Source organism: Symphalangus syndactylus, chromosome 14, assembly GCF_028878055.3.
Source record: "Symphalangus syndactylus isolate Jambi chromosome 14, NHGRI_mSymSyn1-v2.1_pri, whole genome shotgun sequence".
Taxonomy (NCBI): Eukaryota; Metazoa; Chordata; class Mammalia; order Primates; family Hylobatidae; genus Symphalangus; species Symphalangus syndactylus.
The window spans coordinates 49,742,961-49,879,428 of record NC_072436.2 but is presented as its reverse complement, the minus strand read 5'-3'; the positions used below and the strand labels follow the sequence as shown (position 1 = coordinate 49,879,428).

Below are 136,468 nucleotides of genomic sequence, written 5' to 3'. Positions count from 1 at the left end.
AGCTTTTAAACATTTTACTAGCTTGCAATTTTGCTGCGTGGAAGACTTGAAAGTCATCTGCAAGGGCGAGGTTTCCCTGTGTGCTCCCTCATTTTAGGCCATGGAGAAGTATTCATTTATCCTGATGGTTGGTTTTGGTCTCCGGATTTCCTGTCTAGACCCGCTAAATGCCTGCTAGTCTCATGGCTGCATTTTGAAGTCATCAGGTTAGACTTGGGGCATATTTGAAGTAGGACCTGAATCCAGGGGAGGCAACAGCTTCCTGACAAGGGTAGTTTCTCAAAACCTGGGATTTTCACTCCAGCAAGTTAGGAGTGGGCATGATAAGAATATAAAATCATGAGGCAACTCAAATCAGACTTACTTAGCATACTAGAACAAGGAGGGTATCCCTTGATGTTGGCAGGGACAAAGAAAGTGAATTCACTGTTTAAATATCATTAAGGAAGTGTGTGGAAGTCAGTCACGAAGGGGTGGTGCAGACTAAAACACCAAAAGGTTCAAATGAGCTCTGAGTCAATCAATGCGTGATTAATAAGTAAGGAATCACTTCAGGGAATTAGGGGTGTTTCTTTTATTTAAAAAAATTAAAAATAGAACTATCATACAATCCAGCAATCCTACTACTGGGTATATATCCAAAGGAAATAAAATTAGTATGTGGAAGAGAGATCTGCACCCCCCCACCCCGTTTATTGCCGCACTATTCATAATAGCCAAGATATAGAACAAACCTAAGTGTCCAACAGAGAATGAATGAGCGAAGAAGATGTGGTGCATGTACACAATGGAGTACTATTCAGCTATATAAAAGAAGGAAATGTTGTTCTTTGTGACAACATGAATGAATCTGGAGGACACTATGCTAAATGAAATAAACCAGGTACACAAGGACAAATACTGCATGATCTTGCTTGAACGTGGAATCTAACCAAGTTGAATTCATAGCAGCAGAGGGTAGAATGGTGGCTACCAGGGGTTGGGGAGAGTTGGAAGACTTTGGTCCAAAGATACAACTTTTCAGTTAGATAGGAGGATTAAGTTCTGGAGATCTATTGTACAGCATGACAACTGTAGTTAATAACAATATATTGGGTACTTGAAAATTGGGTAAACATGTGGAGAAATAGAAATGCTTTTACACTGTTGGTGGGAGTGTCAACTAGTTCAACCATTGTGGAAGACAGAATGGCGATTCCTCAAGGATCTAGAACCAGAAATACCATTTGACCCAGCAATCCCATTACTGGGTGTATACCAAAAGGAATATAAATCATTCTACAATAAAGACACATGCACACGTATGTTTATTGTGGCACTATTTACAATAGCAAAGACTTGGAACCAACCCAAATGCCCATCAATGATAGACTGGATAAAGAAAATGTGGCACATATACACCATGGAATACTATGCAGCCATGAAAAAGAATGAGTTCATGTCTTTTGCAGGGACATGGATGAAGCTAGAAGCCACCATTCTCAGCAAACTAACACAGGAACAGAAAAGCAAACACCGCATGTTCTCACTCATAAGTTGGAGTCGAACAATGAGAACACATGGACACAGGGAGGGGAACATCACACACTGAGGCCTGTCGGTGGTGGCGGGGGAAGGGGAGGGAGAACATTAGGACAAATACCTAATGCATGTGGGGCTTAAAACCTAGATGAGGGTTGATAGGTGCGGCACACCACCATGGCAAGTGTATTGTGCCCCAGCAGTTTCTGGAGCAGGAGAAGCAGGGCACACCCAGTGATAGGTGGAAGATCTGACAGGGAGGCTTGACTCTCAGAACAGGGAGTGACCTTGTGGACCATGCTGTCCTCAGAGGTGGCACAAACCGAAGAGCAGGGCTTGCCAGAGATCTAGGAGAAGTCAGAGAGAAAGCATCATAGCAGCCTGTGCTCAGAAGTCCCTGGGAACATCCTGAGCCTTCCAAGGGTGACCCTGGAGAAAACACTCACCACTGAGTGACTCACAGCCTCTTCTGTGAGCCACTGCAGTCAAAACAGGGATCCGAAGCTTGCTCCTGGCCACTTCACCTTGTCGTCGAGCAGCCTCTTCCTCTGGAAACACTGGCCTCCTAGTTCTTGGTCTTTTCTTCTCTTCTTTCCTATAGAGTCTGGGAAAAAAAAAGATGAACTCACACTTTCATGTAGTTAATACTAAACTTAATTAATCCTGGCAACAGCCTATGGGAAAGGTGTGGCATTGCTTACTGCACCCATTTAATTGAGATCTGAATAGTTCTGGGTACTAAGATCCCACAACCATGGGCTCCGACTCCTGCCTAGTTTTTTTTTTTTGTTTCATTGGCGGATCAAGTTCATGGATTGCTATTTGTAGAGAGCATTTACCTTAAAGAAGGTGCCTTCAAAGGAGAAACTCCTTACTGTTAGAATTTTAGACAGCATGGCAGGGTCTTGAAGTAGGTTTGTGGGAATTTCCCTGGGACCCTCAGATCACATGACCATTTATTGGCCCTCCTCTGCAGGGCACCTTAGGTGATGAATTGCAAGGGCAGATCAAGGGAAAGCAGATGTTGCCATGGAAATGGCCCTGCCCCCATTCATTATTAAAATTTGTTGTTGTTGTTGTTGTTTTTTGGTAGCATCAAATAGCAGTAAAAATTTTTGAGGCAGCTGACCTAAATTTTGAATGTGATCTCATAGTCAGGGTTCTTAAATTAATGAAAACGAATATGCTTCCTACAGGAAAACATTTAAAAAGATGACGCACGTGGCTTTAATCCAGAAGTCACTGGATTAAAAACATACCACAGTATGTCCAACCTGGGCAGAAAAGTCTTGCCAAAGAAACATTTATTAGGTTGCTTTTAAATTGGATTTGATAAAATAAAAGTTACAGTAAAAAAATAAGCTGGGTTTGAGTTAAATAGTAGTAAAGGCATGGATTATGTTGTTATTTATTTGAGTTATCAGTGTTGGCATTTTTTTAATTGCATGAAGTGAGTTTCCAAGAGCAGAATTCTCACCCACATTGGGCAATGGAAAGAGGCAAGTTTAACTTAAGATAGCTCAGTTTGCATTCATCGTTTGGGAGCCAGTTAAATGGTGAGGTGGCAGTTGTTAGTGCCGCGTTTGTTAGTGGGTGGCCGAGGATGGTGTCTTGGTCCAGCTCTGCGGAACTCCGGGTGCTGCTCTGTTAACCCAGCAAGGTCTTCTGGCGGTGGCTGCAGACTCTGCACTCTCCCCTGTGCCGGGACTCTGGGTCTTGCTTCTGAGGGTTTGCTGCAGTCAAAGGAGAGATATTTTCAATGCTTCTTGGCAGGGGAAATTATTTCCTGAATTGAGTCCAAGCAAAAAAGGATCTTCTGTAATTTGGTGAAGTATCGAGTGCCAGGACACACCCTGACTGGCAACATCACTAAATGCCATTTGTGACTGCTGGGGCTCAGGGTTTTATTGTGTAAGCCCATTTAGGCCAATTTTACGTGGGCAGCACATGTACTGCCAGCTGGAACCCTTGTTCTGCAGACAGGCATGACTGTGGAGCATGTCCAGCACCCATGAAAGACCTGGTAGATGAATAAATGTGCAGAATGGGTGTAGGCCTCAGCAGTGTCTGACCAATACAAACAGAGCTGCTTGTGTTTGAGTCAACTTTTATAAGTGGAGATGATCCGGGGCTAGAACCACAATGATCACATGTACTGGGTGATTAGTGGAAGAGAAGTTTATACTGTATATACCAAAACTACATCAGTCTTGAATATTTCTGAAAGGACACGTAGAAGAATATAAAGTGTGCCTCTCTCTGGGGAGGAGAACAAGGGTTCTGGGATGGGCATGATACTACTTTTCACTGAATTTGCTTTACCAAATGCATATGCTCATTTTCTATTTAGATAACTAGACTGGGTTTCTCTAGCTATATTAAATATCACCATATGATCTTAGATGTACATCACTTAACATTGCTGAATTTCCTGTTTCTTGTTTGCAAAACAAAGGATTTGAGTTAGAGACTTTCAAATATCTTTTCTGGCTCTTCATAAGGATTCATTTTAAGACAAAAATACTCCAGGAAGTTTTTGTATCTGAAAACCATTTTCCATCTAAGTTAGTTAAGTTGATTATGACACCTACAGAGGGCATTTCAGCCCCTAATGCCTGTTCCACTGAGGGCTAAGACGATGGTCTATCTTGACAGCAGCAAGCCCACAGATGTCAAAGGTCACTCATACATCCCTCCCTGACTCTTAACATGGGGGAAGGGGAGACAGTGCGTCACTTCTGTTAGATCCAATAGCTGCAACAGATCTTCCTCTGTGTGTGTGGATGAGTGGGACTATTTCAATCTTTTTAAGTCAAGCCCAAAACTGGACTCGGGCCGACAGCTGAAGGAAGCCAGCAGCCTGTTGGATCAGGATGCATGAACACTTCCCAAATGTCTCTTCAAATGGCCTTGTTTTCAGAAGCCATCCTCTTGTTGGACATTGACACCAGCCGGTGCTTTGAAAGCCGCTGTTGATGGCTGGTTGGCTGGTATCCTTCAGGAAACACTTCCAGGATGGAAATATTCATGTTTTACCAAAGCCAAGGAGCTTAAATAAATAGATTGTGATTTCTTCTCTCAGCGGAGGAATTTAATTTGCTAGAGGTTATTGTTGGCCGGCCACGGTGGCTCATGCCTGTAATCCCAGCACTTTGGGAGGCTGAGGTGGATGGATCACCTGAGGTCAGGGGTTCAAGACCAGCCTGGCCAACATGGCGAAACCCCTCTCTACTAAAAATGCAAAAATTAGCCAGGCATGGTGGTGGGCACCTGTAATCCCAGCTACTTGGGAGGCTGAGGCAGGAGAATTGCTTGAACCCAGGAAGAGGAGGTTGCAGTGAGCCAAGATTGTGCCATCACACTCCAGGCTGGGTGACAAGAGTGAGACCCTGTCTCAAAAAGAAAAAAAATAGAGGTTATTGTTAACATCCAGTTGAGGCCAACAGACAAAATGAGGTTAGTTCTGGAAGGACTTTGCCTTACCATGGTTGCAATGGGCTCACTAAGTCAAAACCTAGTGGAAGTCCTGGGAAGTGAGGTCATCCCAGGATTGTGGTTTGAAGAGCCCCAGGAAGAGGGAGGCAGCACATGCTGGAGGGCCTGGCGGTGTCTCAGGAAAGACCTCACTTAGGCCAAGTGCCATTGTGTGAGTGAAACCACTGGGGTCTTCTTGGACTGAGGCCAGAAATGCAATTTTGTTGGTGATCAAAGATATTCAGACTCCCAAGGGTTGGCTCATTCAAATCATTCTCATTCCAAAGTGCCAATTTGTTAATTATAGCAGGGATGTCCCTTCCTGTTATTTATAGATGTATCTGGGGATTGAATTAGGCATCTGAAGGCAGCTTGGGGAGTGTGAAATGAATGTCAATGGAATCACTGCCTGGCGAGTATGAGGTCAATGCCTGACAGAAATTTCAAACAGCATAGCGCAGCCATTAGGAGCATGGTTCCTGGACCCAAAGTACCCTGGACTGAGTCCCAGCCTCTATTAAATTGGGAACATTGGAGAAGTTTCCCGAACTTTCTTTCTCTGTCTCTGTTTTCATATCTATGAGTTGATGTAATTTCATCAGACAATCTCAAGGTTTGGTGTGATGATTAAATGAGATATTACATGCTAAGCACCTAGAACAATGCCAGGCACATGGAAGAACTGGGGTGTGTGAGTTGCCATCATCATCATCATCATCATCTGGGGCAGGGCTCAGCAGACTTTTCTGTAGACAGTAAATATTTTGGGCTTTTCTGGCCACACCGTCTCTATTGCAATGACTCAATTCTGCTGTTATATTTCAAAAGCAGCCATAGGCAATATGAAAGCAAATGGGCGTGGCTGTGTTCCAGTACAGTTTTATTTATAGAAATAGGTGATATGTGGGGTTCTGTCCTGTGGCTGTGGTTTGCCTGACCTCTCATCTATAGAATTCCCATGATATTGAAACACTAGGTAGAAATTACTGAGTCAGAGCAAGGGCTAAAAAGAGGAATGTTTAGTCTTTCTCCTTAACTCAATAACTATCCTATACTTTGTGGGCAGGTAGGGAGACTGAGGCACTCATTCTCATATTGTGAAGTTGGTAAAATTCGACTCTCTTGACTCTTATATTTTAGTTCCTTCCCTCCAATTCTGGGCAGCCCAGTAGTCACATGGCTGGAAATAATCCATTCTGATCATTTGCAGTGGAGTTAGAGACAAAATTCCTAACCAAGGACTAGCTACCAGAAAGGAATATTAAAGTATCATGAAGGATGGATTCTCCATTAAAAGGAGATCTTAGTGGCCAGTGTCAGATACTTCTGTCCCCTCAATGGCATCCCATCCAAGGGGATGTGTGATGAACTCACAGCCAGCCTTGACCAACAGCACCCTCCAAGGACAGCAAATATGATGGCTGGAGTCTGAACTGCCCTTAGACCTGCGGGAGGGCCCTTGCGCCAGGCCGTACACCAGAACCCAAAGACTTCCTTCAAAACGTATTTTCGGTTTCATAGGACAGTGTTTTGAAAGTTTAGCTGAAAATTGAGCAAAAGGAAATAGTGGAAGAAGGTTGCCAGAGGATGCCATGAAGGGAGGAGGAAATCGCTGGCTTGCTCTTGGGATCCAGAGAAAGTGCTGCTTTTGTTTCAAGCTGACTTCCCCAAATTACCCAAAGTGGATGTGTAGGTGGGAGCTGGGTTCACAGAATAACTGTGCCGCCTCCCTCCTCTTTGAGGAGAGGGTGTAGTTTTGGACTGGCTTAGAAATCCGGAGTGAGAAAAGTGAGGCGTGGAACTGGGGTGGGGACCTGTCACTCCAGGTGCTTGGTCCTAATTCTCCCTAGTTGGGTCACTATGTTACTGCTCAGGCTTGCAGCAGGCTGGAGGAGCTGGGAAGGGGGTCCTTGGGTTTTGGGGTGAGGGGATCCCCTGGACACATTCCCTGGACACAAATAGGTAGGAATTCAGACTTAACATTCTTAGGGGTACATTAAGTAACTTTGAGCTCTCTCAGCAGGTGCCATGTGAGTCTCCATGTGTGGTTGCGTTTTAAGCCCAGGAAGTGCTAGGAGTAAGCTGGGCTAAGCTAGAACTCACAGCTGGTTCTTCCACATAGAAGTGGGTGACCTGTGTTCTGGGACCGCTTGATTTCTCCAGTTCATCTTCTGAATATGTCCCCTCTAGATACGTTATTCACACCCCCTTGGCTTTAGTCCAAGCTATTCTAGCTGGGGTACGGTCCTTTCCCTTCAAAAGTAATCATTCATTCATCAAAGTTTACATATCTATAGGTCTAAGTAAAACAAAAATTCTCAGAATTCTAGTTAATTACTGTTATTTGTATGTGTGTGTATGTATACATATATGTGTGTACATATGCACACATATTTTATTATGTTTTAAAAACTTGTCTCCTATATTTTCTAATTATGAGGAGGGTTGGGGTAGTGGATGTATGCAGTTTAAAAAAAATCAAAAGTGTTTTCAAACCCTCAAAAGTGGAGAAGTCTGCTTTGTCATCAGAATGTGTATTCCTAGGGCCTTCACATCTTTGGTCTGATTAAATCATTTTAATACCATCTCTAAGACAGAAAAGGCAAATGCTACAGTATTATGTTTAGTTCACAGATGGGAAATTGAGACAGGGAACTTAAAGCAGCAAATGTCCAGTGTTGCAAAACCAGTACCTGAACCAGACCTAGAACCCAGGTCTTTGACTTGTGGCTGATAAGCTGGGGTGCTTAAACTTTCCTGGATTCCATAGTGTCTTAGCATCTTATCTTTTCTTCTTTTTGTTCATTTTAAATTTTACGTTACTCAATTCTGTAACGTTAGTAACTGACCATCTGCTCACACAGAAGTCATTTATTTGCTACTTTCAACCATTCAGAATGGAGTTAAGAATTTGGAATTACCTCTTAAACAGCTAAAATAGACATCACATTAGTTACCTATTGCTATTTAACAAAATTTCCTGAAGACTCAGTTGCCTGAACAATGATAATCATATATTCGCCCCCAGTTTCTGAAGGCCAGCTGTTTAGGAGTGGCATGGCTGAGTGGTTGTAGCTCAGGTCTTTCATGAGGTTGCAGATAAGACGTTAGCCAGGGCTGCTGTCATCTGAAGGCTCAACTAGGTCTGGGTGATTGGTTTCCAAGATGGCTTACAACTGGAAAGTTGGTGCCATTGGTTTAGCTATTGGCAGGGGAGCTCAGTTCCTGGCCACATGGACTTTCCACAGGGCAGCTTGAGTGTCTCTTCCTGACGTGGCAGCTGGCTTTCTCCAGAGTGTGTGATCCCAAAGTTCATGATGGAAGCTGCAATACCTTTTATGATCTAGCCTTGGGATCTACCTCCCATAATTTCTACTGGTCAGTCCTGATTTAATAGTTTAATATACGCTCTGGGCCTTATTTTTCACCTTCTGTAAAATAAAGGTGTCCCCAGGTGACACACATGTTCCTTACAAAGCCAGCATTCCGTGACTTACAATAACTATGTGATAGAATCTCAGTGAAGGACATTCATGTGGCTGATAGTGCAGAGGTGGGAATGGCAGTGATTTGAGGGCTAACACCTTTGCTGCCTGGGCTTTTCTTCACCGTTTCCAAGTGAGACCCACAGTGAAATGGCCTGGGAACACAGCGCTAGGACCTCTAATTCCAGCTCCTTCATTGAATAGCTTTATGATCTCCGGCATTGACTGTCTTGGGATTTCCCTATCAGAGTATCAACCTCCCAAGATTGTAGTAAGGACAGTGCCAATGACAGAGTTTGGTGCATAGTGTTTGAACAATAGCCTTTGATTATGATAACTTCTAACATGCTCCGTAGTGAACTGAGAATGAGTGAGAATCCTGGTCCACCAACAGCAGCAGGCCAGAACATGGAGCCATGGTTTCTGAGAGCTCGTTATTAACAAAACATCTTAGTGAGGGCAGAGCAGTAATTAGATTCTCCAGAAAACACTGGACTTCAGTTTTATGAAAGTGCTTTTATAAGTTTGTAATACCACAGCAGTAAACATTTTTCTCTTCTGGAATTGAAGGGCTGAGTGGGTCCACTGAGCATTCTATTCTTTCGGAGTGTTTCCTTTGGATAGCATTCAAAACAGCAAAATCCTATTACCCATTCCAGAGTGGAAAGCCCCATTTTGACTGTGTTTGGCCAAAGATTAACTTCAAATTAATACCTAACGAGCAGGCAACTTCTCTCAACATATTTATTAAAGTCATATTTCCAGATTTCTAATGTATATGGTTTTCACTTAGGACTTTTTTTCTGAATCATGGTCAAAATATATAGATGAATAAAAATGTAAAACTTTTTTTTTTTTTTTGAGATGGAGTCTCACTCTGTTGCCCAGGCTGGAGTGCAGTGGTGCAATCTCAGCTCACTGCAAGCTCCGCCTCCTGGGTTCACGCCATTCTCCTGCCTCAGCCTCCCGAGTAGCTGGGACTACAGGCGCCCGCCACCACGCCCGGCTAATTTTTTGTATTTTTTAGTAGAGACAGGGTTTTACCATGGTCTCGATCTCCTGACCTCGTGATCCTCCCGCCTCGGCCTCCCAAAGTGCTGGGATTACAAGTGTGAGCCACCGCGCCCGGCCAACTTTTTACACATAATCCCACTTATTTACGACTAAGCACTTATATTAGTAAATTTTTTTTATTTGCAAGTGACAGCTTATCTCAAAGTAGCATAAGAGAGGGAGAGAGAGAGGAAAGAAAGAAAGAACCTATTGGCTCATAAAATGCTTAAGTAAGACTCAGAAACAGATGATAACAGCTTCGGACATGGCTAGATCCAAGGGCCATTACGGTGTTTTATCTCAGTGTTTCTTGGACAGGCATATTAGCCATTGGTAGCTCAAGGCATACCTTATATTTGCACAGCAGCCCACATAAGGAAAGATCACCTCCCCTGACATTTCTGGCTGAAAGAGCCCAGGGAACAGTCTGACTCGTTTAGCTTGTGTCCCGTGCTCCTCCCTGGGCCAGTCACTGTGTCCATGAGGGTGATGTCATCTATTTGATGAGACTAGCCTGGCCAATATGGTGAAACCCCACCTCTACTAAAAATATAAAAATTAGCTGGGCATGGTTGTGGACGCTTGTAGTCCCAGCTACTTGGGGGGCAGAGGCATGAAAATTGCTTGAACCTGGGAGGCGGAGGTTGCAGTTAGCCGAGATTGTGCCACTGCCCTCCAGCCTGGGCGACAGAGCTAGATTCTGTCTCAAATAAAACAAAATAAAATAAAATAAAATAAATAAATAAATAAATAAATAAGTAAACTAAATAATCTGCTTGATGAGGCCTGAGAGACATGTCCTTATGTCCCTATCCATTCTACAACTCAAATAGTGTCAGTCTGCCTTTGCATCAATGTCTCCTCATTTCTACAAATAGTAAGAAAAATATTCTTCTGGTTTATTTCTTAACGCTGTCATGTAGGTAAATTGACGATCAGGTGATTGCTTTCCATCGTGTGCTTGATTTTCTGGGAGTGCAGTGTTGCATGGCAAAGACAGGTAGAGACATCTGCAACGTTAAGTAACATGCAGGCTTCCAAACCCGAGGCCGGCCACTCTAGCTGGGATTCTTGGAGGGGTATGGCTCCTCTTCCCTTCTCTTTTTGGGATAGAGGGAGAGGTCTCTCTCTTCCTGAGTTTTTAAGTCCCTGGCTATTTCATCCAGAGCCCAAAGTAGAAAGTCAGGTTGATGTGAAAAGCTTGACATGTATTCTTGATAAAAACTCAAAGCCTTTGCAGTCTTGCATTGGTTGAAATCAGGCGCTGGTGCCTCCAAATGAAAGGCGGCCACCATTTGTGTTGACTGATGCTCAAAGCCATGACATTTTTGACGAGTCTATGTCCAATGCCAAGGCTGTGGTGGGTTTTTTTTTTCCTTTTCAGAAATGAAGGAGTGGAATCACTGGGGACACCTCCCGCAGTAGGAAAGCCCCTTGAGAACTGAAACGAGTCATCAGTTTCTCAGGAGGAGCTGACCAAGGCCCCCCTCATTTCGTGTGAATTTAAATTCCCCTTTTCATGAGACTTTCCTTAAAGACAAGGAAAAAAAGCTAATGGGGGAAAATGAATAATATGACATTGAAAGTATTGAAAGGCTTGAAATGATCCCAAGTGTGTCATCTGACTTTGAGAGGCGCAGGGGCTCCCGTCTGTAGGTAGAGAGGCTGGCATGCTGCCTGGATTGCTTGTCTGATGTCACACGCTAGTGGGATCCCAGCTAGAATGCTGGCAACTCTGACTGTCACAACCTCAGACACCTTTGCACACAGCTTCAGTTTCAAATTAATTTTCACATCCTCCTTAGGAAACTGGGCCCTCCGTAATCAACAGAACTCTGCATTGCCCACCCTAAAATTGAAACTCGCCTAAGCACAAGGATCCTACAGTTCTCCTGGACAGACCTCATGAACCCCCACAGATCCTCGGGGCACACTCCCCAGTGTGTTTTGGAACAAATAGTCACCCCCTGTGTTTTGAAATGTCCTTTGGCCTTTTGTCAAATCCACACTGACCTCTTTTCAAATGCATGTGGTCAGTGTTATTTTTCAAAGGCCCTTTGAAGTTTGCTTTCTTGCCTTCCCTCCCTGTAGGTCACAGAGCAATTACTGGAAGATTGGTGGGAGGCCGCTTTTGGCTTTCCATACACGTGAACGCCTATTTATAAACAGGTGGGTTAAGAACTGTGATTGGGGGTCCCCAGCTTCCAGCTAGCAGCAGCTTCCCAATTACTTCTGCATGAGCATCTCCAGAAAATAACCAAAGCCAAAATTTCATTCTGAGTCTGTGGGGTTTTCCACAACAGGCCCAGTGTCTTCTTTCTTGGCCCCATCCTTCCCTGTGGCTTCCCTGTCCTTGGAGTTAAATACTGGCTGGATGTCAGGCTGGGCACCCTCAGAGAAGCACCCCACTGGCCCAAGTGGGGCACCAGGAACGTGTTCCAGGCCTGCCGAGGTGGTGGTGTGTGCATCCCCCGCTCTCAGGGTTCTTCTAGCTGTAATTTCAAGACTGGGAGCTTTTCCTGACAGTGTAGAGTCTACTTGCCCTACATTTAATTGACTTCACAAACTTTCAGTTCCCTGTCTGTAAATGGGGTTAGTATGTAAATGGGCCTGCTGCAAGGATACATGAGAGAATACCCATGGGATTACAGGGACCCTTGTCTTCACCACTCCATCAGGCAAGGAGGGAAGCCCCCGTCAGCTTGTTTGGATGACTGGAGCTGCCTGCAGGCATAAAACGAAATCACGTTTGTACGGGGACCTCTATGGTCCAGACACATCACTTCATTGCATCCTCATGCACATCCTGTGCGGAGGTTATGGTTGTTACCTGATTTTGACAATGAAGCATCAAAGGTTGAGAGGTAAAGGGACTTTTCACTCTGTAACCTATCTTTTTCCCACTAGGGTGGAACCACTCATAAATAACTATTCATAAAATGTTACAGTTCCGTGGGAAACAACGCAACTTGGCAACTCGTAGAAAGAATTTGTGAGACTATGTAGGGCTATTTGTATCTTTAAGCCAATTGAGGCAAAGAGCTAGGGAAGGAGAGGGACTTCTCATCACAGCCCTGCCTCTGTCCTTTCCTTATGAGGATCCCAGACTCTCCCAGATATGGTGTACCTGATGACAAGGCACAAGATAAGGTGACCAGAGGTGCTCAGACAGTGGCTGTCTCACCAGAGGTAATGGCGTTCTGATCAAGATTGGATTGATCACTGGCTCTTCTCATGCCACATTTTCACGTCAAGTGTTGAAGGCCACTGTCTTCTCTGTCCTGTGGTTACACAACATTAAGTGGAGGAATCTTCTGGCCGTGTGTCTACACAGCCTTGAGGCATCCCAAGAGAGTGGGAAGATAAAAGATTTGGGAATCAGAAAAAGCAAGTGAGAAGACCAGCGCTGTCATCCAATAGCTGTGTGCCTGGAATCACTCTAACCTGTCTCAACTTCATTTTACTCTTTTGTAACATGGGGTTTTGACACCTACATTGCATGGCTCTTGTGAGGATTTAATGAGATAAAGTATGTAAAGTTCTTGTCACAGAAGACAGTCAACAAGTTATAACTGACATCTTCTTCCACCTCGAGGGTCTCAAACCTCAAGTGCGCTCTCTCTATCTCTCTCTCTCTCTGTCCCCTCTCATCACACCCTTACACCCTTTGGACAATCACGTGACCTCTCAGAGCCTCAGTCTCTTCAACTCTAATAGAGAATCACAGAGTTGCCAGAACACCCAGGACAACCAAATTCTAAGTTAACGCTTTCAATCCTAGGTGCAGTTTCCCTGTGTTTGTGTAGGGCTGGGCTGAGTTAGGAGCTTGAGTCTCTCTCCACCTCCATGGCTTCTCCAGGAGCCTTCATCCTGCTGCGGAGGTGGACTGCAGATGGCCACCGCCACCACGCCCCAGAGGGCATGTTATACTGGTAGAGTTAATAACTGACACTTGGGAGATTAGGGCTGTGGCTCTCCTTTCTCTCTAGTGATGATGAGTTCTATCCATGGAGACTCAGAACAGAGGGCCAGAGAGGGCTGCAGAAACAAAGTCCAGAGATGTGAAGTGACTTGTCCCAGATCCCAAAGCTTGTCCATGTCTGAATCATGATAAACAGCTTCAGGGATGGTCTCTCTATGATATTTAAAACAGTGTGTGTTTTCTTCTGCTTTTCCTTTGATTTGGAGCCTGCTGTTATAACACTGTCTTGTTGGACTGCCACATGTCCACTGGGAATTGCTTCCAGAGCAGAACTGGACTCAGCAGGGCTGCGGCGGAGTGTGGTGGAAGGACTGCTGAACAGGGTGGGGAGCCGAGGCCTGAGGGCCAGTCTCCCTCTCCACTGCTGACTTTTCTTGGGTATTTGAGGTTTTCCTAGGTTTAAATTTAGTTGAATAAAATAGATAGTTTTCAGGCCTTTTGATTGTTCAATGCTCTGGAATTGGAGCCCTTTGGACAGAGGAAATTTACATGTCACCTTAAAACATACATAAAAAAGTGCAAAGCTGCTCCAGTTGAAGTTAGAAGAAGAAGGCGAGAACCTCTTTCCCTGGGCACCCCGAAGCACGTTGCGGAACCCTGTGGCTCCTCGGAGCACAGTCTGGAAACCTCCAGACTGGAGGCCTCTAAGATGTTCTGGTTGGATGATAAGTGTGAGATGCATCCAGAGGTACTACCAAAGATCTTCACTTCTCCAGGGTCCTCCCAGGAATATACACTTGTCTCAGATGCCAGCAAACTCCCTTGTCCTCCCTTCACTTCCTGCCCATGTGCCAAGGTGGTAGGTTTCAGAGTTAATGGAAGGCTGGGACTTGACCCTGTTCCTCAAGGAGCTTATTCTTAAACTTTCAAGGCAGATGCCCCACGAATGTTTGAAAAATAGATGAAAACACCTCTTTTGAGGGATACAGAAGCCAAAAAGTGTGCCTAGCACCCAGTCCTCAGTAAGAAGTACATTTAACGTGGCGCCCAGATCATATATCCTTATCCATATGAATGCCATAAAAAACCTGGAGAGAATCCATTCTCTTTGTTTCATTAAAAAGATGCTGGTGGTGAGCCACTGACATGCTTTTGTAATCCCTTAATGAGTTATGCTCTAGAGAACGCTGGCACGGGTGTGCTCACTGGTTACTCCCCACAACCACACTGGTGTCACGTTTAGGTCTCTTTTGCTACATCTACGGTCAGCAAACTATGACCCACGGACAAACTGTGGGCGGTCACCTACTTCTGTATGGCTCAGGGACACTCTGCAAGCGCTGTGAGCTGCAGGACCCAAGCTGAGGTGGTTCCATCTGTCCCTGTCCCCTACTTGGCTTCCAGCACCTGCCTCCCCTGCCGGAGGACTCACCTTCCTGCCACACAGGGCCCATGCTGGTCACTCCTACAGCATGGGGGCTCTGCTGTTGCAATGTCGGGCGCCAGGCTGCAGAATCTAAGTCTGGGAATTGGTGACGTGTTAGCTTCACTTCCGTTCAGCTGTCCGGAGGGAGGGGGCCGGGATCTCCAGGAGGAGCTGGTTTAGTTGTCCCTGGGGCAAAGAGAGAAAATGACCGTAGTGGCCAAGTCCCCTTCAACTCCCGAAGCCCACTGAGCTGGCTTGCCAGGCCCCTCCCTCCATTAGGCTGCCCTTCTTCCCAGGACGGTCTCCAGCGGTTGCAGGGCACACTGTACCCGCCCACAGGAAGCCCACCCCAGGCAGACAGGGCCAGGCCCACAGAGGTTTCTCTCTTGTTATAGAAGTATCTACATTGTATAAATACACACACATGTATCATATATATTTTATGTATATATAACACATGAAATATGCTTCTTGGCCTACAGTGCCTAAAATATTTACTATTTTAGAAATGTTTGCCTCTCCCAATGCTACCTGATTATGGCTATGCATTCCATGACCCTATAAAGATTTAACTGCTTCTAATAACAATAAACAATAATATTAGCTACCATTTATTGAAGCTCAGAAAGGTTGAGTAACTTGCCTAAAGTCACACAGCTAGTAAGTGGCAGAGCGGGATCTTGCAGTGACAGTTTCGAGGGAGAGGAGAATCACTGATAGACTTGGTTCCTGCCATGCAGATGCAGGCGTCCCCTGGGACTTCAGCTTCTCCAGGGCCACCCTCACTCCAGAACTGCTGGTCAGCTCTGTGACCCGTCTCTCCTCATGAGCTTGCTCTGCAGTGACTGCCAAAGCTTCTTTTTAATTATTATGGTCCTGCGTGAGAACACTGGGGCCAGAAGCTTCTATTTTTCCAGCGTTTTCTTTCCTGTGGGGCCTCCCAGCTTCAGCCATTCCTTTGTAACTTGGCTGACACCCCTCCGGTTTCCACTTCACTTCGTGGGTTCAGGGGAGAGACCACGGTTGCTAAGCCCTGCTGAGTGTCATTTCTGGTGTGTCAGAGTTGACAATTCCCCTGCTTCTTGACTACTCCTGACTCATCTTTACAGAACAGACACATCTCACTTCTTGAGCATCAGTGAAGAATGTTCTGTAAAGTAAAATTTCCAGGAATCAGAGCTTACTGCTCAGAACACTCAACTTTAGAAACTTGGAACTATTTTGCACATTAATCTTTACAGAATCAATTTCACCATGGCTTGCACTCTTAAGCAGAGCTCATGGCACACATTTAACCTTTTCTGAAAACTTAGCACACAGACGCATTGTTAAGCAGAGGTCATTGCATACATTTAATCTTTTCTTGGTAACTTAACACGTCCATTGAAAACATTAGTGAGTATGTATGCCGCAGCAGACAGACAGCATGAGATGGTGGTGACCTTAAGAAATTTACATAAGATCTTGAGGTTTCCGACTCTTCATCTGTGAATGGGAATAAGAGTAGTTCTGAGCCTGTGGGATTCAGGGAGGGGAAAATGAGATAATTCACAGAAAGCCCTTAGCATGAGGCTTGGCACATAGCGCCCTAGGATCCCCTGGCAGGAGCGTCGTAAACGTGATGCTAGGGCTCCATCCAAGGACAGCCAGATCAATATCTCCAGGGCTGCTGATGCTCCAGCATTGAGGCTTCTGTTTTGATTTGTGTTCATTTGAGCTCAGCTGCAGCTCGAGTTGGCAACCTGAGATTCTAGGTGTGTCCAGGTGTTTGCCCCAACACTAAATTCCCCATCCTGCTGAAGCTTTTGAGAGTTCATATTTTCTTTTTGGAGTTCTTTTCTGCCTCCTCCGTTTCCTAATGCTCTTACAAGCAGTTGATATTTACTAAGGGCCAGTCTCCTAGGCACTGCACTGAGCACTTTACCTGCTTTGATCAAACACTTTTGTGACTCCTCCACCTTCACACCAACCTGGTCCCAGGTGGCCACAGTGTTGTTCTCAGGGCCATGCAGGTGCCCATAGGGAGTGCGTGCCCCTTAAATTTGGGGCCTTAGGCACCTGCTTGCCTTCCCCTAGTTCCAGCCCCAGCCCACCGAGCCCCTGCTCTATTTTCACCCCTTCATTCTCCACCAGGGTCAGAATCCACGTGGTTTTGCTCACTGATGTGCCAGCCCTTAGAACTGTGCTTGCACACAGTAGGTACTCATGAGTGCATGAGCAAGCGAGTGAGCCCCACAGGGACCCTGTGCATTGGGTTCCATCATTATGCATCATTCCTCTTTTCAGATGAGGAAGCTGAGGCACTCACAGGCTAAATAATTTGCCCAAGGTCCTCAGTAAGTGGAGGCTTCACCCTGGCTCTGAGGTCTTGGCCCTCGCAGACTGCTTCCTGATTCTGTTACTTTGGCTGCCCTGAGAAGCTCTGGCTTGCAAAAGGCTCCTCAGTCCGGGAAACCAGTCAACATATTTCTAAAAGGAATTGTGTGATAAGTAAGAGGCCCTGAGTATCTAGGGACTGTTTTCTCCCTCCCTTTTCCTAACAAGATAAGCCCCGCTATTATTTTCCAACAGATAAAACTGTGAGCTGAGAAAATTTGAAATTTTCTTAATTCTAAGCCCAGTTCTTGACCCAGTTCCTGTCATCCACCACCCAGCAGAGGTGTTTGTCCCTGGGCTGCTGGTTGCTTCTGATGGCTCATTTAGCCTCAGGGAAAGGTGGAAGAAAATGAAAACATCCTAGAGGGAGAGTTAGGCCTCCCAAGAGCGAGTGGCTGCCCCCCTCCAGCTCACAGGTATCTGGCCAGGGTGGGGGCACCGCTGTGTTGTAGACATGCTCCTGAGAGAGTGCTTTGTTCCCACTTGGAGTAGGGGACCCTCCCTCACAGGGCTGTGGCCTCTCTGCCAGCCAGGCGGGGCCTGAAGTCTGATGGAGGAGGGCATCTGAGGACAGGATCTGAGAGTACACAGTGTGCTGGCCTGCTCTGTGGCCGGGGTCCTTGGGCGACTGCAGGCTGAGGCTGCTCAGCAGTGAGGAATGCTGAGTCAAGGGGATGAACAGCTTCTTTCTGAGAAGCCAGGGTGATCGCTGAGTCATGCCACTCTTGGCTAACACATGTGCAGCCTGCCCGGGGCTTTAGGGCTGAGCATAACCAGTCCTGCTTTTTATCTTCTCTTTCCCAACCCCATCTCTTCTTCAGGAATCATTTACCAGATGTGTGGCTTGAGTGTCCATTCCCGCAACAAAAACGCTCTGCAGTAAGGCTCTGAGAAGGCTGTGTTTGTGTTGGACTGCTCTAGATGGTAACTTTGAACTGTGTCTTTCTGCTACTGTCTAGCTGCCTCCTTGCTCTCAGGAAAAGAACTTCATTTTATTGCAAACGTATGATTAAAGTCATACATGGTCAATATTCTGAACTTTCTATCAGTTCTTAGCATCCGCACAAGGAAGCCTGGCTAATAATGGTGTAGACACAGTGATGGGGCTGTGTGGACTCTGAACTCGCTTCCAGGAATCTCTGAGCTGGGAGTCTGGTGACATGAGTTCCATGTGCCGTGTTTTATTCATACCACCCTGAAGCAAGAGCCATAGAGTTTAACCCCCTACAGAGTGGCTTGTTTCTAATTGATAGGGCTGATTGCCCATCATGAAGATGGGCCTTTTTTATTGGACTTATTAAGAGACAATAGACTATGTGCATGCAGCCCAGAGTGCATAGAGCAATTTTGAGCTAGTCATGGACACGGAGAGTGGAGGGGAAGGGATAATGGGGCCGTGAGAGGCTCTCCTGCCCTAGGGTACCTCTTTTCCCTGGTATCATGCCCTCATTTCATGGTTGAGGAGATGAGGAGGTAAGGGGAGCAGGGAGAGGGTGCACTTCGGAAGAAGAGGGTATATTTCTGGGAAGCCTCATGTAACATGAACGTGTGGTGCAGAGGGCCCAGAGGAAAGTCACAGCGACTTTGGTAAGGGGCAGAGAAGATCATGAACATGGGCACTGTGATAGTGGGGCTGATGTGATGCCACCCGCTCCCACTGCCCTTCCACCGCCCTCCCTGTTCTCCAGCTTGTTTGAGGAGTGGTCTGAGCCCTCACCATGTCAATGCTTCACAGCTTCTCCCAACATCTCAGTGATGTTGCGTCTGCCTTCTGAAGCATGTTAAATGTGCATTTCCCTCCGTGTCTACTGCCTTAGCCTAGAGCCCCTTCATCAAGCCCCGGGGATTGTTGTTCCAGCTACTAACTGGTCTCCCTGCCTCTACTTTCCCCTGCTCCAACCCTCTCCCAGCTTCCTAGACAGGGCATCTTTCTGAAGCACAGATCCCTCCTGACAGAGTCTTCCGTGGGAGAAAAAATTAACAACCTGTTATCAAGCATGGCCCCTGAGCCTTTGTCCCCCTGCGGTATGGGGCAGATCCCACTCAGAGGGCAGCACCCTTCCCGGGTTGCTCAAGACCCCTCATCCTCGCTTAAGGGGACTAGGGGACTGCATGTGTGGGGCAGGGGCACTGCAGGGAGCACCTGGAGGAGTCCTAAACAGCAGTACCTCACTGGTGCTACACTGCCCAGCTGCTCTCGGTGAGTCAGCACGCTGCGGTTGAGCAATGAGAGCCCAGAGGCAGAGTCCAACGTGCTTTACAGGACTTAGAGGCATTTCCCCAATTCGCAGAGACCTACCTTTCATTGTTTCTCTCTCTTTTTTTTTTAAACAGTGGCCACCACCCTCCCCCAAACATGTGCCTTCCTGGAGCCCCATCTGCTTTTTTCCTTGCACGTTTTGCACATGCTGTTGGCTTCTGCCATGCGCTTCGTCCTCTTCTCTGTCCAGCGCAGCCCCTCTGACTTTTCAGTCCCTGCCCAGCTGGGAAGGCTTCCTTCACCCCTCGGGTGCTTTGTGCACTTGTTTGTTGTAGTGCTTCTCAGGTCTTATTTTATTTTCTCAATCTGATTTTTAAAAATGAACTTATTTTATTCTAATTCACAAACAAGAAAATGCACCCGTTTTAAGTGTGCAGTTTGACGAATTTTGAAAAATGTATAGACCTGTGTAATAACCACAACAGGCAAGATATAGGATATTTCTAACCCCTCAAAAGATTCCCTTGTGCCCCTTCCTGGTCAATTCCCCTTACCCCAGTCCTACACAATTATTGGTTTGATTTCTATCATTATAGATTTGAAGGTCTTTCCTGGAGCTTCATATAAATGGAGCATACAGTGCGTGCTTGTGTGTGTCTAGCTTCTTGCACTCAGAATGATGTTTTGGGATCCATCCATGTTGTGTGCGCCAGTAGATCATCCCTTTTCTTGATGAGCACTATTCAATTGTGCGACTATGCCACAGTTAGTTTACCAGTTCTCCTGCAGCTTGGGCACTTTCTAATTTTGGGCTATTATTCTTAAGCTTACGCTGCAGTACAGCTGTTTCATGGACAGATATTTTTATTCTCTTGAGTAGACACCTAGGAATGGAACTACTGAGTCAAAGACAGGCGTATGTTTAGTTTTACATGAAAGTGCCAGCATTCCCCCCCGGTGGCTGCAGCATTGCACATTCTCCTCAGCAATGCAGAGAGCTCTGGTTGCTCCACATCTTTCCCGACGTTTGTTCTTGCCCATCTTCTAAATTTTAGCCGTTCTGGTAGGTGTGCAGCGCTCACTTGTTGCGTTAATTTACACTCCCCTTTATCACAGTGTATTTTAATTATCTGCTTAAGAGTCAGTCTCACCCGTCAGAATTCAGTTCAGGGAAACTTCATTCACTTTTGCTGGTTGAATGAACTGTCTGAAATGTCACATGGTCCTTTTCCTCACTCCACTTAAAATCAAATGGGGACAGCCGGGTGCGGTGGCTCAAGCCTGCAATCCCAGCACTTTCAGAGGCTGAGGTGGGTGGATCACCTGAGGTCAGGAGTTCGAGACCAGCCTGGCCAACATGGTGAAACCCTGTCTCTACTGAAAATACAGAAAATGAGCTGGTCTTGGCGGTGGCGCCTATAATCCCAGCTACTCGGGAGGCTGAGGCAGGAGAATTCCTTGAACCCAGGAGGTGGAGTTTGTAGTGAGCCGAGATCGTGCCACTAGACTCCAGCCTGGGCAACACAGCAAGACTCCATCTCAAAACAAACCAAAACAAAAACACCCCAGGACATCCTGGACAGATGATGCATTGGTGCCAGGTGAAGGTGGGGTGACTGACCATCCCAGTGTGCCCAGGCCTGAGGGATCTCTTGGGCTGCAGGACATTCAATCCTAAAATCAGGACAATCTTGGGCAAACTAGGATGGTTGGTCATCCAGGGAAGGTAAGGGGCCAGCATGAAGATAGCAGTGTGACATTTAGTCATAATTACACCAAAATGGGACTCTCTTTCTCTGTAATTGATCTTAACTTAGCTCATGAATCCCTACTTCTGCTTATGGTGGAAAAGTTCAGTTTTTTCCAGCTGGTATGGTTTGGCTGTGTCCCCACCCAACTCTCACCTTGAATTATAATAATTCCCACTTGTCAAGGGTGAGGCCAGGCCAGGCACGGTGGCTTACGCCTGTAATCCCAGCACTTTGGGAGGCTGAGGTGGGCAGATCACGAGGTCAGGAGATTGAGACCATCCTGGCTAACATGGTGAAACCCTGCCTCTACTAAAAATACAAAAAATTAGCTGGGTGTAGTGGCAGGCACCTGTAGTCCCAGCTATTCGGGAGACTGGGGCAGGAGAATGGCGTGAACCCAGGAGGCAGAGCTTGCAGTGAGCCAAGATCACGCCACTGCACTCCAGCCTGGGCAACAGAGTGAGACTCTGTCTCAACAACAACAACAAAAAGGGGTGAGGCCAGGTGGAGATAATTGAATCATGGGGGCAGTCTCCTGTTACTCTTCTCAAGGTAGTGAATAAGCCTCACGAGATTTGATGGTTTTATAAAGGGCAGTTCCCCTGCACACACTCTCTTGCCTGCAGCCATGGCAGCCATGTAAGACGTGACATTGCTCCTCATTTGCCTTCTGCCATGATTGTGAGGCCTCCCCAGCCATGTGGAACTGTGAGTCCATTAAACCTCTTTCCTTTATAAATTACCCGGTCTTGGGTATGTCTTTATTAGCACTGTGAGAACAGACTAATACACCATCTCAGGGTCACTCAGGTCCTCTCAGTCCTACATATGGTTACTTAAGGGTTTGAAAGAGCTCAAGATTCTCTGCCTTTCTCCTTTTCCTCTCTTCTCTCATTGCTGCCCACAATTGGAGCTGCTCGGTGATATGGACCTGGTCACTGCACCTTGTGCTGTTGATTTCTATGTGTCATGCATGGGCCCTGCATGGGTCCGTGGGGCACATGCTTTGTAGGAATAGCCCAGGAACTTTCCAAAACCCTTCTGTAGCTTGCTGGGGTGATTTGAACCTTGAGACTTCCCTCAGGCCCATCTTCCCAGGTATCCCTCCCTCCCCCACCCACTGCCAACCCCCTTGTTGCCCATCCACAGGCTCCATCATGGAGGTGGGCTTCAATCCAAGGTTTACAGTCTCTTTGGCTTGAGCCTGGAAATCAACACAGTTTCCTTGTTTTCTCATGCCCCTACTTCCTAACTTCCATTTCTGCCCCAACCCTAGTCATCTTCCCTGAGTGTTCATTGTGTTATGTGCTGGTTCAAACTTGTACTTGAACAGGAACTCTCTGGTTTATGGCATCACCTTATGCTCCAGGCTCTTGATATCTAAGGATATGTTCTAGAGTTCCAACAAATAAAAGCAAAAATAAAACCAAAACTCTTCTCTCTCAAGTGGCAGACTTAAAAGTCAAGGTTTTTAAGATTCACATTTTGAAAAATCAGCTTGGTGGCTATGCTGGTTTCTCAACTCCATCCTGTGCTTGCCCTCCTGTCAGGGCGGTGCCCGGGGAATGCAGCCTGCTGCCTTAGTGTGGGGGCAGCAGGCATAGGGGAGGATGGAGGAGGGAGGCAGCTCTGGAGTGAGGTTTGAAGGCTTCCTGGAGATGTGTGACCGGAGATTGACTTTAAAGGGCAAACTTTGGCTAAGGGGGTGTGGAGGCTGGAAACCCCTTCCACAGAAGAAACCTGGCAGTAATCAAAGCACAAAGTTGGCTGCGCCTGGTGTCAGCCCCTCATAAGCAGCCTGACTGCAGGGGAGGACGTGGCTACAGGGCAGATAAGATGTAAGGGCAGCTGGGGAGGTCCCTGGGCAGTTTATCTCATATGTCCCACTGGCTTCTGCGAGCCCAGGTGGGTGCCAAGGTTGGCCACCTCCCCCAAACCTGCTCTCCTATTCACAGCACAACCCTCCTGGACAAAGCGTTTTTCCTCAGCCTTCACCGCCCATGGAGGAGTATGATTACCTCTTTACCTCTATTCACAGAAAGGAGACTGGGACCCAACCAAGGCAAGTCATTTGCTTCAGACCACAGAGCAAAGAATCATTCTGTCATTCCAGAAATATTTGTCAGGTGCCTCTGGTGTGTCAGGTAGGTGCACCTTGAACATTTGTTTCATTTGTACTTAATAACATTTTCAAGAGGACATTACCTCCTTAAGTGAATAATCTGTGAGGAGTTTTCTGTCTTTCTAAGTCTCTGTGGCGTACTTATCACATGCATAGTACTGTTTCTCAACTTACCCAGGCACATACAGATGGCTTTCAGGAAGCCATACATCTGTGTAGCTTTGAGGCCCAGCCTTGTTCAACACTTCACTCAGAAGAATTTCTGGCCTGATGACCAACAATAATTGTCAACAACTTAAAACTTCATTGATGGCTCCTTAAAAAAATCAGTGTGCACGTGTGTGTGTGTATATGTGTGTGTGTGCGTGTGTGTGTGTGTATGTGTGTGTATAACATTCATTACTGCAAACTGGAATGGAGCGGGGCTGGAAGGCGGCCCAGAAGCAAGGCTCAGAGCCTGGAGCTGCTGACCTCTTGGGGACACTGCAGCCCCGGCCTGGCCTACTTTTCTCTTCTCCCATATCTGGAAAATGAAAGTAGCCCGACGTATCCGGGGACGTGGCCCAAGACTCCACCCACTGGCAGCTCTTCAACTGTATCTTTTCATATTGAAAATGGGAGGTGACACCCAGTTTAAGGAAAATTCCAAGGCATTTGTCTCAACTAATGTGAAAGATGGTTACAGTGGCCAGAGGACTGCCAAGGCTCCTTCTCAAGCTGCTTGAGTCAATGAGTGTAAGGTTTTAAAGGGCCCTCCCTGGCTTCCTTGGGCCTTTTGTTTGTGACTGTGTCATTTTCAGAGTGGGAAGGCAGAGATAGAAAGCCAGGGTAAGGTTCACTGAACCTCCAAGCAAAAATAAATTTCCAGAAGGGGCCCCTTTACTCTGTGGACATTGAATAGCAACAAAAACTACCACTGATGAGCCATTTTGTCCAGGCCCTGTGCTGGAAACTTTGGACACCTGTGTTCACCCCTCCCTCATGACACTCATGAAGATATACCATGGTTGTCTTTATTTTCTAGGTGGGAATCTCAGGCATGAGGGTTGGGGTGGCTTGGGGAAGGTGTGTATCTAAGAGGTAGCTCTTATTTATTTTTATTACTTCTAGAGATTAAGACACATTCTTTTGCAAGATAGACATGGAACTGTCAAAAAGGATTAAAAGTTAAATAAGGATAAGCTTATATAAATTGATCTTATGTAAAAAAAAAAAACTGAGATATTTGAAGACTAGGCATCATTATATGTTATATCATGATTTTTAAAATGATGCTACCAAGAGTACTTCAGAGGTCCAAAGCTGAAATGTATCTGTATACTTATATATATATAAAGTAAGGGATACTTATTTAAAATCTCAAAAAATCAAAAGTATGTAAAGGAAGAAATAAAAGCTCCCTCTTCCCTTCTGATTCTAATTTATATCAAATTTGTATCTCTATCTGTAGCTCAATTTGCCTTTTTAACTAAATAGGGTGATATCATACACATCATTCCCTAACATTTTTCTCTCTTAACTACTTCTAATGGACATCTATTTGTGGCATTGTATATAGAGCATACTTTCTTGAAAAATCCCTTGCATGGCATTTTATTCTTGAATAAATCACTTGCGTGGCATTTTATTGTAAGATTGTGTCATAATGTATTTATTCAGTTCCCTGGTGATGGCTTTATCATGTGGCTTTTGGCTGAAAGTATCAGAAAGTGGCCCAAACTGGCTTACACAAATTTACCATCTCATGTAACTGAAGTTCAAAGAAAGTGGCTTCTGAGTGGGTTCCATACTGCTGGCATAATATTTGGCATTTCCCTGTATGTCCCCTCCTCTGTGTGTTGGTTTTGTTTGAAGATTATTTCCCTTTATGGTGGCAAAATGGTTTTTGTAGTGGCACCAGGCTTTACAACCTCTTGTGAGGGAAGACGGAGAAATGCCATGCCTTAATGTGCCAAGAAGGAGGCGTGAAATTCACCCTGGTTGAACCCCAGGGTGCCAGTGTTCTCTCCTAGACCAGTGGCTGCCCAGGGCCATCTTCTGAGGAAGCACCTGGACTATACATCCTCCACAATGGGCCCTTAGAATTGGTTCATATTTTTCAAAATTGAAAATAATGTTTAAAATCATTGTACTTGGCCGGGTGCGGTGGCTTATGCCTGTAATCCCAGCACTTTGGGAGGCTGAAGTGGGTGGGATCACCTGAGGTCAGGAGTTCGAGACCAGCCTGGCTGACATGGCAAAACCCCGTCTCTAGTAAAAATACAAAAAAATTAGCTGGGCATGGTGGCCTGTGCCTGTAATCCTAGCTACTAGGGAGGCTGAAGCAGGAGAACTGCTTGAACCCGGGAGGTGGAGGTTGCAGTGAGCCGAGATTGCACCATTGCACTCCAGCCTGGGTGACAGAGCAAGACTCTGTGTCAAAAAAAAAGAAAAAAAAAAAGAAAGAAATTCGTACACTTTACATATAGCACTGTTTCCTTGGGCAATTATCTGTTTAGGATAAACTAGAAATAATATTGCTAGGCCAAATAGAATACAGGTTTTAAAAGTTTGACACTTTATCCTCCAAAACAGATTTTAATAGTTTACACTTATAATAGATGTGTATACCTCACTTACTGGAATATTAGAAATCTTTTAATCTCTACCAAAACATGGCATTTTTCTATTATCTTAATTCACATTTCTTTGGTTATTAGTAATCTTGAACATATTTTTCACGTTTATTGGCTGTGCTTTTTGCTTCTTTCTTTTTTCTTCTGTGGACTGTTTATTCATGTCTTTTGCAGTATTCTCTCTTGGATTTGTGAGAATTGTTTATTTATTATAAACATTAAACCTTGATTGGTAATCTATGTTGCAAATATTTTTCCCTAAGTTTTCATTGATTTGCCAAACTTAGTTTTATTTTCCAAGTTGTCTTTTCTATGCAGAAGGTTGCACTTTTATGTAGCTGAAACTATGAGAAATTTTCCTTTACCATCTCCGAGTTTAATGTCATGCTAAGTCCTTCCTGTCTTGGGAAGATGTGTTCACAGCCCACTGACTGAAGGCCCTTCCCGGCCAGTTCTGAGCTTGAGCTGAGTCAAATGTAAACAACTCCTGGGGTTGTGGGTATAGAAACTCCCTTTCTCCTTGGGTCTGGAATACCACGATGCCTTTTCCCTGTCCTCATTTTTCTTAAATGTTTTCATTTGATCCAGGCATTATGTGCTGGGGGATCAACTATTTGCAAAACTCAGTAAAAGGCGGATTCCCAAGGCTCCACTTCAGATGCAGTAGGTCTGGGGCCAAAGCATGTGAGACAAAAAGTGTCAGCATTTATTCATTCCACAGCTATTTCATGAGGATTCAAGGCATCATTCTAGAGACCATGGATACAATACGGTGAACATCATTGACAAGGTTCTTATTCTCATGTAGCCTGAATTCTATTGGGGGAGATGGATAATAGGCGAACAAATAAACAAACAAACTCATCTGGGCACCAAAAAGTCCAGTAGGCAAAGTGCTGACTGTGAAGAAAAGCTGGGGTGGAGAGGCCATGGCCCCTGCAAAATGGAATAGGAACAAAGATTTAATCATTTGCCTCTGAAAAATCTCAGTGACGAGTTCCTTCCCTCCATTCCCTCAACCTCCAGTTTAGAGGAGACTGATGATGATTGACAGGGAAGCACTGGTGGCTTCTCAGAAGCCCATGTGCCTCCTCCACTGCCTTAGTCACCCCTTACTCTGTATTTTCACAGAACCTCGGTGAAATCACTTAAACCTCTGAGTACACGAGAGACACCCTCAGAGCTCTTTCTTGGATGCCAAATAGATAAAATATTGACCCTTAAACCTATGTCTGAATTCCTCTTGCCTTTCCAAGGTAGGAGACAATACCATACTCATCTGACAGCCACCACTTATGGTCAACAAATCTCTAAGCTCAAAGAAGAGAAGAGGCAAAAAGCAACCCTACCTTATGCAGTTAAAAAAAAAATCTCCCTTTATAGAGTTTCATTGACCCTTTCTAAAAACCCCCTAAAATGGACGTCAACAATGCCCCTCTTTTATGATGAAAGGATGGAGGAGCAAACAGGTCGAGGTACTTATTCCAATCAAATGTCTCAGTAGCTCAGTCCCAAGGAGCTCTGCCCTAGTAGTGCCACTTCAAGTCCCATGTTCTTTTCATCTTGTGAGTGATGACCAGCACATGGTCTCTAGCTTTGCAATATAACTTAGGATTTACTCCTTGGGTTTAGTTTTGGTACCTCTCAAAGAAGTCCAAATATCAAGAATTTTGCTAGCTGTTTTAGTGATCTATTGCTGTGTAACTACCTCTTCCCCTACCCCCAGTCCAGTAAAACAACAACCGTCTTCTCTTTTCTCGTGGTTCTGTGGGCAGTTCTGCTCCACATGACGTGGTCTGGGGCTGCAGTCCTGTGGATGCTTCTTTGGGCTGGTGAGGTTCCATATGGTGCCTTCACACGTCTGGTGCTTTGGTGAGACAGTGGGGAGGCTGGGCTCAGATGGCAAGCTGTGATGACTGGGCCTCTCTGCCCATGTCAACTTCGGGCCTCTCCATATGGTTTTTCTGCATTCTCTCCAGCCGGGTGGCCCACTTACATGGTATTTCGGGGCTCTTTAAAGTGTAGACATGGAAGCTGCTCAACCTTTGTGAGATGCTGCCCCAGAGCTAGCCTAACATCCCTTCCTCTGCCCTCTATGGGTAAAGCAGAAACACCAAATTCAAGCTGGGAGGAAAACAAACTCCCTCTTTCAAAGGCCAAAGTGACAAAGAATTTGCAGCCCCTTTAAATCCACCACAGTGTCCAATCAGGAGCACCCATTTTCTCATTGACCTTCTGCTAAGTGAAAAGGTAGAAGGAATTTTCACAATGGTTTTTAGAAAAGTAAAGCAATACAGGAAGGGATTTTGCTGTCATTTAAAACATGGCCTGCTCCAGATGGAGGATTTGGTGATTTTTATTTTCTTCTTTACTAAACATTTCTGCATTTCATGAAATTTTTCAGTGCATCATTTTTATAATCAGAAAAACAATGCCATTTCATTAAATATGTATATATATTTAACTCATTAATTATGTAACTCATTGAATATATATTTTCATTATATATGTACATATATGTGTGTTTATATATAAATGTGTGTTGTGTGTATTCTTTATACATTTTTCTCTTGTTTTTTGAGTTGGACCTTGGCAAAGTCAGTGGTGACACCTGGATTACCTTGTGTTAACTTTAATGAGTTACATGACATCCATGGGATTGGCAAGTAAAACAGGTTATTGGTGGTGAGAGTTTGAATAGATGGCTTCTAAATACCCTCCCAGACACTGTACCTTCAACTCTTTGACCTCATCCAATCCAGACCAACATTTCTTTACTAAGTTTCTCTGTTAATTGGTTTGCACAGGAAAATGTTTCCATTCAACACATATGTGTGATGAGTGTGTTGTGACACTGGCTCTGTGTAGACATAGTGAGCACTGAGGAAATCTGGGGATCCTACCATTAAGAGCTTGTGAGCTGGCAGGGAGCTATGGTGATGTACAAAATTATAACACATGCTAAAAGAACACAGTTAAAAGAGAAATAAAATTTAAATGTTAAAGAGGTGATTACCAGTTGTTTGAAAAAAAATTCACCTCTTTCCAAGGAGATTAGATTTCTACCTTTAGAATTCTTCATACAAATACACATATTTTGAGTTCTTGATCTCAGAACCCCATTGCATATATTGCATGCAACTGGTTTGCAAGTTTTTGGTGCACACCCACCCCACACATACCTGATTGCCTACTGTAGTTCCTAGAAATGTCAAGGAAGCCTAGATGACAGAAGTTAATTTCTTCCCAGGGAATGTAAAGCATATCTTGGCAGATAAGAATGAAAATACAGGTTGAAGACCAAAGATTTCACTGGGAGTGGTTATGAGGAGCCATTTAAATTTCTAGCAGCAAATGGGTGGCACAATTGGCTTTAAGATGATCAATCTATTGGCAATGTATCATAGAGCTTCTCAACTGATCTGTGCCAGAGACCGACAATGCACACCTGAAACTTATTACAGACTAATTTCAAGTGACATTGTACTGCTTCATGTATGATATAAGAACTTTATGACGCTTTCATTTCTCCCTTCTTGGTCTTTGTGTTATTATTGCTGCACATTTTTCTTCTACATATGTTATATGATCCACAATACATTTTTAATTTTGCTTCAGATGGTTATGTTTTGAAATGTTTTAAATAATAAAAATATCTTACATACGTCGTTACCATTTCTATTGCTTTGTATTTTTTTTTTTGTTCCTTTTTTTTTTTTTTAGATGGAGTCTCACTCTGTCGCTCAGGCCAGAGTGCAGTGGTGTGATTGTGATCTCAGCTCACTGCAAGCTCCACCTCCTGGGTTCACACCATTCTCCTGCCTCAGCCTTCCAAGTAGCTGGGACTACAGGCGCCCACCACCATGCCCGGCTAATTTTTTTGCATTTTTAGTAGAGACGGGGTTTCACTGTGTTAGCAAGGATGGTCTCGATCTCCTGACCTCGTGATCTGCCCGCCTCATGTTTCCATTTGGTATAATTGTCTTTTTATCTGGAAGGCTTCCTTCAACATTTCTTATAGTGCAGGTCTGCTCGTAACAAATTATTTCAGTTTATAGATGTCTGAAAATGACTTCATTTTATCTTCATTTCTGAAATGTATTTTTGCTGCATAAATTTTTATAGGTCTAGAATTATTTCTTTTAGCACTTTAAAGATACTGATCTAGGGTCTTTTGGCTTGCATTGTTTCTAATGAGAAATCTGCTATCATTCTTTTTTCTTTTTTTTGCTGTTCTTCGGCAGCTTTTAAGATTTTCTCTTTAGCATGTATTGTAAGCATTTGATTATGATGTACCTTAGTATAGTCATCTTCATATATTTTGTATTAGGGCCCGTTGCCCTTCTTGGATCTGTGGGTTTACAGTTACTGTATTTGGGGGGTTTGTAGCCATTATTTATTCAATTTTTTTTTTCTATTAATTCCTCTCCCACAATCCTCCTTTGGGGGACTTTCATTACACATATATTTGGATGTTTTACATTGTTCTACAATTCATTAATGCTCTGCTCATTTTTTCAATCTACTTTTCTCACTGCTTAATTTTGGGTAGTTTCTGTTGCCATGTCTTGAAGTTTACTAATGTTTTCTTTTTCTTTCTTTCTTTCTTTTTCGTTTTGAAAGGGAGTCTTGCTCTGTTGCCCAGGCTGGAGTACAGTGGTGCAATCTCAGCTTACTGCAACCTCTGCCTCCCGGATTAAAGCAATTCTCGTGTCTCAGCCTCCTGAGTAGCTGGGATTACAGGTGCCTGCCACCATGTTGGTCTAATTTTTGTATTTTTAGTAGAGATAGAGTTTCGCCATTTTGGCCAGGCTGGTCTTGAACACCTGACCTCAGGTGATCCGTCCACCTTGGCCCCCCAAAGTGCTGGGATTATAGGTGTGAGCCACGGCACCCAGCCGAAGTTTACTAACCTTTTCTTTTGTAATGTGAATTTGCCATAATACAACCTAATGTGTTTTCTTAAATCTAAGATGCAGAAGATTTTATCTCGATTAGTTATTTTACCTTAAAAAATCTCTTTTATGGCTCTATTCAACATGCTTGATCTTTCCTCTAGCATCTTGACCTTATAGAATAGTCATAATAAATGTTTTCATGTCCTTGCTTGTTAATTCTTGTTCTGTGTTAGTTCTAGATCAGTTTTGACTGATTCATTTTTCTCCTCCTGTTGGTTATATTTTCCTGCTTCCTTGCATGCTTGGTAACTTTTTATTGGATTGTAGGCATTGTGAGTTTGACCTTCGGGTTATACCTAACATATACAGAACACTCCACACAAGAACAGTGAAATACACATTTTTATCAACTGCACATGGAATATTCTCCAGGGTTGACCATATGTGAAGACATAAAACAATGCTTAATATGCTAACAAAAGAGAGAAATCATACAAAGTATGCTCTCTGATCATAACCAAATGAAATTAGAAATCAATAAAAGAAGAAAATTTAGGAAAGTCACAAATATGTGAAAATTAAACAATATACTCTTAAATATCAAATGGGTCAAAAAAGAAATTAAAAGAGAAATTAAAAATACTGCAAGATTAAAGAAAATGAAAGCACAGTACATCAAGCTTATGGGATGCAGCTAAAGCGATACATAGAGAAAAAAATTAGAGAAATAAATGAGCATATTACAAAAAAAGATCTTAAATGACTTATCATTCCACTCTACTAAACTAAAAAAGAAGAGAATACTAAATGCCAAATATCAGAAGGAAGTATGTAATTAAGACCAGAGTAGAAATAGATAAAATGGGGAATAGAAAAAAAAAAACAGAGAAAATCAACAAACGAAATATAGGGTCTCTTATCTGAAAAGATAAACAAAACTGGCAAAGCATTCACTAGACTGATCAAAAATTGAAAGATGACTCAAATAACTAAAATCAGGAATTAAAGAGAGGGCACGACAGAAATAAGAAGGATTATAAGGGAATACTATGAAAAAATTGTATGCCAACTAATTAAATAGCCTAGTTGAAAGGGACAAATTCCTAGAAAGACACAACCAAAACTGAATCAAAAAGAAATAGATAATCTGAATGGGACTATAATAAATAAAGACACTGATTTAGTAGTTGAAAAACTTCACACACACACACACACACACAAGCCCATGCCCAGATGTTTTCGCTAGTGAATTTCACCAAACATTTAAAAAAGATGGGCAGCAGTCCTTCAAAAAACTATTTCAAAAAGTAGAAAAGGAAGGGACACTTGCCAATTCATCCTAGGAAGTCATATTACCCTGGTACCAACACCAGATGAAAACATCATATGAAAAGTAAAATAAAGACTACTATCCCTGATGAATACCGACGTACAAATTCTCAGCAAGACACTGGACATGAAATAGAGCAGCTTTAAAAGAATTATACATCATGAACAAGTGGGATTTATCCTAAGAATGCAACATTATTTCAACATCCAAAAATCAATCAATGTAATGCAACATATTAATAGAATAAAGGACTGAATTGCATCATCATCTCAATAGATGCAGACAAAATGTCTGATAAAATCTGACACCATTTCAAGATAAAAAAAAAACCCAACAACAATCAACAGAGTAGGAATAGAAGAAGACTTTGTTCCTGATAATGGACATCCAAAAAACCCCACAGTTAACATTGATGATCAAAGACCAATAGCTTTCCTCTGTGATCAGGAAGAAGAGAAGGATGTTTACTCCCACCACTTCTATTCAACATTGTACTAGGAATGCTAGCTAGGGAAATTTGGCCAGAAGAAATAAAAGGAATTCATATTGGAAAAAACTAGCTCTATTCTCAAATGACCTGGTCTTGTATATAGAAAATTCTAAGGAATCCACTAAAAACTATTAGACTACTCAACAAGCTCAGTAAGTTTGCAAGATACAAGATCAATATATGAAAATTAATTTTATTTTTATGCATTAGCAATGAAAAATTTGAAAATGAAATTAAGAAAACAATTCTACTTATAATAGCTTCAAAAAGAATAGAATAGTATAAACTTAAGAAAAGAAGTGCAAGACTTATACGGTAAAAGTATGAAATATTATTGAAAGTAATTTTAAAATCACTAAATTAATTGAAAGACATCCCATGTTCATGAATCAGAGGACTTAATTTTTTTAAAGATGGCAGTACTCCCCAAATGTATCCCAGATTTATCACAATCCTTATGAATTTCCAAATTGCCTTTGTTGCAGAAATTGAGAAGCTACTCATAAAATCCACAAGTAAATGCGAAGGATGGAGAATATCTAAAACAATCTTGAAAAAGAACAAAGTTCAATGACTTACACTCCCATTTTAAAACTTACTACAAAGCAACAGTATTCAAGACAGTAGGATGTTCTCAGAGTGTAAATATAAAAATCAGTAAAAATAGAATTAAGAGTTCAGAAATATGCCCTTACATTTATGGTCAATTGATTTCAACAAAGATGCCAGCAATTCAGTGGAGGAAAGAATAGTCTTCTTAACAAAAGGTGCTGGGACATCTGGATATCCACATGTGAAGAAAAAAATTGCATCTGTATCTCATACTATACACAAAAATTAACTCAAAAAGCAATCATAGAACTAAATGTATGATCTAGAACTGCAAAACTCTTAGAAGGAAACATAAATATAAATCTTTGTGACCTTGAATTAGGCAATGGTTCCTTAAGTATACAGTGCCAGAGCACAAGCAACAACAAAATAGATAATTGCACTTCACCAAAATTTAATCCTTTCATGTTTTAAAGTACTCTCTTAAGAAAGTGAAAATATAGCTCATGGAATGGGATAAAATATTTGCAAATTATCTGATAATGAACTTGTATCCATAATATACACAAATCTCTGATAAATTAACAATAAAAAGACAACCCAATTAAAAAGTGGGTTTTTATTTGAATGGACATTTCTCCGAAGAAGATAGATAAGTGGTTGCTAAGCACATTAAAAGATGCTCGACATTACTGGTCATTAGGAAATGCAAAGCAAAACATACTAAGATACTATCCACTAGAATAACGGAAAGAAAGAGGGCAGAAATAATAAATGTTAGTGAGGACACAGAGAAATTGGTACACTCATTTATTACTGGAAGGAATGTAAGATGGTACAGCTACTTTTCAAATAGTTTGTGGTTCTTTGAAATGTTCAACATAGAGTTGCCATATGACTCAGCAATTCCACTCCTAGGTATCTATGTGACATAATTAACAACACAAAAATTTGTACACCAGTTTTCATAGCAACATTATTCAAAATAGCCGAAACATAGAAACAACCCAAAGGTCCATTAATGGATGAATGGACTAACAATGTGTGGTATATCCACACAACGGAATATTATTCAGCCATGGAAAGGAGTGAAGTGCTACCTATACACAGTACAACATAGACAAACCTTGAAATCATTATGCTAAGTGAGAGGAGCTAGTTACGGAAGCCCCACACATTGTATAATTCCATTTATATGGAATGTTTAGAATAAGCAAATTTATAGAATCAGAAAGTAGTATAGAGATTGCCAGGGGCTAGAAGAAAGGGGAACGAAGAATGATTGCTAATGGGTATCAAGTTTCTTTTGGGGGTGATGAAAATGCTCTGAAATTGGATAGTGGTGATGGGTGCGCAACTCTATGAATACACTGAAACCCTTTGAATTGTACACTTTAAAAAGGGTAATTTTGTGGTGTGTAAATGACATCTCAATAAAACTCTCATTAAAATAAGAATATATGAGAGTATCTATTTCTAAGTGTAGAGATTTTTGCAAATCCTGCAGAAATATGCTGAATTAGTTGAAACCAGCTAAGGGAGCCTGGGATGAAAGAGTCTGAACCACACCCAATGGCCTGCATCTGGTGCTCTCCCAAGATCCATGGAAATAATCTTCCAACCTGCAATGTACCAGGGCATCTACCAGCCTGGCTCCACGGTGGTTTCAGGCATTGCTCTACAAATGATCAAGTTTTCATTCCAGAGTACGAATGAGGATTGACTTAGACTAACTGTACAAGGGACAGGAAATAACAGCTCCTTCCCTGTCCTGGGATCAGTGGTTTGAAATGCACCTCATCTATCAGTGAATATCCAGCTTCCTGACAAAGAAAAGGGCTAGGGGATTTGCTCCCACCCTGTTTAGAAGCCCAAGGTGAATTAGGCCTGAATGGCAACTTGATTCTCATGTGAATATCAGAGAAACACATGTGTTGCAGGCTACACTGGAAGTCCTAATGGCTTCAGTTTGATAGTGGGTTTGGGCTTAATGGTTGAGCAGTTCCAGCGGCTTTCTCTCTTGATTACGTTGGTGGCTGTGAGATGAACTACCCAGTCATCAGTCATCATTATCAATGGCCCATTTGCCTGGGATGCTTTGGAAGAATGAAAGAGTAAAGGCAGTTCTACTTTTAAAGAAGTTAACAACATGGGTTACAGAACATTTTCGCTTATTGTTTATCAAATGTTAGCCTGCCTCAGAATACCTGGAGGGCACAGATTCCTAGGTCCCACCTCTGGAGCTGCTAAGTCAGTCGATGTGGGCAAATAACCTAACACCTTGGCATTCACTTCCAGGTTTTCTTCATTTCCTCCTCCTCCCTTTTCTTCTTCAAATGTTCTCCTGTTTCTTCTTGGCTTTATAACTATCTTTGTCTCTGCTTCCATTCCTATACATTGCCTTAACTACATTTTTAAATCTAATCCTTTAATTTAAATATTATTTCTGGAGATATGTTTGCCATGTGATCCATTTTGTTAGAAAAACACAAGAGAAAAAAATTGCTGATAATCTTCGCAAAAAGGATTATCTTTTTTGTTCTAAAGCCAAGGATGTACAGCATCTTGGAATGTTTTGGATTGGGGTGGGACATTTGCTTTCTTTTTGTTTTCAAACATCATTAATTTACTTGGTATAAGAACTTCAGAATCAGCATAAAGTAAAAGTAGTTTCTTAGGAATAATGTCATGATAATTCCATGCACTTAACATGAGGTAGGTGATAACGGAAGTAGTGGTTTTCCTGATTTTTCTTATTCAACCTGCTCCATCAAACAAAAAACAAAACAAAACAAAACAAAACAAAACAAAACAAAACAAACGCCCTGGAGACAGAGAGTCCTATTGTACCATAGTATTTCTCTTTCTCTCTCTTTTTAAAATATTTCAAGCGAGTGTGCCATCAGCAGGGCTGTCTTCACTGAGCTATTCGGTGCTGGGAGATGTTGTAGACAGTTGCTTGGTCAGTGCAAATGAGAGCTGACAGCCTCGCTGTAAGGCTGTCTGGCTGGGTACTCTCAGAGACTGTTAAGAGTTTTAAAATTTTTCTAATCACTAAGCGTGTTAGGAAACCGGAGCTTTGTGTATGAAGAACAACTTCCTCTCAGGGACTGTACTCAAGGCTGAGGTTTGGACCTCAGCCAGTTTTATGAACGAACAGGAACAATGTCAAAAACATCAGGATTCCTGGTCATGAGGACCAGAGGGGGCCACTCCAATGGGATGGTAAGCTTCTGTAGGGCTGGCACGTGACTTTGCACCCCTGATGCTCCACAGAAAGGGATTTTCTGCACCCAGCAAGTGCTGACTGATTTCCTGAGGACACCTAGTCCTACTCTAAACTCTGAGAAGTTCTAGGGCCACATCAGGAAAGTGAGATTCATGCACTGACTCATTTCCACACTTCAGAGGACACTTTCTTTGAGTGGGTGTTTGGAAAAAAATGCAAGGTAGATGTAATTCTCCTACACATCAGCTGATGACTCGTACTGACAGTGTCTAGAATAGAGCTTTTTTTTTCTTTTTGGGTAGCTACCTTCTCCCCAGATGGATGGTGTGTTCCCCAAAGTGCCGAGGTATTTCTGGGTGAAGAAATATTATTCCCTTGTGTGTAGTCCTACTAGTTCTCTTTCATAAAGTAGCTGGAAGGTCTGAGTGGTCAAGGGTATTCCCTGAGCTGGTCTTGACACAAGCAGATACGGGCTCTTCCATCCTTGGGTCCTTCTGTTCTGACACCTGATGACACACTTAGGAGTTTTCCTCTAGTACCTAAAACTATAGTTAGTAGGTACTTAGAAACAATTACAAGCTGTGCTAATGCTTTTTAAAAGTGGAAATATCAGCCAGGTGTGGTGGCTCACACCTGTAATCCCAGCACTTTGGGAGGCCGAGGTGGGTGGATCACGAGGTCAGGAGTTCAGGATCAGCCTGACCAACATGGTGAAACCCCATCTCTACTAAAAATACAAAAATTAGCCAGGCGTGGTGGCGGGCACCTGTAATCCCAGCTCCTCAGGAGGCTGAGGCAGGAGAATTGCTTGAACCTGGGAGGCGGAGGTTGCAGTGAGCCGAGATCATGCCACTGCACTCCAGCTTAAGCGACCGAGTGAGACTCCACCTCAAAAAAAAGTGGAAATAGCAACATGTGCTTTAGCTAAATATTAATTTTGTTTTTGCCCTGACTTTTAACTCTGTGGTCTCGACCAAGGCCTCATAGCGACTCTGAATCTCTCACGACTCTGAATCTCTTGCGACTCTGAATCTCTCGCAACTCTGAATCTCAATTTTCTTGTTTGCAAAACCAAGACATAGCAGTTATAATGTGAGGTGCAAATGAGAAAGGCCATATGAAAACCCTAACCAAAAAATCCAGTAAAATGAAGCTTAGTTAAACTAAAGACAGCCTGTTGACATCTTTTGTGCATTTCCTCCTTGGTTCCCAGGAATGCTGGAAAAAGAGACGTTTGTTCTAAACATGGAAATCCAGCAAAATAATGATTCTTATATGGCCTGGTGGTCTGGTTTGACAGAATCAATAACTAAAATAAATACACACAGTGTACAGCCCTGTAATAATAGAGGTTACTCATAATCAACTGACAGTAGTAAAAATCCTGGTTGAGAAATTATCCTCAAAGATGATATGATTTTATCGCCCTGTACAAGGTTAACCAGTCTTATACATAATATGGATCTTTTCAAACTCTTAAATGAAGTATAATGTATACACAGAACAGTGAACTCATCATGGGCAACTAAATTAATTTTCACAAAATCACATTTTGAGAATATGCTATGATTTATTAATACATTGTACTGCTGATGAACATTTGGGTAGTTTCTAGTTTTTGGCTAATAAATATAGGGCTGCTATGACTGTTTTTGTATACGTACTTTGGTTGACACTTCTACTATTTTCTGCTGGTCTTGTACCTGCCAGTGAAATTACTGAGTCATAAGATACGTATTTGTTCCTCAGCAGTAGTTACTGCCACACAGCATGGTTCTACTAATATGTACTTCCAGTGGTAATGTTTGACAGTTCCCAGCTGATAGAAATCTTTACCAACATTTAGTATTTTCTCATTCATTTTCACCATTCTGGTAAGAGTGTCCTGAAATTTTGTTCTGGCTTTAATTGAATTTCTCCAATGGCTAATGAAGTTGAACCCTTTTTCAAATTATTTTTTGGCTATTTAAATATTTTATTTTGTTAAGGATCAGTTTAACCTTTTGTTTATATTTCTATTGGGTTACCTAGATTTTTCTTACTGATTTGCAGTGGTTTTTAATGCATTCTGGGTAAGAACACTTTGTCAGCAGTATCTATTCCAAATACCTGATTCAACTCTGTGGATTGTGTTTCATTTCCTTAATGGTGTCTTTGGATGAACACACCTTGATTTATCAATAGTCTTTCTTTGATTATTAGAATATTTTGTGTCTGTTTTACAACTATTTGCCTACTCCAAAGTCATAAAAATTGTCTCCTGTGCGTTTCTTTAAAGCCTTTATTGTTTTACTTTTCACATTCAGATCTGCAGACCAACAATTAAGATTTGGATATGGTATTAAGCAGTGGCTCAAGGTTCAATTTTCATTTCTCCATTTGACTATCCAAACGATTCAGTGCCATTTAGAGAAATGAATACTCTTTTCTCTCTTCACTTCAGTGGCGCGTTGGGCATAAATCAGGTAACTATGTATGTGTGTATGAGTCTTTTTCTGGACTATTTATTCTACTGCATTAGCCAGTTTGTATAAATTTTCACTGAAATGTTTTCCTAATTACTATAGCCCTAATATAAAATGCTATCGGGTAGGGTAAGTCTTTACTATTCCTCAAGATTGCCATAGCTATTCTTTGCATTTAATATTTTCATATGAATTTTAAAATCACCTGTCAATTCCCACAAAATACCAACAGCGATTTTGATTGGGATTGCAATTAATTTATAAATCAATTTGGGAAGAACTGACATCTTTACAACATCAAATCTTTCAATTATTGAACATGCTACAGTATATATCTCCATTTATAAGATATTCTTTAACTTCTCTTGGCAATTTTTAAAATTTTTCAGTGTAGGAAACTTACGTTTTTCATATTTTCAGAGGAATCACTGTCTGTGGCAGCAATAGCTTTATTTTTAGGTGATTACTATTTTTAGTGAGCTTGTACATGATGTAATTTTTGAAACATTTCGTTTATGACTTGTTTGTTGATAGAAATAAAAGTGATTTTAATATTGACCTTTTATCCACTAACACTGCTAAACTCGTTTACTGATTTTCATAATCTGTACATGCTTGTGAATATTCCAGAAAAACAATCATGCCATCTGCAAATAACGGCATTAATTTTTGAAGGGTGGTTTCACTGGGTAAGATTTCTTAATTGACAGTTTAGTTTTCTTTAGGTGCTTAGAGTATGTCATTCCAGTGCCTTTTGGCCTCCATACTTTCTCATGAGAATTCAGTTGCTAATCACATCATTGTATTTCCTGTATGTGATGGGTCGTTTTTCTCTGGCTGCTCTCAGGATATTTTCTTTATCATTGGCTTTTAACAATTTGATTATGATGTGCTTTCTTTATGATTATTCTTTGTTGGGTTGTATTGAGCTCGTTGAATATGTAAATTAATATTTTTCACTGTTTGAAAAGTTGTCAGTCATTATTCCTTTAAATATTTTCTACTCCTTTCTCCCCCTTTTTTCTTTTGGGGATTTTAATTACATATATTTTGGCAGAGCCGGGGGCTCTGTTTATTTTTCAACAGTCTTTTTTTCTTTGTGATCTTTCAACTGTGTAAAAAACTCACTAGTTCTTTCTCTGTCACTAATCTGCTCTGGGAACCACCTCGTAAATTTAAAAATTCCAGCTACTGTTCTTTCCAGCTGTTTTTAAATGTTATATAGCCTCCCTTTCTCCATCAAATATTTTATATTTGTTCACTCATCAATATCTTATTTAAAAATTATTTGAATGTGTTTCTCTTTACTTTTTTTCAGCATATTAATATACAACATCTGACCTATTGAAGCCCATATTTTTTGAGATGTAGAATTCTAGTTTTGCAACTATTTTCCACTCACACATTAAATATTATAGGTGTATCTCAGAGGTATTGTGTATTTGCTTGCAATAAAGCAAGTCACAATTTTTTTTGACTACCCATTGCATGCAAAAGTTGTGTTTACCCTATACTGTAGTCTATTAAATGTATGATAGCTTTATGTCTAAAAAACAATGTACATATCTTAATTAAAAATACTTTTTCACTTAAAAATGCTAACAATTATCTGAGGCTTCAGTAAATTGTAATCTTTTTGCTAGTGGGAGGTCAACCCTTGATGCTGATGGCTGCTGACTGACCATAGTGGTGGTTGCTGAAGGTTGGGGTAGCTGTGGCAATTTCTTAAAATAAGACAATTAACCATGCCTCAGCGATCAACTCTTCTCTTCTTGAAAGATTTCTCTGTAGCATGTGATGCTGTTTGATAGCATTTTACCCAAAGTAGAACTTCTTTCGAGATTGGAGTTAATCCTCTCAAACCCTGACATTGCTTTCTCAATTCAGTTTAGGTGATATTCAGAATCCTTTTGATATGGTTTGGCTCTGTGACCCCACCCAAATCTAATGTCAAATTGTAATTCTCATGCATCAGGGGAGGGACCTGGTGGGAGGTGATTGGATCATGGGAGCTGTTCTCATGATAGTGAGTGTGAGTTTTCCTGAGGTTTGATGGTTTAAAAGTGTGGCGTGTTCCCCCTTGCTCTCTCTCTCTCTCCTGCCACCATGTAAGATGTGCCTTGCTTCCTCTTCACCTTCTGCCATGATTGTAAGCTTCCTGAAGCTGCTCCAGCCATGCGGAAGTGTGAGTCAATTAAACCTCTTTTCTTTGTAAATTACTCAGTTCTTTAGAGCAGCATGAAAATGGACTAATACACCTGTGTTGTCATTTCAACAAATGTTCACAGCATCTTCACCAGGAGTGGATTCCATGTCAAGAAATCACTTTCTGTGCTCAACCATAAGAAACAACTCCTCATTCATCCAAATTTGGTCATGAGACTGCAGCAATTGATTCCACCTTCAGGCTCCACTTTTAATTCTAGTTCTCTTGCTATTTTCACCACATCTGCAGTGACTTCCTCTACTGAAGTCCGGAACCCCTTAAAGTCATCCATGAGGGTTGGAGTCAACTTCTCTCAAACTCCTGTTAAGGTTGATATGTTGACCTCCTCTCATTAACCATGAATGTTCTTAATGACATCTAGAATGGTGAATCCTTTCCAGAAAGTTTTCCATTTACTTTGCCAGTTCCATCAGAAAAATCACTATCTATGGCAGCTATAGCCTTACAAAAGGTATTTCTTAAATAATAAGAATTGAAAGTCAAAATTACCTCTTGATCCAATGGAAATTGTGTTAGTAGGCATGAAAAAAAAATCTCTTTTTACATCTTCATCAGAGCCCTTGGATGACCAGTTCCACTGCCAATGAACGGTAATATTTTTACAGGAATCTTTTTTTCTTCCTGAGCACTAGCTCTCAACAGTGGGCTTAAAATATTCAGTAAACCAAGCTGTAAACAGATATGCTGTCATTCAGGCTTTGTTGTTAAGTTTACAGCACACAGGTAGAGTTAGCCTAAGTTTTGAAATGAGAAATGGACGTTGGCATCAACTTAAAGTCACCAGCTTTATTAGCTCCTAATAAGAAAGTCAGCTTGTCCCTTGAAGCTTCAAAACCAGACATTGACTTCTTTTCTCCACTATAAAAGTCCTAGATGGCATATTCTTCCAACAGAAGGCTGTTTTGTCTACATTGCAAATCTGTTGTTTAGTGTAGCCACCTTCATCCATGATCTTACCTAGATCTGTGTAACTTGCTGCAGCTTCTACATTAACACTCATTGCTTCATCTTGCACTTTTATGTTATGAAGATGGTGTCTTTCCTTCAGCCTCATAAACCAACCTCTGCTAGCTACCAACTTTTCTTCTGCAGCTTTCTCACCTCTCTCAGCCTTCCTAAAATTGAAGAGTTAGGGCTTTGCTCTGTGTTAGGCTTTGGATTAAGAGAATGTTGGGTCTGTTTTGATCTATTATTGACACTACTGAAAGTTTCTCCATATCAACAGTAAGGCTGTTTTGCTTTCTGATCATTTGTGTGTTCACTGGAGTAGCACTTTTAACGTCCTTCAAGTATTTTTACTTTGCACTCACAACTTTTCTAACCGTCTGGTGCAAGAGGCCTAGCTTTCATCCCATCTTGGCTTTCAACATGCCTAAGCTTCATCATTTCTTGTTTTTCATTTAAAGTGAGAGAATTGTGACTCTTCTTTGAATGCTTAGAGGTCTTTGTAGGGCTATTAATTGACCTAATTTCAATATTGTTGCATTTCAGAGAATAGGAAGGAGACAGAGAGATGGGGGAGTAGCTGGTCCGTGGGACAGTCAGAACACATACAAACATTTATTAACTTTGCTGTCTTATGAGTGTGGTTTGTGTCACCTCAAAACAATTACGATAGTAACATCAGATATTGCTGATTGCAGATCACCATAACATATAACAATAATAAAGTTTGAAATAGGGTGGGAATTACCAAAATGTGACAAAGAGATATGAAGTTAGCACATGCTGTTGGAAAAATGGAGCTGATAGAGCTGCCAGGTGCAGGATTCCCACAAACCTTCAATTTGTAAAACAAAACAAAAACCCCCACAATGTCTGTGAGGCACAATAAAGCAAAGTGAAATAAAATGAGGTCTGTTCATACCTCGTTGTCTTCTAGTTTTCACTGTTTCTATCAAGGAGGCAGTTGTAAGTCTTCCTCTGAATGCGTTTGTTTCTCTGACTGCTTTTAAATTGTTATTTTGTCTTTGGTTTTCAGGAGTTTTATTATGATGGGTCAAGGTGTAGTTATCTGTAGTTTTCTTTGGTTTATCTTTTTTTTTTTTTTTTTTTTTTTGAGACAGAGTCTCACTCTGTTGCCCAGGCTGGAGTGCAGTGGTGTGATCTCGGCTCACTGCAAGCTCCACCTCCCGGGTTCACGCCATTCTCCTGCCTCAGCCTCCCGAGTAGCTGGGACTACAGGTGCCCACCACCACGCCCGGCTAATTTTTTTGTATTTTTAGTAGAGACGGGGTTTCACCATGTTAGCCAGCATGTTCTCGATCTCCTGACCTCGTGATCCACTTGCCTCAGCCTCCAAAAGTGCTGGGATTACAGGCATGAGCCACTGTGCCCAGCCTATCTTTTTTTTAAATTTTTTTTTTTTGTAATTTGGCCTTCTAGTCCTTTGTTCCCTCCTCATCACCACCACCACCTACCATGGGGAGTTTTGGGTGCAGGAACCTAAGTCCCCACAAAGGTTCTATGTTGGGAGTATGTAATAACAAGTCAATCAGATCAAATATTATTTTCCCACCAACTTGGAATTTGCTAAGCCCCATGAAAATGTGGTTCACCAGTTTTGAAAAATATTTGGCCACTATCTCTTCAACTGTTGCTTCTGATTTGCTCTTTCTGTCTTCTAAGATTAATTATATATATGTTAGACTTCTTAAGTATATCATGCATATCTCTTATGCTCTTTTTATTATTTTTCTCTATATGCATTGGTTTTGATATTTTCTGTTAAACTACCTCCACATTTGCTAAACCTATGTGGTCTGCTGTGTTTAATCAGCTGTTAACCCATCAGCTGAATTTTCACTTCAGCCATTATATTTTTCAGTTCTAGATTGTCTATTAGATTCCTTTTTATAAATTTCAATCCATTGTTGGTATTTTTTATCCTTTTACCTCTTTAGTTCACGTTTTTCCACATCTTCTTGAGGGTATTAATCACAGTTATTTTACAGTCTTAGTTTGCTAACTATAATTTCTTGATTATATGTGAGCTGCTTCCATATTCTGCTTTTTTTCCTCTTAATTATTAGTCCTATTTTCTCGTCTCTGTGGTAAGTTTTTAATTTTGCCAGACAATGTGTATGAGAGGACAATAGAGGCTTCAGCTAATGTTATTATTGATCAGGGAGTTTCTTCTTTTCTGTTCAGCAGAGGGAATGAGGTATTGGTAAACTCAATCCAACCAGAATTTTCCGTTTTAGTAAAACACATTAGACCTTGGTTTACTTGTGTTTCTCGGTTGAGACTTTTCTGGGCTTTTCATAGAGAACCTTGTGAGTCTCTGTTGCCTTAGTTCCAAAAAAACTGTGGGAGAACCAGATATACCCTCCAGAGATTCACAGCCCAGCTCTCAAGTGATCAGTCTCATAGAGATGAAAAATCTGTCAAATGTTTTGATGGAAAACAGGTTACGTGCTTGAGGTAGGGCTTCTTCTAGTAGTTTTTTTTTTTTTTTAACTATCAATCTTTAACAGTATCTTGGATAGCCTCTGAGTGTATGTACTTGACAAACATTGCCTCTTTATGGTTCACGGTAGTTTCTAAAATACATTCACTTTATTGGCCATTATCCTTTGAAAGCTGATTTTGTAATCTTGACAAAATGGAAGTGGATTTTATAGTCTTGATAAAGTGGAAATTAACAAGGTGGCTTCGTGGATAATGTATCCATTTTTTTCTTTTTGAAAATTATACGTACTATTTTACATATTTATGGGGTACATGTGATATTTTGTTGCATTCATAGAATGTGTAATGATCAAGTCAGAGTATGTGGAGTATCTATCACCTTGAGTATTTACCATTTTAATATGTTGGGAATATTTCAAGTTCTCTCTTGTAACTACTATGAAATAGACAATACACTGTTGCTAACTATAGTCACCCTAACTTGCTATCCAACAGAACTTATGCTTTCTATCTAACTGTATGTTTGTACTCATTGACCAAGCTCTCTTTATCCCCGTCTTTTACCCACATGGCCTTCCCAGTCTCTAGTATCTGTTATTCTACTCTCTACCTTCATGGGATTAACTTTTTAAGCTCCTATACAGAGTAAGAACATGCAAAATTTGTCTTTCTGTATCTGCCTTATTCCACTTAATGTAATGACTTCCAGTTCCATTCATGTTGCTGCAAATGACATAAAATCATTACTTTTTAATGGCTGAATAGAAGGTTTTTGATTTGTAATAACTCAAAGCTTCAAGAGATTTTACTCTGCCATTTCCAAAGCTTCCACATCCTTTTCCAGTTAGCTACACTACCCCAGAACTCAGGAAATCCCTATTTTGCAAACTCATCATTTGTTTGAGACCCCTCAAGTTTCTGATTGTCAGAGTAGCCCCACATAACCATTAAAAGCTTTGCTGCTTTCTCTTTTTCCAGCAGAGTTCCTCTGTCTGGGTCAAGCCAAGCCTTCAGCTTGCAGCCAAAATTGGTAATGTTGTCAGAGGGGTGGGAGGCTGCCAATCATCAATTCTCATCTTAATCATTGTCATTGTCTCTTCTCTGAAAATTTTGTTTTTCCACTCCTAGTCGTTTTCTTAGCTCTTTGATTCTTAAAAAAAAAATACAGCTTCTTCAATTTATCCATGTTTGTCCAATTATTGTAGCATTATCTAGAATATCCTTTATCAATTAAATCCTCCCAAGAAGCAGAAGCTCTTGAAACTCTTATTTTGATATTCATTTCCTGACTAACTATAGAAATCTATGTTTCTTAAGTGCTCTTTAAACCAGTTTTTTTGGGGATATTTCCCTATTCATTTCCTCATTAATGAGCTAAATAACACTTGGGCCTGTTCTAAACATAACATTGAAAATTTTGCACACCTCATATAAACTCCGAGAACAGGGCAAAGGGAAGCATGTTTATGACACTAATTCTTCTAGCAGTGAACTCTTGTTGAATAAGTCTGGAATTTACTGGCAAAACAGGGGTGGTGGGAGGGCAGCAAGAGAAGAAAAGATGGGGGTGGAGCCGTGTCCAAAGGAAGATGCTTTTCCACTCTCTGGTTCCATGACTATGATTGCTTTTTTCAGCCAGAGTAAGGGCATCTTGTCTATAGAGGTTTACTCAGGATTGAATGAAATTTTGCCAAGGTGTACTTAGAGAAGAAAACTCAGAGGCCAGAAAGAGAGATTGCTCTACACCTAAACCAAAACTACATATAGACTTCTCCAAGACCTTGAGACTTGAAGGTGCTAATTAGCAGTTTTGGAATAAGAGGGTGATTATTAACTGGTTTCCACTTTTGTTCATTAAGAGTTGATAAGAAAATAATAGTTGCCTTAGTGAAATTGCCTGTTATTCAAGTAACTCACGTAGAACGTATCTGGGGATTTAAGTTCCTATGGCCAAAACTCCCCAAGGTAGTTAGTGGTTGAAGTTGGTGAAGGAGAAAAAAAAGGGGTGGAGAATCAAATGAGGAGCAGTCATTTTAAGGGACAGAAAAGAAAATGTCATCAATCTAGCTCATGTTATTGAGAAAGCTAGAAAACGTCCTTTCTGGAAAACCCTTGTGAGTCTTCATTTCTTTGGGGTATTTTGAAGTAGAATGTCTAGATTAGATAACAGGTATATGTTTACCTTTTGGGGAAAATATAAAATTGTTTCCCAAAGCAGTTGTACCATTTTACATTCCCTGCAGCAGTATTTGAGTTCCAGTTCCTCCACATCCTCCCTTGCACTTGGAATGGTTCGAACTTTTCCTTATAGCCATCCCAACAGGTATATAGTGGTACTGCATTCTGGATTAATTTGCATTTCTCCAAGGACTAGTGATAGTGAGCATTTTTTCATGTGCTTATTTGCCATCCATATATATCTTCCTTGGGGAAGGATCTGTTTATATTTCTTGCCCATTTTTCAATTGGCTTATTTATTTTCTTGTATTGCTTTTTAAGAGTTCTTTACATATTCTGGATACAAGTCCAGTGGTGTCAGCTGCCCCACTCCCCAGCACCTGGTCTGGCCCTACCTGCAGTGGGACCTCCACGTGACCCTGGTCCCCACCTCCTCTGAGTGTCCGAGGAGACACACGCGGGGCAGCAGGCTCCTGGCAGCTGCAGTGGGGCATCCCGGTGGGACCAGGCCTCCTGCAGCAGTGTGGGGTCCAGCCATGCCTGGTCCCAGAACCTGCCTCCGTCCTGAGTTTCATCTGCAGCAGAAATACACCATGATCTGCCCTGGGGAAAACAAACAAAACAAAACAAACAAACCAACCAACCACACATATAAAACTTTAATAGGAAATGGAATAGAAGCGACTACAAAATACGACCATTCAATTTCATCATGCAAATACTTCGATATTTTCACTCACTGGCAAAATAAAGCACATGTAACTCTAAATGTGAAATAATTCTGAGTCTTTGACTAAGTCTTCTAAAGAAAGAATAAAATGCTGGTGAAAATGTGAAATTGTGTAGTGAGGGATTTATGATCTTGTGTATTATTTTTCTATAGATGTTAAGATGATCACGATTAATACCAATTGAAGCATTTAAAGAATATTATTTAGGCTCAATAGTGATATATTCAATTACAGTATCAGAGAACCTGATAGATATAGGGTCTGGTTATAAAGAAACTTTATTTAAAATCATCTTTGTCAAAGTTTTAACACAGAAGCAAAAGTCAAATATGTTCCTACATGAGATACAAGCTATTCTTGCTAACAGTACAAATTCTGCCCTATAAGTATTTTCAGCTTTTTTCCTTTCTATGAAACGGTTGAAAGGAAAACTTTAGTATGCTATAACTCATAGGCTACTTTGTACATCTATCATTTTATAAACAAATGTCTTGACAATTAAGTTGTGTATGAAGGCCATAATCAAGTCATTATCTCTTATATCAAAACCTATTATTATTCACTGATTTAGATAATTCAATTTATGTGTGGGTTACCAGGTTGCAGTCAGCCAACAGACACAGAACAGGTTAATAGAAATATATATATTTTTCTTATCAGGTTTCCTTTTATTGGAACAGGATGCATATATAGACACACATATACACATATATGTGCATATATGTATGTATATTTTCATTGACATAATATTCTAGAAAATGCAGACTAATCACTAGTAACAGAAAAGCAGATCAGTTGTGGCCTGGGGAGGGGCAGGAGTGAGGAATTACAAAGGGGTGTGAGAAAAATTTTAGGGTGGTGGACATATTCACTATTTTGGTGGTGGTGATGGTTTCATGGGCTTATACATATGACAATATTTAACAGATACGACACTTCACAGCTGTTTCCTAAGAGTTTAACCTTTCAGCTTTAGGCCCCTCCCCCAACAGTGTCCTTTCTCATTGCCACATCATAAACCAGTCTTCCCCTGAGTCACACACATACAATCCTTGCACAGCAAGTCATGATGGTGTCCTGTGTGTATATGATAGTGATGGGAAAAGGATAAAACAAAACACTCAACTGTGTTATGGCAAAAAGAGATTGCAGTGATGGTAGAGAATGCAGGAAAGGAAGCCAATTTATCTGTTAGGAAAAAACTTCCACTTTCTTTTAAATTCTGTTTCCTCTGATGAAGTTTCACTGTAAAGCATTTTCTTTTTCTTTAAAAACAAGAAGATGAGAGGACATTGATTATTTAAAATTTTTTATGTTAAAGAATACTGGAACATTTCAAAGAATAAATGTAATTTATAAGTCCCGTATAAGGCCTTAGGTTGAAAACAACATGCACCCATGAACTTGCTAATTTAAGAAATAGAACATAATTGGTATCTTTGAAGTTTTCTGTATACCTCGCATTCTACCTCCCTGCTTCCCGCAAGAGATAGCTACTCTCCTGAATGTCAGTGTTTCTGTAGTGTTAGCATTTATGTTTGCATACATGAAATACATTATTTTACTTCATTTAAAAATTTTTAGGCTGGGCGCGGTGGCTCATCCTGAAATCCCAGCACTTTGGGAGGCCGAGGCGGGCGGATCACGAGGTTAGGAGATCGAGACCATCCTGGCCAACATGGTGAAACCCCATCTCTACTAAAAATACAAAAATTAGCTGGGCGTGGTGGTGCATGCCTGTAATCCCAGCTACCCGGGAGGCTGAGGCAGGAGAATCACTTGAACACCAGAGGTGGAGCTTGCAGTGAGCCGAGATCGCGCCACTGCACTCCAGCCTGGCGACATAGCCAGACTCTGTCTCAAAAACAAACAAATAAACAAAAAAAATTGTAAAAATAATGCACTATTCTTCCTTTTTTCATTTTACGTTTTGTTTTTAAGCTATATTCCTGTCAATATATGTAGCACAACTTAGTTTTCACACTGTGTCCTATTCAGTGTGTAAATATACTGTAATTGATGCATTCATTTTCCAATCAATGTATTTGGAGACTTTTACTGGATTTTTTGCTATTATGAAAAATATTTCTCTGAGTGTTCCTCTACTCGCCTCATAGGGTGTGTACTAGTGATATTCTGTTTTTTTTTTTTTTTTTTTTTTTTTTTTTTGAGACGGAGTCTCGCTCTCGCCCAGGCTGGAGTGCAGTGGCGCGATCTCGGCTCACTGCAGGCTCCGCCCCCGGGGTTCACGCCATTCTCCTGCCTCAGCCTCCCGAGTAGCTGGGACTATAGGCGCCCGCCACCACGCCCGGCTAATTTTTTGTATTTTTAGTAGAGACGGGGTTTCACTGTGTTAGCCAGGATGGTCTCCATCTCCTGACCTCGTGATCCACCCGCCTCGGCCTCCCAAAGTGCTGGGATTACAGGCGTGAGCCACTGCGCCCAGCATACTCGTGATATTCTTTAGACAAAGTATAAGCTGAATCTTCAGATAGGCACATGTTCAAACTGTTTTCCAAAGTGATTGCAATGATTTATATCACATCAAACAAACAGAGTTTCTATTTATTGCCAACATCCGGTTTGTTAGACTCGAAAGTTTTTTGCCTACCTAGGAAATGTAAAATAGTTTCTCATTTGTGTTTCTAATTTCTTTGGGTATTTAAGTCAGGTATCTTTTCATTTAGTTTATTGGCCTTTCAGGTTTTCTCTTCTGTAAAATGCCTGTTTTTGTCTTTTTTGTCTATTTAATACTTATTTTTTCTCTTCCTGATTCTAGGCATTCTATATGTTTGTGTTACTAATTCTTTATAAGTTATTTGTGTTATAAATATGTTCGTCTTCTGGCTTGTCTTTTTTTTTTTTAAATGATGTATTTTGGTGAGTAGAAGTTTTTAATAATAATAATGTAGGCAAATGTATTAATCTTTATATATTTTAAAGCCTTTGAGTCTCTTTAAAACTTTTAATTTTACCATACTGATATTCTCTTAGATAAATATATTCTTCTGTGTTTTATTCTTAAAGATGGGAAATTTTGGCTTAGTATGAGATTCATCTGAAGTGGATCTTTTTTTTTTTTTCTGCATGGGATGAAATAAGGAACCAATTCTGTTTCTTCAGCATACGCTTTGCCAGTTGTCCCAGAAGTTGTTATTGAACAATGTGCATTGCCACCTCTGTCATGTACTAACTTTCCATACGTATTTGTCAGGATAGGAAACATTACAATGAAGTTGCAAAACTTGAAATCCCAGTGACTTAGCACAACAAAAGTTTACTTCTCACAGTTGTTAAGTCTAAAGTTGGTCATTGGCTCTTTTTGGTGGTTCTTTTAGAATGGTGACTTAATCAGGGATACAGGCTTTTTGCTTCCTGCAGCCCTATAAGCTGGGAATTATTTTCTTCCATAGCTTCACATATAAGAGGAAGATAGGGATGATGGAAACTCACATGAGCTCTTAACTGCCCTGGACTAGTGGCTTGGTCCCAACCGTAAACAAGGGAGGGTGTCAAATTTGGGGAGCATATATACATATTTAATGAGCATTAATTGTCTGTGCCATATTATCTAAGTGTGGACCTCTTTCTGGTTCCTCTATTCTGTTCCCGGACTATTTGTATATACTTGCAACAATCCCTTAATTGCTAAAGCTTTGTAATAAGTTTTGATATCTGTTTGTAGAAGTCCCTCATCTAGAAATATTGATGAAAGAAAAAAGACTATAAAATATTAGGAATGAACAGGGATGTATAACTATGGACATGGCAATATTTAAAGATAAGAGAATACCAAGAGTGACTTTAAACGAAAACATTTGAAATTTTAGATCAAAAAACAAATTCCAAGAAAAACATAATGTATCAAAATTGACTAAAGAAAAAATAAAAAATCTGAATAGTCTCATACAACATTAAAATATTTGATTCATATTATAACTATCCTACAAAGAATAGTTTGTATAAAGAAAATAGTATAGTTTCTACAAAGAAAATATTTTACCTAAATGATATTTGAGTGAGTTCTACCAAATATTCAAGCAATAGATAATGTCAATCTTACACAAAATTTTTAGAGGATAAAAATTTAAAAGAAACACATTCTAATATATTGTATGAAGCTGGAATACCATTAACACCAAAACTAGAAAATCCCAGTATAAGAAAATAAAATCATATTTCAACCTAGAGGTACAAATCTTAAAATAAAATAAAATTATCAGTGTATAACCAGTGGAGATTTTAAAAAGATGAGAATCCTTCACCATGTTACGATTATACCAGAAATATAAAGACGGCTTAATCTCAGGTAATCTATTAATATTATATATCATATATAGAGTAAGGGAAAAACTGATATTAATAGATGCAAAAATAGTTATTCATAGTATCCAATATCTATTCTTGATACTCTCTTGGGAAACCAGAAAGAGAGGAGGTCATTCTTAACCTGATAAATGATGTCTACCGAAAACCTAGAAGTAAATCTTGTACTCTATAAAACTGGTTCTCTTTAAATTAGGAGCAATATAAGAATTACTATTATCAATTAGTTTATTTAATGTTTTGCTGGAGTTGCTGGCCAATGCAGCAAGATAAGAAAATAACAAAAGTACAAAGCACTGTAATAAAATGAACAGAGCTATTATTATTTGAAGATAATATGACCTGTCTACATGGTAAACCCACCAAAAAATGATTGTTTTTTACTGTTGAGAAGCTGGGTCATATTCGACAGTCAAGAATTCTGGAATAAGTTGTGTTTCATCAAATCCTTATTTAATTACATAGTACACCGCAGTGAAAGTATGATTATGAGAGCCATATAATAGCATAAAAACTATCTGTTAAGTCAAAAGAGATTACAAAGGTGTATGTGCATAGAAAAAAAGGAGTTGGTGGGAATATTGATTAATGCTAAAGGGGGTTAGGTGGCAAGATCATGAATTAATTTTCCATCTATTCTTTATGTCCCATATCTTCTGTGCTGTGGCTATATTTTTTATAACAAAAGTATTTTTAAAATTTGTACTAATGAGAACCTTTGGAATCTTCCTGCAGATTTAGTGATGCTTGTTGACTTGTGTCAGAGAGCTGTTGAAGACAATACAGTTTCACCGAACATTTAACAGCACAATAAGTCAGATGCATTTATTATGTTGTGACTCATACTTAGAACCTGAGATATAATGAATACCAGTAAGACATCATCGTACCTTATTAAACACAATAACTTCCTTTTTCATGAAAATAACTGAAAATGGCACCACACCCAAAGTTCACAGAAATGTACATCGAGGCATTGTGATAGGGTAAAAGAGAAGAAAAAGGAGTTAAACAAAGTCTGTAGATCCAAATCCTAGTCTTGGCTTTCCCATACTAGGCTTGGTTTCCTATTTCAAAATGTGAATAGTGAGAAAGTGCCCTGTTTATAACATTGATTTGTCTTGAGGGCAAAACAAAGAACCCCAAATTAGAGGGCCTAGAAGAGATGGTACAAGCAGTTTCCATTGGATATTCATACCCGTCCAAGTGGCCTTTGTTTGAGCTCTTCCAGGGATGGGGCAAACACTGTCTCTGCATTGCTGAGTGCTTAATCTGTTGTTATGAAGATCTTTTTCACGTTGGCCTCCTGGACGTCTATCCCATTGCCTTCGTTCCATCTTTGGATAAGGGTACCATGGCTCCTAGCATGGCCTGGTGGCTACCAGGTGTACAGCTATGAATCCTCTTAGCCTAAGGGCCCATGGGAGAGCCTAGCTGGTCTTCTTCGGCCGTGAACAGCCTTTGTTATTGTTTTCTCTGCATGCCATGACAGGAGCGTGTCTGAGGGCATTCTCCAGTGATGACCTCCTTCGTATCAGAAGGTACACTTCCACCAGGGCACCTACAGCCTCCTACCACACATGATTCACTGTAGACATCTTAGTCAGTCAAGACTCTGGCATTTGTTTGGTTTTGTTTTCCACCAGTGCTTTGCTTTTTCATATGCCCTGTCCTGTACTTAACAATATGAGGTTAGGGAACTAAGAATGGGATTTTAGATTTGTCTGTGTTAAGTCTCACTATGTTAGATTTGGCCTATGGTTCTATCTTAATGGCATCTTTTGGGCCCCTGATTTGCTCTCTCAGTGAATTCACAGTTCATTTTAACTCCAGGACTCCCAGAATGTGGTAAGCTTGCCTGCTCTGGCGTTCTGCTGTAGAAACCTGTTCTGCACCTCCCAGCTCCCTCCCCAACCCCTGGCTTGCCTCGAGGCATTCTCCTTTCCTGCATTCAAGGCCTCCAGGAATATTACCACACACTATCTGCACATCATCTGGTTCTTTTGGCCAATGCTCATTTGATAACATTTTTTTGGCTTCAGTGTCCAGTTCTGCTTTCTAAATTTATATTTTCTTCTTTTGGAAAATGTATTCCTTCTTCCTACGCTCCCTCCTTTCCTGCATTCCTCTGCTCTGTACTCTCCACAATTGAAGAGTGCCATGACCATGTCCATGCCCAGCCTGGCTGCCTCTTTTCTGGGATGAGAGGTCAGCTCCACACCTGAGAGCCAGGATGGAGCCAAATACCTGGAACTGAGCCTGAGGCTTTCCAGTAGAGCACACTCTTCTGATTGACTCATTTACCATTGAGTATGGGTGTTTATACATGTATCCAACTCTACTAACCATATTCTTTGTTTTGCTCACAAGACAGATGTTTGCAGATACTTACATGAAATTCTGATTCACTAAGTTCACAGCATTTAACTGTGGTAATCTCACCATCTAACAACCCCATCAAACAAAAGATTGCATGAACTTCACCAGACCTGGCTTGTTTTTAGTCATTTCATGCTTTCTCTTGGTGACCGTGGCTTCCTTAAGGGCTGAAAGACTATCTCTGTAGTCATTCATCTAGAATCTTTCCCATTCCCTAATCTGTACTTGCAAAATCCCTTAAACTCGGTAATGGATGTGGAAGCTGTCTGTCTGGAGGTATGAAGAATTAAGGGATGGCATTCTCCCCTGAGGTTTGAATAGAAAGCTGAAGACACAGTGAGGTCTGGAAGAGTCATGGGGATGATATGAATTGTTCATGTATCATTGCCTGGAACAGGAGTATGATAAGCAGCCAGGCACTCAAGCCAGATCCTTAGGGCTTGACCACAAAGGTTACCAGTGGCCATCGGGGATGGCATGGTTACTTCTCTAGTGTAAAGAGACAAAGGTTAAACTAACAGAATGTGTCACACTGGAAAGCATTTTGGAGATCAGGTCAATTAGCGCTCCCTGTGTTACTGTGCACACAAGTCACCCAGGAAGCTTAGTCAAATATAGATTTGAATTCAGTGGTTCTGGGATGGGCCCTAATGTTCTGCATTTCCATTGTGCTCCTTGGTGATGCTCTTGGCTCATGGGCCACACTTTGCGTCCCAAGAATTTAGACTATACTGTTTTCTTTTTTGTTTGTTTGTTTTTCAGATGTAGAAACTGAGATCCAGTGAGGTGAAGTGATTTTCCCAAAGATACATAGATGAAGTTAGAGCTAACTCTTTAACCCAGGTCTGCTGGCGTCCAGGTTGGTGTCTCTCTAATTATAGAATTGCTGGACTTAGGAAAGCAGAAGCCTCCTACCCTCTCTTAATGACCCGTAACATGTTGAGGGGGAGCCAAAGTTAGATTCTAGGGTTGCACATACTTGCACACACATACACACACATACACACATGCTCATGCACACACATGCACACACATACTGTACGTGCTTCTTCCTATTCTCCTTTTTCAATTGGGAGGTATAAGAAACACATGGATTACAGCCACATTAAAGATATTCATAAATGCAAATCAATTCTGAATGTGTAAACTTTTCCATAAGAATATTCTGGGAAAATACATGAGTTATTTCTGACCTTTTATGTATAAACACAGACATTCTGGAGTTCGGCAAAGACCATGTTACTTACAAAATTGTATTAGAATGACGACTTCTGATAGTTTAAATGTTAAAAGCTCTGGGCTTGGCCCAGGGAATTCTATACTTTAGCATTCATAAAGGACCCTAGAGTTTGGGAGATTATCCATTAACTTCTGGTATTGAATTTTTGTTGCCAACTATGACTATTTGTTTTCCCTGAACTCCGTAGGGGACCAACACAGCTGACAAAACCCAGGCAAAAGCACGTGTGTGGGTGCGTGTGGGTGCATGTGTGTGGCGTGTGTGTGTTCACAAACTTTAACTAAACAGTGCAGATTCCTCCAATTTTTCTCCTTTTTGAGAAGTAGGAAGGAGGAAGAGAGAAGAAATCGTCTGGAGTGGAAAAGAGGACCAGAAAAATCATTGAACTAATAATCTGCCAATTAATCCGGCTGCTTGGAAATAACCTGGAATTGGAAGGTCTTTTGGGTGCTCTCTGGAAAGCGTGCCAGGAAGTATGAGACAATGGCTGATAGGAACTTGCACTGTTCCTGAGTAGATAAGACCTATTGTCAAGTAAATTGCGGTGGATCCCTGGTAGCACTTGAAGAGCAATGCAAGCCTGGGCTCCACCTGGGCTCCACCCCTGCCTGACCAAGGGAGCTTGGGGAAAGTACTTACATAATCTCAATCAGTTTCCTCACCTGTAAAATGGGCCCAAAGAATTTAAATTTCCATGCGAGTCAAAACCATAATGAGATATCATCTCACACCAGTCAAAATGGCTACTACTAAAAAGTCAAAAAATAAGAGATGCCAATAAGGTTGCAGAGAAAAGGGAATGCTTATATCCTGCTTGTGGGAATGTAAATTAGTTCAGCCAATGTGAAAAGCAGTTTGGTGGTTTCTCAAAGAACTTAAAACACAACTACCATTTGACTCAGCCATCCCATTATTGGGAATATTCCCACAGGAATGTAAATCATTCTACCATAAGAACATGATGTTCATTACATCAGTATTCTCAATAGCAAAGACATGGAATCAATCTAAATGTTCATCAGTGGTACACTGGATAAAGAAAATGTGGTACATATACACCATGGAATATTATGCAGCCATGAAAAAGAACAAGATCATGTCTTTTGTGGCAACATGGATACAACTGGAGGCCATTATTCTGAGAACTAACACAGAAACAGAAAATCAAATACTGCATGGTCTCACCTATAAGTAAGAGTTAAACACTGAGTTCATATGGACACAAAGAAAGGAACAACAGACACCAGGACCTACTTGAGGGTGGAGTGTAGGAGGAGGGTGAGGATTGAAACTACCTATAGGGTACCATACTTATTACCTGGGTTACAAAACAATCTGTAGACCAAGCCCCCTGAATACAAAATTTGCCTATATAACAAACCTGCACAAGTACCCCGAACCTAAAATAAAATTAAAAATAAATAAGTAAATGAATATATAATTTAAATTTCCTTGAATGCCTGGCACCTGTAAGTGCTCACGTTTGCTATCTCCGTTATCATCACAGAGAGAAGGCACAGGTTCAGAGTCGGGAAAATCACCCCAGGATGCTTGAGTGGAGTCTGCTTGAGCGAATGGTGGTGAAAACTGGAAAGAAGGGGAAGGAGCAAAGAGGAGGTGGGCTGTGTTGTGCTGGGTGGTGTCAATTGACTAGGGTAAGGAGCGGCAGTGGCGGAATTGAGGCTGCAGAGCATTGAAGCAGAGGTTTGAGCAGTGCCTCTTAGGGTCAGCAGGCGGCCCATCCAGGTGAGCACAAAGCGTTCTTGGAAAGGGTAGTGGGAACAATGGCAGGAAAGTGTGTGAGACCAGATGTCTGAAGGCCTTGAATGCTAGAATTGGAGGCTTGACTCTTCCTCCCTATGCTGTAGATTTTTGAGTAGCATTGTGATAGGCTGGTCTCTGTATCATGTTGAGAATGTTCATCTGAGTGCAGGGCACAGGAGGGGCTATGAGAGAAATAGAAGAGGCAGGCCAGGTGTGGTGGCTCATGCCTGTAACCCCAGCACTTTGGGAGGCCAAGGGGGGTGGATCATCTGAGGTCAGGAGTTTGAGACCAGCCTGACCAACATGGTGAAACCCCATCTCTAATAAAATTACAAAAATTAGCCAGACATGGTGGCTCTGTAATCCCAGCTACTCGGGAGGTTGAGGCACGAGAATCGCTTGAACCTGGGAGGCAGAGGTTGCTGTGAGCCGAGATTGTGCCATTGCACTACAGCCTGGGAGACAGAGCAAGACTCTGTCTCAGAAAAAAAAAAAAAAAAAAAATGGAGGCTTGGCAGCACCAGCTCTCCCAGGTGGATCTGGCTGTGTTTGTGGAAGCCGGAGGCTCCAGCTTTCATCTTCCTGAGCTAAGGGGTGATCAGTGGCCACCCCACCTCCAGGGTATGGTGAAGGGAGACTTCCAGAGTTCTCAGGGCACATGGCAGGGGTGGTGGCCACCATGAGAAGTGGGTCAGGATCTGGGACACGAGCAGATCTGAATAAAGAGTCCTGCAGCATCGCCTGGGCTGCCTCTAGGGAGATTGCTCTAAGGATTGGGAGGTAGGCAGAGAGGGAAAGCTTAGGCCACCACCGGCCTGGGACCGACTGGTCAAGACTCCGATGATGGGAACATGATAATGAGCTTGATTCAGCCAGCAGGCCTTGTCCAGGTTCAACACAAAGTCATGAGAGGAAAGCACCAGCTTCGGGAAATGTTAGAGGTTACCGTGCAGTGGCGGGTGTTGGTGTTTCTTAAGGGTCTGGCACGTTTGCTGAGTGATTCTGGCTGTCTGCCTGGCTCTGAGCTTCCTGTTCATAGTTCCCCAGATGTATCACGGCTGAGGGATTAAAGCCCTAAGAGGCTGTGACACAGCCATCTCCAAAACCCCACTTTCACCTTCCTTTGAGCCTCTGTACCAGCTGGGGCATTCGGCAAGATGTGAGCTGTCACTCTGCCGCGGCACAGACCTGAATTAACAACTCTAGCCAGGGCTGACTTCAAAACGCACTTTCATTTTTAATAACCAGCATCAGCTTAGCAGGCTTCATTTGGGAAAAGAACCCTTGTCGGATTACCCCGACATTCTCCACCTCCTGGGAGGCCAGCCATTCCCAAATGCCCCAAGGATGAAGAACGGAGACGGTGAGATGATTAATTGCACTGCAGGTTTTTTGTTTCTGTATTTTTTTCCGTCCTGTTTTTGGGTTTACTTACACATTAATGAGGTATTTAGGAAAGACAAATGGAATCTGATAAAAGGTAATGTTATGTTGTTTGTTGAAACAACATTTTAAGGATTTCTTGAAGTTATATGGCTCTGTAGGCGTGTTTAACTTTAAGATGTGTTTCTGAGTCATATTAAGAGATCAACTGTGATTATCTATGGAAGATTAACTGTGAAATATATGGGAAATATACTTTATAACTATATATTACCTATAAACCATGAATAGTTATGTGACTTTTGGTATGTGGTGAGAGATGTTAAGTGAAAGGTGTTGTAAATGAAGTCGTTTTATAAGACTGTTGTTACTGTAAGAATTGAGACTTATTTTATCACTTCCCATTAAGCTTCTACAGTGTTAGAGAGGCATAACCCAATGTTTGATTGAAGGTGTTATGTTTTTTTTTTAATTTATTTTTTATTTTGTTTGAGATGGGGTCTCACTTTGTCACCCGGGCTGGAGTACAATGGCATGATCTTGGCTCACTGCAACCTCCGCCTCCCAGGTTCAAGCGATTCTCCTGCCTCAGCCTCCCGAGTAGCTGGGACTATAGGCGCCCGCCACCACACCCGGCTAACTTTTTGTATTTTTAGTAGAGATGGGTTTTCACCGTGTTAGCCAGGATAGTCTCGATCTCCTGACCTTGTGGTTCACCTGCCTGGGCCTCCCAAAGTGCTGGGATTACAGGCGTGAGCCACTGCGCCCGGCCTGAAGGTGCTATGTTATTAACAGCAGGCTCTATTGGTTTCATTTAAAGGTATAATGCATTGCATTGGCAAAACTTGTACACGCTTTCTTCAATAAGGACCTCAAAGGTAATCTTAAAAGCCTGATCGTTTTTCTCCCCCCCTCAGAAGCTTTGCCAATGTTGCACCTATAGCTGTAGAGAAGACCATGCACTCTCAGAGGGGATTATAAACAGTGTCTTGCATTTTTATCCTCGATCTCCATAATTATCCTTGATCTCCATTTATCCTTGATCCCCATAATTCCTGATAGTGTTGTTGTGCATAAGAATGAGAAAATGGGACTGAACCTGAAAGATTAAGGAAAGAAAATAACAAAACAAAAAGGAAACCTAATGCAGCTAATCATTCAATTCAATTTATAACTCCTTATTGCTTATGCAAAAGGTGAATTTTTTCCTGTGTTGGTGAGGGTGTGAGGAGTGGATGGTGGGGAAGGATGCTTCAAAAAATACAGCTAAGGACCAACTGGTTTGGTGAGTCATGGCATTCACCCATGAGACAGCTGGAGAACAGTGACATGTGTGTCTGTGTGTGTGTGTGTGTCTCTGTGTGTGTGCATTCAATGCCGGAGATTGGTGTTTACTGTAAAGGTGTTGATCTGTTAGGAAAAGGAAGAAGACAAAGTTGTCCAGAAAGGGCCAAGAAAACTTCTTGAGATGAATTTGATCTGCCTAATGGTAGTGATGAGTTTAAAAAGACTCTTACGGCCTTTCCTAACACTACATGCTGTTGTTAATCATTGAACTGACTGACAAACCCCGTTGGGCACAAGACTGCTAGTTTACTTAGGAGGAAAACTTGACAGGAACGGTCAAAGAATAGCGAGGGTATACTTCTAAAATACGTCCTTGAAACATTTACACAAACAGCACAAGCTCATTGTCAAGAATAAAATTTTAAAAAATACATAGAGATAATAGTAAAAGACGAGAAGCAAAAACACACCACTGTGAGATAAACACTGTTAACATTTTGGTAGGCATATTTGTCTCTGAGTACATTTATGTTTTGAAGAAATATATTTGTACTCTACATGCTTTTCGGTTATCTGCTTTTACCTCACAGCGATGTATTATGAACATCTTGTTATGAGAATGAATTTTCTTTTATAAAAGCTTTTCCATTTCATTGCATAGATAGTTTATTAAATCCTGTTGGCAGGTAGTTGATTGTTTTTCTCTTATTAACAGTACTAAAACTAACACCCTTGCAGCTAAACCTTTGCATCTCCTCACAAGTTTTCCTTGAGATAAATCCCCAGAGGTAGAATTGTAGGGGTCAACGGGCATGGGCATTTTAAAAACTCTAGATCCCTGCTGCTAAATTAATCCTAGGAAAGTTTTATTAATTTACATGCCCACCAGCACTGTATGAACATTTTTCAACTCTCTCATTGGCATTGGGTTTTATAATTTTTTGAAAAGTGTGCTACTCTGCATGCACACGTATGTTTATTGCGGCACTATTCACAATAGCAAAGACTTGGAACCAACCCAAATGTCCAAAAACGATAGACTGGATTAAGAAAATGTGGCACATAGACACCATGGAATACTATGCAGCCATTAAAAAGGATGAGTTCATGTCCTCTGTAGGGACATGGATGAAGCTGGAAACCATCATTCTGAGCATACTATCACAAGGACAGAAAACCAAACACCGCATGTTCTCACTCATAGATGGGAAATGAACAATGAGAACACTTGGACACAGGGTGGGGAACATCACACACCGGGGCCTGTTGTGGGGTGGGGGGAGGGGGGAGGGATAGCATTAGGAGAAATACCTAAGGTAAATGACAAGTTAACAGGTGCAGCACACCAACATAGCACATGTATACCTATGTAACAAACCTGCACGTTGTGCACATGTACCCTAGAACTTAAAGTATAATAATAAAAAAAAAGAAAAGTGTGCTACTCTGATAATAGGCAAAGGTATATTTTGTTGTCTTAATTTAGCTTAAGGAAACCCTTTGCATAATCTGCTGGCTTCCAATTCTGTCCCTTTGGGTTCAGCCTCTCGTCTTTTTTGGTTACTCATTGCCAAAGCAGTCACCTCTTACAGTAACTTCTGCCAACCTAATTTCTGAGGACTTTGACCTCATTTGATGTCTCTCAGAAAGTCTGCTGAGAGAGCGAGAGAACTGGATGCTTTTGCTCTGAATTTTTACCGATTGAGTAACCTGGGGCAAACCTCAGTCTTTGTGAATTTGTCTCCTTTTTAGCTACAAAATTTAGAGAGAAGGCCTGTGCTAGCCACCTCACAAGATTGTACTGGGAATATAAAGAGGCAAGATAGAGGCAACCTTTTTGAATAGAGGAAAAGTAAAAATGCAAAATGGTATTATTATTATTGTTGTTACTCTAAAGTTTAGTGATAAGTCTTGCCTTCTAAAATATATAGTTTCTGGAGAGCTGCATGCCGAAATTTTGGTGTCTTCTAATTCTAAACTTGGGAAATGTGTGTGTGTGTGTGTGTGTGTGTGTGTGGTGTGTGTAACATATTTCTATGTTTCTTGGTTCTTAGATTCAGTAGCAGTGTTTGGTGTGTTACAGCAGTGCATGCATACATTTTAGATTAAAAAGATTTCTATTTTGTTGCTTATTTATTCCATTCCTGTGCAGGAAAACCAGCCATCCTCCTCCTATTGCATTCTCATCATCCATGGGCTTTGCTCTGCTCCCCAGTGGACTGACAGCTCCTCAAAGACAGGGTCCAGTTTCATGTGTATACCTCTCTCCAGAGCCTGCTTTGGGGTCTGACACCCGGGGGGGGGGGGGATCAATCAATGTTTCTCAAATGAGTCAATGAAAGGGAGGTAGAAACATATTTACCCAGTCCTGTGGAGAAAAGAATATTCCAAAAAGGCATCCCAGAAAATTAAAAAAACAACCTAAATGGAGCTTTTCTAGGGGCAACTGGTTATTTATTTCGTTTAGTTTGGGTGAGTCTCAGTTTCTATTCAGTAAATATTTAAAGCTCTGAAAGGATATTAAACAAATGAATGCAAGCCAAGGATAAGACCAGGAAAATGCAGAACACTGTCTTTATAGGTATAAGTGTCATGGACTTGGCATGAATATCAAAAACTTCAAGGAGGCATCGATTTACACTCTGACTCCCAGCTCAGTGCTGGGCTGCAAAAATCAGGACCTAACTGACATTTAGTAATGGTTTGAACTTGGTACTGAATAATAATAATATAATAATAATAAAAGCTAATATGTAATACAGCACTTGCTAGGTAGGAGACCTGGTTTTAGGTACCTCTCATATGAGATAATCAGTACTATTATTTTATTTTGCAGATTAAGAAATGGAGGCACAGAGAAGTGATTTGCTAGGGTTATACCAGTAGTTAGTGCAGAGCTGGAATTATGATGCAGAGAGGCTCACTCTGGAGCCCGTGGGTCAGTGAGGGTAAGTCGGACTGAACTTTAGAGACAATGTCACATGGTTTTAAGCCACTGGTGATGTTTGTGCTCTTTATTTGGGTATATGACTACCATTTATTGAGTCACCTACTAAAGGAACATGCACTCTTCTGGGTTCTTTAAGTATATTATCTTGAATCTTTCTTACAACCTTGAAACATTATTCCAACTCTAGGTCCAGACAAGCTGAGAGCCTGAGAAGTTCAGTAAGTTTCCCAAAGCCACAGGCTAGTGAGGAGAGGTCCATCAGCCTGCACCAAGTCTATCTGCCTTCTGAGTCCATGTACCACCCTGGCCTGGACAACTGAGTGCTGATGTACTTGGTTCTTCCATCCAAAAGTGCTGAGAGTCCAATTCTACTGCATTTGGAGGTGTGAAACCTGGAAACTCAGCCACAACAACCCCTCAACTTGGGGATCAGGCAGGGCCCAGCCTCAGCTTCTCTGAACCCACATGGGCCAATATGAAATGGATTTGATTTTTCAGACGAGATCCTCCCTGGCAGGACCATCCAATTTATCACACCAACCTAGACTTGATGGGGGTTTAAAATATTGAGAGATATTTCCTCATATTTCCTCTCTATTGACCCCCCAAATCTGCACAAAGGAACTCTAGAGAATGGGATGGAGTATGGTGAGTTCTAGCTTGGGGGCCAAGGGCAGCTTCGTTTCTCCTGGGCAACTTATCTCCCTTTTCTTTGCTTAGTGTTTCCAGTTATAACATGAGGGAAAAGACTATAATTTAAAATGGAATTTTCCTTTTTTTGGGTAAACTTTTCCATATGATTTTGAAACTCTTTATTTTTTTTTGAGTGAATGACACATGGTTTATTTGCTTTTGAAGTGGTAACACAATTTAAAAGGTTCTTCAGTGAAGTCTCCTTCTCTTCCCTTTCTGCAGATGCCTCTTTCCCTCCTCCTCACCGATAGGTGAGTCTTGTTAATAGTTTCTAGTTTTTTCTTCCACCTCTTTCACACTCATAGTGTGCACCATTCTGTACCTTGATCCATAGCTGTATCAAAGGAGGTGCATTTTCTGCCTCTCAGTGGACACTTAGATTGTTTGCAATCTTTTGTTATTTCAGCCAATGTTGCAACCAGTAACAGCCTGCCCTTGTAATTTTGCAGAAGTGTTTGCAAGTTGTTGGTTAAATTCCTGGAAGCAGAACTGCGGGGTCAGAGGCTGTGTACACTTGTGATTTCGATATATATTTCAGAATTACCCACCCCCTACCCCACCAGGTTATACTAATTAACCCCCCACCAGGAATGTTTTAAAGAATGCTTCTCCATGTGCTTGTCAACAGTGCCTGCTAACAAGCTGGTTTTTATTAGACTTTGGCAGTCTCAAAGGAGAAAGCTGCAAACTTAATCAGTTTTCTAAATTTTCTTGTCTCATATCATGACCCATGCAGTGTCAGCCCCATCGTGGTCTCTTGTGGCAAATACAACAAAGACTGACAGGTACTTTGTTGACTCAGGTTGGGCGTCTATTCAATTGGTTTAAAACCATTTGTGATCACACCTTTTTTCGTTTGGCAATTGCGTTTTGAGGCCTTGCTGTGTGTCCAGTCATGGGACGGCACAGGGGTGAGTGGACGCTGCCAGGGTTGCATGAAACAGCTAGGCAGCTGCAGGAGTTGGCACATGTGTGCTGAGCACCTTGAAAGAAGCACAGAGACAGAAGGCTGCAGAGACAGCAACTAAGGAGCCACGGTACACATTAGCCTGGTGATTGGGACTGCTCGAGGTGAAGTGATGAGGTCTGAGGCATGAGAAGGAGCCAGCCAGACAGAGGGCAGAGGAAGCAGAGCATAAGAGCCCAGCATGAGGAGCAGAAAGCAGCTCTATGTATGGCCAGTGAAGAGAGTGGAAGGGAGGCCAACGTGAGCTGGAGACAGAGGCAGAGGCCAGAGCATGGGGGGTGTTTAGGGCTGTGGTAAGGAGTTTGACTTTTATTGTGAGTTTCAGGTTGACTTTAGTCATGGGCTGGGGAAGATGGTGCCAAGGTCTGTAAACTCTTACCTTGTAGTTGTAAATGCTCACCTGAATGACACCAGGGAGGCATGGTTCTATACACAAGCACCTGTCAGACTGTGTTGTATTTGCCACAAGAGATCACAATGGGACTGCCACTGCATATAGGGCTGGTGACCAGAACACTGTATCTCTTGGCCAGCCTCGTCCTCTGTGTGAGACAAGTGGAGACATTTTACAAAAATACATTCTATGTCTCTCCGAAGTATGACTCGGTTTACAAAGGGCTTTCTCATTCATTATCTCATGCATTAATAAACTGATTGATAATTTTGACAGATTATTATTGCATGTCAAACCTGTGCTAAGCCCTGTGCTAGGTGCTGGGGATGATGAGAGGAAGAAGGAGTGGAAGGGGAAATAGAAAGATGAAGAAAATTCAGAGCGGCTTACAGTCCGTTTGTGAGATAGAATCAAATGTCAACAATGAGAAGGAAAGCAGGAAGGGGACAGTGAAGAAGACCCAGCCACCTCTAGGTTCTGGACCAGAACACGGGTAAATCTGCCCCAGGGGCCTGCTTGGTGCCAGGGAGTCCTTCAGAGATGGGGTCTCAGGAGAGAGCTGCAAGTAGGGCTTCTGACATCCTTTTTGCCAGGTGTAGGTAGGGTTATCTTTCTAACTTTAGAAAGATAGAGGTGACCAACTAAGAGCTTTCCTCAGGACTTCTGAGTGGGCAAGGAGTAGAATTGGAACTTTTCCTCCCACCCCTGAAATCTGAGGCCATGGCTCTCTGTGCTCAGAATAGAACAAAATTCCTGAAGCCCAACCACCTGGGGAAGGCAATGAGGAGAGTGTCTCTACTATGCATTGTCTTTCATGCTGGCCACCCTGGTTCCATGATGACGGGGCTGCTTTGTTTATGAGTCTGTAGCGTTGTCAGGGCTCTGGGGAAGGGGTGGGCACTCTACCAGTCTTAGGGTCTTGGTGGCTCTAAGCCCAGAGGTGCTTCCATTGTGTGAAGAAACACAGAAGACCGAGACCAAATATTGTTGATCAGACACTCGGGCCCATTTCGGAGGCAAAACTGTCATAAGTGGTCATTTGTGGCCAGCACAGGGTGGGGATTAACGTGTGTGTGTGTGAGTGTGAGTGTGTGTGTTGTGAGAGGTGTTTGGGGGAGGTCTCAGGAACTGCTGGCCCTGAGGTGGTACTAATGGATCAGGTTTCCACGGACACAGGAACATCTGGGCAGGAAGTAGGAAGACTGCAAAGTCAGCTCACCCCCTTCAGTGAACTTCACCTCCCAGTCCAGGGACATGAGGGCAGGGCTTGCTTCTGAGAAGGGACTCCTGGTGAATTCCAGGTACTCAACGCAGACAGAATTGCCCCAATCAGATGTAACATGGGATGGCGGTTGTCAAGGGCTAATGCCAGGTAACAGAGGAAGCAAAAGGTGTGTTTACCATAGAAAAGTCTAGAAATGTAGTTATAAAACTTGAAATGTGTCTGTGTTAATTGTAATGGAAATAAATACTTTAATAGTTTTTTTTAGGCTTTGGGTTTTCTTTTATCTGTGTACATAGATTGAATGTCTGTGTATCCCCCAAGCCCACCACTAAATTCCTATGTTGAAACCCTAATTCCAGTGATGGTGTTAGGAGGTGGCATGCTTGGGAGATGGTTAGGTCATGAGGGTGGAGCCCTCATAAATGGGAATAGTGCCCCTGTAAGAAGAGGCCAGAGAACTAGCTAGCTCTCTTTCTACCATGTGTAGATACAATGAGAAGTCAGCTGTCTGCAAACCAGAAAGTGGGCCCTCACCAGACACTGGATCTGTCAGAACCGTGATCTTAACACTTCCAGTCTCCAGAACTGTGAGACACAAATATTTGTTGTTTAAGCCACCCAATCTATGATAATTTGTTACCGCAGCCCAGGCTAAGACACTGTGTTCAATCAGCCTGTGACAATGGTATGACTATCTTTAAAGACTTTCAGTAAGGATTTTAGTAAGTTTCAGGTCTATTTCCTGAATCAATGAACAAGTGAATGAGCCATTGCTATAGAATAGGCTCAAAGCACATTTGTGCCTTTTGTGGAAGTTTGCCTTCTTTTATCCTTTGGTGAGAAATTATTAGTGGTGAATGTGCTTGTAAGTTATCCATCTTTTCTCCGAAAATGCTGAATGTCTTAACCATAAGTCTCTTCTTGTCTGAGGGAGGCGGTGTTGCTTTTGGTGACCAGAGCTGCTCAGTCATGTACACCAATAACATATTCCAACATGGGCCAGAAAAACCAAAGCATTCCAAAGCCATGATTGTGCCCCCTGAATATTGATGTGGCTTCCCTCATTCTATTCCTGGAGTTAGTGGGAGGGTAGAACTTGACTGGAAATCCTGGAATAACTTTTTTAGACTTTTCATTACCTGCGATTTTATTTGCTGTCTCTTTGATCTCGCTTGCCCTGCTCTAGGCTGATCAGCAGCCAGTCTCGGAGGCTGCACCAATGATGCTCAGCCTCCTTGCCCCGGAGCCCGGGTACCCACCTCATCTACTATTCTAGAACCAGCCAGGATCAGCAGCCATCCATCTCCTCTCCATAATGTCTGGGAGCTTTTCACATTGCCTGTGTTCCTTACAAAGTCTTTATGATTTTTGATTTGTCTCTAAGGAAACTGAGGCTTAAAAATAGCAGGTGAGTTTCTTCAGGTTGCGGCAGATCAATAACAGAGTCAGAATTTGAACATGGGTCTGTTGGATTCTCTCAGCTCTGTACACATCATTATGCTGAAATAGTAAGGAACATGAGGAAGGGAAACACTAGTTTATGGAAGAGCTCTTTCTCACATGTCCTTCAAGCTGTCATATTTGGGCACTGGTTTTTGAGTCCGTTCATATCAAGCATGTCATTCAGGCTCTCTTCTGCCACTTCTAAGAGTTATCCAAATTGGTGCCTGGTACCCATAAACTAGTTTTTAAAAGAAATATGATGACTGAAATGATCAGTATATAATATTGAAGCCCAAATCAATACAAATGAAATGCATATCACAATAAAGTACAAATTCAAGTAAAGTAGGGACTTGGTAGATGTTTCTCTGGAATGGTTAAACACACTGCGTGGAGTGCGTGGGGAAACCTGGTTTCACAAATAGTATCAGCTGTCTGCTAAAGAATCTGTAAAACCACATGCGAAGGTTCACAGGGGTTCTTTCCTGTAGGGAAAATATGTGATTATTGTCAACAGTGAAGGAATGTGTACTGGAACTTAATTGATTTAAAAAGTCTCATGTGAACCTGCCATGACAACCTCTTTGAATAAGTTTCCCTCAAAGTTTAAGCATTTCTCGAGATTAACGTACTGCGTTTCTGGGCTGACTCACAGGGAGAAGGGGAGGTTACGTTTTTGCTATTGTGATAATGTGGGAAATTACACTTGGTATCACTCACTGTGCTTGAATCTTTATCATCAACCTCAAACTCTGGGATTTATGTAACTGGAAGATCAGAACTCTAAGCTTCTTTTTTCTCCAGTTAAAATTTATTTTAAGTTGGTAAGGAAATATGACATATATCTATAGAACCTAGGCTCATAGGAAGGTAAAAAATGCTTTGGATTGGAAGTAGAGGCAGACATTTACTTTAGTCTGGAACTGATGTCCAGATTGTAAATTACTGTTCTAGGGAAACCTAGTGTGTGTGAATATAAGCCCCTGGAGTTGCATTCCCTTTCTTGGCTGGGCCCCAGTCTGCCATGTCAGTGCTGAAAATGGACATTGCTGCTGCCTCGGTGACATACAAATAGGGGAAATGTCTCCTGAATGGAATTACTCTTTGTCATCTAGGCCAGTAGTTGTCAACCCTGGCTGCATATTGGAATCACCTGGCAGCCTTTTAAACACTGATGCCTGGATCCTAACCCCAGAGGTTCTGATGCGATGGGACTGCATGCAGCCTGGCTTTTTAAACTCCTCAGGTGATCATACTGTGTAGTTAGTGTAATGTGGTTGGAGAACCACTGACACGAGAAGTAGACAGTCACCGAGTCAGTAAATTACCCAAGTAAACAAGAAGCTGGTTAGACCAAGCCTGTCCATAGTGATTGCCAAATCCTGCCTGGTGGGGGAATTTAGGACCTTTTCCTCAGAAAACTTTGTTACTGGAAGTTATCAAGGGCTCTCTACCTAGTAAGTGTGCTTTCAATTTTTTAAGGCACTGTGGATATAAGTTGTGTAAATGTGGCCACTTTGATTTATTTGGCAAATATTTAAACATCTGCTGTGTTCAAGCTGTACTCAATCTCAGCCTACTTTAAAGCATATTAACTGAGCAGCAGGGAAGAGCACTCAAACAATGCAAAGTAGGGGCTGCAAAGTGCCACCAGAGAGGGGGAGATGAAAAACCTCAAGGTTTCAGAGCAGGGAGAGATAGTTGCCTGTTTCTCCTGGTCGGAGGGGTGGGAAAACCCTAAAGAAGTGGTGCAGTATTTGGGATAGGTCTTGGAGGGGGAGAAGGAGGAAGAAGACTTGAGCTGGAGGAGAAAGAAGGGTTGTATTCTGGGTAGAGGAAACTGCACGAGCAAGAAAAGAGGTAGAGATTAGGGAAACTTGCAAGGAAACTGGTACATAGTAAACACGGGCACATCAAGGGCAAGGAGAGGAACACGTTCCAAAAGGTAGGATCAAGGGAGATTGAGGAGCATCTGGAATGCTAGACTGAGTGGTCTGGGCTTTGTTTGGGAGGCAGTGGAGCCTTGCATGGCAGGTTTTGACATCCAAGCTTGCAGCAAACGGCAAGTAGGAGCTTGCTCAGCAGTATTTATATGGCGAATCTGGATTTTTCGAAGGAAATTGTGTTTTTGTCTCACTGTGTGGCCCATGTAGATTGCATAGTTGCAGTATCCTCGACTTTGCATTGACGAGGTGGGTGCCTTGCACTGGGTTGGGATGGTTCAGTTGTCCCCCAATGCATTGCTGCCTTCGACATCTCTCCATTTCTCTAGCTTCTAACACTTTGTTTGTCTCTCTTCAACCTCCATGCTGAGAAAAAGTTTAAGAGCTTTTCTTGTTCCCCCACATAATCTTGGCAAGTAATAACAGTGAACCCTGGAGATGGAAAGAAGAAGTGTGGATGTTAGGAGACTGGATTGCTAGCATGGCATTAACAATTTTTGGCTGTGTTGCCTCTCAAGTAAATATGGTAACTGCTTTTGCTTTTCCTTTTCAAAATACAAAGATAAAATTTAAGGGGAAGCCAGATTTTGGCATAAATGGCTGACTCCTCTGCAAATAGCATTTCTGGATTAATTTTATTACGTCTAATTGCTCTTCCATGTATTCCGATAATTTTATTTGTAATAAAGTTCATAAGTGCTGTTGGTGATTAGCCAAAAAAAAGAGTAGAGGGAGGTCAACTTTCGTGTAGTTGAGATCACTTTTCCTAAGTCTGATTTTAAATTGGGTGGTTTGTACTGTGTTAGCAATGTTAGAGGATACAAGCAACCATAACAACAAAACAACAACAGCAGCAGGAAGGTCATCCACCAGGGCTGAAAACCTCCTTCCTCTTGGGTTCGCTTTTCCTTCTAGCAGGGCAAATGGTGAAATCACGTTAGCACTTTCTACTCTTGGTCCTAGTGTCTTCTTTATGACCTGGTAACATTTTCCTAGATAAAATTTGCATGTCTCTAACTTCTCAGTCCAGCTTCTTACTGTTCTCGTGTTCATTCATTATTCCATTGTGACGTGTTTGGCTGAGTTTGAAAGACTCTAATGATAAGTGGAGAAGGAAAAAATGACTTTTATAATAAAAGGTAGCACTTAATGACATGAATCTGAGACACATGACTAAGTAGGAAAATAAAATATTGACGTCTTGGTTTTAAATATTGGGCAACACCATCTCATGTTTATCCCTTTTCTCATCAAACCGCATGTCCAATTTTGGATTAGGAAGACATTCTTACTGTACTTATGGTACACCTGCAATCATGGTGCCTCCTCTGTCTATTTTTGGGTTGACCAAATAACAATGCAAAGTACTGAGTGCCAACCACCACAACAAGGATTTGGTCTGTATTCATCCATATGCTTGCATTCCCCCAAGGTGGACATTGTCATCCCCATGAACGGATGAGGGAAGAGAAGCTGATAAAACACAGCTGGAAAGAGCAGGGCGAGAGGTCACCGTTGGCCTCTCCCATCAGTGATTTGGTGCTATTTGTGGCCTCTGCAGGCATGGACATGTCCTGTTGACATTGCAAAATAAAATGGATGCAAATATTATTGTTTAGTGTCTTCCAATTTCTTGGATCCTTAAATAGCTGCCAACATCGCTCCTCAGTTATTTATGTACACAAAGAGCTATTTCTGAATATCTATCCTAACTTTCTTCTGGCCTGTTCCCTGCATATTTATTTATTCCGATGAATCCCACCCATTCCAAAGAGAACTGGAGCAAGCTTGTGGCTTGTTTAGATGTGGTCCAAGTCTGTGTGGTCCCCTCAGGGAGGTGTACTAAGGATTTCTCAGAAACGGTGTTTGCGTGTGAGGGAACCCTGCTGAGCAGAGAGCATTTACATTTCCCAGTGTTCCGAGTGCTTGAGTTTCAATAGTTACCTTCGTTTATTAGGACCTTGGAAGAGTACCAAAGCTGTGAGTTCCTGGGAGTTTTCCGTCAAAATCAGTCCTCTGGCATGGTAACGAATATGTTTGTAAAGGAACAAGAAAAAAATATATAATTTTTCTAAATATATATATATAGGAAATATATATATACGCACACATAATATATATATATATATATAGACATAATAAAAGTATATATTTGATCTCTGGCCCTGGTTCCCAGCACAGAGCTCCTAACTTCTTGGAATTTCCTGGGTGATGGGAGTCTTTTGTTCTAATGAGGCTCCTGGGAGGAGACTGGTCACTAGAAAGAACAGATTAGAAGCCTGGGAATTTCAGTCCTAACCCCATCCTCTGGGCAGGCCTGGAGGCTGGAGATTGAGTTAATGATCAGCGATGCTCAAGTAACAAAGTCTTGTAAGAATCCCCGGACTCTGGGGTTTGGGGAGCTCCAGGGCTGCTGAACACGTAGAGGGCAGCCCACCAGGAGAGGGCAAGGAAGCGCACTTCCCCTCCCATACACCTCGCCCTGCGTATCTCTTCATCTGGCTGTCTTCTGTATCCTTTATCATATTTTTTATTACATAATAAGCTGGGAAATGTGTTTCCCTGAGGTCTGTGAGCCATCCCAGCAAATTATCAAACCCAAGGAGGGGGTTGTAGGAACCCTGGTTTACAGCCGGTCAGTCAGACGTATAGGTGACAACCTGGCACTTGTATTTGGTATCTGAAATGGGGGGCAGTCTTGTGGGACTGAACCCTTAACCTGAGGTCTGTGCTAACTCCAGTTAGTATCAGAATTGAACTGAATTGTAGGACACTCAGCTGGTGTCATTCAGCTGGTGTCAGAGTATTCCTTGACATCCCTTCAATCCCTGGTCACAGAAGTATGTGGAGTGCAGGTATAGAAGAGGAAAAATAGGGCAGGGTGCAGTGGCTCACGCCTGTAACCAGTACTTTGGGAGGCCGAGGCGGGCAGATCATGAGGTCAGGAGATGGAGACCATCCTGGCTAAGGTGGCGAAACCCTGTCTCTACTAAAAATAGAAAAAAATTAGCCAGGCCTGGTGGCGGACGCCTGTAGTCCCAGCTACTCGGAAGGCTGAGGCAGGAGAATGGCGTGAACCTGGGAGGCAGAGCTTGCAGTGAGCCGAGATAGTGCCACTGCACTCCAGCCTGGGCAACAGAGTGAGACTCGGTCTCAAAAGAAAAAGAAAAAGAAAAAAAAGACAAGGAAAAATAGTTGCTTTTTATCTATCTCACATTTATTTTAGATTACTCAAAATAAGCATATCTGAGCTTATATCTGCTGTGCAGAGTAACGAAAACATTTATGGGAGGGTAATGGTGGTAAACACCGTAACTTCATGCTGACGTTAGATGGTAACTTCTCTTCGATAATTCAAGCCACCTAGCGATAATGTAAGTTCTTTATTGCACTTCAAAAATATTCCTCTGTCCATGGAGGGCATTTCTTCTCAAAACACTTTGTACTCCCTCATAAAGTTGGAATATTTGCTATGGAAACCAAATTGTACTTCCTTTGGCCTGCTGAAAATTAGAAAATAAATTTTGTGTAGTCAGTAGGTTATTGTTTTAAACTTAACCACATGAGATTAACTTCCGGAACTGAGATGCCAACGATGAAATTTCAGAATGCAATTGTTGCACTCATTAAACACCACAGGTTGGGAAGGATCCGTGATCCACTTGGTGCTCAGTGGCTTTCTCAGCCTAACAGGGACATAGTTTGAAGAGTCTTAAACAAAAGTTACATAAGAACCCCAGATGATTAGCTGTTGGTTCCATAGGTAGATTTTCTTTTATTATCTTAGTTTTCAGCTTTACTGAGGTACAACTGACAAACAATAATTATGTATATTTAAGGTATACAACATGAGGATTTGTTGTATGTACACATTATGGAATGATCACCACAATCAAGCTGACACATTCATCACCTTACATAGTTACGTGTTTTGTGTGTGCATGGTGAGAACAGCTAAAATCAACTCTCTTAGAAAACTTCAAGTGTACGATACAGTATTACTCACTATAGTCACCTCATTGTCCATTAGGCCCTCAGAACTTATTCATCTCATGATGAAAATTGTATACCTTTTGATACCATTTCCCCCTTCCCTCCTTGGCAGCCACCACTCTACTGTCTGTAAATCATTTTTGTGATCATTAGTCCCCTGTCAGAACTCTGTCGTGGCCCCTTCCAAACCTCCCCCTGAGCTATCAAAGCTTTCATTTACTGCCTCGGTATAATTAACTTTCAGTGCTTATTTGGCCAGATTGGACCTACAGCCCTCAGCGGTCTTTAAAGTGAAAAAAGTGAAAAGTCTTTAGCATGAAACCTTTGATGTGTGTGTTGTGTGAGTGTATGTGTTTGAGTGTGTGGGTGTTCATGTGCAGTTTTATGAATGTGTGTGTGGGTTTTTATGTATGTTGAATCAGTGTGTATCATATGTTGTATATGAGTGTTTTTTGTATGGTGTGAATGTACGTGTTTGTTGTGTGTGTTTTGTGTGTGTTGCATGTGCTCTGTGGGTGTGTGTTGCATGAATGTGTGTCGTGTGTACATTGTGTGCATGTGCCAAGTATCTGGCATGTATTTTACTAGGTGATTAGTAAACATTTGTCACATGCAGGAAAGGCAGAATTCCTGCCTCCATGAAGCTCATTGTGTAAACTCACAGGTGAATTGTCAATTCCTCAGGCACAGGGCCTGCGTTGTGTTCATTTTTCTGTCCTTCAGTGTCACACAGAGGCAGGCAACTCCGGCATAAAATGTGGGGCTCAGATGGGAAACAGGTATTGTATAACTAAACACAAATTTGCTCTCAATTCAGGTTTCCTGAAGCAGAAGCTTGTTTTCCTCAATTCACCTTTGCACACACTACACAATCCCATTCGCTATCATGTTTGCCATGTATTATCCCTCCACGCTCTGCAGGTGGGTAGGGATTTGTTGGATTTGTTCCTAGATACACCTCAAGTACCTGGAACACTGCCTAGTACTTGGTGTGCACACAATAAAATTGGTTTAATGACCAAATGTAAGAGTAAATGAGCTCCGGCACATTTGGTCCACATCCGGGTTTTTAGTGGAACATAGGTATTATGATGTCTGTCACAGTTCACTCTAAATCTCAGCTGGTCTTGGCAAGCAGCTGCTTGGGGGCTCTTCCTCTTGCTCCTGTCAGGCCCTAGTGTTAATCTGCATCCTGCAGGGTTTCGCTCTTAGGCTGTTATCATGGAGCTGGTCCCCGGGAGATGGCTCATCCTGCTTGGTCAATGGCCACGCTGTGCCCTTGGGTCCTTGCTGCAGCCTGTGCACTGTATGTCATTGACCAAGGGGTCTGGGACATCCAGCCACCCGGTGCTGACCACCATGGACTTTGCTGTTGCCTACAGATGTCCCCCCAACCCCCTGGTTTCTCTCCAGGCATCTTTTGTTCCTCTGGTTTCTCTAGCAACTTCTATCCCCCTCCTCGGTGCCTAGGAATTCTTTTTTTTTTTTTTGAGACGGAGTCTCCCTCTGTCGCCCAGGCTGGAGTGCAGTGGCGCGATCTCGGCTCACTGCAAGCTCCGCCTCCCGGGTTCACGCCATTCTCCTGCCTCAGCCTCTCCGAGTAGCTGGGACTACAGGCGCCCGCCACCACACCAGGCAAATTTTTTATATTTTTTTTAGTAGAGACGGGGTTTCACCGTGGTCTCGATCTCCTGACCTCGTGATCCGCCCGCCTCGGCCTCCCAAAGTGCTGGGATTACAAGCATGAGCCACCGCGCCCGGCGGTGCCTAGGAATTCTTGTCAGCTTCCTCCGCTTTGCCGGAGGCAGCCCCTGCAGCTGTGGAGCCGGGTGTCACTGAGCACTGCCTTCTGGAAGGGGACTGCCGTTTCCAGGCTGCTCCTCCGCCAGCCCGGTGGCTCAGTTTCTACTCCTTCTTCCAGAGTTGACCATCAGAGCTGAGTTCTTGCTTTCCTTCTTTCTCCTTCTGCAGATCTTCCCTCTAGCTCTACAGGAAGGGCCTCCCTGGCTGTGTGGTCAGAAGGTGTCCACTGTCCAAGTCCAGCCCGGCTTACTCTAGGGTTTATGGGTCCAGTCTTCCTCCATGACTCTTGAGATGTCAAGCCCCGTTTGGGGAATTAAAAAAATACCCTTTTCCCTCTCTCAAAAAAGCCTAGCCATTTTTTAAAACCACATTTTAACATCTCTGAAATTAGGATGCATCTTGTAGTGGGTAGTAGGTCCTAGTTATTTGGCAGCATTTTTTTTTCTTATTGTACATATTACAGCTAATGATATTTTTTCTGGGGCTATTGTCTTGCTATGGATTTGAACTCTATACTGGAGTTTAAAGCCATGCAACACCTTTTTTGTTCTCAGCCTTCATCTTCCTCACCTCAAGGTAATAGATGTCTCTCCTTTAAAGATGTGAAGCTGCCAGGCAACCAGAATCAAGAAAAGGGCAGCCCTGGAAGATATACATTTGTTTCATACATTCAGAAATAGGATTCCCAGTACCTAAGATCACCCTTTGAATCAATACACATGGGGTTGGACCACCTTAAGGCTATGGACTGGTTTCCATGCTATACTTTGAAATAAGGTCAAAGAAAAAATGTGTCCATCTCACAGGGGCCTGGCCTTCCTGGAAGAAGAAAACATACCGGTCAGTAAATAAGAATAGCTGGGCCCTTTGGCAGTTATAGATGTAATTTTCCACGAATAAGGCAGGATTGCATTCCACGCCTCTGTCTCATGAGAACATTATTAGTGTGAGACATGGAGAGACAGCATTTCTGAGTCAGGCCTGCTGAGATCCAGGCCTAAAACTTTTATACTGAAGTCAGAGTTTTCTGTGTCAGTTCTCTCTCTCCCCCTGTCTCCTATGCATACATGTGCACAGAATAATGAATGAGTGGATATGAAATAGAGAAGTGCTGTAACTGGCAATAGCAATTGAATCTAAAAAAACAGTTTACTAACATGCGTGAGTGCGGGGCACTCAGTTATGAGATGGTGATTTTAAGTACCAGGATCAGGTATGGGCCAGGTTTGTTCAAGTGAAAAATTGTCGTTAATATTCAGAAGGGCCTCGCGAAACCCAAGAGCAAGGACACAGCCATGTTTCTGGAAGAACTGGGACCAGCCCGGGAGGTTGTCTGCCAGGGTCTGAAGGAATCATTCTTCATTTCTTATCTCCATTCCTTGCTTTTCTCTCTCTCTCTTTGAAAACCAGCTTTCCTTGTTTTCAGAAAACACAGCCACTCTGCATCTCCCAAGTGGTGTTCAGAGCTAAGCACTTTGTTTTGACTCCACCTATAACACATAGGCATTAACTCCATGTATTTCAGTTTCAATGTAAAATTCTTGGGGAGAGCATGTGAATTCTGTAGCTTTGGGTCTAGCAAATACTCTTGGCCCCATCAGTCATGGCCAAGGTGTCTTTTAGGCCCATGCCTGTTGACTGAAGGCAGGGATCAGGGAAATTAGTTTACTTTAGTAAGAAATATAGGCATGCTGAGCAGATATCGACCGAGTAAACATCAACCCAAAGACATGGAAATCATGAAAGATGGAATGCAGTATACTCACTCTATTTCCTTAAGGTACTTCTGCATTCCGATGCAATGTTTGTTGATTCAAAGGATGATGTAATATAATGCCAAAGTTTTATCAGTCAGAGACATTTTACCGCACATGTAATAATTCCATGCTATCTTCATTATCTGTGAAATTGTGTTTGTATCTTATGGGACAAGTGTCATGAAACTCATTTTGAGAAGCAAGCTGAGATTTTGTAATAAATACATTTAGCTTTTTTTTGGAATGAGGTATACCCAGAGGTCCATGTTTAAAACAAATTAGAGTAAATCAAAGCAGAATTTACCATAAATATTAATGGTAAATGAAAAGGCTAGGGGAAATCTTTTTAAATTGTATCAAAATAATACTTTATTTATACATAGGACAGCCGCGGTGGCTCACGCTTGTAATCCCAGCACTTTGGGAGGCCAAGGCAGGCAGATCACCTGAGGTCAGGAGTTCCAGACCAGCCTGGGCAACATGGCGAAACCCCGCCTCTACTAAAAATACAAAAATGTTAGCTGGTTGTGGTGGCGTGCACCTATAATCCCAGCTACTCGGGAGGCTGAGGCAGGAGAATCTCTTGAGCACTGGAGGTGGAGTTTGTAGTTAGCCCAGATTATGCCACTGCGCTCCAGGCTGGGTGACAGAGTGAGACTCTTTCTTAAAATAAAATAAAATAAAATAAAATAATGTAACATGAATTCAATTGTAAAAAAAAAAATTCAGAAATATGCCTACAGCACCTCATATGGGCCTTTCTTGGTTGATAGAAAGGAATGAGACTTGGCAGAGATTAGGAAGGAGATGGTGAACAAGAGAGAGAAGGAGAGAGGTGAAAGGGATAGAAAGGGGAAGAGGGAGAGAAAAAGGGGTTTATCTGGTGAGATCACCGAAGTAAAGTACTCATACACTACCTCCTCTATTCTTGCAGCAGGGAAAGGTTAGACAAGGGTACTGTGGGAGCTGGCAGGCTGGCCACCTGTATTAGTCTGTTTTTGCACTGCTATAAAGAAATACCCAAGACTGGGCACAGTGGCTCATACCTGTGGTCCCAGCATTTTGGGAGGCTGAGGTGGGCAGATTGCTCGAGGTCAGGAGTTCAAGACCAGCCTGGGCAACATGGCGAAATTCCATCTTTACTAAAAATAGAAAAATTAGCCAGGCATGGTGGCGTGCCTGTAATCCCAGCTACTTGGGAGGCTGAGGCAGGAGACTCGCTTGAGCCCAGGAGGTGGAGGATGCAGTGAGCTGAGATAGCACCACTGCACTCCAGCCTGGGTGGTGACAGAGCAAGACTCCATCTCCCCCCCAGCCCCCCCAAAAAAAGAAATACCTGAGACTGGGTAATTTATAAGGAAAAGAGGTATAATTGGCTCACAGTTCCACATGGCTGGGGAAGTCTCAGGAAACTTATAATCATTGTGGAAGGGGAAGCAAGTGCATCTAACATGGTGGCAGGCAGGAGAAGTGAAGTGAGAGCACAGGAAAAACTGCCACTTGTAAAACCATCAGATCTGGCCGGGTGTGGTGGCTCATGCCTGTAATCCCAGCACTTTGAGAGGCCGAGGCAGGTGAATCACTTAAGGTCAGGAGTTTGGGACCAGCCTGGCCAACATGGTGAAACTCTGTCTCTATTAAATACAAAAATTAGCTGGGTGTGGTGGCCGGCACTTGTAATCCCAGCTACTCGGGAGACTAAGGCAGGAGAATCGCTTGAACCCGGGAGGCGGGGGTTCCAGTAAGCCGAGATTGTGCCATTGCACTCTAGCCTGGGTGACAGAGCAAGACTCTGTCTCAAAAAAAAAAAAAAAAAAATCAGATCTCCTGAGACTCACCCACTATCAAGGGAATAGCATGGGGGAAACCACCCCCATAATCTAATCACCTCCCATCAGGTTCTTCCCTTGCCACATGGAGATTACAATCCAAGATGAGATTTGAGTGTGGACACAGAGCCAAACCATATCCTCACCCTTGTGGCTTGCCAGGCTGATGGCTGGGAGCCTCTCATGGTGGCTCTTCCTCGGCTGCCACACAACTGTCTAGAGCCCATTGATTGTTTAGCATATGCTGCCTTTACTCTGTAGAGTGTCTTGCTAGGAAAACCACAGGAGAGAACATATTCTTGCAACTCCATCATCTTTGCATCAAGAATAATTCTTGTCTCAACAACAAACAAACAAACAAAAGAAACCAACAATGAAAATTCTTCATCATATTTGCATCAAGAGTAATTCTAACCTGGATTTAGATTGGCACAATGTCTCCTGTTCTTCTTGGTCATAGCTTTTGATAAACTTATTATTGTTTCATGGACTGGAAGCTTCCTGAGGAAGTGAAAGGGAGAGTTTCTGGCGTGGGTTGAGGACAGTCATGAAGGTATGTTCAGAATGAAGTCACATGTAGCAGTCAGGATAGACAGGCTGGCACTCAGGTGAGATACAAGGAAGAAGTGGGATCTCTAAAAGGGAGAAAGAAACACAGAATGTTGGGCCTTGTTAGGCCCTTCCAGCCCCATCGTGGCACTCACTGCTGGGGTGTCAGCTGACATGGTTAGGTGAAGTCCTCCTGGTGGTCTTGGGTGTAATATTTCAAAGCAGCGCTCACATTAATAAAAACAAGGTCTAATTAGTTGTCTGTGCTTCTAAATGAAGACTGAGGAATGCGAAGAGGGTCTGCAATACACAGTTTCCCAGGAGCCCATCCATGAACAAAACTCTTTTGTGATGCCTGGGATGCAATAAGACACGGAATTTGAAATGGTTCTCTCCAGAAGGCTTATTGCTGAGTAGGTCACAAACCATTGATGAGGAGTGGAATACAGTCAAGAGTGAATGAGTAGACAATCAGGAAAAATCAAAGAAAATAGTGTCTTCAGCTGCAACCATTACCTTTTTTGAGGGACTGATTAGAAGGTTTAGATCAGGGGTTCTTCAACAGACTTATAATGCTCTTTTTTCTTAATAACTATGTCATAATATCCCCTAAGTGAAATTCATTGACAACATAACCTACTTATGCATGATATTAAAAATTTAAATGTATTACCTTAGCTATAATGTAAAGAAGATATAAAAGGTAGTCCATATTCAGTTTCATACATACATGTGTAGACATGACTGAGCTAGAAGACAGAAAGAAGCTGTCAGATGCTTGAGCTATACACAGAGAAGTCTTTAATGCAGCAGCTGCAAATGCAGACTGAAACAGCTTGTGCCTCGCTGGAGAGCCAAATAGCATGAGTGGCATTGCTGTTGGGGATGTGATTTTTTTCCTCCCATGGTGAAAGATCTTTTATAAACTTTCAGAAGAAAATCAAGTTTAACTTGTCCTCAATTGACATGGTAGCTGCTTTTCTGGAAAATTTATACGTATTAAAACTGTGCAAAAAATACTTTGTGTTTATATGACAAACAGAGCTAGGCTTCAGACTCAGATTTTTGTCTCCATTGAGGTCTGGTGAGATGTTTGAAAGGTTTTATTTTTTTAAGGATAGAGGACAATTTGTTTTGCTGTGCTGTCCTAGGTATTGCAAAACGTCTAGTAGCCCCAACTTCTGCCTGGTAGATGCACACCCAACCAAAAATACTCCTGCTTGTATTTAAAACTCTCTTAGGTTATAGCTAATTCCCAGGCACTGTCTGTAGAGATTCTGCTCAGGTAGGGCTCTAGAATGTCCAAGAGGCTGCACAGCTAGGCATGGGAACCACTGATTCAAGCCATCCCTCTCTCTGACTCACCAGATCCCTCTGACATATCTTGGGCCAGTGGCTGTCCAGCCTGGGTTTGAAGGAGCTGGGTTTCAGTGAATAATGTCAGTAGGTTCAGTTCTTTTCCCAGCCCTTTTAATGCAGAGGCCCCCTTGTCAGCCTAGAAGGCTGTTCTAAGCTCCTGTGTAAACTCCTCTTGTGAACCCTTGGGTGTGGCCGTCCTGGAACTTGTTGACTGGTGATCCAGATTTCAGCCTCTCCCTTCTTTGCTTTGCCCAGTGTCATGTTCAGGCCCCCTGCTTTGTCAAAAGAGAGGAACACTTTGCCCTTGGTCTCAATCCTTTGAAGTTCCATTGGGTGAGTCAGCTCCCCACTTAGCTTCAGAAGGATCCAGGACAGGTTGTCCTAAAATTAATACCTGCACATTCATGGACAGTGCATGGTGAGAGGAGGCAAAGATGGCGGAGACAACTGTAACTGGTTGTGAAAAAGAGTTGAGGGAGAGAAGAGAAAATATTATTAAATGGAAGAGATTGAAAAATACTGAAATCAAGTGCAAGAACCTTTAATGGGCAGAGTTAAATGACACATTTATTTATCCAATAAATATATAAAATGCATCTACCACCTACTAGGCTTCATTCAAGACAATGATAATACAACAGTGTATAAAACAGACCAAAACCTACCCTCATGAAGCTTACATTCTAGAGGGGATAGACAGTTAATTAACAAGAACAAGAAGTAATATATATATAGTAAGTCAGATGGTGACACATGCTAGGAAGCCCCAGTAGGGACTTCAGGTAAGACAGAGATGTTTGTGTGTGTGTGTGTGTGTGTGTGTGAGTGCGTGTGTATGTGTGTGTATCCATGCAACATCCAATGATCTGGGATACCTATTTGGCAACAAGAGAGGAAAATCTCTTTGGCAATAGTGATTTGGATGTTAGTAGTATAGGAGGAATGAGAAAGCCATACTGCAATTATCAGGACAGGAAATGATTCAAGTTTGGATAGAACTTTTTAACAATGAAAAATGGAGAGAAACAAAACCACTTTGACATGGCAGTAATTAAATTTCTGAGTTTACGTAAAGAATCTTGTGAAACTTCTCATTGCAAGCCAACCTTTTGTTTCCTTTAAGTTCTGTATTATCTTTGAGTGTTTAGATTTCAATTCTCAACAGTTCTTCACATATTGACTGAGTTTGCTGTTCTATCACACAGAGATCAAGTTATTTATGCATTTTATACTTGGTTACTTTAGACTTGAGTATTTGTGTCGAAATACCCTCCTTTTTAAATGTGGTTTTGGTTGGTGCCTTTGGAATGAGGAATTTATCAGCTGTGGTGACTCTTATATATTCTGTTAGCCAGAAATACTAGCTTACTCTTTACCCGAAAACTCCCTATTCCAAAATGACATCACACTATGAATTTATGCCTAATGAAGCTCCAGTAACATTTGCTTATTTGCATAGTAGAAATACTGTCAGGTACGCGAATTTTCTGTAATTTTCTCAATACCTCTATGGTATTACTGAATAAGTATATTATGCTCATTTTATAAGTTCAAAGAGGCTGAGTATATAAATACCCAAATATAATGAATATTTGGCAGGTAATGATCATCTCTCTCACTGACTATGTTTAAATACTTTTTTATGTATTAACTTATTCTTTCAACAACCCAATAAGCTGGGGACTATTGGTAACATTATTTTGCCATCGAGGGAATTGAGGCGTAAGAGAAGTTAAGTGACTTGCTTAGTGCCACACAGATAGTATATAGTAGAGCTGGGATACATTTGGGGCAGTTGGGCTTCATTGCCTATGCTAGTCACCATCATTCTGCACTTCCTCTAGTTCTAGAGAGCAAATCTCAAACTCCTACATGTTTTAGGGTGATTTTTAACTTTACAAACAATGGCAGTGGTCAGTGGTAGAACAGTAAAAGGCAGCAATGTGAAGGGGGAAAACCGTCAGTTTTGGAGAGTGTGTTGGATCCTGGTTCAGTTATTTTACTTATTGGGTAATCTTGGGCCAGTTTCTTAACTTCTCTGGGATGTCTGTTGCTGTCTACAAAACAAGAGTAGTAGCCAGTGTGGTGGCTCACTCCTGTAATCCCAGAGTTTTGGGAGGCTGATACAGGAAGATCACTTGAGGCTGAGAGTTTGTGCCCAGCTTGGGCCACATAGCAAGGCCCTGTCTCTAAAAAATAAAAAAGTAAACAATAAATAAGCTGGATGTGGTGGTCCAGGCCTGTGGTCCCAGCTACTTGGGAGGCTGAGGTGAGAGGAATACTTGAGCCCAGGAGATTGAGGCTGCAGTGAGCCAAGGTGGTGCCACTGCACTCCAGCCTGGGTGACAGAGTGAGACCTTGTCTCAACAACAAACAAAAAAAAGAAATCAACAACGAAAACCCCCAAAACTTACAAAAACAACAACAACAAAAAAAACAAAACCAAAACAAAAACTCCCTCCCAAACAAAAGTAGTAATACCATTCATGGTTATGAGCATTAAATGTGATGTCCTATTAAAGTCTCTAAATCATGGTCAGGAACCTGATAGGTGCTTGAAATCTAGATATTTCATTCCTACATAAGGGCCAATTATTGAGCATAGGTCAGATGAACAGTTAAGAAAGCTGTGGTGCAGTAAATTGGAAAGGGAATTGGTGATTTTGGGGAATTCAGGGCAGGATTTGTACCCCCTAAAGGAGCAGTTCAAATCTCAATGATGACTTAGGACGTAGGTCCTTATGAGGAACCTGACAGGGGCTGCTGTGCTGTGAAGTATTGCTTTGAAATCGGGGTCAGGGGTGAAGCAGCTGTTGACGACGGTGCCCCTCTCTTCTGACCTCTTGGTCTGCCCTTTCTTCTTGCTCCTAGGTAGACACTTTCATGAACTACGCAGTGGTCTCAGAGGGCTGCAGAAGCTTTATGTAGAGCAGACGTTCTCAAAGTTTAGGTCTAAAGACCCCTTCACACCCTTAAAAACTCTCCAGAACTTTAAAGAGCTTCTGTCTATCTGGTTAATTCTGTTGATATTAACCACATTACACATTAAAACTGAGAAATTAAAAAAATAAATTTTTAACAATTATTTAAAAATGCCGATAAACTCATTGCCTGCTAACATAAATCTCTTTTATAAAAACAATTATTTTTAAAAAACAAAAGTATCAAAAAGAACTACTTTTTTTTACTTTGTTTACATTGTTCTGGAAATCTCTTTAATGCTTAGCTTAACAGAATACAGATAAGTTCTCATATCTGCTTCTGCATTCAATGTTGGAGAAGTTATACATCATGCAGTCTCTGGAAAAGTCCACTGTATATGTGTATGAAAAAGACACATACCATGTTTGAATTATTATGAAAGTAGTTTTGACCTTGAGGATTCTGAAAGGATCTCAGGAACCTTTGAGAACTGATAATATAACATATCTTTTTCTTGGTAATAATGTTTTTGAACATTCTCAGTATTCCCTCTCAGCTTCCTCCTGGTGCCTGTGTTCAAGCAGTCACAATTGCTAATGATTCTTCTTGCAAAATTCTTAGGTTTGGCAACCCTGGAGATAGTAGATTTGACCTTTAGCTGTCTCCCTCACTCTTGTCTTTCCTTTTTCCTTGACAGCTGTTCTTTCCTGTTCACTCTTGGTGGCGCAACCTTGGGAGGTTTTCCATCCAGGCTGGTGCGTCTTAACTTCTCTCTCTGCCTCTAGGGCCTGACAGCTGCCAGGCTGTCCTTTATCTGACATTGTTTACAGTTTACTTCCTTCCCCCAAAGTCTTGGTTTTGACTAAAATGTATTAATTCTTGGTTATGTTTTATAAAGATATCAAAAACTTTTTCGATCAAAGTTTAAAAAAGAATTTGCCGGGCGGGGGTGGGCATGTGTAAAGAATCTCAGGCATCTTCACTGATGAACTTCAGAAACTATGTCAGTAGATTTCTGATGCCAGCCAGGATTGAGTAATAGGCCCTAGATTTAATTTCTCGTAAGAAACAACTAAATTACTGGACAAAATATACAAAACCAGGGTTTTTAAGAATTGAACATCAGCTAAGGAAGGACAGTGATCCCCGAGAGGCAGAAAACAAAGCCCTATGACTTCTCCTGCTTACTGATGTGAGAGTTTCCAGGCCATGGCACAGGGAAGGGTGACCCAGGCAGAGTCCAGTGAACTTCCTGACTTGCTGAGACAGAGCTGAGAGCCAAGGGAGATCAAGGAAGCTACAGTTCACAGGAAAGGAGACAGCTACAGAGAGGAAGAGCTTCAAAGCTCTTCAGTGCAGAGGGTCCCATTCAAGAATTCGGCACACCTGTGCATGTGAAAAGACTACCCAAAGTCAGAAAAAGCACCTCCCTAAAAGATCAGATGAAATAGTGGACAAGAGGATGAATAATTTCTATTCTCACCAGCTAGACTGGAAAGTCTCATAATTCATAGGGATTTGTTAGAGGACTCTGAAGGGTCAAGCTTCAGAAGTGGGATAAAATGAGTCCTAAAGTGGATGGTGCTGTGGTCCTGTCTGCCGAGTCTTAAAAGCAAGATCCAAAAGAATCAAACTATTCTCAATAACTCAAATGCATGCCAAGACACAAAAATATTCAGCCTTTAACAAGTTAAAATCCACAATGTTTGACATTCAACCAAAAAATTACCAGATATGCAAATAAGGATGATAATAATGCAGGGGAAAATGAGTCAAAACCAAGCAAGAACTAATAGAGATGTTAGAATTAGCAGACAAAGACATGGAAACAGTTGTTATAACTGTATTCCATAAACACAGAGGTAAGTAGAGAAACAAAAGATGTGAAAATGCCTGCGTCTAACTTCTAGAGATAACAACTACAATTGCTGAGGTAAAAAAATGACTGGATGAGATTAATAGCAGATTAGATATTGCAGAAGAATAGATTAGTGAACCTAAAGACATAACAATAGAAACTATAGAAAAAAACACAGAGGAGGAAAAACAAACAAGTAAAGAAGAGAGCATCACGAAACAGTGGGAAAATTTCAAGTCACCAAATACACGTGTAATGGGAGTCACTCAAGGGAAAAAGGGAGTGACAGAAAAAATATTTGAAGAAATAATGGCCAGGGCTTTTCCAAGCTGAACTGAAAATTACAAACTCACATACACAAGAAGTTCAGTGAACCTTAAGAAACTTGAGGACAAACACATCATTTCATCATAATTAAATTTCTTAAAATCAGCAATAAAGAAAAAAATCTTAGAAGCCTGAGGGAAAAAATATGCCTACCAAGAAACAGCAGTGACACAGATGGTAGCAGATTCCTCATAGAAACAGTGCAAGCTAGAAGAGTTTGGAGCATGATCTCTAACATACTAAAGGAAAAAACTGTCAACCAAGAATTTTATACACAGTGAAAATATCTTTCAAAAACAAAGACACAGTAAAACCATTTCAGATATATAAAAGCTGAATTAATCACCAACAGACCTGCACTACAAAAATGTTAGAAGAAATCCTTCAGACAGAAGGAAAAGGATACTAGATGGAGATCTGGATCTTCCAAAGGATAGAGCACCAGAAATGCCAAATTATTATTTAAATGTCTTTAAATGAAAATTATTTAAACAGAAGTAATAATGATGTAGTGTGAGGTTTATAGGATATGTAAAAGTAAAATGAATGACAAAATAGCACAAAGGCCAAGCAAGAGAAAATGAACCTATACTATTGTGGGGTTCTTATATGTAGGGTGATACAGTATCATTTATAGGAACATTTTTAGCACTAAATACCTGTTTTAAAAAGAAGAAAATTGTCAAATTGGTGACCATAGCCTCCACCTTAAGTAACTAGAAAAAGGAATAAATTACACACCAAACAAGCAAAATATAAGACATAATAAAGATCAAAGCAGAAAGCCACTAAATAGAAAACAGAAATACAATCAAGGACATCAATGACACCAAAGCTTTGTTGTCATTTGATGACACCTTTGAGAAGATCAATCCAATTGATAAACCTTTAGCTGGATTGATTGTGGATTAAAAAGAGAAGACAGAACAATCAATGGTAGGAACTAGGTGATATCACTATACTACACCACAAATAGTAAAAGAATAATAAGGGAATACTAGGAACAAAATTAGGCATAAAACATATACATTTAGATGAAATAGATAAATTCTTTGAAGGACCCAAGCTACCAGCTTCATTCAAAAAGAAATAGATGACTTGACTAGCCCTCTATCTACTAAAGAAATTGAATTTGTAGTTAAAAATCTTCCCACAAGGCGCGGTGGCTCACACCTGTAATCCTAGCACTTTGGGAGGCTGAGGCAGGAGGATCACGAGGTCAGGAGATCAAGACCATCCTGGCTAACACAGTGAAACCCCATCTCTACTAAAAATACAAAAAATTAGCTGGGCATGGTGGCGGGCACCTGTAGTCCTAGCTACTAGGGAGGCTGAGGCAAGAGAATGGCATGAACCCAGGAGGCGGAGCTTGCAGTGAGCCCAGATCGCGCCACTGCACTCCAGCCTGGGCGACAGAGCAAGACTCTGTCTCAAAAAAAAAAAAAAAAAAAAAAAAATCTTCTCACAAGGCAAATTCCAGGTCCAGATAACACGTCTTGCGAATTCTACCAAACATTTAAAGAAAATATAATAGTAATTCTGCTCAAACTCTTCCAGAAAATTGAATAGGAGTAAATGCTTCTCAACTCATGAGTTCTCCCCAACTCTGTGAGGCTAATATTACCCAGATATCAAAACCAAACAGGACATTACAAGGAAAGTACAGACCAGTATTCCTCATGAGCATAGATATAAAATTCTAAACAAAATAGTAGTAAATCAAATCCAACAGTATATAAAAAAGCTAATGCATCATGACCAAATAGGTATTATCCCAAGAATGTAAGGTTGGCTTAGCATTGGAAAAATCCATAAATGTAATTCACTGTATTAGTGAAACTAAAAAAAAAGAAAAACAATCATATAATTGTCTCAACAGATGCAGAAAAAGCACTTGGCAAAATCCAACATCTATTCCTGGTGAAAACTCTCAGCAAACTGAGAAGGAAACTTCTTCAACCTGATAAGGGATGTGTACGAAAGGTCTACAGCTAACATCATACTTAATGAAAGCTATCCTCCTAGGATCAGGAACAAGGCAAGAACGTCCACTTTCCTCACTTCTGTTTAACATTGTATTAAGGGATCTAGCTGGTGCCAAAAAAAAAAAAAAAAGTCAAGATGTGAAATAAAAGGTATCCAGATTGGAAAAGAAAAGAAATTCTATTTGTAGACAACATAGTGGTCTATGTAGGAAACACTATGGAATCTATTAAAAATCTACTAGAATTAATAAGTGAGTTTTGTAGGTTATAAGATCAATATACAAAAATCAGTTGTATACTTGTATACTAGCAATGAGCATTCAGTAATTGAAATTTAAAAACAATAGCCTTCACAATAGCATCCAGTAATATGAAAAATAGGAATAAGTCTGGCCAAAGTTATGCAAGATCTGTATGTGAAGCGGTGGTGATGGCAGAGACTATTCTGCCCCCGAGCCCATGATGTGCCTGACACTGTTCTTGTTGGTGTTCTCTGCACTCTACCCTTCCTGGCTTAGGCTGCTCTCTCTGCAGTCTGTTTCAGGGTCTTTCCAAATTACCAGCTTTTTCTGGGTCCTTCAGATACCTGCCTCACTACTTTCTTTCTTTTCTTGAAACAGAATTTCGCTCTTGTTGCCCAGGCTGGAGTGCAATGGCACAGATTTCGGCTCACTGCAACCTCTGCTTCCCAGGTTCAAGTGATTCTTCTGCCTCAGCCTCCCGAGTAGCTGGGTTTACAGGCATGTGCCACCACGCCCGGCTAATTTTGTATTTTTAGTAGAGACAGGTTTTCTCCGTGTTGGTCAGGCTGGTCTCGAACTCCCGACCTTAGGTGATCCGCCCACCTCGGCCTCCAAAAGTGCTAGGATTACAGGCATGAGCCACCACGCCTGGCCTGCATCACTACTTCCAAGAAGATAGCAGAGAAAACAGAAAAAGCAATCAATACTTTCTCAATCACCATGTTCTTCCTGAGGGTCTCTCCTTTTCTTGAGACTGCAGAAGGAAGAAACTATCATCCTAGTAAACTTGTGGCTTTCCTCTTCATTTAAACTTTTACATGCTGGGAATCATTCTTCATGCTCTTAGGAAAACCTGGGTTCTGGGTGCATACCTACACCTGCTTTTCACGGGCATCTTCTAATTTAGAGACTGTTTCCCTGTGTCATTTTCATGCCCAGATTTAGCTGGGATTTTGCTAGGTTATTTACAAGCACATAGTTAATATGTCAAAGGAACAGGGCAGAGGACCATAACTCATTTTTTTTTCTTGGAGAATAAACAAAAAGGAATGACAAAAATGTAGAACACGGTAAGATTTTACAATTTTATTGGCTAATGTAATGCTATCTAAAATCTGTTTTTTTTTTAATCAAAAGGTAATAAACACTCTGTTGCTGATTTTATGACCCTATGCCTGGGAACCACAGTGTTGCCTCTGCTGGATATCACTGTGGGGACAGCAGAACTTTGTGGGCGGTACCTACAATAAAAAATGCTTTACACTCTTTGTAGCTGACTGCTTCTGACATTCTGAGCATTGATCGAGTTGCCTATGAGTGTTTTGGGACAGGGGATGAAGACACTCCTCACCCCTACAAAGTACATGCATTCCTATCTCTGAAGCTCTTACATTTACTTTCACTAGAAAAATTAGAATATGGGCACAAATCCATGTATATACAAAGTATTATGTTAATGAATATAACAATTATTATTCAAACTGAGAACCTAATATACAGAGGACATGTGAGAGCAGGTAGGATTTGATCAAGCAATGAAATACAGAATGAATGATCAGCTGATTGATCAAAAGGAAAGAGGAAGAGTGTGAAGAAGATTCTTGCTCGAGTATGAATTTAAAATGACCAGATTGTCCATTTTGGATGAAGACTGGCTTTCCAGAGAAGGACTTTTGTTCTAGAGTCCCTGAATTATCTAAACCTTAAGCAGCTATGTCCAATGAACATTTTGTGGTGAAGGAATGTCCTATATCTGTTCTGTCTAATATGATAGCCTCTAGCAATGTGTGGGTATTGAGCTCTTGAAATGTGGCTAGTGCAACTAAGGGATTACATTTTTTATTTCATTTAATTTAAAGTAATTTAAATAGTCACATGTTTCCAGAGGCTACATGAATTGGATAGCACAGATCTAGAGGAATAAAAGGGAATCCAACAGCCACCTTCTGAGACCCCATGCCTAAGTCACACTCAGGGGACCTCTGTCCAAAATCTTGTCCAGTTCTGGGTCCTAAGTCTTTCATGCCATTACTGGGGAATTCACATGATCGGCTTCTATTATTCTCTGTCTCAGGAGGACTCAAGATCCAGTGGCTTTGGCCTCTGAGGACAAACGAGCTTGTATTCTAGATGGTATGCTGAGCTTTTCAGCAGGTCTAACTATCCCAGAGTAGGAACAACTCAGCACTGCCATCCAGGCTCTTAAGACAGTAATTTACCCATGATAGTGCAAGAAACAAAGAAGGAATCAGTGGTCCTATCGCCTCTTCTCCCAGTCCCTGGGCCTGAGGCAGAGAACTTTCCTAGCTCCCATTCTCCCTCAGGGCAGTCATGGATAACAGTATTTTTTTTTCTTTTCTTTTTTTTTTTTGAGACGGAGTCTCACTCTGTCACCCAGGCTAGAGTGCAGTGGCATGATCTTGGCTCATTGCAACCTCTGCCTCCCGGGTTCAAGCGATTCTCTTGCCCCAGCCTCCCAAGTAGCTGGGATTACAGGTGTGCACCACCATGCCCAGCTAATTTTTTGTATCTTTAGTAGAGACGGGGTTTCCCCGTGTTGGACAGGCTGGTCTCGAACCCCTGACCTCATGATCTACCCTCCTCGGCCTCCCAAAGTGCTGGGATTACAGGTGTGAGCCACCGTGCCCGGCTGGATAACAGTAATTCTTGATGGAAAGCCATTCACCTATTGCTGAGCTGTTGCCAAGTTGTTTGTTCTGAAGAAATACAAGAGGAATGGTTGGATGTGAATGTAATAGTTGGACATTAGGGAAATGATTAAACAAATATGGCACTCCTGCGTCTGACCAGATTTTTCTTTTTCCTTTGCTGATAGTGGCCTGCTCTTCACTCTTCCAAGTATCTTTACTAGTGGAGACTTACTTCTCATGGGCTGTGTTAGTTTCCAGAAAATCATTGAATAACAACACCAGAAACAAAATCATTCTAGTTAGCATTTCCTTAAAAGTACATAGTTATAGCTACTTCTTTTACTCAAAATAGTATATTCAAAACTAAACCTATTTGACCATCTCATAGCTCTCAGTTTTTGTTTGCTAGTCATAATAATAATCTTAAGAAAGCCCTTTGTAATTGGACATTGCTCAGAGGTGATGCTGGAGAAGGGAGGATAGGTGTTGTTTAATTCTGAGACACCTTGCATGCTAGACTGAAGTTATATGGTACAAGATAAGCCATGGAGAACTATGATACATTCCTGAGTATAGTCATTGTTTTGATGATCTATTATTTTGCTACAATCTACCCTGAAACTCGATGACTCAAAACAACAGTGTATTATTATCTCTCATGATTTTGTGGGTTGATGAGGCTCAGCTAGGTGGTTCTCATTTGGGGCCTGTCATGCAGATGTAGCCAGACAACCACTAACTAGAGTTGACTGGCCCAACATCCAAGATGGTGCACTCCCATGGCTGGAATGTACTTTGGCTGACAGCTGGGGCTGTGGATTGGAGCACCTGTACGTGGTCTACATGTGGCTTGAGCTTCCTAACACTATGGTGGTCTTGGGACAGTCATGGTACTTACCTGGCAGCTCTGGGCATCAAGACTGAGTGTTCTAAGAGGCCCAGGAAGAACCTGAAAGCCTTTTTATGATTGAGCTCAGAAATCCCAGAAAGTCAATTCCACCATATTTTATTGGTTGAAATTGTTTGAACAAGTCACTAAGCCAGTCCAGATTCAAGAGGAGGAAAATTAGACTTTACCTCTAAATTAGATGAGGAGCAAAGAATTTGCAGTTATCTTTAGTTTACTACATTGATCTTATTAAAAGGAAGCCACCTAGAGAAAATACATTGACAGTTATATTCAGAAAGATTAAAAGGTTGAAAGGCTCCAACACGAAAATCTAGATTTTGGAAATTGCTTGTGTAAAAGGAAAAGTGACAAAACTTAGAGACCAATTACAAAAAATTGCAGAAAGCCAAAGATTGGTGTGACTGTGTGGAATTACAAGGGAAAGAGTATTACATTTAAGAATAAGTTTAAAAAGGGTTGTATTCTTCTTACATGTCTGGCATACGATGGAGCACAGAGGTTAGAACAGGCACTTCTTGGATGATGGGAAGGGCTGCCTTTTGGGTGACCATAGACAGTTCACTTCCTGGTGCTTCAAATTTTATGTGTTAAAGCAATCAGAAGCCAGTGGCATGAGAGACAGAGGCCACCAATCTGGTTCTGTTAAGTGCAACAGTACTTGGATGTCGCCAAGTCTATTGGCCTCTGGAACTTACTGTGCTATATCTGTTAACATGGGAAAAACCAGGTGCAAGAAGCCTCTTTCAGTCATTTGCCTTCATTGAGCAAGATTCAAGCTGGAATTAGAACAAACAGTTGGCTGGTCTGCCTGTCACTTATGTCTTATATCCCTCCTCTTATTAAGGAGGTTAAGAAATGGTTTTTGCCTATGACTGTCTTATGAAATATGTCACACTTTCTCATCAGCTCTTATTTCCTGTTCACATGTGGCTTTCTGGTTGGTAAAGTTCTTATTAAATCAGAGGAATTTGAATGGAAAGATGATCATAGTAGCCCACCACCAATTGCCTAGGGAAAGGGAGAGTGTTGAGTAGATTGAAACTGAGAAGTTGTAGTGAGAAAAAGTAAGGCGAAATGTAGATAAGAAAATAGTTACTTGAAAGTCAGCAGATGGAAAATTTATGAGAGGAGTGAAAAAAAACCTAGGCTGTAGAAGGAAGTCCATCTAGGACAGTGGTTTCCAATCCGTGTTGTGGTTCTGTGAGGGTTTACCGGCAGTGCCATAAATAACAAAAATATGTGCAGCAAATTAAGAATCACAGAGGCCCTCTGTGCAAAAATGTAATTTTCTTTATTTCTTTATAATTGAAGCCAACTTGACTTAGGAATTCTCATTTCCACCTGATGGTAGAAAAAGATCTCGCTAATTTAGAGTTGTTTTGTCTCCACTGGTTCAAACTCAGTCTCTCTGGGGATAGTAACACAATCTCTTCAGAATTCTTTCCTTCCAAACCCTGCATTTGCTTTTTCTGAAGGATCAGTGGAGTTCTTTGGGGGTGGTGGGGCTGAAGTGGACCGAGCTGAAGAATGGTTGTCCTGGTGTCCCGGGAGGGGTTCTGGTCCATGAGTTGTCCTCTGTTCTTGAAAACTTCAGCTAGGACCATGCTTGTCCCATCAGACTAAGTCCAAGGGCTCTTTGGTCTTCTTAGCTTCTTCACTGCCCCCTTTGAGTGTCTGAGGACTCTCAGCCACTTTACTTGAACACTCTGGGATGCACTGGACTTTTCTCAGGGCAGCCTGTCCTGAGGCCCAGGCATATCTGCTGCTAGGCCTGCTCTTTGGCTCAGGCCATGTTGGACACGGGCTTTGCTATGACCCTGGTGGTGTCCAGAACTAGGCTGGGAAGCCAAGTGGCATTCCTCTCTTCCAGTCTTCTCCATCAACCTCTTCACTCAGGAGGAGGCCAGATGATGCAGTTTGGATATTTGTCCCTGCCCAAATCTCATGTTAAAATGTAATCCCCAATGTTGGAGGTGGGGGCTGGTGGGAATTGTCTGGATCATGGGGGTAGATCCCTCATGAATGGCTTGGGCCATCCCCTTGGTGATAAGCGAGCTTTTTCTCTGAGTTCACATGAGAGCTGGTCATTTAAAAGTGAGTGGCACCTCCCGCACCTCTCTCTCGCTTCCTCCTGTTCTGGCCATGTGACGTACCTGCACCTCCTTCACCTTCTGCCATGATTGTTAGTTTCCTGAGGCCTCCTCAGAAGCCCAACAGATGCCAGTGCCATGCTTCCTGTATAGCCTGTAGAACCATGAGAGAATTAAATCTCTTTTCTTATAAATTACCCAGTTTCAGGCATTTTTTTATAGCAATGTAGGAATGGCCTAATACATCAGGATTTCTCTTATTAGGTGGTGCTGAATAGTGGAAGCTCTGAGTCACTCCTCAGAGAACTTTCAGGGTCTAGTAAACAGCAGCCTCCTCCCTCTGCTTCTCCCCTTCCCACCTGCTGGTCAACTCTGTTCCTTGGAGTGGGAACAAAAACAAATAGCTTTACATTACCATACATTCTTCTGTACTCCATGGTTTATGATATAAACTTTATGGTCTAAGTTGTCCAATACTTTGGCTTTGGAGGTTCAAGGAAAAAAAGCATAAAATACTTCTTCTTTCAAGCCTAGCCTTAATGTTTATAATGGACAGTCTTTCAAAATGTCCTGCCACATGGGCCATAGGAGATGTTTTATTTTTCAGGCATTGGATTATGTTGTGTCAGTCAATATGATTTTGTTTCATGTGCATTATCAGAAACTCTTCCCAAAGAGGGTCTTGGGATCTGATCAGCTAGACAGGCGGAGGAGAAACTGAAAATCCTCAGGGGACAGGGTCTCATTTAAGTGTCTGAAAGATAAGCATTTCAGAGGTGGGAGGGAGACACCCCGGAAGGTGTCCAGAGGCTAAGAATGATATTTCTGTTTCTTGTAAGTTTTTGTCCAAGATGTGGACCATTGGATTGCATCACTAGTATACAATGTCAGTGTAAGCGGCAGGCTTTACACTAAAAGATGTTGATGTGCTCAGAGCATTTTTGTGGTGCTGAGACCAGAGCAGATAGGGATACAGGGATGACAGTCTCCACCTTATGGGAGCCTCCTACCCAGGGGATGGAGTGAGACAGGCAGGCACACCTGTTATCCAAGGAAAGGAAATAAAGGGAAGGAGAGAGTCAGTGAAAGTGGTCAGGATGGCTGAGTGAGGGAGAAGGTGACTTCAAGGTCCCAGATAGAATAGTGGTTATAAGGTGAGAAAGAGGAGGTCTTCCAATTCCATTTCTGTGTTGGGAGGGTGTTTGAGAGTCCCACCTGGGTCTAGAGGCCTGCATGTCTAGCAGGACACTGGGTAGGAGTGGCTGAAAGGGGACAACACTTAAAAAAGACAAAAATTATGGATTTTATTTCTACATGATTGCACAAATAAATTTCACTTTCTACTTGTAAACTGCTTAAAAACCTTTATTATGAAAATGGAAAGACGAATTTATGTTCAACATCATAGTGCTTCTGGGCTTGTTCCACAGCATTCAGCCAGGCCCACCTGCTGTAGCTTTCAGAACTGCCATTTGGACATGTGGTTGAAGTAGCCTTCAGTTGGAGGATTCACAGTAATGGCATCACTGTGGGAGCTGAGAGGAATAACTGCTTGCAACCCTAGCTGTGCACTGGAATTACCTGGGAGCTTTAAAAACACTGCCTTTTGGGCCTCAGCCCCAGAGACCCTGATGTGACTGATCTGAACACAGGAGTGTCATGTCCTCCCGTGATTCTGAGTGGAGTCAAGGCTGTGAGACCCTCTGCTGTATAAAGGAATATTGAGAGCTGGGATTATTAAGGAATTCTCATAATGCTACGTCACTGGCCTCTGATGTAAGCCTGCTTTCTCAAGAAAAAGGAACCATAAAAGCTTCTGGAAACAGATTGTTTAAGAATGAGAAATTGTCATCATGCCAGGTTGCAAGACAGCTTTTAGGGCAGATGAGCTTCTACTGCTCATTCCTTCATCTTTTCCTTCCAGCCTGGATTTGTCCGGGGACAGCTGAGGCTCAGGTTACCTCAATTCTTGAGTTTCTAAAGAGGCATATCCAGGGGTGGGTTAGGAGAACAAGAGCCTGCCCAGTCTGAAAGAGATGCAGGAAGGGGCGGTGTGTATTAGAAGGAAGGAAGCTATCATCATTTATTAAAACTCTTCTTGGAGGGATGGCCCATGAAGACCTCCAAGCAAGCTGGAGGGGCCAGTCCCTTGCTGAAGACTAGCGAAGTGGAGGGGGAAAGCCCGAGGGAGCTGCGGACTCGACCACTGCACCCTCCCTTCCTCTCCCTGCAAGGAGCCCAAGGTGTGATCCTGCCAGGCGTTCGCTGCATGACCTTGGCCATCCTTCCGTTCCCCTGGGTGTGAATTCTCATTGGCAAAGTGAGCTGGTGGGCATAAGTGGGTTTTAAGTTCAAAATTTTAAAAACCCTGTCTGCCCCCAAGTGTGGTATCAAGATTTTATAGTATGACACTTAAATTGCTTTTTTCATCCGGGCGCATAACAGCAACAATGAAACTAGCAGATAACGCGTGAGTAGCATCAGCTCTGGGCCTGGCACTATTTTATATGTATTAGCTCATTTTTTTTTTTAAACTGTTCTCAACCACTCCATGAGATGAGTGCTGTTATGATCCCTTTTCACAGAAGAGGAAACGGAGGTACAAAGAAATTAGTGCACAAAGCCAGTCGGAGAGAGCCCGGGGCCAGGCACCAAGCTCCAGAGGTCGCTCTGGCGAGCGTTTGCTTCGGGATTTGATGCCCTGCAGTCGCCAACTCAATTCGCGGGTCGCAGCCAGGCTCCATGGGGGTAGTAGAGCCAGGTCGTGGTGGCTAGGTGAGTTGTCTCAACTAACTCTAGTGGAGCCGCCGCAGCCCTGGAGGAGCCGGGGCGCGACTCGGGAGCGCGCGGCAGCTCTCCAATACTTTGGAACCGGCGGGACCCCTGCGGGCTGCCAGGGGCAGGGGCGGCGTCGGGAGGGGTCTGTCCAGCCGCGCCTGCTCCTCCGGGTGGAGAGTTGGGGACACCCGGCCAGCTCGCTCGCAGCCCGCAGACTGGCCCAGCCGAGCAGTCTCCGCCCGCTCCCCGCCCCCGCAGCGGCGGGGCTGGAGCCAGAACCGCGCCCGGCAGTTCCCGGCCGCGAGGGCGGGTGAAGCTTGTGCCCGGCGCCCGGAGCCGACTCGGAGCGCGCGGCGCCGGCCGGGAGGAGCCGGAGCGCGGCCGGGCCGGGCAGTGGGGGCGCCGGCCTGCCCCGCGCGCCCCAGGGAGCGGCAGGAATGTGACAATCGCGCGCCCGCGCCTCGAAGCACTCCTTGCTCAGCTCCTAGGGCTCTCGCCCCGCCCCTCCGAGCTGAGCCGGGTTCCGCCCGCGGCTGGGATCCCATCACCCTCCACGGCCGTCCGTCCAGGTACGGGGACTAGGTAGGGGTGAGACGGACCGCAGCCTTGACACCTTTGAGTCCCCCGTTCTGCAGGACGCCGTGAGCGTCCTCCCTAAGTTGCACATGGTTGTCAGAGTGTGTTGTGTAAGAAGGGGTTGGCGGTGAGGTCTGCCTGTGTGTGTTTCCTGTGTGGAGCGGGAGTTAACGTTGTTCAGGTCGTTTGAAGGAACTTGCCGATTGTTCTGGAGGGGGGATTCTAGGTAGGTGTGTGACTTCCCGTGTCAATGGCTTTCAGGTTTTCTATCCGGCTGCGTTCTACAGGTTCAGGAGCGTCCCTCTTAGAGGTTAGGCTCAGGACCATCAGTCTCCTTAACAAGGTAAGGGCTGAGGCCTTAACCACACTGGGGAGGGTAACTTGTTGCCCCTCCAGATAAAGGGTGGTGCTAGGGAATGTAGCTACAAGCAAGTTGGCGCTGAGAAGACACTCATTATTTACAACAGGCATGCCCAGCACTTTACAGTTTATAAGGCCCTTTACAGCGACTGGTCTTTTATCCTCCCTACAGTCTTGTGAGGAGGGTGCTGTCATCACCCCTGTTTTACAGCGGGGGAAGCAGAAGTTTAGGTGACTAACTTGTTGGAGGGTGATGTCCTGAAGGAGGGTAAGACCTCTGCATCCAGCCCCCTCTGTCTTCCCTCCCACTCGTCCCTGCCTGCCAGGGCTTTCTCCTCTGCGCTGCCGGGAGGAAGGAAGGCCTCTGGGAAGGCATGCAGATGCTGGCTCCTGCTTGGCTGTCTCTACACTGCGTTATCTTTGGGGCAGGGTAGCTTCTCAGATGGGCACATTCCTGTGATTTAGCTTTACATTCTAGGAACTGAGGCAAGGGACACCATGAACTTGGGCTCCTGATGTCATGGAGCAAGGGTCCATTCGTCACGGGAATGTGATGGATGTCTCAGTCGCTGCTGTTTGGTGCCAGGCTTCTGGAAATTGAATGTATGAAACAGAACTCCATGACTATTGATGAGCTGAGGAAAGCCAGAGGTGGCATGGGGACGTTCACTGTCCTTTTTGCCATCCAGTTTACCAAGCGGCTGTTGGCATTGTTTTCTTTCTCAATCCCTTCTAATTTATTGTGTGATATCTCATTTGATATTTCGTTTACTATTCTGTATTCATATCCGACGTTAACTTTTATGCTAGACAGAAAGGCAGAGCCTTCGAGAATGGGGTTTGCTGGGGCAGGGGTGTGGAACTCTGATTTATTTTCAGTCTCTGGCTAGCTGCCAAGCTGCTGTGTGTGAAGCGTCTCCTGCACCCGTCCACCCTCATGTGGCCTCCATGCTGTTCAGGAAAGGATATTTGATCTGAATTCTCACATGACCTTGGCAACCCCAGAGCAGCCCCCCTATTTCTAATAGGCCCTGCTTGTATGTCATAATGTGACATCAAGTTGTTTTTTTTATGGTTCTGAAACCTGTGACATCTTTTGAGTCAACCTCTCACCATTGGTGAAACACTGCTTAATAGTAGATTCACTAATTTATTAAAGATTTATTGACTATCTACTATGTGCCAGGCACTGTGGTGAGTGGTGGGGAGACAGCAGTGAATAGGACAAGTGAAAACCTCTGTCCCCTCATGGACGTGAGTCTTCTTGGTAAGACATAGGATGTCAGCAGTCTCTCTTCAAAAGGGGGGGTCTTTGAAATTCTCCCCTTTGTACAAGGTGTGGATGCACTGGCTACCTAGAGGACACCACTCAGCAGCTCCAGTGGAGAGGATGAGGAGATGATGGGCACAGATGCAGCTCTGTGGTTCCCTAGAGAACTGCAGGGCTGCTATTCTCCAAGTTCATGGTGTCCCTTGCCTCAGTTCCTAGGATGTGGAGCTGTAGGAGGTGGAGCTACACTCTGTGGCTTGGCCATGCACAGGGACCAGGGTGGATGGAAACCCTGTGGCCAGGATGCATCAGTGCGAGTTGAGTGTCCACCTGCAAGCTGGGACATTATGGAGAAGACATTTCAGTAATAAGAGAGGCAAAGCTGGACAATTGCGGTGAAATTACCACAGCACAGTGGGTGGAGAAGTACAGAGATCCTCATACTCTTACGCTACATAATGGATATACTAGGTATTTTCCATTTTAAAAGAAGTTTTCAGGGGCACCTGCGGCTCACCTGCCATGGCACAGCTCCAGGATGCTACCCATCTGTTGCTGTGAGTGGGTGCTTGGTTTGCATTTTCTTCTCCTTGAGGTTGTGAGGTGGGCTGGTGGCACAAGTCAAGGATCTGCACTGTCAGCAGCCTTTTTCTCCTCTGGTTGTCTGCTGTGGGTCCAGGAAATGCTGCTGGAGCCTCCTGGCCATGCTTAGTGCAGGGAGCGTGCGGGAAGCCCTGGCCCCGAGTTACCTCACCAGGTACTGAAAGGGTCTGGAGCTCTTTGAGGTCCCAGTCACCTGCATATTGGGTTCTGTGCTGTCTCCTCTTCATGCACATCCAGGAGCTCACACATGGCAGCATGATGTAGACACCTATCACTTCCCAAGAGGACTCATGCCCACGAGCAGACAGGGGTCCTATAAATTAAAAGTAGGGTAAAAGGAAAACAAGAGCAGAGATGAAGTGGAGTCTGAAATAAGGCTTGAGGTGTGCAGTGTAAACCCTGACGACCTAGATGCTGGTAAAATTACTCAAGTGGGGCCGTGAATGTGGAGGGAAGCCTGGGTCTTAGCTCTGCCTGCACTTTAGCACTGTCAGAGGCACTCAGGGAAATGCCAGGACTGGATGCAGAGCAAACAAATTAGCATCTCTGGAGGCGTGCTGGGCACCGGTATTTTCAAAGCCCCCCAGGTAGCCAAGGTTGACAACATAAATACATAAATGCATAAATACCCTTTCCTGTAGGCAGTGGGAAAGAGGAAACCCTGCAGGGCACAGCCAGCAGTGTCTTCAAGATGAAAGCAAAGTGTTCGGGAGAAAAAGCATTCTTGGCATAGAAAGGAGTGGGAACTTTCTTTTAAAGATCCCTGAAAAAGTGGTGAGAATAGTGAGTTTTCGGTGGTGTCTTGAAATGACCCTCCCTGTAAGCGCAGTTCGGTAATCATGGTTCAGCGAGATGTGTACAGGAAGAGTCTAGCCATGCTGCTATCTGCACATTTGGCTTCCCAAACATGAGAACTCATAGATCCCTGAAAATACAGCCAATGACTAATGACCAAGAGTTAAATGAAAAGTTAGATGGTGTCACTTTCCATCAGTAGGTCTCACCTCATTAAAACCCAACACCCCCCATTAATGCAAATATTTTAAAACACCCCTTTTATAATTTTGAAATGATATAATAAAACTTATCTACAACATAACTTTAAAAAATCCATGTAATACTTAGATGTTGAGAAATAAAAGCAATTTGTATTAACATTATGCATTTCAGAGTGCAGACGCTTGAGCTAAGCTGAACTACAACCTAGTGAGGGGAGCCGGTGCTTTCTATAGTCTGCAGTAAAGCTGCCATGGGGTGGGAACAGGTGAGTCTCAGTGGCCATCCAGATACCACTGAAGGATGAATAACTCTTGGTCAAGTTCTCGATGGTAGCGAAAGGCCATTCTTCTCTCAATTTTCACAGTGATTGATTGCATTCCTGAAAAATTCAGTGTGTATAAACTTGTGCCAACTATATATATATTTTGTATGAATGTGGAAGGGAGTTGGGGGGCGAGGCTTCAAACACTGTAAATATGTTTCCATCAGTATGAATGTCTGTGAGACCCCTGGAGGTCATGCAGGACAAGTCTTTACTCAGCAGAACTGCCTGTGTTGTTCCAGATGTCAAGCATTGATGGCCTCCAATGCTAAATGCATCCCGATCACCCAGGGTCCCCTTCCCCACAGGTTCCGAAATGCTCCCTCAAGGGCCATACCCACCCCACTGAGAACCACTGCTTTCCCTGCATTGCTGGGTAGTGAGTGATTAAAGTGCCATTGCAGGCATGGGTGCTGAGATAGCAGGGCACCAGACATGTCTAAGCCAGCCATCAGAAATGCACTTCCGTTACTTGCTATAGGATCGTAGAGGTTGAGTTAGAAATCAGAAAGGTTGGTGCTTTGTGTGTGGGGGCAAAGGGCCACAAGGGAACTTTGAGGGGTGGCAGAAATGGTCTACATCCTGATGAAGTATTCCTGGTGCACACAGTTGTTGCAATTTATGGAACTGTCCACTTAAGTTTTGTGTGTTTCACCATGCACAATATGGTGAAAAATATTTACCCCAATAAAAAAATTATAGAAGTGAAAACAACGTAACGATTATTGTAGAGAAGGCTTAGTCCTCTGAAACTGTCTGTGGATCCCAATCTGAGAAATAGCTGTTCTTGCCAGACTGGGAGGCAGTGCTCCAGGGAGAAAGGTCTCTGGTTCTCAGTCAACTTTTTGACAAGTCCAGTGCAATAGTGGCCTTGGCATCGTAGCCCCTGGTGGCTGGAGAGGAGGCATGTTGGAGGTATAGGGGAGGCTGGGAAGCACAAGGCAGGGCATTTAGAAAGGGGACAAGGGACAGGAGACAAGGCCCATCCCTATCTCTGGGTTCTGGTTCTGTTGTCCAGGAGCCCTAGGAGGTTTGTAGGGGTGAGATGGAAAAGTCAGACTTCAACCTAGAACCTAGTGGTCAAGAGGCTTGGGGTAGGTCCGTCCCCATCTGTGGCATCTGGTGACAGTGATCCTGTCTTTCTCTGTCTCATTGCCCCTTTTGCCCTTAAAATCCACATGCCTTACTTGAAACCACCAATCTTGTGGCTTTTCGCCCTGTATTAGCTGAATAATTGAGATTTCATAGCGACACCTGAAACCTCTTGGGAAATTTTTACCTTATCTTCATATCCTTGTGCATCCTCAATGATAAAAATAAAACTTTCCTTCTCCCATTTATATGGGTAAATAAGCCATTGATAACTATGAGCGAGGCTTTAGGATTCCTCTACTGATAGGAGCGTTGCCAGGCTTGGTGTTTCCTGGGCTATCTGAGATGGTGAGTGAGCCTCTGTTTCCCTGCTGTGGGAGTGTTTACTCATAGTTTGGTAGAGCTGTTTCTCTGGGGGAAAATCAGAGGTGACCACATTGAACACACAGTTGGGTTTTTGGGTTGTGTGCATGTGATAGAGCGTGGGTGACTAATCTCCACGGGATGGAAACCATTATGTCATGTTTGGAACACACTACAGTGGTCCCCAGCACGCTCTGTAGTTATTTCCACACTTTCCTTCTCTAGCTTGGGTAGGGAAGTTCCTGGCTGGGCTCTGTGGTCATTAGGGGTAGGTCACTCCCTCTAATTTGCCCCACAGGTATGAGTGTGTGGGGCTCTGATGCTTCCATTTCTCATCAGAATTGCATAGAGATTATTATGGACATTTACTTAGGACAGTGCCACTCGGATTTTACCTCCCAGGGATTCCTTCTGGGAAATAAAAAGCAAAGGCTCAACCTAGCACTCCAAAGCAGCCCACTCTAAGTGATGCTTCTTTGAAGCCTCATGTTTTATCTTAGATTGTGGAGATTTTTCTTTCTGCTTCATAATATATCCACGTTTGCTCTAATAGAAAAATAATAATTTCCCCGAGAAAATCTTTGGGTGAAATTAGTAACCTAGGGAGATAGACTTCAGGCTCTCTGGCTGTCTGTAGCTTCTCCCTGGGAATTTGTGGATTCTAAGCCAGGGCTTGTGTAAGTATGGAGGTCTAAAGTCTTTTCCATAAGTGTGTGGTTCTATGGCTTTGTAAGTCCCTTTTACCTTCTTTTTCAAACTGACATTTTTGTGTTTAACAATGATGGGGACTTTTTAATAGCTGTATGAATTCTTATAACAAAGGAATAACACAGGAGGTCAAGGCTGCAGTGAGCTGTAATCACACCACTGCACTCCAGCCTGGGTAACAGAGCAAGACCCTGTCTCATAACAAACAAACAAACAAACAAAGGGGTAACAGGAGGACATCATAATTATGGGCTTGGTTCCAGTACTGTAACACATTCCCCGTACATGTTTCCACTGATTTTCAGTAGAACACATGGGCTGTGACATTTCATGAGCTAAAGAACCTGCTTTAGACCTTGTTTTTTCAGGACTCATTCATGGTCACTTCTCAGTTATGGCAAATAAGTTGGAGCCTAATTTTCTGAGTATTTCTCCATTACATCAGATCTACACATATGCACATATTGGTTAATATTTGGGATGAGGGGCTGTATTAAATGATGCTGTAAATGCATTTACTCATCACTCCATGGCAAGGTAGAAGAGTGTGTTGCTATCAGGTGGAAATGTAGAAAGTGCAGTGAGGATTTTCTTATAAATCTCAGATTTGGGGCTTGGCTATGTCAGGTCCCTGGAAGAAGGAGGAGTCATCTACTGCTGTCTGTTCTCTCCTCTTGGGACTCTGTAGAGATTTGGCCCTGTGCCTTGGAGGGCTCTGCTCTGCAGCTTGGCCAGACACATCCCTCAGCATGGCAAGAAGTGTGGAAGGTCAAGAGGATGTACCCACTTGGCCTAATCCTAACCCACCAGCACCCCTGTTCTTAACCATGTCCCTCATGTACCTAGGACCCCTGAATTCCCTCCCCAAACACCCTGGGCCCTAATTCCAGGGCCTGTGTGATCATTCCCATGGACTCAACTGCCTGGTTCATAGACTGGCCAGGGCTGTACAGAGGGGGATAGACACAGGTAGACTTTGACATCTACCTGTGTGCATGCTCAGGGCCCCTCCCAATATGGAAGGGAGCTGGGGAGAGGCTAGAGACAGAGGAATGGAGATTAATGTAGCTAGACACAGCAGGAGACATGCAGTGAGACTGCTCTGTGCAGGTCTCATGGTGAGGACAGCGCAGCCTATGTTTGGACAGACATGGAATGCCAGGTGCCAGGATGAGCTTCTCCGAGCTCTGGGCACCTCTGCTGCTGCTGTCCCCAGAAGTGGACCTCCAGGAGGTTCTGATACTATCTGGGGTGCATCTGCTCTGTGCCACCTTGCCTGTGCCTAGCTTCTATCCTAGAAGACAGGGCTCACAATGTGGGGGAATTCCTCAGGAATAAGAATGGAATTCCTCAACATTGTGGGAAATTCCTCAAGAAAAAGAAGCTGTTTAATAAATGCACTGTGGCTACACAGCAGGAAAAGTGCCTCCTTCCCCTGCACTGGGCCCTGGGCCTTGAGGAAGAAACCTGGGTTCCTGTGACAGCCCCTCTCTCCCCAGCTGTCACTTTTCCCGTGAGTGCACTGGGTATGAAATTCCTTGTAGAGGGACAGGAAGGTGCTGTTGGATGAAGTCAGTATTTCCTGGAAGGGGGGCTTCTGTTGGGGGCCGATAAGTTCATTGTTAATTCTTGTACTTAATTTCTACTTTTGTAATTTTTTTCACATTACAGTTTCTCATTCTGGGACTAGTAGGAAATTACTTTATGCCTCAAATATGCATTTTCATTTTGTCTTTAATCAACAAGTAACTTTTTGTGTGTGTTGCACGTGCTGCTGTAGTTATGTTGTGATACGCCAGTGTTTCCAAATACGTCATGATAACCAAACAGTAATGGGGGCTGTGTTTGGGAAGATCTTCACAATCGCAAGCTTTTGGATGTGATTGTCACATAAAGCCTGGTGTGCTGCAGTGAATGGACAAGGCCTCCGGAAGTGGGGATGACCAGCCTAGGCCTTGGATCACCCCAGGATCTGACTGACTCCCTGGGTCTGGACATCAGCATCTCAGCACTGCCCGCTGTCTTTCCTGGAAGCTGCTATGGAGAGGATGTTGGCCAGTCCAGGGGTTTCACACATAACATAGGGATCCTTGCTTGAAGGCTGAACAGGGGGAACCGTATGCTATGGCTTATTAGTGTATTGAGTAAGTTAATACTTTTCTCTTTCTTGTTTTATTTTATGTGGAAAATTCAATCTGAAAAATAACACAGTGGCATACACACATCTGTGACTTTTTATTGTTACTGATATTTTCTAAAGGTACGTTTTGAATCTTACTGTAAGTCATTGAAAAAAATTACAGTGGACTTTGATTAACTAGTTCTGAATAAGAGAGGTTTCTTTACCCAGTATGCCTTCTGGCAGTAACATTTCTTAGTCTCTATCCCTATTCCTGTAGTTCCCTCTCCTCAGGGTCATCCCCACCCCTCAACTCTTTCCACAGCCATCTGGGTGTGAACTCTTTATCTAACTCCTTACATAGGATTCTACCCTCTCTTATATGATTCCGGCCATCTCCAGACCCCAGTGACAGTTCCCCTTGTAATCCTATTCTCTGACCTATGCCCAGTACCCTTATTCCATCCTTTCTCTTCTTTGATTCTAGGTTGGGTTTTCATCCCTGTGTGTCTTATGCAAAAATGGTGGGTGGTTAGGTAGGTGGATTCTTTCCCTCCCTCCCTCTCTCCATCCTTCCTTTCTTCCACAAGTATTTATTGAGCTCTTACGACAGACATGTAAGATGTGTAGGACGGGCCTCCTCATGGGTGTGGGAGACTGGAGGGTCTGCTCTGCACTGCTTTCTTCCCTGGCCCAAGTAGGGAAGGCCAACAACTAGGGGAGCTACCCAATGTTACCAGAGCCAGGGGGCCCAGAGCCAGCAGTTCGAGGCACCTCGGTGCATTGCACCAGGGAGAGCCTATGTCACTCGTCACGCCTGGCTTTGGAGGAGCGGATATCTGCAAGGGCGCTGGGGGAAGCTTCTGATCAGAATCAGCTCTGAGATGGTCAGAAATCCCAGAAGCTTCCAGGCCAGGACTGCAAGAATTGACTTCCAGACCCACGAAGTGCCATAGAGGCGCATGGAGGTGGAATGGCACGGTGCTTATAAACAGCAAGGCGGGGAGCCAGTGCTGGACACAGAGCCAACTGGACAGTGAAGGCAGAAGAGTAGGGGGCGATGACCCTCATCCCAGGGGCTGGGCAGAAGGGGGCGGTGGGATGGGTCAGGTGCTGCAGAGATGTCCAGTGGGCTGGAGACAGAGGGGTCTTGGCATGGAGAACCTAAGAGGGTAGTGGCCTGGGCAGTGCATTTCAGAGGAGCAGCGAGCTTAGAGGGCACATGGTGGTCACTTCAGCAATGGATGAGTGGTGGAGACAGTGAGTATATAGATTCTTAAGTGAAGTTTCTGGGGTAAAAAAGGAGGGAAAATGAGGCCATTAGAAGAGTGTGGGGGCCGGGTGCAGTGGCTCACGCCTGTAATCCCGGCACTTTGGGAGGCCGAGGCGGGTGGATCATGAGGTCAGGAGATTGAGACCATTCTGGCTAACACGGTGAAACCCCATTTCTACTAAAAATACAAAAAATTAGCCGGTCTTCGTGGTGGGCACCTGTAGTCCCAGCTACTCGGGAGGCTGAGGCAGGAGAATGGTGTGAACCTGGGAGGCAGAGCTTGCAGTGAGCCAAGATCGCACCACTGCAGCCTGGGGAACAGAGCGAGACTCCGTCTCAAAAAAAAAAAAAAAAAAGAAGAGTGTAGTGGGGAGTCACCTTCTCTGCAAGAAGCTTCCTAAGCCTCCCAAATAAATCCATCCCTCCCCTCCTCCTCCCCCTCCCCCATTCCATACATTTTGGTGCCCTTCACTATCTAATTCCCAGTAGCTGCTGTCATATCTGGGGCACACTCACAGGAGTCAGTCAGGAGGGCACTGTCCTAGAACTGGGAGCGGGAGGATGTGAGGGTCTCCCCTTTGAGTTTCTGCTATGATATGATTCCAATTGATGGGCCAACGCACCTCTGATACCTTGTGTTATGCTGTGTACTGCCTCAAAGTGAATAATAGCTTGGGATTTAGTTTGTGTAGTCTAAGGAAAATACATTGTGTTGAATTAGTCAGTCTGTTTTATTGATGGCCATTAAAAGGCCTTGTCCTTAGGTCTTACAAGCTTTTCAAAGGCCCGAAGAAATAATTCAGACAAGAAAAAAAATTAGACTCCAAAATACTAAAAGGAAACTGCAAAAACAGGTGGATTAATGGTGAAAGATCTGTAGGACATAGCAGTAAGGCTACCACAACCCAGCTTTTTGAGGTTGTCTTAAATTAATGTGATATGGGGTGTAGGTATGTTAACATGCTTGGTAATGGAAGAGTGAGGATACCTGCTTCTTAAACAGGGCCTGCTCATTTTTTTCTGGTCTCTGGTGCATTTCTCTCTGGCAAAACTCAAGCTCTATTTTCACTGAGATGATGCACTGAGTCATGACATCCCTAGAGGTGGTTTGATTCATTTCTGCACTCCGGTGTCTAGCAAAGTGCCACATGCATGTGTTTAATCAAAATACCCTGTGGTTGTCAAGCTCTTTGTATTCTTCCCTCCCTATGGTTTGATTTCCTAGAAGTATCCTGTCCCCAAGGATTATGGAACATACACTTGTTAAACGCTGGACTCATTTTCATGATCATTTTAATGTCACGACCTTTCTGACACCTTGATATGGTTTGGTTCTGTGTCCCCACCCAAATCTCATCTAAATTATAATCCCCGTGTGTCCAGGGAGGAACTTGGTGGGAGGTGATTAGATCATGGGGGCAGTTTTCCCTATGCTGTTCTCATGATAGTGAGTGAATTCTCATGAGATCTGATGGTTTAAAAGTGTTTGGCACTTCCCCCCTTGCTCTCTCTCCTGCTGTCATGTAAGACATGCCTGCTTCCACTTCCACCATGATTGTAAGTTTCCTGAGGCTTCCCCAGCCATGCGGAGCTGTGAGTCAATTAAATCCTCTTTCCTTTATAAATTACCCAGTCTCAGGTATTTCTTTATAGCAGCGTGAAAACAGACTAATACATGCCTCTTGAGATCCTCACAGCAATTGGTGCCTTTAGACCTCTTCATTCACACTTCACTCATGTGTTCTTCCTTCCCCAGGTAGACACACCCTCTGAAGGTTGTGACTCCCTCCTGAGAAGCTGGACCCCTTGGTAAAAGACAAGGCCTTCTCCAAGGTAACAGGGCTGAGTCACCCCAGGGTCCCACGGCCGGCCTTTTCTCACAAACAGCTGAACTCCTCCACTCTCAGATCCAGGGGCCCTGAACTACATTCCATTGTATGCAAAGATATTTTATTTCTGTTGACACATTACTCTTTGGGGCAGCTTGATGGTTTTATTAAATTTTGGAAGGAGGCTTCAGCCCCAGTAAGAGCCAATGCCTGTTTGCTTTCCCAGGTCACCTTGGCTGTGCTACAGTAGAGACCTGGGAAATGGTAGGTTCCAGTGCTGTGGCCAAGCTCTCCTCAATTTCAACCCCTTCCAGGCCTTGCTGTCCATTTTCACTCCACTGTCACCGCATGTTCAAATTCTTGCTTTCTGCTCGAGTGAGTACTGCTCACCTTGTTCCAAGAGATCTGGGTCTATGACACTGTGGGTGACACCCTCTGAGCATCTTTTCCGAGATGTCTGTGGGTACCTGAACCTGCCCCCCAACCTGGCCCTTGCCCTACCTGCCCCAACCTCAGTGAGTCTGGCCCAGCCTGTCCCTGCTTCTCCCCTCTGGCCCCAAGTGTTCTCAAATATGCCCCCGCCTGCCTGTCTGTCACTGCAGCTGGCCCAGCCCTCATCCTCTCTCCCATGAACCTCTGTGGTGGCCTGCTCTCCCTGGCTCCCGTCTCCAGTTTATGTTCCACACAGGTGCCAAAATGTCTGCAAAAAATGGAGATCTAACACACACTAGCCCATGGCTTAAAACCTGTACATGCTTTTCTGCCACCTGCAAATGACAGTCCCATTTCCTCAGCAAACCTCTGCATGTTGTGGGAACTTGTGGCTTCTCAGCCTCCCACTCGGAACCCACCTCTGGTTTATGCTCCAGAACATGATGTTGTCAGACCCTCCCCTCCGCCTCCTCCAGGCTGAGTTAGCCTCTGTCTCCGCTCCTGCCCTGGGCATGGCTCTTCCAGTAGACACCCCCAAGTCACAGTCTAACTCTGTGTCCACGTTCCTGCAACTGCTGAGCTCCTGGAGCCAGAACCTTGTTTCTATTTTTGTTCCCAGAGCCAAATAGATATTTGATGTATGATTGTTGAATGCAGCAGTGAGTGAATAAAGACATGAATGGTTAACTGAAAACATTTTATCAAAACTGTTATTTGTCATCAGAGCATGGGCCGGTTTCCAACAGCTAACATTTGGGAGTAACCATTTGCCAGGCACTGTTCTCAGCCCTTTGTATGTGGCCATTCATTTCACCCACATAGCGCCATCAGTGACATGCTGTCACTGCATTGCTTGTCAAAAGGGGGAACCGAGGCATGGAGGCTGAGCTTTTACTTAACGTGCCATCTATGTTGAGGGACTTCTGACTTGGATAGCCATTCAACTGCGAGCACTATAGAGGCCAGTCAGGCCTGGCCCTGCCTTGGAATTTCTGTGTTATTCAGGGACATAATGGGGTTTGTCTTGATTTTTGTTGGGAGTGTGTGGGTTAATCTAGGTGCAACCCTCACCTCCTTCCCTTCTGATGTCCTCACTCCCTTTGGTCATGTGACCCTTAACGCCCATCCCAAGCTCAGTGCCAATTCCTTGCCCCAGGGTCCTGGGGATTGACATGGATCCCAAAGGCCTGCTACTGAGAGGACAGGGCCACTCCCACCCCCCTGACTGGTTCCCAGAGCAGCTCTGGGGCAGAAGTAAACTTGGACCCAGGGGGCATGACCCTCTGCCCTTTTATAGCCTATTAGAGGAGGATGAGGTCTGACATCAGCTGGTTCATTGCCCCTTGTGCAGATGAGCACACTGGGGCCCAGGGAGAGTCACATCCCTGCCTTGTGGTACAGGCCACTGGCCCTGGACCTGTGATTAAACATTGTCCACAATTGATTTGGAATTATTATCTCATGATACACTCCATAAAGTTCAGTCACACATCTTCTTTTTCTTCTCCCCTGCCTAATGATTAGACAAGCCAGATCTTGTGACTAAATGAACCGACAGCTGGCAGTGTTCAGCTGATTTTGCAATGCCCTTATTTTGTTGTTGATAAACTAATGCAAATAGCTGGTTGGCCTGGAACTGGTGACTGGGAAACATTTTAACCCTTCTTTCCTTCCTCTCTGTCATAAAGACTTAAAACACACTTCACGCAGCCACAGAAAGAGCTCATAGACCAGGCTGCGGGGCTTCAAAGGCTTCTATCTTATTTAATAATCTGAAAATAGTTTAAAGGTAAATATGGTAATAATACTAGTATTCTAGACTATTTCGGGAAGCCAGCTAATGTGAATAAAGGGTCAGAGTTAAAAGATATTGAAGGAATGCAATTTTACTGGTCTGAGGTAGGTTTCAAGGCTTGAGCCAGGCTTAGAGATCTTCATCCTGATACTGGGGATAAAGTGAAGAGAATATGAATGGGTACGTCTCGCATGGTTAGAAAATCTTTTTTTTTTTCCTGTATTTGTTTGAAAAGCATGTTGTAACTTAAAAAAATACCTATACATCTTCTTCTTCTTCCTTTTTTTTTTTTTTTGAGATGGAGTCTCACTCTGTCACTCAGGCTGGAGTGCAGTGGCACCATCTTGGCTCACTGCAACCCCCGCCTCCTGGGTTCAAGCAATTCTCCTACCTCAGCCTCCTGAGTGGCTGGGATTACAGGCATGCACCACACCCAGCTAATTTTTGTACTTTTTGGTAGAGATGGGGTTTCATCATGTTGGCCAGGCTTGTCTTGAAGTCCTGGCCTCAAGTGATCTGCCTGCCTTGGGCTCCCAAAGTACTGGGATTACAGGGGTAAGCCACCACGCCCTGCCATAATACATCTTAAATAGAACATTTTCCAGCTAATATTTAAATGACTGCATGTCATTAGAATCTGAATGATTGTTGTGTTAAAATATTTTGTGTTTTCATACTTATTTACTTACTTATAGCTACAGATAAGAATATAGGCAAATTTAATCTCCCTTAAAAATTAAAAGGCAGATGTTTTCAAAGCACAGAATTACATGGTCTACTGTAGACATTGCTCCTAAGGTTGAGCAGAGGGGATAAGAGCTTTTTCTCTTTTTTCCTTTCCTCTTTTTTTCATACAAAGTTCGTTGTAGATATTTTAGAAAGCATAGAAAGCCCTGACAAGGGGAAACCCACTCAACTCAATTTTAATATGTTGTTATCATTTCTTTTAGTTTTTTGGGGTGCATTTCTATGTAGCTATATCCTATTGTACAAGCAATTTAGTATCTTGCAATATAAAATGAAGGCATGACCTTTGAGCTGGCCAAAAGTATGGGCTGATTTTTGCAAATGGGTCTTGGCAGCAGGGGACATAATTGGGGAACAAATCCCCACACAAGCGGAGGTGAGCTGGTTTAGGGGTGAGTGCATAGCTGACTTTGGATGTAGACTAGATTTGGGGAAATTTAAATGGGATCCAAGACTGGAAATGTATAATGGGACAGAAGGTAGAAGTGTTTAAAATCTTAAGTTTTTGAGTTTGTTCTCAATTTTGTGAAAACTCCTTATCCCTTTTTGTTCCCCGCCCCATTTTCTAACCAGAAGTCAAATATGATAACTTTCATGATGTAGAAAAACCAATTCATCAGTGTGACTTGGGGGTGAGGGTGGGGACAGGGCCGGTGTCGGTATATTTAGTTTTAGAGATTTGCTGGAAAAGTAACATTTTTGCTTTTGTCTTTCTTTCATTCCTCCATTTCTCCAGGAGAATATGAAAGTGTTACTCAGACTTATTTGTTTCATAGCTCTACTGATTTCTTCTCTGGAGGCTGGTAAGTTAAGTATTTCTCTGTGTTCTTATCTGCTAAGAAAATCTGTTACTTAGAATACATGAAGTACCTTCCCTAACAGAGTCATTTCTCATAATCGTCTCTGTTGAATCCCTGGGCACAGAGCCTCCTGGTCATAGACCTGTACTGCTGGAAGTTCCTGTCAGCATTTTCCTCTCATTTTCTCCCATATAGAGTGGGAAACCGAGGCCCAGTGAGGTTAAGAGCCCAAGGTCATGTAGCTAGTTTTGGAACAAAGGCTAAAATCTAGGTCTCCAATCTAGGTCCAGGCCTCTTTCCACTTGGCTGCTGGTTGAAAGTGTGATATGGGAAATTCTGACTTTCATTTGGAGGAGATATTATGCATAGTCTTTATGAACCCACAGCTGGAAGTCATCAAGATACACTTCTTTTTCTTTTCTTTTTCTTTCCATTTCTTCATTTTCTCTAATCTCTTCTCTTTGTGCTAGGTGCTAGCTACTGGGGATACAGCAGGGAATAGTGCAGACAGAAATACCCGCCTGTATAGGGTTTATATTCTTGTAGAAGAGAAAGATAACAGATAAGTAGATATATATTGTGTCATATGATGGCAAGTATAGGGAGGAAAAAAACAGGAAAAAGGAGTATAAGGTTTCGGCATTAGAGTGGGCAGGAGGTTAATTTTTTGAATGTGGCCAGAAAAAACCTCCCTGAGAAGTTGACTTTTGAGTTGACCTTAAGGAAGGGGAAAAGAGAGCTATTTGGATATCAGATTGGGGTGTGGAAATATTCCAGGCAGCATGTGCTGGAATATTCTTGGCCCAGAGGCCAAGAGTATTTGGCATGCTTTCAGAATAAAAATATCAGTGTGGCTGGAGCATAGTGAGAGATGAGGGAAGTCGTAAGGGACCAGGTTGTTTGGGTAATGGGGGGATGGCGGAGGGTTGATTATATAGAACGTTGCACCCTTTCTTAGGGTCTTGGCTTGTAGTCTGGCTGAGATGGGAAGACTGCAGGGTTCTTTGTTCAAAACCAGAGAGGTGATCTGACTTACGTTTTGATTCCTGTTTAGAGAATAGATCCGAGGGAGCCAAAGAGAGAAATAGAGAAGCCAGTTAAGAGGCAAGCCATGATGATGGCTTTATCTAGGCAAGAAATGTTGATAGCTTATCAAAGGGTGGCAAGGGGAAGTGAGAAGTAGACAAATTTTGAAATATTTTGGGAACAGAACCAAGAGGGATTTGGAGTTGGGTCAGATGTGAGATGTGAGGGAAAGAGAAGAATCAAGAATTATCTCAGGGAATTTTGGCCTGAGCAAATGCAAGGTGAAATTGCCATTGATGGGATGGGGAAGATCAGGTTTTCAGACTGGACGTGTTGAGTTTAGCTGTCCATTAGATGTTTAAATGGTGACTTTGAATAGGCAGTCTACAGCCTGAGGGAAAGGTCTGGGTTGAATATATAAAATTGGAGACCTCAGCAAGTGGCTGGTATGAGAATCATGAGACTGAATGGGATCATGGAGTGTAGTTAGGAAAGATAAGAACTTTAAGGACTGAGCCAGAGATTGACTTAAATTCCTTGGTCCAGTAAGTTTTCTCCCCTTTGCTGAGGGGCTTCATGTGTGTTGGAGCATACCTTTAACACTAAGGCTCTTTAAGGCCTTAGCCTTCACTTCCTGCTTGTGTATGACCTCAGAGTCATCCAGAAATGACAGCCTGGTGCCTTCTATGCAATTTCCTGGGCATGCACACAGCCCTACATACATGGGCACCCTTTTGGGTTGCCCAGGAATGTGTCAGAGCTTTTTAAAGCCCTCTGGAGGTTATGGCTCTGGCATTGCAGCTTTAGGCTGTTGTAAAAAACAACTAACACTGAGTTTTTCCAGCAAACACCTTGGGGATAGTGCTTTTTCTGTGGAGCTCTTAGTGAGGTCAATAACAACACCACCCTATGAATGTGACTTTGAGGACCTGCCGGTCAAGTCAAAGAGTGGCAATGCTCTGGAAATGGGACTTTTTGAGGAGCTCCAAACCCTCTCTGTTCTTGCAAGCCTGCTGGTTTTCAAAGCCTTTGTGTCTGCAAAGCTCCTGATATTCACGGCTATTTTTGAGCTGGGAAGAGTAGGATGGAAGTCATTTAAGTTATAAAGCTACAAAACCTGCTGATCTGTGATTTGGCATGTTTCTGTTTGTTTCCTTATTTTCTAATAAATGCTCTTCTGGTTATTGCAAGCCTTTGATTTTTGAAAATTTTTGCCAGTCTTTTTGTTGCCTTTATGGAGCAATGATTTATGAGACCCCCACTCCACCATATTGGAAACCTTGCAAATTCAATTTCTTTGAATAGAAGATAGTATTAATAGATACAGGGCAATCCAGGCTATCTACTTCTTCTCAAGGGAGCTTTAATAGTCTAGAAAATTTGCTCATTTCATTTACGTTATTAAATTTATTGGCATAACATTGTTTATAATATTCCCTCACTACCCTTTACAAATTATTTAAAAAAGAGATGTCATCTTTTTTTTTCCTGATTAGTCTGGCTAAAGATTTATCAATTTTGTTGATTTTATGAAAGAATCGGCTTTTGGTATCTTTGATTTTTCTTCACTCTTCTTCTGTTTTCTATTTCATTGATTTCCTCTCTGATCTATATTACTATTTTCTTCTTACTTCTTCTGCTATATTAATTATGTTTTTTATTTTCTGTATCTTACCATATTTCGACATTCTAGAAGGTGTTTCATATCTAGGGAGAGACTGCTCCACCAGGAGCTAAGCAGTTCCTAGGTGTGTTGTGGACAGCTTACAGCTTGCCCTTCTTGTGAGACTGCCTGACCCAAGACTGTACCCCACTCACCTCCTTATCCAACTCTCACACACCCAAACCAATGTTACCCTAGCCTCAATCAACACAGGGCCAGGTACCGGAGAACTAGGGACAGCCTCTATGCCCAAAGCCTGCAAAAATGGTTCAAATGGGCCAATCTGAAGCTGTTTATGCCACCCTGCCTTGCCTTTCCCATGGGAACCCCAGTAAAGACGCTGGCCTAGGCTTTCCTTTTGTTTCTGCTTCTGCCTCCTAACCCAATCTGGTGATTCTCCCTGTGGTTTTGCATGGTATGGCACACCCCTTCTGTCTGAACCACTAAGTAATACAAATCTTTCAATTGCATTAGTCTCTGTTTTGTCACTCAGTCACCTTCGTAAATGAAGACCCAGGCATAGAATCTCTGCTTGCTGCTTACTTTGGAATTACTTTGTTCTTTTTCTAGTTTCTTAAGGTAGAAGCTCAAATCATCAATTTGAAATTTTAAAAAAATTATAGGCATTTAAGGCTAGCAATTTCCAAGTACTGCTTTCATTGAATGCCACAAGTTTTGATGTGTTGTGTTTTCCTTATCATTCAGATACAAATACTTTATATTCTTTTTGATTTCTTTGACTCATGAATTATTTAGGAGTATGTTAGTTTTCAAATATATAGGGATTCCTTAGATATCTTTCTATTATTGATTTCTAATCTAATTTCATTGTCACCAGAGAATAAGTTTTGTCTAATTTGAATCCTTTTAAATTTACTGAGTCTTGGGTTATGGGGAAGAATATGGAAAATTTGCTTAGTTTTATGTGTGCAGTTAAAAAAGAATGTAATGTTCTACGGTTGTTGGTTGGAATTTTCTGCAAATATCAATTATGTCAAATTGGTTGATAGTGTTGTTCAAATCTTCTATATTGTTACTGATTATCCGTTTAATTTTACTGCTTGTTCTATCAGTCCTTGTGAGTAGGGTTTCTCTAGTTTCTTGCAGAACTAGTTTCTCCAGTTCTTGCAGTTCTATCAGTTTTTGCTTCATGTATTTTGAAGCACTGTTAGCAGCTACATAAACATTTGGTATTATTGTGTTCCTGTTGGTTAATGACTTCTTTATTTTTTTAAAATTTATTTATTTATTTATTAATTTTTGAGACAAAGTCTCGCTGTGTCACCCAGGCTGGAGTGCAGTGGTGCGATCTCGGCTCACAGCACCCTCCGCCTCCTGGGTTCAAGTGATTCTTGTGCCTCAGCCTCCCAAGTAGGTAGGATTAGGGGTGCCCACCACCACACCTGGCTAATTTTTTTTTGTATTTTAGTAGAGACAGAGTTTCACCATGTGGCCAGGCTGGTCTCAAACTCCTGACCTCAGGTGACTCACCTGCCTCAGCCTCACAAAGTGCTGGGATTACAGGCATGAGCCACCACGCCCAGCTGATTTCTTTATTTTTATGAAATGCCCCTTTTTTCTTGTAATTTTTTACTGTAAAATCTACTTTGATAATAATAGTCACTCAAGCTTTAATAAACTTTTATTAAGGTATAGTTGACAAAATCGTGTATATTTACAATGTGCAATGTGATGTTTTGGTATATGTATACATTGTGAAATGGTTAACCCTAGCTAATTAATCAAACTTTCTTTTCATGAGTGTTAGCCTGGCAAATATTTTTCTTTTCTTTTTAATCTATTTTTACCTTTATTTATAAAATCTGTGTGTGTAGGTGTATGTGTTTATGTTAGGCACCACGTAGTTGGGCCTTTCTTTAGCCAATCTGATCATTTCTGCCTTTCAATGAGAGTGTTTGGACTATTTGAAATTTTAGTGTGATTATTCATATATTAGGGTTAATTCTGGGATCTTGCTATTTGTTTTTCTATTTGTCCCATCAATTCTGTTATTTTTTTCCCTTTTTTTGCTGCCTTTTAGATTAGTTGGCATTTTTAGGTCTCATTTTATTTCGCTTTTTGGCTTTTTAGTCATAACTGTTTGTTGTGTATGTGCTTTTTAATGACCGCTCTGGGGCTTAAATAACCATCTGTAAGTTATCTGTCTGCCTTCAAGTGATGCTATACAGTTTCACCTATAGTATACAAAGTTAAGACAGTATATACCCATTTCTCCTTTCTTGAACTTTGCCCTATTATTTCCAAATATGTTACTTCTTTATTTGTTATAAACTTTATAGCATTTTATTATTTTTTATTTAAACAGTTTTCTTTAAAGAGATTTAAATAATAAGAAAGATGATCTTATAATTACCCATTTTTGTTGCTATTCGTTCTTTTGTGTAGATTCATTTTCATCTTAGAATATCGTCCTTTTTGAAGGACTTAAATATTTCTTGTAATGCAGATCTACCGGTGATGACGTTTTACAGCTTTGGCAAATCTGAAAAAGTCAGTATTTTTTCCGAAATTTTAAATGTATTTTCACGGGATATGGAATTCTAGATGGACTTTTTCTTTCGGTACTTTAACGATATTGTTTTACTGTCTTCTGGCTTGTATTGTTTTTGGAAAGAAGGCTGCATCATTTTTTGTCTTTGTCCTCTGCAATAATTGTGTCATTTCTCCCTGGCTACATAGAAGATTTTATCTTTGTCACTGGTTTTAAACAATTTAATTATTATGTGTTTGTAGTTTGCTTTATGTTTCTTTTGCTTGGAGTTCATTGTGATTTGGGGACCTATGTGTACCTCATTTTTGTCACATCTTGAAAAACTTCAAATATATTTTCTGTTTTCCACATTTTTCTTCTTCAGTGATTCATATTACATGTATTGAAGTTGTCCTAAGTAAAATAATTCCCTGCTCATTTTATTCTGTTATTTTCTTCTCTGTGCTTAATTTTGGATAATTTCTAATGCTGCGTCTTCAGGTTCACTCATCTCTTTTTTTCCTGCAGTATCAAATCTGCCGTTAATCCCATCCATTGTTTTTTGTAACTTAACATTATTGTTTTCATCTCTAAAAGTTTTTAAAAATCTCTCTCATGTCTTCACTAATCATGTTTGATCTTTCCTGTAGCATCTTGAATAAATGGAATACAATAGTAATAGACTATTTTAATTTTTAAATTTATTAAGCCTATTGTCTGTGTCACTTCTGGGTCAGTTTTGACTGATCGATTTTTTTCCTCCTTATCGTTGGTTGTATGTTACTGCTTCTTTGCATGCCTAATGTTTTTTTGGATGTCAGACATTGTGGATTTGACCATGTTGGGTGCTGGATATTTTCGTATTCCCCAAAATGTTCTTGAGCTTTGTTCTACCACATGATTGTTACTTGGAAATGGTTTAATCCTTTCTGGTCTTGCCTTTAAGCTTTATTAGGATCAGGAAAAAGTTTATTCTAGGCCTAATTTTCCCTAATGACTGAGTCAGAACCCTTCTGGGTACTCTGCCTGATGCCTTATCTTTAATGAGGCTATCCACTCTGGCTGTTGGGAACAGCAACTGTTTCCAGCATTGGGTGTGCTCCACGTGTTACTCCCTCTAGCCTTGGGTCATTTTCTTATATGCTTACACTGACTGATACTCAGCTGAAAACTTGGGGGAGACTCTCAGTTATCCCGAGACTCTCTCCCTGTCGTTATGCAGCTCTAAGTACTTGGGTACTCTGCTCTGCAAACTTTTCTACCCAGGTTCTCAGCTCCATCTGCTCAACTCACTGGGCTTTGCCTGTGCTTTTTCTCGGCAATGTCATGGCCTGGCTGTAATTTTGGACACCTCCTTTCTTCTCCATCTTTCTGGGATTTCTCTGCTTTGTTTTCTGATGTTCAATGTCTTGAATACTGTTGTTTCATATATTTTGTCCATTTTTTAGTTGTTCATGTGGGAAGGTAAATCCAGTTTCTATTACTCCATCTTGTACTGAAAGTCATGTCTCTCCTCCTACATTATCCCCACTTTTTAGATGAGTGAAAAGGGGGTGAAGGATGTTAAATAACTTGCCAGGGATACAGCACACAGGCAGTAAGTGACGCAGCTGGACTTGAATATGCTTCTCATACTCCCCAGATAATGCTCTCATCACAAGGCTATAAAGCTTTTATATGTAATGTGAATTGATGTATTTAATAATCAATGTATTTCTTCGAAGATATTAAATCAAGACACAATGGCAGATTTTTATGTAAATTGCTTCCACCCTTCTTCCTTTCAAAGATAAATGCAAGGAACGTGAAGAAAAAATAATTTTAGTGTCATCTGCAAATGAAATTGATGTTCGTCCCTGTCCTCTTAACCCAAATGAACACAAAGGCACTATAACTTGGTATAAAGATGACAGCAAGACACCTGTATCTACAGAACAAACCTCCAGGATTCATGAGCACAAAGAGAAACTTTGGTTTGTACCTGCTAAGGTGGAGGATTCAGGACATTACTATTGTGTGGTAAGGTAAGAGAGGAATTAGTATGTTACAAACATGTTCTAGTTTCCTGCAGTTGTTAAGGACAGAAATACTTTTAATAATGCTTATCTATTTTATTTTATTTTAGAAATTCATCTTACTGCCTCAGAATTAAAACAACTGCAAAATTTGTGGAGAATGAGCCTAACTTGTGTTATAATGCACAAGCCATATTTAAGCAGAAACTACCCGTTGCAGGAGACGGAGGACTTGTGTGCCCTTATATGGAGTTTTTTAAAAATGAAAATAATGAGTTACCTAAATTACAGTGGTATAAGGTAATTTTATTTTAAATATGACATTTCACTTTTCCAGAAAATAAAATAGTTCCCCGGACAATAGAATGTATCTGCAAAGTACCTTTTTATTTTGCATATTGTTTTCTCTTTAATGGTGAAACTTGATAGGGAACCTAAAAAGAATTGTAAGACTGCATTCACTTAATCTGAAGCTTAACTAGAAATTTGTTTGCTATTGTTTTTATTTAGTTTAATAAGATGTAATTGAGAAAAGTACTAGAAATAGATGTTTAAAGAGAAGGCTGATTATAAGCTTAAGGTATTGAAGATGTAACTATTTATTACAAAACATACTATGTGTGTTTTATTGAAGATATGGTCTTCCAATAACCTACTAGTTTCCATAACTGTCTTAAAAGTGAGTTGACTAGCTTTCCATGGAACACCTCATGTTTTGGTACCTTTAATCTACCTAGTCTGGTGGAATGTAAATGGGGAATCATCTTGTAGCGCTTAAGACATACTAAATAAATAATATCATTGAAGTGAAGTATTGTTAAGAAACTATATAGTGTTAACATTTTTTCAAACATGTTTTTCTTGCAAAATAAATTGGCCTTCACTTCATAATACAAGTCTCATAGACTTGAAAACTTAATGTTTCCAAAAAACCAACATTAAAACTTACTATATGTAAGGAACTCTTCAGTCACTTTCTAAAAATATAACATTTGCTAAGGTGAAAAAAATGGAGTTCCTTTGACTGGTAGGTTGGGGAAAGTTATTGGTTATTGGTTTTCAATGCTTCTCTCTCCCTTTATCTAGGATTGCAAACCTCTACTTCTTGACAATATACACTTTAGTGGAGTCAAGGATAGGCTCATCGTGATGAATGTGGCTGAAAAGCATAGAGGGAACTATACTTGTCATGCATCCTACACATACTTGGGCAAGCAATATCCTATTACCCGGGTAATAGAATTTATTACTCTAGGTGAGTCATAGCTCCAGCCTTAAAAAGTTTAGATCTGGGAAGGCCCAGAGACTATGATTCTAATATTACTTTCATTATCCATGAAGAAACCAAATCCAAGACGACCTCAATGATACCACATGGCTTTAGTTTTGTTTTTTTTTGTTACTAAATACTATGTAATGTTTTTCCATTCCTGCTTCAGATGTAGTTCTAATTAAATAGAGACATTTTAAGCTGTGTTTTCCGACTGATCTAAAAGGGTTGTTCCTTGGCATGGCTAAAAATGGTTCTTACTGAAAGCTCTGGGGCTCCCTCTGGCTGGTATATGGGAATGTTCTGAGAGCCTGCACCTGGGGAATCTCAGTGAGTCTCAGTGTCTAGCAGCAAGCATCGGTGTGGACACTAATGAGCTTTGGAATTAGTCACATTTCCAGAATCTACCTCCTGTTCATTCTGTGTTAGGTGTTAACCTCTCTAATCCTGTTTCCTCTTCTGTAACAAGATGATGCAATCTCCCAAGGTTATTGTGAAGACTAGAGATATGGGGTACATGAAACTTGTGTACCTGGTGCAAAGAAATGCTTGGTGCAAAACGGCTATTTAATTAATAGATGTAGGATGATTGTTCTTGTTAATTTTCTTGTGTCTTTCAACTCTGCATTAACCATGTTTCATATTGAAAACTATATCACAGCAAAATGAAACAAAATGCACAAATTGCCAGGGGATAGTCAGAATGCTCAAGCTTTTTGTAAATATTGAGATTTTGTAAGCTTTATGTAATAAAATAAGAGTTATTCCAATCAGAACTTTTTTGCAGGTTATAGGGGTGACTATTAGTAATTACGCTGGGACAACAGGTATAAATTGGGACTATCCCAAGCAAACTCAGAATATGATCACCCTATAAATAGCTTCAGTTTTCCAGTTATATAATACTTTATTTTCCTAAACATATTTTTATTAAATAAAAGTTAATTCCTTGCCATGGTCCCACAAGCGTCAGTGAATCCTAATTTTCAATGGTCTTTGTATCAAACCATGTTCTTGAGTTTTTAGCAGCCTGTCATTGGGTAGCTCTGGTTTGTCTTTCCTGAAACATAGCAACCAAACCAGCAAGTAGAACTTGAGAGAGAACTGGGCACTGGGGAATATTTAAGCTAGGTTAAGTGTATTTTTTTTTCTTTTTCTTTTTTTTGAGATGGAGTCTCGCTCTGTCGCCCAGGCTGGAGTGCAGTGGCGCGATCTCGGCTCCCTGCAAGCTCTGTCTCCTGGGTTCACGCCATTCTCCTGCCTCAGCCTCCCGAGTAGCTGGGACTACAGGTGCCCACCACCACGTCTGGCTAATTTTTCTATTTTTAGTAGAGAGGGGGTTTCACCATGTTAGCCAGGATGGTCTCGATCTCCTGACTTCGTGATCCGCCCGCCTTGGCCTCCCCAAGTGCTGGGATTACAGGTGTGAGCCACCACGCCCGGCCAGGTTAAGTGTGTTTTTGATATTCTCTGTTTCCTTTTCTGATCCCATTTGTAGAAACAATATACTCTACTCGGAGTGAGGTAATATTTTGTTTTCTTCCCAAGGCCCACACCAAGGATGCTTAGCGCTTTTTGTTCACTTAAGGATTCAAAAATATTTATTGAGCATTTACTATGTTTCAGGAACTGTTATAGGTATACATTAGGGAACAAAACAGAGAATATCCTACCTTCATGGTATTCACTTTTTTTTTGACTGGGGGAATACCGAGTGCTCAATTTTATAGTTTCTCATAGTTTCTTCATGGCCACAGATCAACCCCTGACGCCAATCTTTTCATAAATAAGTCAGATTAATTTCTGGGGCTCCTTGATACTTTTTTGCCTATTTTAATAAATTACAGCATTATTCCATAACCCTGTAGTTCTCACTATTGGGTCATTAACACAGTCATTAAATGCAAGCAGGTCTAGTACTGACTAGCCCTTCTGGCCAATAACACCCAATTCAAGGAAGTGACTTCCCACTACTCTCGCCTTTCCTGACATGCTTTCACTTAAGAGAGGCACTTGTCTGGGGACCCAGGGTCTTGGTGATGTATGTGTTTTTTAGTAGCACCCCACTCTATGGATTCAGAAGGTCTAGCTCTGCCCCGGGGTTCACAGTGTGCTGTGGCCTCTGCCTCAGCTTTCTTCCTTCACTTTCTGCCTCATGTCTCCTGGCATATGTGCTTTGAACACTTGATGGAGTATCTGGCCAGAAGTCATTTAGTACATTTTGCTAAGTGTTATTGTCACTTGAGATTCTGATCTGTAAGAGATTGACAAACCTTATGGATGTTTTTCTTTCAGAGGAAAACAAACCCACAAGGCCTGTGATTGTGAGCCCAGCTAATGAGACAATGGAAGTAGACTTGGGTAAGAGGGCTCCAGTGAGGATATGCTGGAATCGGCTTTTTTTTTTTTTTAAAATACATAAGAGTAAGATAAATTGTATCTTTACTATATATAATCTAAGCCATTTACTGAATATGTCTATAAATAGAGGGAAAGTGACACAAATTATATCTTAATCTTTTGTATTTCTTGCCTCTATGGCAAACATCTTGCCATGTCTGATTTCTCCAGCCCTACTTTTCTGTGGACACTTACTACCATGAAAACACCAACCAGACACCAAGGTCAAAAGGCCTAGGAACCAGCAATGCCGTTGACTGGTACAGGGTTGGATTTCTTTCTTTTTCTTTTTCACAGAGTTAAAATATTTAATGACAAAATTAGGGTTTGCTGTAAAAGTGAATCAATACAGCAGGTGTTACTTATCTCTGAATTAAACAAAAATTGTATTTGACATCTTAAAGAACTTCTGAAGAATTGATCATTGTACGACAGACATCAGCAGTTGTTACAGTTTCAGGACTGGATTTCTTATGACCAGATCCAAGCTTTGAGTGGGAAGAGTAAGGCCCCAAAGATGGTACTCATTCTAGAAAAGTACTTTTCCAAGTTAGTGAACATTTTGTATTCAAGAGTAAAGAAAGAACCCCACAAGCATCTAGCTCTGCACTGTTCAGTGCAGTAGTTACTAGCCACACGGAGTTATGGACATGTAAAATTAAATTAAGTCAATTGATTCACTTAGTTAAATTAAAAATTAGTTCCTCTGTCACATTAGCCATATTTCAAGGGCATAATAGCCACAAGTGACAAGTGACTACTGTACAGACAAGCATGAATATAGAACATTTCCATCATCACTGACAGTTCTATTGGAAACCACTGATCCAGAGAGAAAAAGTGGTTCTTTGTATCAGAGGACCCAAAATAGGCTGGCCTTGGAATTGTCTTCTGTAATAGTAACTGCATGACAGCAGTCAAGAACCATACAGAGGTTAGAAAGTATATGCTTGTGATCTGTGAATTCTGTACTTGGCCAATTCTGTACTTGTTATTTATGGTGGAAGGTGGTAGAAAGACATTCTTAGATAGAAACAAAAATGTTAAAACTCAAAATTAAATATGGACCAATAGGCTCTAGAACAATGTTTCTCAACCATCTTTTTTGTTTTAAATTGTTCCCCTTTAAAGTCTAAAAAGTCTTCTTCCGCCTAATTCTCTTTCCTGTCTTTAAATTTCAGTACCACAGTTATCTTTTATATCTGCTGACATACTGTGGCCCTTTGGAGTACCACAAACCATGTAATATCTAAGGTTTTCTTGCCTCTTCCCCAAGAACCAGTTTTTGCCCTGCTGGCCGCCACAGCCCCTATTGAAAATGCCTGCCCTAGAAGTGTGTAATTGAGAGCTCTGATGCCTAGGCTGCATTGATCTCTCAATCTAAAAAACAAGCTTCAAATTAGGAAATAATTATTTTAATGTATTATATTGACAGTGGATCAGAAGCATATAGTACCCTGTCATAGGATTATCTTGAAGGGTGTTAAACAGGCAATAAGATCCAATACCATTACTCCTAAAATGACTTAGAAAAATAGGAGGTGAGAGATATTTCCTTAACTTAATAAATAACATCAATGCAAGCCAATAGTCACTAATATTCTTAATGGTGAAATACTATAGACCTTCCCACTAAAGCCAAGAGCAAGACAAAGATGCCCATGTAACCACTGTTACTGAACACAGTCTAGAAGTGCCTACTAATGCAATTGAAGGAAAAAAACAAGGTATGCTTACCACAAGGGAAAAAAGACATTTTTATTATTGGTTCCTGATCATACAAATCCCAAGAAAATTCCTGGGAAAAACTAGAATTAATTCTGTACAAATTAGTCAGATAACAAATTAACATTTAGAATTAATGTTCTAAAATATAAGACTTGCTTAGCAATAACCAGCTAGAAAACATAATACAAAAACAAATGCCATTTGCACCAGTAAATGTCTTAGAAGTGTCCATAAAATATCTTAGAAAAACTTTGAAAATATGTGGAATTTATAAGAGAGGAAAAAACTAAAAAAACCAAAACCCTGAATATTAATCTCAGAAAAACGGAAATTTAAAGCATGCATCCAGCCAGGCGTGGTGTCTCAGGCCTGTAATACCAGCACTTTGGTAGGCCAAGGTGGACAGATCACTTGAGGCCAGGTGTTTGAGACCAGCCTGGCCAAGATGTTGAAACATCGTCTCTACTAAATATACAAAAATTAGCTGGGTGTGGTGGTGCACGCCTGTAGTTCCAGCTGCTCAAGAGGCTGAGTCATGAGAGTTGCTTGAACCCAGGAAGACAAGGTTACAGTGAGCCGAGATTGTGCCACTGCACTTCCAGCCTGAGTGACAGAGCGAGACTCTGTCTCATTTTAAAAAACGGAATTAAATAATGGATAGAGGGATAACAGTTTTTAAAAAGCAAGGCCAGTGAGCACCAAGCTAATGAAAAAAAGCATGTTGATTCACCGTAAATTCAAGAAATGTAGATGAAAACTTAAGTGACATTTTCTTCTCTCAAAAGGCAATGTCTAACCAAAACAATTGTTATCTGGAGGTTTTGGGGAAAATTGTGCTCACATACACTATTGGAGAGAGTGTAGACTGATACACCCTCACTAAAGAGAGGGGGTTAGCTTTTAAAATATGCTTCTTTAATTCAATCTTACTTCCAGATTTTAATACTTCAGGATGTGTACAAATAAGGATGTTCATTAAAATATTAATAACGAAAAATTAGGAAATTGTGTTCATCAATAAAAAAAAGTTAATTATAGGGTATATGTATTAGGGAGTGCTAAGCAGCCATGACAGAGTCTATTTTGGAAGACAAATCATGTGGGCCCAAATTCCCAATCCACAGTAATTACAAAATAGTAGGCAAAAAGACCCCATTTCAAAAACTGCACATGTTCATAGAGAAGATAAGGAATGAGATACATAAGGTTACTAATAGTGGTTTTCTCTGGGTGGTGGGTTTAGGGTAATTTTCCTTTTTCTTTTTGCATTTCTATATTTAAAATTTTAATTCAATAGCCATTTATTAATCTAGATAGATCAGAAAATGTCAATTAATATTAAGATTAAAAATACATTCTTTGCAGGATCCCAGATACAATTGATCTGTAATGTCACTGGCCAGTTGAGTGACATTGCTTACTGGAAGTGGAATGGGTCAGTAATTGATGAAGATGACCCAGTGCTAGGGGAAGACTATTACAGGTATGTATGCTAAGAGTTATTCACATTTTGATGTTAAATCCTACGTGACATTTTATGTAACCTTGTTGGTTTAGTTTAAAGGCAAGTGTTAGTTGCTCCTAACCCTTTGCTGCCTTTTTTTTTTTTTGTAAGCTAAGTAGAATTTATAAGATCTTGTACATTTAAGGTAAAAAATACATGCCATTGCGGTGCAAATTGCAGACCACTTAGAAGCCTTTCTCTTACGTTATACATGTTGCAACATTTCAACGAAGCAATTATCTTTCATTATTCTTCATATTCCTCAAGTAGCTTAGAAGAGACTCATTAATGAGCTCAAGAATCAGGCAATCTGCTGCTCTCAAAAGCCTCTGCTGGTTTCCTACTGCTCATCTATGGGACAAGAATCTCCTGGCTTCCCATGACCTCTCCTTCACAACACCTGCAAAGCACTTTGTCATCTGCCCCCATCTCCTCTTGTTTAGTATCTCCTCTGTGCCCCATGGGGAACACAATGCATTTGTCTACATTTTTCTTCTTGGAAGTGGTACTTATTTTTGCTTTCTCTGCTACTGAGCCTGTTACTGACAGTGGTCTTGGGGTTATAAAATCTCAGATTAGTGTTGCCAGCAGTCTGAAGGTTGTGACTGTGATTGGGCAGGGTGATTATTTCGGCTGCAATTTTGTCACAAATAAGGAAATACACAGGGCATACAGGTCTTATTTGTAGTTGATGCAACTTACTTACACAAGTTTATTTACTCTCTCTCTCGAATAGTGTGGAAAATCCTGCAAACAAAAGAAGGAGTACCCTCATCACAGTGCTTAATATATCAGAAATTGAAAGTAGATTTTATAAACATCCATTTACCTGTTTCGCCAAGAATACACATGGTATAGATGCAGCATATATCCAGTTAATATATCCAGGTAAACAACAAACTAATTGAAATGCATGATTTAGTAAGATTCCATGACCTTGAAGTTTGAAATGCCATTTCCTCTGCTTAGCACACTCTTCACTTCCTCATTACCTGGGTAACTTCTATTTCTCTTTTACTCTTCTGCTTAACTCTCTCTTCTTGGAAGCTTTTCTGTCCTGCTGCCTGCTCTTAACCCAGCTCTCGGCCCAAAGAGAGGAGGTTAGGGCCTCTGTATGTACTTCTGTAGCACCATATGTCACAGGATCTATGGTACTTAGTTTTCTATACTTAACTGTAGATTCTGTGATGGTGGCAACCATTTATCTTAGTAATCATTCTATTTCCACAGCTAATGGCAAGTTAGATCTGGTACATTGTATATTTTGAATATACAATGAATATTTTGAAGTAAATGACTACATTGATGATGCATAGGGTAAGACTAAATATCCACTTTCAAAGAGGACATCAGAAGTCACTGGGTTTCATGAATTGGTATAATAAAACATAATATTGAAAGTATTTGTGAAACATTTTAAGGTAATTTGTGGTTTAATTAAACATAGGGTATTATAATTGCATGCATGGAAGAATATCTGAAAGACTCTATAAATTAACTTCTATATATGTTTAAATACTAGCAGCATACAAATAGAAATTACATTTAAAAGATAACATTTACGGTAGCATCAAAAATCATGAAATACTTAAGAATAAATCTAGCAAAACCTGTTCAAGATCTCTGTAATACAAACTAAAAAATATTCAGATAAATTAGAGAAGAACTAAATGGAGGGATATACAATGTTCATAGATTGAAAGACTTGATATTATAAAGATGTCAGTTCTTCCCCAAATGAATCTATGGATTCCAAAAAATTTCAATCAAAATCTCAGCAGTATTTGTGCAAGTGAAAGTCAGTGTTTGTATGGGTGTGTTTTTGTGGACACCTGTAAAAGTCATAGGGAACTGTAAAGGACAAGTATAGTCATGGTGGTCTTAAATAAGAAAAATAAATCTGGAGGATTATTACTGCAGACATCATGATCTTGTATGAAGCGACAGTACTTAAGACCGTAAATGTGAACTATCATATGGGCCAACTGGATATTTGTCTGGAAAATGGTATAACTTGATTTCTGTTTTATATCCAAATCATCTAAATTGGAAAAGTAAATAAAGCTTTTAGATTCCCTTTTCTGGATGCTTATATGGTTCCTGATATTTAGAAGGTACTTTCTTTTTCTTCCCTCTTTCTTCTTCTCTAGCCCCCTCCCCATCACCTACTGCATCTGCTCTCCAACTTCCTCTTTAATTATTGGATAACTAGGTAGAGAAGGAGGCCAGGAGAATGTGGAAATGTGAAACTTCCCTAAGCCTCTACCTTTTTCCCTTTCCACCAGTCTTTAGCTTTACCCAATGGACTTTCTGACCTCAGGGAACTTTTGTAGGCTTTTGAGTGATTTTAACTTTTCCCTGTTTTACTGTGGAATGCTCCATCCTATGGTCTTTGGTATTTTTTTTCCATGTTATTGTATATTATGCTATTTAGGTAGAAACTTCATAGAATGCACCTTAGTTTTATATAATCCATACTAGATTGCTTTGTACATTAGTATCCATTACAAAGTGATAATAATGAATGAGTTAATACTGTCTGAATGCAGGCCATTCCCAAATATGGGCTCTCTGAGATGAAGATATTTAATTTGCTGTGCTCAAAGTTTTTATTTTTTTGGTTCTAATATTTTTTCTCCCCTTTTTTTTTTGCTATAGTCACTAATTTCCAGAAGCACATGATTGGTATATGTGTCACATTGACAGTCATAATTGTGTGTTCTCTTTTCATCTACAAAATCTTCAAGATTGACATTGTGCTTTGGTACAGGGATTCCTGCTATGATTTTCTCCCAATAAAAGGTATAATTTTGTATTCCATGCAGTATTTCTTGTTGGAGATAAGGGATAGTAAGGAGATGTAGAAAGATGACTAAGAGGGTTTTTACTAAGAGGGTTTCTAAAATGAAAAGTGGCATATACAAGAATACTGGTTATTCTTACACAGAATTATAGTTTTATAACTCATTAGGCTGAATATCATTGTTTTCTAAGTTCTTGAGTCAACATTCATATTGGTAGAATAAACAGGTATTTAGAGCATCTGTTTATAAATTCAGTTATGCACAAGCCATTGGGAGGCCTTGCTCTGTGATGAACAGGACAGACATAGATCATACCTTAATGAAAGAAATGAAATGACTAGATCTTCATGCATCAGGGAGGTTCTCTCTCGCTCCTTTGTTTAAACTTTGCAAAAAAAAAAAAAGGAATACCACAATATCTAAAACAAAATGAATGGATAGAATTCAGGGCTGAGACCTTTGGGGAAGAAGATGAGAACAGGGAGACTTTAAGGATGGCTCTCTACTAAGAATATATGGGGCAGCCTCCAAATAGAAGAACAAATTTGCAGTAAAACACAAGAAATAGAAACCTTGTAAGAGATGAACACTTTTTAAAGGGATTATATTTTTGGTATTGCTGCTTCAGTCATGCCACTGTACAAAAAAAGATGAATAGTTCATTGTGTAATGAATGTTTGTGATACTGACTTTATCAAATCTCTTATTTTTGCCTTGTCGTTCTAAATACATTATGTTTTTCCTTTAGCTTCAGATGGAAAGACCTATGACGCATATATACTGTATCCAAAGACCGCTGGGGAAGGGTCTACCTCTGACTGTGATATTTTTGTGTTTAAAGTCTTGCCTGAGGTCTTGGAAAAACAGTGTGGATATAAGCTGTTTATTTATGGAAGGGATGACTACGTTGGGGAAGGTATGTGTGTGATGGAACAAAGTAAAGGCTTATTGCTGTAAAAATACTTAGTAAAATGTGGATTCCATCTTTCTAGAAGATCGTGGCATAGGGGTATATGTTTCACAATTTTAAGAACCTCTTCAGAAGTGTATGATGATTTTTACATTTATTAAATGCAAAGTATTTACTTCTCTCATATTTTGTCAGAGCAATAATTAAGTGATTTTCATTTAGTTTTGAAAAACTTAATGACTAGTTAAACCCAACAATTGCTTTACAACTGATACAATAAAACAGGAGTGGTAGAGATCAAATGATTGAATAATAAGTTTTTAAAATTCCAACAAAGTTTTCTGAGTTCTAAATGAAATATTTGTCTTTTGAGGGCCAATTTTTGAGTTAGTCTATAAAATGGGAGGCTTGCAGTGGCTCATGCCTGTTATCTCAGCACAACCCTGGGAGGCCAGGGTGAGAGGGTCGCTTGAGCCTAGGAGTTTGAGGCTGCAGTGATCCAAGATCACGCCACTGCACTCCAGTGTGAGCAACAGAACAAGAGCCTGTCTCTTGAAATTAATTAATTAAAAACATGGGAAACTCCTTTAATTTTAGGTAAGGCAAGAAAAAGGCGTTAGGAGCCATACGGTTGTGAAAAGCCTCGTGTGGCTTTGGTTCAGGAGAGAATGATGATAGATAGAATTTTACTTACTCCATTGTGTTTCCTGTTTTTCAGACATTGTTGAGGTCATTAATGAAAACGTAAAGAAAAGCAGAAGACTGATTATCATTTTAGTCAGAGAAATATCAGGCTTCAGCTGGCTGGGTGGTTCATCTGAAGAGCAAATAGCCATGTATAATGCTCTTGTTCACGATGGAATTAAAGTTGTCCTGCTTGAGCTGGAGAAAATCCAAGACTATGAGAAAATGCCAGAATCGATTAAATTCATTAAGCAGAAACATGGGGCTATCCGCTGGTCAGGGGACTTTACACAGGGACCACAGTCTGCAAAGACAAGGTTCTGGAAGAACGTCAGGTACCACATGCCAGTCCAACAACGGTCACCTTCATCTAAACACCAGTTACTGTCACCGGCCACTAAGGAGAAACTGCAAAGAGAGGCTCACGTGCCTCTCGGGTAGCATAGAGAAGTTGCCAAGAGTTCTTTAGGTGCCTCCTGTCTTATGGCGTTGCAGGCCAGGTTGTGCCTCATGCTGACTTGCAGAGTTCATGGAATGTAACTGTATCATCCTTTATCCCTGAGGTCACCTGGAATCAGATTATTAAGGGAATAAGCCATGATGTCAATAGCAGGCCAGGGCACTTCAGAGTAGAGGGCTTGGGAAGATCTTTTAAAAAGGCAATAGTCCCGGTGTGGTGGCTCCCGCCTATAATCCCAGCACTTTGGGAGGCTGAAGTGGGTGGATCACGAGAGGTCAGGAGTTCGAGACCAGCCCAGCCAACATGACAAAACCCCATCTCTACTAAAAATACAAAAATGAGCTAGGCATGGTGGCACACGCCTGTAATCCCAGCTACACGGCAGGCTGAGGCAGGAGAATTGCTTGAACCGGGGAGATGGAGGTTGCAGTGAGCCGAGTTCGGGCCACTGCACTCTAGCCTGGCAACAGAGCAAGACTCCATCTCAAAAAAAGGGCAATAAATGCCCTCTCTGAATGTTTGAACTGCCGAGAAAAGGCATGAAGACAGCAAACTAGAGGAAAGGGCAAGAAGGAAATAGCCACTGTCTACAGATGGCTTTGTTAAGTCATCCACAGCCCAAGGGCAGGGCTATGCCTCGTCTGGGGACCCTGTAGAGTCACTGACCCTGGAGCGGCTCTCCTGAGAGGTGCTGCAGGCAAAGTGAGACTGACACCTCACTGAGGAAGGGAGACATATTCTTGGAGAACTTTCCATCTGCTTGTATTTTCCATACACATCCCCAGCCAGAAGTTAGTTTCCAAAGACCGAATTTTATTTTACAGAGCTTGAAAACTCACTTCAATGAACAAAGGGATTCTCCAGTATTCCAAAGTTTTGAAGTCATCTTAGCTTTCCACAGGAGAGAGAGAACTTAAAAAAGCAACAGTAGCAGGGAATTGATCCACTTCTTAATGCTTTCCTCCCTGGCATGACCATCCTGTCCTTGGTTATTATCCTGCATTTTATGTCTTTGGAGGGACAGTTCCCTAGTGGCTTCCTCCCTCCACAATGTCCTTTGCACAGCCCACGCGTGAACCATCCTTCCCATGATGCCGCTCTTCTGTCATCCTGCACCTGCTGAAACACCTCCTGGGGGCTCCACCGGTTCAGGAGCTGAAGCCCATGCTTTCCCACCAGCATGTCACTCCCAGCCCACCTCCCTGCCCTGTCCTCCAGCCTCCCCTTGCTGTCCCACTGTGTGAATTCCCAGGTTGGCCTGGTGGCCATGGCACCTGCCCCTAGCACTCCTCTGTCTCTGCTCTTGCCTGCCCCCTTCCTCCTCCTTTGCCTGGAAGGCCTTCTCGCATTTTCTCTAGCTGATCAGAATTTTACCGAAATTCAGAACATCGTCCAATTCCACAGTCTCCGGGAGACTTTCCCTAAGAGGCGACTTCCTCTCCAGCCCTCTCTCTCCGGTCAGGCCCACTGCAGTGATGGCGGTGAGCACGTCAGGGAGGCTGGTCTCTCTCCAGCTGGAATTGCTGCTCTCTGAGGGAGAGGCTGTGGGTGGCTGTCTGTCCCTCACTGCCTTCCAGGAGCAATTTGCACATGTAACATAGAGTTATATAATGCTTTATGTTTAAAAACATTCCCGAATTATTTAATTTTTGCAATTATTCTAATTTTAGGTATAGAGAAAGTGACCTATTTTTTTAAAAAAATCACACTCTAAGTTTTATTGAACCTAGGACTTGAGCCTCCATTTCTGGCTTCTAGTCTGGTGTTCTGAGTACTTGATTTCAGGTCAGTAATGGTCCCCCCTCACTCCACACTAGCACATTTGTGAGAAGAAATGACATTTTGCTAGGAAGTGACCAAGTCTAGGAATGCTTTTATTCAAGACACCAAATTCCAAACTTCTGAATGTTGGAATTTTCAAAAATTGTGTTTAGATTTTATGAAAAACTCTTCTACTTTCATCTATTCTTTCCCTAGAGGCAAACATTTCTTAAAATGTTTCATTTTCATTAAAAATGAAAGCACCTTTTTTTGGTATAGAAAACATATTTTAAAAAATGGGATGGCAGGCCTCAGAATAATTGGAGAAACCCTGAAAAACCACAAAGCCAAATGTATATGCCACCGATTGCAGGACACAAATACAGTTTTAAGAGTTGTATGAACATGGACCGGAGTTTTGGTTTTTATATTTCTCATATTTAGTATGGGTGAACACAAACTTTTATTTGGAATAATAATTTTCCTCCTAAACAAAAACACATTGAGTTGAAGTCTCTGACTCTTGCCTTTCCACCTGCTTTCTCCTGGGCCCGCTTTGCCTGCTTGAAGGAACAGTGCTGTTCTGCAGCTGCTGTTCCAACAGACAGGGCCTAGCTTTCATTTGGCACACAGACTACCGCCAGAAGCCCATGGAGCAGGGATGTCACGTCCTGAAAAGCCTATTGGATGTTTTACAAATTTAATTTTGCAGATTATTTTAGTCTGTCATCTAGAAAATGTGTCAGCATGCATAGTGCCAAGAAAGCAAGCCAATTTGGAAATTTAGGTTAGTGACAAAATTGGCCAGAGAGTGGGGGTGATGATGACCAAGAATTACAAGTAGAATGGCAGCTGGAATTTAAGGAGGGACAAGAATCAGTGGATAAGCCTGGGTGGAGGAGGATCCAAACAGAAAAGTGCATAGTCATTCCCCATCTTCCAAGGGTTGAATTCTGGAGGAAGAAGACACATTCCTAGTTCCCTGTGAACTTCCTTTGACTTATTGTCCCAACTAAAAACAAAAAACTTTTAATGCCTTCCACATTAATTAGATTTTCTTGCAGTTTTTTATGGCATTTTTTAAGATGCCCTAAGTGTTGAAGAAGAGTTTGCAAATGCAACAAAATATTTAATCACCAGTTGTTAAAACTGGTTTAGCATGATTTATATTTTCCCTCTCTTGCCTTTCTTATTTGCAATAAAAGAAAAGATATTGAGCCATTTTTTTAATGACATTTTTGATAAATTATGTTTGTACTAGTTAATGATGAAGGAGTTTTTTAAACCTGTTTATATAATTTTGCAGCAGAAGCCAATTTTTTTGTATATGAAAACACCAAATTCGTGTACAGCATGCATCACGGATCAATAGATTGTACTTATTTTCGAATAAAATTTTCAAACTTTGTGCTGTTATCCTTGAGAATCTGTTCTTTGTCCAGTCCACAGCTTACCTGCACATCTGCACATTCCCAGGCCTCAACAAGGTGAAGAGACCTTCTGCAGAGGGTTCTTCCTGTTGCGGGGAAGCAGGTGGGGAGGAGCTGGAGGAGGGGAGGGGAGCTATTGGCTTAACAGTGAGCCCTAACTCCCTTCTAGCTAAACTCTACTCCCTCTGCTCACTTGCTTCTGAAATGGATTAAAATGTGAGCCTTATCATTAACTGTTTATTAACTTCTTATCAATTCACTATTAACTTATCACTTTACCTGTCCAAAAAATGATAAAGGGAATCTTTGTATAGACTTTTACATTTTACAAACGGATTTTATTTATTTTTTCCTTTGACCCAGAAGGTGGGCAAAATTGGTGAACTTGCTGTCCAAAATGCATGCTCTAAAGCTTGTTAACTCTGATGGTCAGAGATGACACCCAGTCAGTGCCTCCTTCTTATCTCACAGCAATACTAAGGGGCAAGTGACTCTCTCAGTACCTGGGGAGAAGGGGCAGGTGGTGGGTTGGCTTACAGTCTGAGTCCACTATGAACACTGCCTCCACCATCTACCTGGGGTGAAACCTTAGGCAAAGTATTTCAGCCTCAATTTACTCATTATATAGGTATAATATCTAACTCATAGAGTTAGGATTAAAAAGATTAAATATATTATGACAAGCCTAGTGCTTAGCATAAAGCGGGTTCTCAGAAAATGGGAGCTTTGTTGGTAGCAGTTCTATGAATTGCTTATCTGAAGCCCTATTAGAATCTGCAAATGGAAGGGATAGAGAGGAGTTATATATTAGAAATGACAATTGACACTAAGGACAAAGTACACAATGTCAAACTGAAGTTGTATAACCACAGAGGCCAGGAGCCCCGTCCAGCCCACAGCCCCTCCACCGGCCCCCACTTGAAAGAATGTTTCTCACTGGAAAAGTTCAGGGAGCTTTGCATCACATTTTGGTTATGATACCAGTTAATGTGCAAACCATTAGGAAAATCAGTGCTAACCACCATTTAAAAGTCATACTTTTTCCTCTCTTTATCAGATAACTTTTCCCCAGTAAATGCAAAATAGGTTTTTAGGGAGTCTCTGGAATTATTTTACAACAGGAATGCCATCTGGTGGAAAAAGACCTGGGACTAAATTCCTGCACTGTCACAGCTTTGAAACCACAACAAATCACCTGGTTGTATGGAACCCCCATTTTCTCATGTGTAAAACAGGACTTCCTATGTTACAAGATGTTTATATGTAGAAAGCCTCTGTCCAGTATATGGGATAGAATCTCAAAATATATTTTCTTAGTTTTATCACTTGATGAGTACAGATAAAACAAAAAACTTATTCATCCAAAATGTATATTTTTCAAATTCTAGGGTTTTAGGTGTGTGCGGGGGTTGGGGAGTGATATAATGCTGGTGTTAACTTTTTAAAATGATCACAGCTGCTACTTAATCCCATTTTAGCAAGTCGGCATCTCGTTTAGCATTTTTAGTATAGTACATTCCCCAAGTAGTAATTGAAGGACTTCTAAGTGTAAATACCATGCAATTATAAAATCAGATATTTCCTCCAGCTTACTTGTCAAAAGAAAATCTTTTCGCCTTTGACATGAGGCTCTGGGAGTGTGGTGAGGTTGGCTTAGCGTGTACGGCATAGGGAGCGTAGCAGGTGGGGAAGAATGCAGATTGGGCTGGAAGGGAAAAATTGTTCCTCTTTTACTAAAATAAAATACATGAATGAATCACCATAGTTGCAATAATTCATAAAATGGAGTATTCATGAAAAAATGTATGTGGGAAGACAGAGGAAAGGGATAATTTTTTGATGTGATAACATTCATTTTACAACCAAAGTGTGTGTGTGTGGGGGGGCGGGGTGTTTAAATTCTAAGGAGAGGAGGAGTTACAGGAATAGGAGATACTATTTAAAATGAGCATTAATCATTCAAAACAAAAACATGCTCGTCTTACCACATGCCGCTCAGGTTTCTTCTGAAGAAGGCTTGGCTGCTTAAAGTACGTAAATCCTACCTATACCTTAAATCTGAGCCCCAAACACTAGCACAGCAGTCTCTCAAAATTTGCAGCTGTTAAACCAGTTGAGCCTGTAACACCTGACTCTAGACTCATAGGAGGCTGTTGACTTCTCTAAAGCTGTGTTCAACCAGGCGAGAGATTAATTTACCTACAGGGTGAAGTTGATGAAGCTTGTTTTTCTTAGAACCTTTGACCTGGAAGTGATCCCAAGTGTCATTTGGTTTCTGCTTCCGGGTCTGGGAAGGGTGACAATGATACCATTCTACAGTGTTCATTGGTTTTCCTGTCAATCTACACTTCCTGAGAATGAGATTCCTTAGGCTTCTTTAGTGAAAGGGTACTGCATGTTTTACAGCATGTGTGGGGACCCACTCCTGCTTTGGTTCATGTAGTTAATCCTTCCCTGGCTAACACTGCATTTTCCCTCCTCAGCCATGTTACGTCACTTACCCTGCTTAGCCAGGGACAGACTGCAGCTTT

General features: G+C 41.9%; 1 protein-coding gene and 1 long non-coding RNA gene across 8 annotated transcripts; one reads left to right on the top strand and one right to left on the bottom strand.

Annotated features, from left to right (window-relative positions):
- The first annotated feature begins 58,259 nt into the window (after positions 1–58,259).
- Positions 58,260–133,923, top strand: IL1R1 (interleukin 1 receptor type 1). Of its 7 annotated transcripts, none has more exons than XM_063616789.1 (13): positions 58,260–58,528; positions 107,945–108,021; positions 108,244–108,281; positions 111,728–111,794; positions 118,761–118,995; positions 119,097–119,286; positions 120,073–120,241; positions 122,552–122,617; positions 125,750–125,867; positions 126,625–126,776; positions 128,547–128,690; positions 129,441–129,608; positions 130,321–133,923. In XM_063616789.1, the coding sequence occupies exons 3-13, from the start codon at positions 108,279–108,281 to the stop codon at positions 130,725–130,727; spliced, it is 1,719 nt and encodes a 572-aa protein (XP_063472859.1). In that variant the 5' UTR covers positions 58,260–58,528; positions 107,945–108,021; positions 108,244–108,278; the 3' UTR covers positions 130,728–133,923. The 7 variants fall into 7 exon arrangements, with proteins under 7 accessions (XP_063472859.1, XP_055098022.1, XP_063472863.1 ...); XM_063616790.1 differs by lacking the exon at positions 58,260–58,528 and adding an exon at positions 96,765–97,072; XM_063616791.1 differs by lacking the exon at positions 58,260–58,528 and adding an exon at positions 97,346–97,422.
- LOC129462245 (uncharacterized) lies at positions 126,065–136,137 on the bottom strand. The gene is made up of 3 exons (XR_008650807.2): positions 135,923–136,137; positions 133,962–134,051; positions 126,065–126,635 (listed from the first exon to the last, which is right to left on the bottom strand). It is a non-coding gene; the product is annotated as an uncharacterized lncRNA (long non-coding RNA).
- Between the last annotated feature and the right edge of the window lie 331 nt (positions 136,138–136,468).

What these genes read in the sequence shown, in the direction of transcription:
- IL1R1 (XM_063616789.1), top strand. An exon ending in GATTTCTTCTCTGGAGGCTG is followed by an intron (nt 111,795 to 118,760) that starts GTAAGTTAAGTA and finishes TTCCTTTCAAAG; the next exon opens with ATAAATGCAAGGAACGTGAA. An exon ending in CTAAATTACAGTGGTATAAG is followed by an intron (nt 119,287 to 120,072) that starts GTAATTTTATTT and finishes CCCTTTATCTAG; the next exon opens with GATTGCAAACCTCTACTTCT.